The sequence below is a fragment of the Cyprinodon tularosa genome, unplaced genomic scaffold (genome assembly GCF_016077235.1).
Source record: "Cyprinodon tularosa strain WSP-4 unplaced genomic scaffold, ASM1607723v1 ctg118, whole genome shotgun sequence".
Lineage (NCBI taxonomy): Eukaryota > Metazoa > Chordata > Actinopteri > Cyprinodontiformes > Cyprinodontidae > Cyprinodon > Cyprinodon tularosa.
The window spans coordinates 326423-470601 of NW_024037981.1; the positions used below are offsets into that span (position 1 = coordinate 326423).

Sequence of the window (144179 nt, forward strand, 5' to 3'; positions counted from 1 at the left end):
CTGAGTTCCTTTAAATCAAGACTAAAAACACATTTGTTTAGGATTGCCTTCGACGGTTCTAGTTTAACAGTTCAACTGAAACATCATTAGTTCAACTTTTATTTTCTTTAGTAATACTGTTCTTAATATTCTTTTTTGTTTCTGAATTTTTTATTTTATTTTTTTTCCTACTTGCTTTGATTCTGTTTTATTTTCCTATATTTTAATCATGTAAACTACTTTGCATTGTCTTTGTACTGAATTGTGCTATTCAAATAAATTTGCCTCGACTTGACTTAAACAGAAAAAGGAACAATGTTTCTTATTTCTATTGTTTCTATTTCTTTTGGTTTGGGGTTTCATTTGTGCATAATGTTGGAGTTGTAGAGTTTTTTTTTTTTAGCCTGTAGTCCTAGTCCACACTCCTTACTGGTTGGTGGCGGTAAGCGCCAAACTGTTGCCTGTCAACCGCCATGAAATCCAAGAAGAAGAAGGAGGAGGAGGAGACGAAGAAGAAGATTATAAGAGCGACGTGCTGCGGTTGTGTTTTAGGTCTAACTTGTTGTTTGTTTGGCTGTTTGTGGCTCTCTCTGTCCTCAGCAGGACGCCATGCGCAGTGTTTGACCCTCGGTGTCCTCCAGCATGTTGTCTCCTGCCCTCGGCTTCATGCGGGCTGCTGTCAGGCTGCTGCCGCGGCGGACCCGGACTGGAGGTGGGTCCTATCGCTCCTTTTTAGTTTATCTAACTGACCGTTAGGAGCTACGAAAGTCAAAGTCAGGGACTTAATTTCTGCGTTTTAAGGAAGAATAAAATAAAGCTTTACTATTTTTTTTAAACTTTGAGAATCTAGTTTTGTATCAGTATTTTTCAAAAAGTTTGAGAGAAGATTAGCATTTAAGACTTAATTTTTTACCTGTATACTCCCTTGTGTTCTCCTTTCTCTCTTACTTTCCTTTGTATCCTTTATTTTTACCTACTGCAGTGCATCAATGGCATGGCTTTCCTTTCTACAGCTTCCCATTATTCACCCTGACCTGTTTTTCTTCTGGAAAACTGTTAAAGGCAGCCATTTTTGAAGTATTTTGTGCCAAATGCCTTTAGTAGATTTAAAAAAACTTTATTGGCATAATTGCAATGTGTTTCCTTTTTGCTATAAACAGGTTGATGCAACATCTACAAAGCTCTTTGTTGAAAGAAACCTAAACTAATGGTTATAACAGTTTCACCCATCATGACATCCCTTCATTTTTTAATCACTTCATACAGTCTTTATGACATAAGAACCTCTAGAACTGTCTGATGGTATGGTAATCAAAATTAGATTTAAAAAATTAAACTAAAATGTTAAAATATTCATGAAAATAATGATATTTATGACAGTAAAGGGAGCCATTTACATCCTAATTGAATGGATAGAAAAATAGGAACAATGCCTGAGAAATATCGAAGAAGGTCTGTATGACTTTTCATCTGGGTCTTCATCCAAAAATAATCAGCAAGGTAATTAGATATATATCCTCGATATGGGGTTTCTTTTTGTGGAAATTAATGAAAGTTTTCCATCATCTCTCATGAGTTGGTGCACCACCAGGGCAGAGTGCAACCGCATACACAGAGAAGTGCGCACCAGACACGTATTGAACAAGCGTTTGTGGCACAAAATCCCTGGCATTACGTCTTCCCGGAAATGCGTATACAGCCCCTAAATATTTTACTGGTACCGGACCGATCAGGCTTACCTTCACCCCTGCCTTTATCTCTCTTTTTCTGTCCCTCTCTGTCTTCTTTGCTTTCTGTTTTTGTTTTCCTTGTTGTGTTCTTCCATCCTTATATCCGTATTTCTATCCGTCCTTAAATCTTGCCTTCCGTGTGTCCTCCCTAAATTACTTTCCTTGTCTGCACATCCTTTCCTTTCATATCTTGTCTTACTTCTCCCCTGCTTTCTTGTGTCGTTTTCATTCACCTCCCATCTGTCCTCCCTTCTATCCCGCCTTCTGTATTTCCACATCTTTCATTCTATCCTCATGTGTAATTTCTTTGTTTCTTTCAATACAAAACACTAAGAATTCATGTTAAATTAAGTTTTTTTTAAATGAGGTGCTAATAAATCCTAATACCACTTCTTCCATCTTTAATACTGTGCGTCATGTAAAATTAAATTAACAGTTAAAAAAGAAGGAAAGTTAAAATAAACTTTTAAAACTCAGTTGAATAAATGTGCAAATCCTTAAACTAACACTTGGATGACCCTTATGATTCACTTTTAGCTGACACACTTTTGGTGTGTCAGCTTCCTGCATAGTGATTTGTCAACATTAGATTTAAAAAGATCTTCAAATCTATGATATTTTGAAATGTCAGGATTTGTTTTCTTTGCTTTATTTTTGCAAGGTGTTACTCATTTAAGGATTTTTACGGTTTATAAGTTTGTGTCCAAGATCTAAGATCAAGCACATCCAGCGAAAATTAAAACTATCTAGAGTTCTGCTGCTGTTTCTTCTCTAAAATCTAAACACTGACACACAGTAGAGTCCTGGACACAGTAAGAGGCACTCAGCACCTCTAGAGGAGTTCAACCCATTGTAATACGTAAGGTATGACAATAATATCAACTCCTTTAAGAAACAATCCCATTGTTGCTGTTTCATGTTGGTTCAGAAGTCATTTCCAGGAGAAGAAGCTAGCAGCTGTGTGTCGAGACAATGCCTATTAGCAGCATCCCACAAATCAGAGCTGCATCTGCAGACGTCCACATAGGGGCTTCAAAGAGAGCCAACACTTACAGGGCTGCAGGCAGCACACACTTATTTTGCTAATGGAAGAACTTGTTGACTTTTTGTTTACTGTTGATTAATAATTTGATAGCAGATGTTGGTTTTTAGACGCATTTACTGAATTTAGACCAGTTAAAGATCAAAGATGGTTTAATTAGAGTATCTTCCTTATTTTAATTTCTCTCTTCAAGCATTTCTTTTAATCTAAGTCGGTTATTTAGTTGGTTTATTTTTCATATTAGATGTGGAACTTTATATAAATATATATATATATATATATAAGGGCTAAAGGGAGCTCCTTGTAACAGCTTATCTTCACTTCCTTGTTTTACCACTTTGTAGCTCTGATTGTTTCTTTTAAAATGTCAAGAAGGATTATGTTTCTACACCCTTAAATTGACTAAGCTGCCTTAAAAGAAATGCTCTATTTCAGGACTGAAAATAATGTTCCCCTCCCTTTGAAATAAGCCTTGAATTTCTGGTTGCACCCAACCCTCTCCACTAAACAGTTTTGTAAGATTTTACCAGAGGTTACAAACTGTAAACATTTTGGGTGATTCATGTCCCTCTGCGTTTTCTACAGGTTGCATTTGGTGCAGACATATTTCGGTGAAACCAGGAGGATTGAAACCAAAGACTGTCCCACCTCGGTACCTTGGCCAGCCCAGCCCTTTCACTCATCCTCACCTCATCAAACATGGTGAATGCTTTTTATGATTCAATTCAAGCTGCTTTTAACCTTAGTTAGTCACACACACCAAGAGGCTTGATGCTATCTTCAGGCAGCCAGAACTTCTGTTCTCTCTGCCCCTCAGGTGAGGTGACCCCGGGCATAACACAGACTGAGTATGAGCTCCGCAGGCAAAAGCTGGCCCTGCTCATTGAGGCCCATGCAGACAAGCTAGGAGCCTCAGCCTCCTCTGGGAACCACGTGGTCATTGTTTTATCCCATCCCGTACGCTACATGACCAACGACATCCCATATCCCTTCCACCAGAACCAGGTTCGTTTAGCAGTAACTAGAAATCGATCAATACTGATTTTGACATTAGTCTGAAGATATTGACCAGCATTGATTCTGTCATTACTGAAAGCTATAGTGGAGGATTTTAGTATTTTTTTCCAAAGACCTGCCCTCTTGATTTAAAAAAAAAAAAAAAAAATGTATATGCACAACACTGTACCCACTCCCAATAAATGCCTAATAAACGTGTGAGAGCGTGCACAAGCCTATTTCTCCTTGTGCACGCTCTGTGTAAAAGTTGCTGTTTGCATCGCTACTACAAGCTTACTTTCAAAAAGAAGATTTGCAATTTTTCCACTATGTCAGACTCACCACTGGTTAGTGAAAATGTGGACGAGCAGGTAGGATGGCCTTAGGTAAACATATCACAAGAATTAATGACAATTAGGAGGATCACATAATTTGATGATCCACCTGGAAAAAGAACATCCTCCACTATACCTCCACTAGATCTTTTAGTTAATTCTTGGTTGTTATGTTTCGTAGGATTTCCTCTACCTCACAGGCTTCCTAGAGCCTGACAGTGCCTTGGTTCTGTATGGGAGGGCTCGACCGGACCAGGCCATCTTGTTTGTGCCCCGCAGAGATCCAGGAAGGGAACTGTGGGACGGTCCCCGGGCAGGAAAAGACGGGGCTGCTGCTTTGACGGGCATAGAAAGAGTTCACAGCATAGAAGAACTGGGCCTTGTTTTAAAGAGCCTTAAAGGTGAGTGGAGACGGAGGTAGGGTGGATCCAAAAGAGGCCAGACCTTTCTTAAAGGTGCAGAAAACCTGATTAGAAACATGACATCTTTAAAATAAAAATGTATTACAAGTTTTCTGGTCTCTAATTGTACCAACTAAGCCTTGTTCAGTGAAACTCATTTAAAACGGGCTTAGCTTGAATAAGCTATATTTGCCAAACAGTACTTTGCAAATGTTCTAGATCATTTCCTTTATGTTTTCTGTTTTTGGCAGAATCAAACTATCTCTGCAAATCAACTCCCTCCACCTATTCTACTTAAAGCATGTAGAAAATGCCTTAACTTGGTGGGTTAAGAAAGTTAAGAGGTTTAGAATATAACTTAATATTTTATCATTTCCTCTGCTCTTAAAAAAGGAAGAAATAGGAAATTCCCAGATCGATATAAGGTAGGGCGTTATTATTTAGGGCTTAAATCCACGAGAAGGAGGATTTGAAATTCTTTTTTTTTTGTGTGTTTGTTCTGTTTTGCCAATATAGCTCTGGGAATAGATGCCCCAGAGCTAGATGATAGTCCAACAGCTTCAGGGATAAGAACTAAGGGGAGAGAGAAAGAGATAGAGACAGAAAAGAGTGCATTAAAAGAGAGAAAATAAAATAAAACAAAACAGCAAAAGTAGAGAGCACAGAAGATATTCAGTAACTCCTAGAAGTCTGTTCCAACACCTGTATGAAATGAGAGGTACAGAAAACAGGGAAGATGCCAACAGCAAAAAGAAGACAACAGAAAACCAAAATGAATATAAAAAAAAAAAAAGCTTCAAGAGAAAAAGGTATCCCTTAGATACCCGTGTGTGGAGTGAAAAACCTGTGGTGATTATACAGCATTATTTAGGTTGGTATATATCTGTAGCTGCAGCTTTTTATTTAGTATTAGTATGTATCCATTAACACCTGGAACCAAACTCCCTTGCTATGTATGGACACGCTACTTTATAAAAGATTTACAAAGCTTTTTTCAGAAAAAACAAAAACACTAGCAGTTTAGGATCTTAAACTCTTTTCTGGATTTAACTGGAAGCCAGTGAAGAGAAGCAAGGGTAGGAGAGCTATGATCTCTGTTTGTAATTTTCATCTGAACTCTGGCTTCCGCATTTTGGATCAGCTGAAGGCTTTTAACTACAGTTTGTTAACTCCCTGATAGTGAAGAATTACAATAGTCTATCATTGAAGTAACAAATGCATGGACTAGTTTCTCAGCATCACCTCAATTCCATTTTTTAAAATATATATATATATATATATATATATGTGTGAAATCAGATTATTTGGCGTGGTCATTCACATTTCCAAATATATGTGACTTGTATGTGATCTCCTGTATGAACTGCATTCATACAGCTTAACTCTCCCGCATTGCGCAGTAGATGATGCAATGACATCACAAGTAGCGAGCATGCTCTGTGTATATGGAAGTAAGCATGGACAGCAATGCTGGAAGGCATCTAGAGATCTTTCATTTCTATTCCTACCTGAGGCAGCATATTAATTCAATTCAGATCAACTCAGTTTATTTATATAGCGCCAATTCACAACACCAGTCATATCAAGGCACTTTACAATTCAACCAGATCATACAGTCAAATCGATTCAAAGTTATCTTTCTAAGCAAAACCATTACATTTACTCGAAGGCAATCCCTCACACTAAGCATACTTGTAGCGACAGTGGAGAGGAAAAACTCCCTTTTAACATAAGAAACCTCCAGCAGAACCAGGCTCAGTGTGAGCGGCCATCTGCCGCGTCCGAAGTAACAAAGCAATCTTTTCACCTACATCAGAAAGACTGCTCTTTACGTTATCTTCCACTGTCCACTTTGCAATAAGCAAAATAGGAACCTTTTTTGAGTTCAGATCGCATGAATGCGACCTGGCTGTTCAGAGACAGGTTGCATTTGAAAAGAACAGATATGTATCGGATTCAGGACCACATAGAGAATTGACCTGAGCCGCATCTAAAAAAAAATCTGATCCGTGTTGTTCAGACCGTCATTAAAGATCAGATACTGGTCGCATATGGGCAAAAAAAAATCGGATCACTCTGGCTGCTGTGTGAACTACAAATAACACAAGGTACACAATGGCTGAATTTCTCCAGCATTAAGTTGGACCGGTCTCAATTTTCACTCAAAATACACATATGTGATTCATAGATGTACAGGACAAGATCCACACACGCAGAGAACGATTCACGCACGCATATAACATTCACAGATGCACAGCGCATGATTTGCCAAAGTATTTCTGGTCCATAAACAATTATAAATTAATTTACAAAGTACCAGTGGTCTTTTAACTTCACTGCATATGTGTGTGGATTTTAAGACTCTCCTGACGTGCCTCAATACACAAATGCATTTTTTTTACACAGGGGATGGTTTCCAAACACTCACAGAGTTTCCTTGTATAAGCCAATCACAAGAAACTACTCCACGTGGGATGACTATTTGCCTCGCTCTGGTCCAGTGTTCTGTCAGCTCAGCAAACCGCGTCAGGCCAGCATACCCTTAGTAATACGTATTACATAGAGTTTCTTCTGTCTCTGCACTCCTTACATCCAATCACGCTGTTTTGTTTAGCAATTTAATCAGGTTTCTGTAATAGTTTGTGCATAAAGCAACAAAAAAATCACTCACTAGGTGTGTTACACACCAAGGGTGTAAATTTGTAATGAAAGTTGGTGGGGAAACTCGTTGGTGGGTGATGGACCTACAGTTACTCAACCCAAACGCTTTCATAACGAATAACAGCCAATTCCGATGCCAAAATCGATATATCATACATCTCTAGGAATACAATTTCAGTTCCATCCATCCAGAAAAAATCTGGATGTGCTGCATGTTAAATATAGCATAGTATATTTTTTTTTTGTAAACTTTCTGGTAAACTTTTATTTATTTTATTGCATGTTGCATATCCCAGTAAATCTGTTTCACCTTTAAATCTGCAGCTGTCCCCACTTCTCTCTCTGCTCTTTTTAAAAAGATTTATGAACCTCTTTACTAATATAATGACACCAGAAACAAAATTTCAAGATACGTAGAAGCTCTACTGTCTGATTCTGTCTGGACAATAAGAAAACATTTTAATCTGTAACTGGGAGTCATGGTGCTCTGAGAAGCCAAGCTTTTTAAACTAGTAATTAAGAACAAACTATGTTTTCTCAAGCCTCTTGCAATATAATACTGACTTGTATAAATGTACAATCTGTTGCCATTTTTAGCTGAAAAAACTCTGTATGTCTAACGAACAGATTTTTCCGTGGCATGATCTCTTAAATTTTTTTTTTTTAAACCAACCCGTCTCCTAACTTTTATTTAAACATCAAAGTAGCTGCCGGTTAATATTCACTGAGTGCTGCTGTGTGTCTCTCCTCCAACTAGGTAATTACTCTGTACGCAGGGAAATTACCACAAATCAGGTGTCTCAAAGCGACAGATCCGATGATGTTACACTGAGAGGTGAGACATGGGAGCAGCGCGAGAGAGGAAAAAAAAACACTGACTCAAAACGTTCTGAACAGTTAGCTGCACCCAACTCCTTGGCTAAAGTAAATGAGCCGAAAGGGGAAAAAAAGCAGAAATTATTGGTGGGGACATGTCCACACCAGTCCTTCAGAAAGTTATGCCTGTGTTACACATATTAGTTTTAAAAACAAACATTGCATGTCGGTTAGATGAGAATGATTGGCATTTTTTCACAACTAAATATTTATAGGGAGAGGATTCTACAACCCTTTTGACAGGATATGAGATTAATTTGTTTTTAGTTTAATATGAGCGACATCCGGATCATTTTATTTTATTTTTTTTTACAGCACATGAAGAAATACTGAAAATATTTTCAGATTACACATAAATAGATTAATTAATTCCACGAAAGGAATTACTTTAGGGTTAGAATCAGGATTCACTTGGTGATAACAACCTTCTGAGCCTACTGGCACAATCTGAAGCCATTGAGCCATCTGAGCTGTCAGAACACCGGACCAGAGCGGAGCAGATGGTCATCCCAGGTGCATTTGTGTATCAAGGCATGTCAGGTGAGTCTCAAAAATCCACACACAAATACAGTGAAGTTTAAAGACTACTGGTACTTTGTAATTTAATTTATGAGTTTATATGGACCAGAAATTTGGGGAGTCATGTGATGTGCATTTGTAAATGTATGCTTGTGTGAATCTTTCTCTGTGTGTGTGGATCTTGTAATGTGCATGTATAAATCACATATGGGTATTTGTGAAAATTGAGACCAATTTAGCTCTACATTCCAGATCATACATTTTCATGAGTTGCACAATCCATGTGAAGAACCTTACATGCACAGGATTGTGGGATTCCTTAGTGCACCTTACAGCCAGTAATTAACTTTGCAAGCTCTCTATGCTAAAGGAACTAGGATAAGAAGCATACAGGCTGCATTCCTATCTTCTTCCTTACAGCCAGCACTTCTATAGCGACATTTATCAATCACGGTGCTCTTCAGTTTTGGCTAAAGAGTCCTTACGCATTTGAGGATTTCAGATGCAGCCTCTAAATACATAGTGAGAAGGGAACTCAGCTGTTTGATCCAGGTGTGTTGGACCAGGATTATTTCTAAACATTGCAGTATACCGGTCCTTAAGGACTGGCCCTCCTGCCATCCTCATGGCCTCCTCTCTGCCCAGTTGCAATCAGAGTGTTAAAGTTTCTTTTAAATTATTTATCCAGGCACCGATAATCATTTCCACTGTATCGTTGATTTGGCTGAGTATCTTACTAGGAGTTCAGTAAATTCCAGTGTGGTTCCGTGACAGGATAACACCGGATCAAAAGGTCTATGCTACCCGATATTTTGCAGGCCACTGTTGGTGTTCTATCAACATGGAAAGGACTGGGGATGCCGGCAGCATCGGCAATCACAAGGCATGGAGAGCGGGATGCACTTGGGTCCCCAACTTCTTGCAGAGTAGAACAGCTGCACAGGGACAACCTGAAAAGCTGAATCAATACTATGTTTTTTGATACCACTAAGCATAAAACACTCAGATTGTGGGTCTGCTCTGAGCATTTACCTGCAGGGAATTTCCCCTTGACTAAGGTCTGTCTCCCAGTCCTATTGTTGAGCATCCAAATGCAGCCAGCGCTTTAAAATCAAACTCCTTTTCTTCACGTTGTTTTCTTCCTCAGATTCTTCTCATCATCTGCCTTCTCTGATCAGATGGACACTGTGATAATATGTCTCTGCAAACTGAACAGCTTCTGTTGCTGTCTTGCATTACCTGTACTTCTTAAAGGTTTATTGCTTTCTACTGTCACTGAAATCATATTACTGCAAAAATTAAAGGTAGTTTCCCTTAATCTGAGCAGGTAAGAAAATTTGCCAATGGAATAACTTGTTTAAAATGAAGAAAAACAGCTTTTGTTGTATTTTTAAATCCATAATATCTATCTAATTTTAAGTAATATGAATTCCTTTGTCTGATCATTGTATTAACTTGCTCAAATTAAGGGAATATACACATATTTAAAAAACTGTTTTCTTGTTCTCAGATCAGTTTTTTTGATGAAATAAGAGGATGAATTGTAATCTATTGTTGAGCAAGCTTGATGGTGAAGAACATGACATCATAAATTTTAACTTTTGCCTGATTAAACTTCTTTTGGATCTTTTTTTTTTTTTTTTTTTTAAGTTCTTCTGGTCTGCTTTCCCCCCAGGAAATCAGCTTTGGTATGACACCTCTGAGCCTGCTCACTCTCGGCTGCACCAAGTTCATGTTCTGCCCATGCTGGAAGCAGGACCCATCCCGCGTTCAATTGGGCCCCTCATACACTCCCTCCGGGCCATTAAAAGTAATGCAGAGGTATCGCTAATGCAAGAGGCAGGCCGGATCACAGCTCAGGTGCGTCAGTGGTTTTATACCTTAAAATGTTATTGTGTTTAACAGATCGAGTAGATTTGAAACATGAATCAATATTCTTTCCCTTCAGGCATTTAAGAGGACAATGGCTTTGTCGCAAGGAGATGTCGATGAGTCTGTCTTGTTTGCTAAGGTAGGGTTTAGATTGTGTGAACCCTGATAAGTGTTTTTTTAAGAATGTCACAAAGAAGAAGAAATAACAAACTTTAGAACTCAGTAAGCATTTTTATCTGTTTTTTTTTGTTTATTTTTTAAGACATCGGCTAACCATCACCGATCTACACTCGTATAGATTAATGTTGGTTATTCACAGTACAGTGAAGAAGTATTTGCTACTTTAGAGATTTCTGCAATGTTTTCTCACAACTTCATCTTTAAGGTCATCAAAGGAATTTTAATATCAGAAAAAAAGCTGATAGAATGCTAAAGAAGATTACTGTTTTATCATTTAAGGTAAAAAGAGCAGTTTTAAACCGGTGCAATCCTGTGTGAAAATTGTAATGCCTCGTTATTATATCATGAATAAAAGGTCTGTATAATACAACATTTGAAAGTGAAAAAACGTAACAATAAGCCCTCCAGAGCATGTTTTTGCTGTTTGATAAGGAAAATTCCTCTCAGATTAGATAAACCATAAGCCAATCGTTAATATTTATTGATATCGATACCTTTATCGATACTCCTTATCGATCCGAGTCTTTATCAATACCGCTATCGATACTTTTCTGTTATTTGGTGGAAAGACGATGCGACAATATTTTTTTAACAGAACTGGTATTGCTTTTATTGCTTAACAAGTGAGCATAACAAAAATGTTTCTAGCCTTCAATAAACATGGCTAATGTAATAGGCCACTTTGAAATGACATAAAAGTAACTAGAATATATTTTCACAATTGTTGGTTAATGTATTGTCTATTGTCACTTTTCATCATGTTTTTAGTGATTAGGAAAATATTTAACAAATAAATAATTGTATTTTAAATTAAATGTAATTTTTAATAAATTTTGGCATCAGTAGTTTAATTATATATTCTAAAATAATTAGAGCAATATACAACTGTATTACTCATGTTTCTCGCCAAAAACTCAATTTCCCGTTTTCTTTACGTTACACTTGAACGCATTATGATAACCTAATTGTCGTTTTACCGAGCCAATCTGAACACATCATCACGCAGCACGTCTGAAACTTTATTTACTTTTCAAGCTAACTAGCTTGTATGCTGCCGATTACAAGACGGATTTCACAATTACTTTTTTTAACTGACCGGACAAGCTACAAAGTCTGTGTTTTCGCTTACCAGTGGTACTCTGAGTGGATGATGAAGACGGGCCTGACTGTGGTGCGGCGGCAGCAGCCGGAGGAGGAGTCTTTTCCGTTCAGCCATCCTCGAGTCGCGAGCAAAGTTAACTGCCAGACTTCACTTGTTTTACTTTTAATATGTTTGCTTACAATTTCATTCCAAAACATTGGTGGACATGCTGCAGTGATTGGATTGATTAGATTTAAATGCTGTGACGCGACTCGAGGGACACACAATTATGTTACAGGACCTCCGGGAGAAAAAAAAAAACAAAAAACGACCAGACTCGATAGTGGTATCGATAAGCCCAAACTTTATTGATTTTCGGGTTTTGAAAAAAGTGGAACCGGGTCCTTGATAGAACCGGGTTTCGATCCCCATCCCTAGTACCAATAACCTCCTCATTCGATCAAAGCCTCTTTCCCACTGAAAACTCCGGATTTACAAGTGTTTTTATAACGGGTTGACCCTCTAACAATGGGCATTTGGCTCCCTTCCTATTGACAAAAAAAAGCTGGGTCTAACTCCTAATCACTGCTGCGTGTCTGGTGACACCATCACTCTAGGTTGGCGTTGATGCTGTCACCAGTGCGACAGAAATCAGGAAAGTAAATAATGGAGAGTAAGCAAGTCAGGGCATAGTTAGTGTTCTTCATTGTTTCACTCTTTTATCTGTCTTTATCACTCTTTAAATGCTGTGCCATGTTTATTGAATGTAAACAGATTTGTTTCGGCTTGTTCGATCAGACATTTCTTGCACAGTGTGTTGACATCCATACATTGCGCTCAGTAGTATCACATAATTTAGCAGGTGTTCCCACAGCATTCTGATCAGAGCCAAGCCGATTTTAATGCAGGTCACTTGCCAACTCGTTTGACCCAGGTAGACACACATCAGTCAGCCGTTCCCATTGCCACTAAAAGCCAACTGTTCTGGGTTTAAACTGCTTTTTCGGCCAGTGGGAAAGGGGTATAATACACTTTTTTTAATACATCAGAAATATGGAGAAATCTCATTCTATTCATGTCAACAACAGAGCAAGGAGCATTTCTTCAAAATATGGAATAATCCCGTTTTTTTTTTTTTTTCTTCAAGGGATTGCTTTAAACCCTAGACAGTAAACAACCTTTCAATAAATAAATTAAAAAGTTGGCATATATGCCTCACATTTGCTAGTAACAAAAGTAGATTCCCAGCTCTTACCTGAGCTTTGTAATGGACAGCCGGTATTGATCAAGTCTTCATTTTAAGGTGTCTGGAGAAGCCTGCTTTGTTACCACCAATGTTGTGAAAGCAATCCTCTGTGAAATGCTCAGTACACAGATGCAAAACCATCTGAAGTTTTTCAGGTAGATTTTCATCTAAAATACAATCTAGCCACTGAGTCTTCCTCAGATGAAGTAGCATTAAAAAAAAGAAAGCAGGTGCTCTGCTTAGCTCTTAGCTTAGCCATATCTGACCCAGGGGATGAGGGGCAGCAATGTCGACCTTGTAGAATCTGGTGAATCTGCTTCAAGAGGCCCATGATGTGGCAACACATGTGGCCTCCAGTGGAAACCCCCGTCATAGCATGGTGGTAGATAATATCAACACTCCAGTGGGAGAAATGTTGTTTAGAAAGAGGAATGTCCCGCCTGGATCCTCTATGGCACACAAAAAGCTGGTCTGAGTGTCTTACAGCAATAGTGACGGCGATATATCCCTCCAGCACCCTACAGGGCACAACAATTCAGAGCCCTCCTTAGTCGTACCAGACTGCGGCTGAAATCGGGCCAACCTGGCTAGTTACTTTGCAAATGGGACAGCACCGTGGGTATAAACTCAGTCTTGGACCAGAAGGTAACACCAGAACAATTTGGCTCCCATCTGAGACATGAGTACCTGACAGAAAAGGAATGTAGCTCACCAACCCTCTTATCTGAAATAATAGCTAACGAACAAAAAGGCGGTCATATATGAGAGCCACTTGAGGTCTGCTTTTACCAAGGGCTCAAAAGGTGAAGCTCGTAAAGCGTTGAGAACCTATCCTAATTAGGCACTTGAGGAGCAAGTGCAACCTACAAACACCACATAGACAATGAGAGACCAGACCATGGCCCATCACCGAAAAGTTAACAGCCGATGTGTGATGACATGAGATTGCTGCCACATAGACACTAGAATCTGAAGGAGAATGACCCTTCTAGAGTATGGAGAAACTTCTGAACAGTGGGCACTGAGCAGGAAAACTGGGACCTTGTTGTCGGCAGAACACCACTGAGAAATAATATGTCATTACATTGCTTTTGATTTAAGGGTGCCCTAGCACTCATTGTGGTGAGCCTGGCAGAGTCAGAACACACATTGAGCCCCCCAGGGGCCATACCCACAGCTAAAGACATTGATGATTGGTGTGCCATATTCTCCACCAACTGAGACAGCAGTGAAAAACTCAATGGGACCCCATTTCACAGCCACTAATGCAGAGGGAACCATGGTTTGGCAGGCCATGATGGCGCCACCAGCAGCAGTTTATAGTTTACTTCGAGAACCCTATGTAGAGTAGGCCAAATCAGTGAGAGAGCATAAAAAACGTACAGGAGGGATGAGCTAGTGCATTCTGGCCCAATGAAACCCAATGCCCTCTTCAGGGAATAGCACAGAGGGTAATGAGTTGACTCCTCTTTGGCAAACGGATCCACCTCTGCTTGACCAAAGCAGTCCCAAATTATGTCGCACCACATCGTGGTAAAGGAACCATTGTTCTGGAAGCAGGGCCTTGGTGAGAGAGAGAGAGTCTGCGACCTGATAGTTGACCCCCAAAGATTGTAAACTACTGTACATTGCCAAATAACACCCAAGCCCCTGAGACTGACATCTATGGTGACCGCCTCCCTGCGACACACAACTATTCCCATAGTCACACCCTTGAACAAGTCCTGTTTCGCCATGGGGCCAGGGACACTGTGAGTCTGTGATGACTGTGCATGATGGCATCGAGACGAAAGGTGTTGAGTCACCTTTGAAAAGGGAAAAGAAAGATCAAACTCAAGAGCACATGACGCAAGTGACAGAAGTCAGTTTGCCTTGCATCTGCAGGAAGGTGACTTAGGGAAACCCAAGAGTGGGTGAGAAGAAGCCAGTCAACCATGTAGGGAAGAATCCTGATGCCTGAAGTCTGCAGAGGAGAGAGAAGCCCTTTCATACACAGAGTAAACACCCTTGCCATAAGAGAGAGGCAGAATGGAAGCATTGGAAGTCGCCATTGGTGACTCCAATGTTTTGCCAACCAGGTCGTTGCAAGTAGGAGTCTTTCAGATCTATTAATGTAAACTCTTCGCAGTGCCCTATAGAGCCTCTGATGTCATGAGCATGTGGAATGGAAGGACCTTTCGGTATAGATTAAATGCCCTCAAATCAAAAATGCGGCGAAAACCAACAGTTTTCTTTGGCACAACAGAGTACCTTGAACAGCTTCTTCATTGCCGCAGAGGGTCTACAGCCTCTATTGTGCCCTTGGTCAGGAGAACAGAAAGATCCTGGTACATCGCTTGGGATTTGATCGGGTTGGTAATAAGTAATTTTGACCCAGCAAGAAAAGGGGGCACGCTGTCAGAAGTGTAGCCTGTAGCCATCAAGGGGGCAACCATCCGTGGGTCCACAGTGACGGTGTCCGACGGCTGACCCAGTAGCATAATTTTCGATCCAGTTGGCCCTTGCAAGCCTTGGAGGAGGGGCGAGTAGGATCTGAGGCCTTGGGGTATTTGGGCAGCGGACAGGCTCACAAAAGACTCTGCTAGGTCTCTACTGCACCTTATGGGGAAAGAAACAATCAGGCTTTCACTAGGCCATGACCAAACACTGGGAAGGAATTGGGCATACTCCCCCAGAGAAAGCTGCTGGCTGGTCTGACGAGCCTAAACAGTCCGTTCTAGCTCATCGAGACCAGCTGATCTTACCAACTCCCCTGGCACAACTTGGACACGCCAGAGGGTCCTATGGCATGCCTCTATCAGGTGAGACTGTAGGAGACAAACCGGTTGATGAGCTAGACCGAGAAAAGATATGACACAACCAAGCTCTCTGATCAGCATAAAGGCAACCAGCAACTGGCCATCTGTGGATGGAGGCAACAACGCCCTTGGGTCGTGACAATGCCCAACTGTGCTCCAGCAGCGGACAGGCTCACAAAAGACTCTGCTAGGTCTTTACTGAACCTTATGGGGAAAGAAACAATCAGGCTTTCACTAGGCCATGACCAAACACTGGGAAGGAATTGGGCATACTCCCCCAGAGAAAGCTGCTGGCTGGTCTGACGAGCCTAAACAGTCCGTTCTAGCTCATCGAGACCAGCTGATCTTACCAACTCCCCTGGCACAACTTGGACACGCCAGAGGGTCCTATGGCATGCCTCTATCAGGTGAGACTGTAGGAGACAAACCGGTTGATGAGCTAGACCGAGAAAAGATATGACACAACCAAGCTCTCTGATCAGCATAAAGGCAACCAGCAACTGGCCATCTGTGGATGGAGGCAACAACGCCCTTGGGTCGTGACAATGCCCAACTGTGCTCCAGGATGAAAAAGAGCAAGTGTCAGATGCATGAGAGTACCACGCCTCCTCATCCTCATAATTATCTCTAAAGTGAGAGGCATATTCAGGGAGAGACAAAACATCATCCTAACATTATACAAATCAGGCACAGGAGGGGAGGAGAGCTCGGTCACTGGGAGTGAGGAATCAGACTGACATGTCTGCAAGGAAGACTCCATTGCCTTGAGTCCAGGCCATGGTCAGGCTTTGTCCGCTTCCTCCTAGAGGGTAGCGGAGAGACTGTGGTATCGCCATGGTTCATTGAAGGCTTGTATTGGGCGACCTGCCTAGAGAGGGGGAGGTCCGAGTCATCATGAGGCCAAAGCTGGGCCAACCAACGTGGGGCATGAAGCCACAGTTAATGCAGAGGTTTTCAGACAATGCCTCCCTAAGGTGATCATGCCCAAGGCAGGTAGGGGACAGGCTGTAGCCATCATCTGCCTGAAGCACAACACTGCACTCCACATAGCTATGGAAGCCATCTTTATCTAAATTCACAGGACTCAACCAATTCAGATGGGTAATAAAAAAAGAGACTGAAATCACAAGAGGGGGCGTCGTCACCGATAAAGCCGCTCAGGCAAATGAAAAATGTCCAACAGACATTAGGTATAACAAGGCAACTCAAAAGGCCGTCAGCTGCACTGTTGGTCATGCTTGGTTCCCACAAAATAATTTATACTGGGAGTGGGGGCGAAAAAGCTGCTGTCACCAGGTAGATCAACAAACTAAGAAAAGCCAACATTACGCGGTTGCACCAGTCGTAATAAAAATAACACCAACTAAGCTGCAACGTCGGAGCCATTAGGTGGGAAAGGGGGAAAACTTTACTTTATATTGAAATATATCTGTCTGACAGGAAGCCTGAAACTTCCCCCTCCGTATTGAAGCCCAGCTCCCTCATAAATTGTCTGCCCCTGGTAAAAACTGCTGCCCCGACTCTCAGGCTTTCTACTGGTTATTACTTCTTTTACGGTTTTTGGTTTCTTTCTCTTACTGCTCATGGGACAAAGAGTAAGGATGGTCCTCACTGCTGTATTATGATTCTGTTGAGGTCTTTCATGCTCAAAAACTACCTGTGGGAGTAAGTTGAAATAATTTGGAGGAAAAAATGATGAAAAGTCTTCCGTAGTAGGTTTCCAATTATTGTTAAAAATATCTTTGTAGATTCTGCCGCTGAGAATGGCTCAGCCTGTTACTGTCACCTTTCTGCAGGGGGAAATATTTCAAAAAGGGCCAGGTTCTTTATGAAGCAAATCATCTCATTAAAATAGCTTGTTTTTTTTTTTTTGTTTTTTTTTCATAAGATATCTTTAATTGAATAGAGGGAAAAATAAGAATGCAAATAACCCTAAAGACTCTCTTAATAAACTACTGTTTATTTTTCCAGTTTGATTTCGAGAATCGGATCCACGGTGCCAATTTCCTGGCCTATCCCCCTGTGGTTGCCGGAGGGAATCGAGCAAACACTCTGCATTACATTAACAACAACCAGATCATCAAGGTAATCATTACATCAAAGGTGTGGTTTGAAAAATTTAGCTTCATCTAAACAGTTGCTGTTTATTTGTGGCGAAAGATTCATGGACTATTGATGCAGTTTTCTGTTTCAAGAAATTGAACTTATGGTAATCAAAGTTTCCAGCCAAAGCCATGATGAAATGCAGCTGGGAGCAATGTTTAAGTTTGATCCACATTAAAGACATGTGATAAGAAGGGCATCAAAAAAGCCTCTTATCACCTATAAAAATCAAATAAATAAATCAGACATAAATTGTGCTTGAGGTATAAAGCTGGGCCTCAGAATAATGATACAAGAGTTTTTGAGTCTGATGAATCCCTCTGATTGTTTAGGAGGTCTTTCAAATTATCCCATCACTGCATTGAATAAAGGAACTTTTAATAAAACATTCTTAATGGCTTAAAAAATTATAATCCTAACACTTTGACTAAATAACAGTAAAAAAGGCAATTCTACCACATTTGAAAAAACTGGAGGTGATCAACTAAAATAAAAAAAATTGATATGACTTCCGTTATTCTTTTAATAAACAAGACTAACTAATTGAAGTAATCCTTAAAGACTATCTGGTTACAAACACTATCTGTATTGTTATAACATATAAAAAACCCTGTTGGGCAGCGTCTCCTAGCTCATGCATGAACTCCCTACAGCTGTTTGGCTTTATAATCTTCACTGCTTCCAACCATCTTGATAAGTTTGTTTATATCCAAGCTTTCATTTAAAAAATTTTTTTTCTATTAATACTCTTCTGAAGCACCTGAAAGATGTGATTTGATTTATTCTAAACATATCCAAATCATTAAACCAATAAAAATCTTTGAAACTATGCATATAATTACACTCATACACGCACTTATCTCAAGGCGACAGTGGCATCGGGTGTAGGAGTTTGCCCTGAAATCGAAGGGTTGACTGTTCAAACGGTTCCGGCTTTCAGTGTCGTTGTGTCCTTGGGCAAGACACTTCACCTACATTGTCTACTGATGGTGGTCAGAGGGCCCAGTGGCGCCAGTGTATTCTGTCAGTGAGCCCCAGGGCAGCTCTGGCTGCAATGTAGCTAACCACCCTCAGTGTGTGCATGAATGGGTGAATGACTGAAAGTAGTGTAAAGCACTTTGGTCAAGTTTCCTGACTTGAAAAAAGCACTATATAAGTACAGGCCATTTACCATTTAAGGCACTTTACAGAGAGAATTAGCTGATTGCATGAAGTCCTCGAACTTGCAGGACTTGGTTCCTGGAGAGGCATGTGGCAACAGATATTTGCTCACATTTTGTCGTTGACTTTTCAGTAATCACTCACACTGAGTGAGCATGCAGCGACAGTGGAGAGGAAAAACTCCCCTTTAACAGGAAGAGACCACCAGCAGAACCGTTCGCTACACGTAACAAATTTGCCTTATAAACTTGATTGTAAAGGGGTGAGAAGAACACTTCACATCACATTTAGTTGCACAGTATTGTTGTCTATCATTTACTTCGGAACTAAGAAGTCAGAATAATACAATCCCAAGGTGGGCGTACTTTGTTGGCACAGTGGTTTGCGCGCACAACCCATGTACGGAGGCCTTGAATCCGACCTGTGGTCCTTTGCTGTATTTCTCTCCCCTTCTCTCATACCCCCTTTCTTGTCAGCCTACTGTCAAATAAAGAATATAATCCCAAGGGTTTGCACCTTCCAAGAGCAAAATAAACATGCTTGCAAATATATTCAACTACATTCGCGCCTGAGTTCACATGCACGTGAAACTTCGGGGGCAGAAAATAGCTTAGCGGGTGTGCAGCGTTGTTCTACATGTGCACGAGTTTCTGCCCTTGCGCGTTTATGGCTGCACTCAGGCCAAATCCTCCTATCGAGAAGCAAAAAGCTTTTTAAAGGTAGGCAGAGACATACCTCTTCTCTGAGCCTCCTCCTGATTGCTCCATGAGAGCAGAGGCATCTTTGAGAGAACAGCTTTCCACAAACATTGGTGCTTCAAAGAAACTATTTCACGAGTAGAGCCGCATCACACGTGCGCTCTGAGATCCTGAGCATGCGTGGCAGGAATGGGCGTGCCAGCGGAGGTAGTTTCTTCACCTGAAGCTGCCGTTTCCCCTGCTTGTGGGATTTTTTTTGCCAATTGTTGATGAACTCATGCAAGTAAGTAGCTTTATATACTTGTGATTCTGTTTATTTTGCTCTCTGAGGTTTTTACATAAATATGAAGCGATGGATAACATTCCAGTTTCCTGCTTATAGATGCTGTGGTGTTCTCCAAAAACTATCAAAGTTGGACAGTTTAACTCATAGTTGTAAAGTCTCCCATTTTGGCTAGAAAATACCTTATTTTACCCATCTCTCCAGTCGTCCTCCCATATTAGCAGTTTCCTGTAAATTTCACATATTATTTTATTATCAAATTATATAAAAAACAAAAAACAAAACAGTGATCTGCCAAATTAAACTGTCACTAGCATCATGAGTCAAAATCTGTCCAACCCACCAATGATTTGCAAATGTTTAGTTTAGATTTCTTGTGCAGGTCTGAATATATAATGAATACTGGAGCTTGCCTGGAGTAGTTGGATGGCTCACAGCAGATTTCCCTTATTTTCAAATCCAAAACTTGACAGGTTGACCACTGTTGGAGCTGTTAGCAGCCATCTTGAATGTGGAAGTTTGGTGTAGTCGCATTACCCAAAACTTTTAAACTTGTGACTCTAACCCTGCAACTGAACTTTCCTACTCTTAGGTCAGAAATTCTGACTTTCAAGTACATCTGAATCTTTTTTGGGTTTTTTTTTTCTTCAGGGTCTGTACAGTTTCTCTAATGTGTGAATCTGTTTGCCTACATTTGCCTTTTTGCACACCCTGTGGGAGAATTAAAATACATTTTTATTCTATTGTAAATAAGGACAGAAATTAGTGTCAAAGTGTTTCTTTTTTGTTTTTCTTCTATTTCAAACCAAGCAGCCTTAAATTTTGATTCTGTAAGTTCTTCCTCGATGTTTCCTTCATTAGGATGGTGAAATGGTTCTTCTTGATGGGGGTTGTGAGTACTTTGGTTACGTCAGTGACATCACTCGAACATGGCCAGTCAATGGAAGGTAAAATATTATTGTTAAATCATTTTAAAGCAATACTGCTTAACTTTTGACCAAAGTTTATCTTAATTTTAAAGATTTTTCCGGGTAGCATACAGCACTTGGTGCATATCGATGGTCTGTCTCTCTGTCCTCCTACAGATTCAGTGCGGCCCAGGCTGAGTTGTACGAGGCTGTTCTGGAGGTGCAGCGCTCCTGTTTGTCCCTCTGTTCCCCTGGTGTCAGCCTCGACCACATCTACAGCACCATGCTGGCGTTGTTGGGACGCCAGCTGAAGCGCCTCGGCATCCTAGAAGCTGGCACCAGCGATGCTGATGTACTAAAGGTAAGATACCAATCACATTCACATATTTCACTCTGGTAAAATCGGGCACCACTCAGGAGATTTCGAAACTGCAACCGTTGGAACAGCCGCTCCTCTATGACTTTAATGTTAAAATATCATTGAATACTAGAAATTATTTTATAAAGTTCCTCCTGTGTTTTAAATATATTTGGAATATTTTTTCATTTCTAGCTGCCAATGTTGACTTGCCTATAAAATGCAAATTGTGTGATGATGCCATTTACCTCATAAAAATCCTGGTGAGATGCCTGATAGTGATTGATCTACAACACCTTTAGAGAGCATAATTAAGATCCAAGAAAAGTATTTTTGAACATTAGGATTTTGATTTTGACCATCTTACTGCTTAAATAGCTCATTATGCTTTATGCAATGATATTCCACCAGAAAATAAGCCGCCCATCACTGGGTCTGCTGTATTTATACTCTGTGTGGCTTTCCTTCTGTTGTGGCTGGTGTAGGTCCCAGATCTGCTTGGGACTTGAGCCTGCCAGTGACGCCACGCTATATGATTGGTTGAATGTGCCACATGATGTAAAACCTTGGGGTTGTCCAGACAATAATAAAAATGCAGGGTCTGTGTGCCGAGTTGGGAGCATCTGTAATGTTAGCATGTCCAATGACCGATAAAGTTTTCCCTGATTGATTAAAAAAAGCTAAAAAAAATCTGTTCATGGTGAACGAGTTATTGAAACACCATTGTATAACAGGGGGAGAGCTGGGTAGCGTTGTGGCTAGCTGTGCTCAGTAGTTAACAGGTTAGCCTATTTTAGCCCGGTCAGTTAGTCATATTAAGCTGGACTACTTTTTACTTTGTGTCAACAACAGCCTGCAATTTTCTACAAGTAGAATAACTGTTGTTTTCTTTGTCTAAAATCTCTACAGAATTCATTTTTAAGATCTTCCATTTTTCCTCCTCTGCCCTCAGATCTTAATAAAAAAAGAAGGAAAATAAGCTGAGACCTTTTTTGTCACCTTGTTAAATGTCAGAGCTTAGTCTGTCTTAGAAGGCAGCGCTTTCCTTCAAGACTGACGATGATTGTTTTCTACTTTCGGCTAAATGTAAAATAATGTGTTCAGCACATACCGCAAGCTGGCCACGCTACACGAGAACACACTGCCGTTTACAGCTTTATCAAAGCCTCTTCATGAGGCGACAGTCATTTCTTTCCCGGAGATTTTTTTTCAGAATTTGTTGATAGTGGTGATATGTATTGGCCAAATCACAAGGTTCTCTAGATGTTTATATTTGTAAACCCTTGCCAGCAGGAACTGCTGCTCGCTAGCTGTGTTTTCCGTGTGGATCCGTTCGTTTAGTTACAATTTGTCCAAGATTCTCCGTGGTGAAAGTCTGTCTCCGTGGTGGGGCGTGGAAGCAAAAATGACGTATTTTTCCCACACAGACCTTGCGGACGCATCAAGCATAAACCAACCTTTAAGCTTCACAGATCAATTCAATTCACTTACCAGATGAAACCTGTCTGCATTAAGCTGTGAATCATTTAAACTGTCTGGTTCTACAAACATCTGTTGCTGTAAATTAATAACATGCCTCATCATGCATAAATGATAAAAATGTTTTTTTTTTATCTCAGGCTGCAAGGAGGTACTGCCCCCACCACGTTGGCCATTACCTAGGCATGGACGTCCACGACACCCCCGAGTTATCCCGCTCACAGCCTCTCCAGCCTGGCATGGTCATCACGATAGAACCAGGTAGTAAACTAGATGTAGAAACTACAAACTACAAACAGCTTGGTTCATCCTGAGGTTGACATTCTCACAGACTTTTCCTCTCAAATGCAAATGTACATGAAATTTAGGATAAATTTAAAATTATTTTTGTCTTTTCCATCAAAATAAATAAATTGAAGCCTAAAATATGTTTAAGGGGTTTCAAAGGTGTTTGCTGTTTGTGTTACATGTCCAATTACCTGAAATCTTTCCTGATGATTTTTTTCCTCGTGGCAGGGTTATACATCTGCGAAGACAACGACCAGGCCCCAGAGCATTTCCGTGGCCTCGGTGTCCGGATCGAGGATGACGTAGCGATCCGGGAAATGGGAGGACCTCTGATTTTGTCCTGCGGTGCTCCAAAGACTATAGCTGATGTAGAGAAGGCTTGCAGCTCGGGGTAGTGCAGGGAGAGAAGGAGGAGCTACAGCAAATGGTGAAAAACTCAGGTTCAAGGAACATGCCAGCTCAAGCCTCTCTGATGGCATTAACTTCAGTGTTATCAAGGTTGCAAATGTTCAGAAATGAAATGTTAAAAGAGGATTAACTATGCTGCCCATTTTTAACCTTTAATATATTGGTAAAATGTGCCTTCAATGAAAATGGAGGCCTGAAGTCCTCGGAGAAGATCAGCTGATTAGATGTGAACAGATTTTGTTTTAGCTTTAAAATCTACGTTATGGCAGCAAGGAGGACAATCCTAAACCAGCGCTGAACTTTTACATTTTATTTATTGTCTTTGCTTCCATAAATTATCCCATACATAACAGCATTTCAGAAGGAAAAGCATAAATTATTTTTTTCTCCTTTTTACTGCTGTTAAAAAAATTAAAGTTACAGTTAATATCAGCATTACACCACTGCATCGAACAAATCAACTCCTTTCTCTGATATTGTAACTTTCTTGATGTGGGATCTGTTATACTGACAGTTTGACTGAGTTGGTGTGAATGTGTGCTTTTCATTGCCGTAAAAATAAAAACATTTTGTATTCTCGATTTAGATTTTAATGAAAGACAAACAAATTAAAAAGGGTTTATAGATTTCATATCAGGGCTTTATCTTTACAAGGACTCTGGGGAAAATTAGTCCTTCAGAGCAGCCTACTGCCATGCATGAGCAGATTTCTTTCACTGTGGTGCACAGAAATGCTTCTGTCATCTCAAAATTCAATAAATTGCTTTTTTTTCAATTAAATACAAACAGCAATAACTAAGGGGACTCTGATTTTATGTGCCCAACCAAAGAGCACAGATTTATGGATCAAAGTTTTCAAGTTCAACACGGCCCGTTGCTTATCTCATGGAGTGTCAGTCAGAAAAAGAACAGACCTACAGTCAAACATGGTGGTGGTAGAATGATGATTTGGACCCGTGTCACTCACATCACTGGTGGAAACATTACATATCCTGGATCTGTTATACAGTTGGGTAATTATTAAAAACAGACCAGCAGGGTCACCTTATGAGGGGCATAAAAATTGAAGGTCTGGGATTGGCCTAGTCAAAGTCTGTAATTAACTTTGAATGAGATATTTTGGTGTGAGCCTAAACAGACTATTTATAACCTTGATGAGGTTTAATTTAAAACAAAATGCAATAAAAGAGAGGTTCAAAATTCCTCCTAAGGGGGCTTTTTTAATTTTAGCAACAGTTAGTAACAGTTGTTAACCCCTGCTATGGGGCGCAGTGTGCACATCATGTGATTGGGCCTCTCCAGCAGATGAACATGCTTTTATCCTAACCATTCCTTTGTAGCTCTAGCTGTATGTTTATGGTTGTTTTCCTGCTGGAAGATGAACCTTTCCCCTAGATTTAGTCTTTTGCAACCTTTTTCACAGGTTTTCTGCCCTCTATGTAGCGCCATCATTTATCCTGACTAAAAAATAATGCTGCCACCACCATGTTTCACAGTGAGGCTGGTGTTGGTTTTTTGACATCCGTCCAACCAAATGTTTGTAATCATAAGAAGAGGACCTTCTTTCACGTTTTTTTTTTTCCTCTATTCTCTGCATCACTTTGACCAAATGCAAACTTTATGATTTTATATTTTTTTGACATCCTAATCTTCTATAAAGGCAGAATTTTAGAGTGCATGACTAATACGCTGTGGGCAGATTTTCCCACATGAGCTGGAGATCTCTGCAGTTCATCCAAAGGTACTATGAGTCTTTTGGTTGCTTCTCAGATGAACACTTTCCCTTATCACAGTGTAATTGAACTATGTTTTGGTTTGCAATTATGCCATACTTTTCCATTTTCAGGTGATCTAATCAAACGTTGCATTTGCAAAACTGTTTGTCCCTGTGATGCTGTTTGCTCACTAAAATCATAAAACATATCAGGCCATCACAGAACAGCTGAATAATCATCTTATTTCAAGTTGATTTCATTTACCTTAAAGAGAGCTAAATAAAAAAACTTTTTTTTTTCTTTAAATTCTTAAAACATTCATCCACTTAATGATTGTGTTATGTTGGTACGTCTTAAGAATTCATGTAAATAAACTGAAGTTTATTGTAATGGGGCAAAGTTTGTAGAAAGAAAGAAGACTGCTATTAGATTACATGTTTTAATAGGAAAAAGGTAACAAATGCAACAAATGTGCTTAAAATGTGACAAATGAAGGAAAAGTTCAAGGGATATGCTCAATTTAATTCAGTTTATTTATGTAGCACCATTTTATAACATGTCATCACAAGACACTTTACAGAAAATTAAACCGGATAATATAGACTGATTAAAAGTTTATATTAGAGAAAACTAGCTGATTGCATCAAGTCATTGACTCCCAGGACATGCTTCTCCTGGATGAGCTTGCAGCGATGATGTTCACTTGCATTTTGACGACTTTTGACGCAGCAATCCCTCACACGATTCATACATGCAACAACCGGTGAAAGGAAACACTCCCTTTAAACAGGCAGAGGCTGATTGCTTTGAGCGACTTCTGGCAAGTGAATGACTCATTGCAATCTGCTGCTTTCCTTACAAATAAACTTTTGTTTTTTTATCAATCTGGCGGCATCTGACTAAATTGTCTTTAAAGTAGCTTGTGATGAGATGTTGCAAATTGGCGCTATATAAATAAACTATTAAACTTAAAGGGATAGTGGAGGATATTAGCGAATTTTGCACATGCCGAACCCTGTACCCGCTCCTGAGAGGGAACTCCTATTAAACGCGTGCGAGAGCATGCATGAGCCCATTTCTCCTCGTGCACGCTTTGTTTAAAAGCTGCTGTTTGCGTCGCTCATACAAGCTTACTTTCTAAAAGATTTTCTAAAAGACAGTTAGGGGGACCACTTATTTTGATGATCAACATGGAAAAAGAAAATCCTCCACTATACCTTTAACTTTCAGGCATTTTATTGGCAGCTTTTTGAATGTTTCAACCATTTATTGATTATACAATTTAATAAGATGGTTTAAAATGCACATGCACAAACTGGTACCCGCTCCTGAGAGGGAACGCCTATGAAACGCATGTGAGAGCGTGCACAACCACATTTCTCCTCGTGCACGCTGTTTAAAAGTTGCTGTTTGCGTCGCTCATACAGGCTTACTTTCTAAAACAAGATTTGCAATCTTTTGCAATTTTTCCAATTTAATTTCTACTTACATTTATTTGTTTATTGTATTTTTGGTGGCAATTACTTGTAAGCTTATTTATTTATTGAGGATTTATTTATTTCTGTATTTATTTTTAAATATGGCAGAGTGGGTCCTCCATACTCAGCAGAATGATTGACAAATAGGGGGACCACTGATTTTGATGATCCAACCGGAAAAAGAAAATCCTCCACTATACCTTTAACTTTCAGGCATTTTATTGGCAGCTTTTTGAATGTTTCAACCATTTACTGATCATGCAATTAAATAAGTTGAATTAAAATGCAAATGCACAACCCTGTACCCACTCCTGAGAGGGAACGCCTTTTAAATGCCTGCAAGAGCATGCACAACCCCATTCTCCTGGTGCACACTCTGTTTAAAAGTTGCTATTTGGATCGCTCATACAAGCTTACTTTCGAAAAGATTTGCAATTTTTCTATTATTTCAGACTCACCAGAATGATTGACAATTTGGGGGATCACTTAATTTGATGATCCACCCGGAAAAAGAAAATCCTCCACTACAGCTTTAACTTTCAGGATTTCATTGGCAGTTTTTTGGATGTTTCAACCATTTATTGATTATACAATTTAATAAGATGGTTTTGTTTTCATCTTGTCACCTAAATATAGCACTTCACCAATTATGCAACTGTTTATGTTTGCTTTATTGGGCTAATTAACTCTTTGTTAAATAGTTATAAGCTATATGCTGAATTTTTAACTTTTTTTTTTAATAAAAATGGGTAAATAATAGAAAGGTGGTGGGGCAGCACTGTCCCCTGCAGACTGAACTCGGCCCGCCGACACGGTGGGACAGGTTTCCGGACACTCCCGAGCCTTCACGAAGACAACCTCTCCTCTTGTTCCTTTCCTCCGTCCCTCCTCCTCCTCTTCACGCCTAATGTTGCTGTACCTCTAACCCTCCTCCCCCCACCGTATCAGAGGAGTAGAAACAACAAGCCGCCATTTTGTTTGGCGGACAGACCGTCAGAAACGGGAGATCACCGATAGAAAAAGGAGCGACCCGGGCCGCCGACGGCAGCCGCTCCGAGAGCCGCAAAAAAGAAAAAGAGAGACCCAGTGAGCAAACCGTGTCAGAGCTTTCCACTGGAAGGAAGGAAGGAGGCTAGACGTCAGTGGAGGGAAAGCCGTCTAGGTGTCCTTTAAATATATGTATTTATATATATATTGATGCATGCATGAGAAGGAAATCCTCCGAAAAATCCAAGGAAGGGGGAGTTTTACGGAGCGGCGACGGGGAGGAGAGGAGAGGCGGAGGAGGGCTGCCCGTTACGAGGGAAAAAAACCTGCGATAAGAGGAAAATACCACCATGAAAAATCAGTATGTGTCCGCGGCGGAGGAAGGACCGAGTCCGCATAGACAATTATAGAAATAAACTGCTGCCGGGCAGAAGAGAGAGGTGGAAAAAAAAGAGACTGGTGTAAAGAGAAGAGAAGGGGGTGAAATAACCAGGACCAACGCGGAGGGGGGGCTTTCAACATCACAAAGAGTCAATCACATGATTTCTTTTTCTGTTAAAAAATATAGTGCCGATTTGAAGAACCCAGCTTCCGAAATAGCCATATTTTCTCTAAATCACGTTTCGCCTCAGCGCTGCTATTTTTATTTTATTTTTTTTGCAGTTTCTCTCCGTGCATCTAACATCTTTTTTATGAAGCACTGAAAGAAAAGTGTCAATGTCGATAACAGTTTCCATCATCTGAGATCCCAGTTGTTTGAAACAAGCAGGAACTAGAGGAGGAACCTCTGCAGGGAGCATTGAGATAAGTAACCCGTTTGATCGTCGTCTGCAAAAAAAAAACTTAATGAGATCAATCCAACTGCCCGGCTGATTGGCAATTAGAGCCTCGATTGCATTCGCCAAGATCTAAAATACTAAAATAAAATTGCATTTTAAAGGGTCTGTTTTGCATCAATTGGGTTGCATCAACCAAATTTGCAATCTCAGTCTGTTCAGTGCCTTTTTGCGTGCACGTTTAATGCACATGCAAGAAAAAATAAATAAAAAAGGTTTTATTCAGACCAGTTGAACTACTTATTAAATCACTGTTAAGCCAGTTGAGTTGCGTTTGCAGCGTTGCCAACACTTGTATTCAAACTACTGCTTGTTGCCTTTTTTAATATTTAAAGGACTGATACACACAGTAACAAGAGGGAGAAAAAGCAAATCAGTGACGGGATATTTCGGCTGTTGCACGAAACAGCCGCAAACCGACGTTTTTTCTCTCTCTCTTTGGAAACTTGTGATTTTTTTTTTTTTTTTTGTGCCATCACGAATCATTTCCTCTTGCAGTTTTTTTTTTTTACGATCAGACTATTTTTTTTTCTCTTTTTTGGATCTTTACACTATGGAAGACCGAGTCGACTGGAGATCGGAGGACGGATCTTGGGACGTTTTTTATGTCATGAGGTTGTCAGTCGCCCGTCGACTCCACCTTCCCACCACCTCTTGTTGAAAATCTCCCGAAGAAACAAAATCCCCGTCAGGGGAGGGGGACTGCTATCTATCTACCAGAGAGGTACTACAAACTCAGGAGGAGTATTGAGAAAGAGTCGAACATCGCCGTCCTCTTCCCCTCCCGCCCCCCCCGAGCGGTGGGGGAACGATCAGAAACCTTTATTAACGGGAGAAGGAAGGCGGAAATAAAGGGAAAACATCAGCCCTGAGTGGATACTTCTATATATATTTTAAAATTCGTCAAAAATATGGCCGATAATGTCCTGGAGTCTGGCCCGCCTTCAGCCAAGAGGCCCAAGCTGGCTTCCCCGGCTCTTTCTGTGTCCACCAGCGATGGAAACGGTAAATATATTAAATGCATTACTCCATCATGGACTAGCTTAACAACATTGTGCTTTTAAACTTAGTTGCTCCGAGTCTGGAGTTGTGGAGGAATTACTGCTTGTTCAATTACACATCTGAGCACGAAAACACTCCCAAGTTAGTTTTTAAAAAAGTGCTAATCTGTAAGCTCCGTTTGCTTTAGTTTTTAACTTTTGTAGTCGTGCCACAGGAGCAACTTTCTACACTTCTGTTTTGATGCGTTAGCCTCAACAGGCTAACTAGCCGCGACTAAAAAGACCCTCCTCCAAACAATGGACGAGTCGAGACACCCCACTTCGCTTACACTTGCTTTTTTACTTAAAAAGTTGATTAAAGTGAACACACACGGGCAAATATACAGCATATGGCAAGTTTTTGGAGATTATTACTCGTCATAACGCCAAATTAACGTTTGAAAACTAGCTTTTAGTGCTAGTAACTGAAGCAGAGTTAGCTAGCTAACTAGCTTAAAAGACACCCCCACCGAAAGAACTCAGCTGAGCTCTGTGAGGGAGATAGCTCATTAGTTTAACATTCACATACTTATTTTACCAACTTGAACATGAACTAAGTAGCAAATAAATAAAAAATGTTCCTTAATTTTGAAAATTTTGAACACTAACGCGATGGCTAATGCGTTAACGACAACTATTGTCAAGCTAGCTATTGTTCAACATCATTAAGTTAGGCGAAGCGGTGTGGACCAGCTGAAGTTGTAGCGCTGACCATGTAAAAACTGATCTAGTTTAATTGAAAATCCAAAATAGATTCATTTAAAGTGTCTTGTGTGTCATTTTTGTATCGGTCTCTTAAATATGTTTAAATGAAACTAGAAAAGCTGTAGGAAAGCTAACAAATTACCCTCCATTGTCTTCAGGGTAGCACTGGTGCACTTTTTGTAGTTCAGATAAAAAAGGAAAAGTCAGGCAACAATACTAAAAGAACGTGTTTCACATTGATAGAAAGCTACTACAGCGAGTAAACCTGCAGCAAACGATAAGCAAGAAGCTGATTGGTACAATTCTTCCTTGTTGCTGCCATAACTTCCTGGCTCCTAACTTTGACTCAGTTTAGCAAATCCCATCTTTTCTCCATTTTCTGCAACATCTGTGATTTGTGATTCAAGTAAGATTAGGCAGAATTTACACTTACCTGATGCAAAAAAAGCCTCCCTGATACAGTCATTAATATCTCTCCAGAATTAACAATTTACTCTGTTCAAATTTAGGTTTATTCTTATTTCCATTTAATTTTTTTATGTATTCCTGTCCCGATCATAGTGCTTTGTCTTCATCTCCTTGCTCTCCAGCCTTTACCTGCCCCACAATTTCACAGAACTACCTTGCTGCTGCAGTGTTTACCTTTTTGCGGCTTCTCGCCTTGTTCCCACTGTGTTTGCTCTCCATGTATGGCAACCCACCAAACCACAAACTGATGCCTAGGAGAAAAATCAGGGTTGTGAGAAGGTCATCCTGATGCACCCCTTAAACTCCACATTCTGTCATGCAATAAATGCAAACCTGAGTGTATTTATTTGGGTTTCATATCATAAAATTAAGGGCTGAGCTCTTTGTCAGAGGATGTAAAGGGAATAGTTGCATGTTTTGTAAAAAAAAAAAATATATATAAAGTCGGATTGATTTATAAAACAAGCTCTCATAATCTCACAGATCGCGTATTCTTTGATTTAAAAATCAAAACATTTAAGGTTCAATAAATGCTCACTAAAACTTGACTATCTACCTGACATCCTTGGGCAGGGCAATATGATTAAAGGAATAGTACACCCAAAACATGATTAGCCTTCATTTTCTACTCACCCCCATGCTGAACAACACTCTGGAGTACTTTTTTGATATCTCAAATGCATCTGGAGATCTGGGAGGCTTCTTGCTGTCTGCTGACATTCAAATAATGGAGGTCTACGGTGCCCGAGACAGAAAGGTCCATAAAAGTCCACAAAAACGTGTCAATATTCCTCCATACTGCTCGTCCAATGTATTCCAAGTGTCCTGAGTGGGTAGCATCCAGAATTTACTCGAAACGAAGTCATTTAGAATGTTTTTAGGCATAAAAACAGTAGTGTATAGTATTTCCTGAAAGCGCGCGCCAGCGCGTTCAGGACGCTACGGAAGCCGGCAGACCAAACCAGATGAAAGTGCGCATTCAGCGTCTGCTCTGCCGATAATGCAAGCGTGGAAGAAGAAATGTGCTGTTTACCTGTGCAAAGAAAGAAACAACGAAAGAAAAATGTCTGAGGACTTCAGTGTTGAGGAAGAGCATGAGTTCTTTGCCGAGCTGAATGCGCACTTTCATCTGGTTTGGTCTGCCGCGGTTTCCAGCACAGTCGGCACAGTCGGTGTATTTTGTGCAAGAAGTCATTCAATTAAATTCATTAAATTCTGGATGCTACCCACTCAGGACACTTGGAATACATTGGACGAGCAGTATGGAGGAATATTGACATGTTTTTTGTGGACTTTTATGGACCTTTCTGTCTCGGGCACAATAGACCTCCATTATTTGAATGTCAGCAGACAGCAAGAAGCCTCCCAGATCTCCAGATGCATTTGAGATATCAAAAAAGTACTCCAGAGTGTTGTTCAGCATGGGGGTGAGTAGAAAATGAAGCCTAATCATGTTTTGGGTGTACTATTCCTTTAAGAGACATAAAGTAACTGTAGGGGCTGCAAAAACCCTCAACACAAAGAAGAAAATCTGACTCCAGGATGGCTATCATTAGCCATGCATTCAACAAATTTGGCTTTGTTGGACAGGCTGCTAGAATATATTAATTGAACCAAAATCTGAAACTGTCCTATTTAAGCTATGCCTTAAGTTGTATACGGAAAACTGCAACCAGGAGGGAAGAAACGGTTCATGTAAGACAAAACTATTTAGTAAAGAAGGAAAGCTTTATGCATTGTGGAAAGTTAACACTGCTAATCACTACAATACAACATGGTTGCAGCATCTTGCTGTGGGTCTGCTGATTGGAGATGGTGGTAAGATGCTGCATGGAACTAAATAGGACGGACCCTTAGGCTTGGCAGTGATCCTATTAGGGCTGCAACTAACAATTTTGCAAATCGATTCATTTGTGTTTTTGATTTTTTTTTTTTAATATTTTATGATGAATTGATCAATTATCAGATGGCCAAAGGTTCCTTTAAAGAAGTTTTTTTTAACTAAATTAAACCAGGTGAAACCAAAACCTTACCACTTGATAGAGCATATTGAGAGACTGAAACATCTTTTTTAAAAATGAAAAATGCTTGCATATTTTTTTTACAAATTAAATATAATTGCTGCTCTAAGTGGGTCACTCTGTCACCTAAAGGTATGTTTTACAGTTTCTGAACTCCAGTTAACGATTAATTGATTACTAAATTAATTGACAAGTATTTCAGTAATCGATTAATCACAGTTAAGCCAATTAATTGTTTCAGCCCTAGCTCCTATACATACGACCAGATGAGATAAGACAAAGTTATGTTCATGTGTCAGAGCGGTTTAATCTAATATAATACCTAAATAAAATCAGGAATCTGTGGCAGGATTTTAATGTTCTTCTTCGTCTAAGCTGGTGGTATTTAAGGAATTTTTTTAAAAAGGTGATTGGCTTTTTCTTTCAGTCACCAGTTGTGTATAGCTGGTAGGTTTTCAGATGTATTTCCAGGCAATTAATTGTTGTAAAAAGTTTTTCTCAGAAAGGCTGAATTCTAATGCATGAAACACCTTTCAGCTTTTTTCAGAAACGCCAAAAATAAAAGCCTCTTTCTTTCACTGTTAAATTGGTAACTATTTTAGTCTGTATCATAAAGTCCTAATAAAAGACAACAATATTTATGGCTGAAAAAGTATAGGACTGTAAGGAATTTTCCAGGCCAATGTTGGTCATGCAATGTTTTTTAAATTTTAAATGTTTTTTAAATAATTTGAGCTAATTGGATGTATCACTTTGTTTATGTCTTCCCCCTTTTTTTTTTTTAAACCTAGATTTTGGTTCATTCTTTGACCTGGAGCATGACCTCCCGGATGAGCTCATCAGTTCCTCAGACCCGGGCCTGACCAACGGAGATCCCAGCCAGTTCCATTCTAGTTTCGGCGGCGGCGTTCAGGATGCGGCTGCAAAACACAAACAGCTGTCTGATCTCTTGCGTGCAGGAGCATCCACGCAACCGGGTGGCCCCACTCCTAACAGTGCACCCTCCGGGGCCTCCATGTCAATGATGGGAGGGGTCGGTGGACCTCAAGGCATGCACCATCAGGGGCAGCAGCAACCTGGACTAATGCAGCAGGTTGGAATGGTGCCGAATAGAGCGGCGGCGATGATGGGTGGCCAGAAGGGCACCACTGGACAGCAGGGGCATCAGCACCAAAGTCTTATAGGGGGGCAGGTAGTTAATGGGTCGCCCAGAATGGGTTACCCTGGTAACACAGGCATGGGTAGCAATAGTAATATTTTGGCAGAGGCCTTGCAGCAGCAGCAGGGTGGTCCGACGCTGGGAGCTGGGGGTCAAGCAGGAATGAGACCACATCAGCCTGGTGCGATGAAGCAGGTGGGTAGACTCACAGTGAAAATGCCAGCACTAGTTAGGTAGAAGTTTTTTTTTTTTTTATGTACATCATATGACACCTTAAATATGAAAAGTAGATATGCTCTGATGAATATTTGAAAAAATTCCTAAAAATTTTGGTTAATTAAAATGCACGTAAGTTTGCAGGTAGTCAGGTTTTTCTATAGATTTAAATCCATAAGTAAAAGCTTTTAGTTTGTGCTACAGTGCTGCTGAGGATGAGTTTCTTTTTTCACAGCAGGTGTAGGGAAGACTATGGTTATGTGTTGGGACTCGCAGCTGTTCCACAGTTAGCTCTGTGGTATCGATGGTTAACCTCCATGCCACATTACAGTTGTGATTTTCTTCCAGTTGGTATGGAGTTATCTCTGTTAAACTTCAAGCAGCTAGGTGGAGCCGTTCTCCTGCATCCATCCTCTAGTTGTGAATAGTCAGTCTAGGGGTATTGTCTGCATTTAGTTTATTCAAAGGCAGAAGCACAGATAAGTCATCTTCTGTCCTCTTTTCCCCATTTTATTTATCTATTTTTTATCCTTCTCCAGATGAATTTGATGGCTAACGCGGGGCCCTACGGTGGTACATACAGCCATTCTGCTGGCCAAGGGCTGCCTGGAGAGGGGCTGGCCCCACAGCTCCAGAATAAAACAGGCCTACCTAACAGCATGGCTGCCCAGTTCAACATGGACAAGAAGACGCCTCCTGTTCAACGCATTCCAGGGATGGTAGGGATTGTTTTCTTATGCTCTGCTCAGAAGTTACTGCCACAGATATGTTTTAGGGGTAGATAGATTTGTTTTTTTTGTTTTTTTTAGCTTTTATGCAGCAGTTAGATTTTTTTTAGATCTCAGATACATCAACTTTGTGTGATTTCACTTTGAATAGCTCTGACTCCTGATGGAGGATCATAATATATATCATCGTTATTGATTGAATAATTTTTTTTTTACTAATTTGATCGAAACTGATAAATTCACAATTGTTCCTTTTCTAGCACTTTGGTTTGAATGAACTTAAAACTAGTTCATATATAATTTTATCATGTTAACCCCATTCCATACTCAAACCCTTTTACACTCATTCTTTATCAGCGTATTTGTCTCTTAGTTATTACTGGATTAAGAATCAGTCCTGCTTGCAGGTTTGGGATGATTCATATTCAAGATGTAGGGAGGTTTTAGCAATACTTTTGGAGAAGCTACTAATCCTCCCTTTTGTTTTCACAATAAGAACATATTTGATAAATGAGGAACCTCTCTCAATAAAAAAAAAAAAAGAGAGAGAATTTAGTCCTAGTTAGACAAAAGCATTTATTGTGGATTTGATTCTGGGTTAACTCTTGTTGATGGTGAAAACATTTTTTCTTAACTTTAAGGCTACCCTCTGGGTGTAGCATTATCCAGGTTCAATGTATTTTAGACTCTAAACTACAGCTAAGCATTTCAGATTCTGAGGAATAAAAATTGTCCTTTATTTGAGCCCTTAAAATGAATTTTGAAGCAAATTCTAATGTGAGCATCAAAAGTCGCCTATATATGCTGGTGTAGTTTCTTTTATATATCCGGTTCCCAAGGTACTGTCATATGAAGAGGTAGCATATATGTGTTTACACAGTTTCCGCAGGTCATTAAAAAATCATTAAGTAATTAAATTATAATTGTTTTAATTAAGGCCTTAAAATTCATTAAATCTGATTATTGTGGCATTTAAAATTCTTTATAAAAAAAAAAAAAAAAAAAAAAAGTTTAGAAAAACTAGTGTTGCACTGGTACCAGTATCGGGCGGGCCCCCGATCCAGCACCAAAATGGTGGTATCGATATCTGCGAGTACCAACAAATGGGGCAACGATACCATTTTGAGAGCCAAAAGTTTATTTAGCGTTTGGCACCCATTCCAGGTAGGCAATAAAAAGTTCTACTGGATTCACTTTGTATTAGTCTTTTTCCTAATTCACAATGGTAGGCAGCAGCTTGACAAAGCCATGATGGCAATTATTTTCCATCCAAGTTCTTCGTACATACACACACACATCAATTTCAAACTGATGGTATCGGTATGGTATCAGAATCGGACAATACTGAACAGCCGAGTACCTGGGCCAAAAAATGGCATTGGCGCAACACTAATAAAAAACATTTTTGTCTGATATATTATATCGCAATATATTTGCGCAGAATCAAGAGAATGCCAAGAGTGTTTGAAGCAGTAATCAAAGCAAAAGGTGGCTACTTTGAAGAACCTAGAATATAAGACATATTTGCAGTTGTTTCACACTTTTCTGTTAAGTATATAATTCCATAAGTGTTCCAATATCTTCAATATTCATGAAAATAAGGAAAACTCTTTTGGTCTGGATGAGCACCATTAATTAGCTGAAAATTATTTTTTTTTATAAGGAGAGGGTTCTCAGACCACACATAGATTTCCTTTATATTCAAAAAGTTATCCTTATGAGCACTATTGTTTCACCCCACAATCAATCATGTACATCTAGACCTCATTCGTCTTCCCATTAGCAGCATTACACAGACGTCTTTAACAAAAAAAAAAAAAAAATACATTATTCACTTGTAAAATAAACATTCTGGATCTCTAGAAATTGATTTCAGATTTCCATATTTTTACTGGTCGGCATTTGTATTATTTTGACTATGAAGAGGGGTATTTAAGATACCATAAATTAAATGTATTTTAGTGATCTATACATGGAACAACACCGAAGAGAGTGCTTTTAATAAATGTAAAAACAGCCTGCCACAGTACACTTCATATAGTATTTTACATTAGCTCTAGCACCAATCTTCTCCTTTGCCATCTATAGGATGGTTTATACTCAGATATCAGGTTGTCTGGTTTTGTGTCTTAACGCAGATATGCCACCGCCCCTTCCACAGACACTCTGCTGCACCTCTCCAAAATTGTAGGTGACCGTAGACAGTGCCGCAGACAGAAGGCCTCTGATTTGTCAAATCGACATCCGCTCTACACTATGCGTATTGCCTGTTTGGTACCTTATTGGCTTGTTTTGTTGGTATTACTGCCATTGTGGAAAATGACTCTTGAAGAAGGAGAACGCTCAGACCATTTTTCCACCTGGATCCTTGCGGCTTTTCGCCCTCATGTCCCTCCGTTGTCGCGCAAACTTGCCCCCTGTGTTTTTCCGCTTCCTCACCTCCTCGGCCGTATGTAGACCCCTAAACTAGTTCGGGATTGTGCCTCTTGCCTCGTGGCATGGAATAACATAGCACAGACCATGTTTCAAAATTTGGCATAAATAAAAAATATCTGATACAAGCTCACTGCGACACACTGCTGTGGGGAGGATAACCAGCTCTTTCCTCTCCTTTGCGGCTGTAGCACTGTTTCTCCGTCTTTTAAAAATTTTTCTTTTCATTTTTTCATTAAAATCTTTACTCCCATTGGTGGGAAAAGGGCACTTCCTATTGTCATGGTGACTTGTCAAATCTGAGCTCCACTGATAATGGCTTTTCATACTATTTACGCATGTGCTAAACTCTGAGTGGACCTACTCCGAGTTTCTGACCTTAGGCTAGATCAATTCCATGTTGAAGATTTAAAGTCTGAGTTTTTGAAACAGGCCTCTGGGTGTTTCTGCTACTGTTCTTACCAACATAAGGTCTTTCATATGATTGTCCAGATCCGACGTTGCTATCAGAAATCAGTCCGAAATCAGACTGAAAACAAATCGGAATATATCGTCCTGCATCTAAAATCTCCGACATCAGCAAGCTGATGGAAACACTCCTCTTCTATCCAGTATTGTTTAAAGTTTAGTAACCTATTGGTTGGGTCAGTTTTTCCTCATACTTATTGTTGACTGTTGCTTAGTTAACAAAAAGTATTTTCTAATATTCTGCACAGAATTCTACAGAATTGGCAATAAAACTATGTTTGATTTGTGCTTATATCGTATCAATTTATTATGGGTATCGGTCAATACCCAAAACTACTTTTATTGGAAATGAAATAGTTATATCCAGGCATCCCCAGTAGTGTATCATCGCATTGCTCCACCAGAATAGATCAGTTAGATTAGCCTAACATTTATTGATTTATTTATCTTTTTTTTTGTCTCACTCCATATAATCAATCTGTGCTTTACACATAAATATTCTACAGCGTTACAGCAATGAAGCTGTTGATACATTATTCTAGAAAATTCTCAAATCCTACGACTTTGTTTGCAGTCAGTGTAACCATAGTAACGTGTAATATGGGCCATACTACTCGTTTCTAGCTAATGCTGTATGTTGTGGTTGAAGGGAAATTGAATTGTTAAGACACACGGCTGCAGTCATCCTCTTTTCCATTTGGCTCAGACCCTGAGGAAAAATTTTCTAATTGTAGGAGTTGATCATGGCTTTACATGTAAGAGGAGTACATGGGGAAAGATTTTATTCATTTAATGCTATCTGCAAACATCAGAAAGTATGTAGATAGCCGATTCCCCTAGTGTTCTGTTTACTCTAAGTTCAAATTTCAGTAGTAGCTGTAGCATAAATGATGAATTCTCTGCACCAAAACAAAATTTCCAGTTGTTTTATAAGACTGACGATAGAAGTATTTCCAGCAGAGAACAGTGCAACTTGATCTTCACTTTGATTTGGTGAACTAAACCATTTAGAGATGTTTTGTAACAGGAATGAGTTTCCAGTTTAAAGCCCATAAACCTGCTTTTCTATCACAGACCACTCAGCAGCAGCAGTCTGGCGGTGTGTCTGCATCAGTCAGCGGGCCCCAGGTTGGGCTGAACGCAGTGGGAGTAGGACCAGGGGCCACGCCTCCCACAGCCGACCCCGAGAAGCGGAAGCTCATCCAGCAGCAACTCGTCCTCTTGCTCCACGCGCACAAGTGTCAGCGGAGGGAGCAGGCCAATGGGGAGGTGCGGCCGTGCAACCTGCCCCACTGTCGCACCATGAAGAACGTGCTGAACCACATGACTCATTGCCAGGCTGGCAAGTCCTGCCAGGGTGAGTCTGATAAAATGCACCATCTGCTTTGGTCGTAGCATAAGCGACGGGTTTGTTTGTAAAGATGCTCAGGGACTTTTTATGTGTTTGTATCTTTACTAGATTGTTACTATTTTTTTCCTTCATATCTGGATGAGTTCTTCTCTCCTCAGTTTGTAGTTTTTCTTTAATTGACTTTGCTTCCACTCTCACTGAGCCTCCATCTGGACGTAGTTCTAAAGCCTCAATGACTCATACCAGAACTTTCTCAGTTTTGGCCTCTTTCTCTCCTTCTTTTGACTAATATTTTCCCCTTTCTGCCTCTTATCATTGTCATGTCATTCATTTAAAGACTCTCACGCTTTCTACTTTTCTGCCTCCCCCCTCCAGTTGCACACTGTGCCTCATCTAGACAGATCATCTCGCATTGGAAGAATTGCACGAGGCACGACTGTCCCGTATGCCTACCGCTGAAAAACGCTGGAGACAAGAGGAACCAGCAGTGTGAGTGTTTCTGTTCTCACCCTGACTGCTGTCATTGAGCAATGATTAACTAAAAACACGATTTTAAAATCACGTCTATTCATTTCCTTTATCTTCTTCGCATCGCTGCAGCTCTGGTCAACAGTGCAGCTGTGAGTTTAGTGAACTCTTTAGGAGGAGCGGGACCAGGCAGCCAGTCGAGCACTCCAAGTCTCAACCCTCCCAACCAGATCGATCCGAGCTCCATAGAGAGGGCCTACGCTGCGTTGGGTCTGACATACCAGGGCAACCAGATGTCTCAGCAGCAGCAGCAGCCGGCTCAGGCCGCCATGCCAAACCAAGGCCTTCAGGGACAGCCGGGGATGAGGACTTTAAATCCAATGAGTTAGTTCATTTTCTATTTCTAGCAGCAATTTTTCTAAAAGTAATTTCCTCATTCGGTTATATTACTACAGTCATTTTATTGGATTTCATATAATGGAGCAGAAAAGCATATTTGTCAAGCAGCTACAGAGTAAAGTTTACTTAGTGAGACAACTGCATATATTGATTTCTTTGCAATTATAGTTTAACTACTTTGTTAGTCACATGAATCCTCATTAACATCCAAGCATTTCTGTGGTTTAAACAGGAAGTTTGAAGCTGGAGTTTAAACATTTTTGTAAGGTTGTTTCTGCTCCAGGCTTATCGTCTGATTTCGTATTCTTCTTAGGAATTATCAATCAATCAAACCGACTTTGCATCACTGCCCTTGTAGTTATTAGTTTCCTAACGCTTTGGTTAATGTTTGTAGTTTTTAAAAGCTGATCATATAAAGTGCTTTGCCTCTTCACACCAGGTGGTAACTCTATAGGAGTGAATGGTGCTGTTGGGGTGCAGCCTCCAAACCAGCAGTCGCCGCTGCTGCCGGATTCCATGTTGCACAGCATGAATGCACAAAGGCAAGAGCTTCGTTGCAGCCACTCATCTACCATTCTGACAGATTCTAAATTAGCTTGGCATAGTCCGAAATGTTAACAAGTTGTCTGGTTCTTTCTCAACCCCAGTTTGATGAACGATAGTGTGGGGAACCTGGGCTCCTTGCCTACGGCCACGCCCCCTTCAGCTGCAGGGATGAGGAAGTCCTGGCATGAAGACATCACGCAGGACCTTCGCAACCACCTTGTCCACAAGCTGTGAGTCGGTTGGATGTCGTAATTTCATAGAAATAGAAGCTCATAAAATAGATCTGGATTGTTTCCTGAGCTGACTTCAACGCTGTTAGAAAGATTTGTTTGGAAATCTGTTTTCTGTTTCTGTGTAAACAGAGTCCAAGCCATCTTCCCGACTCCTGACCCCGCGGCGCTAAAGGACAGGCGGATGGAGAATTTGGTGGCCTACGCTCGGAAAGTAGAGGGAGACATGTACGAGTCGGCAAACAGCAGGGTAAGCATCCCTCAAATGGAGGATGGAGAAATGTGCAGTAGATGGGATGTTTGTTATTTGTGTTGTGTAATTTCCTCCCACCCTCCTGCTGTGCTGCCTCCAGGCGGAGTACTACCACCTTCTGGCAGAGAAGATCTACAAAATCCAGAAAGAGCTGGAAGAAAAGAGGAGGACACGGCTCCAAAAGCAGGGCATGATGCCCGGCCAGCCCTGCATTCCTCCCTCTGGCCTCCCTCAGGGTCCTCCTGGCATGGGCCAGCCCCCAGTGCCCCCTGTGCAACCCACCAGTAAGTAAAGAATATCCACCTGATTTCTGGATATACTGATTTGGAATTGCTTGTATGAAGATAACCGCTACATCTTTAAAGCTACAATTGTATTTAAGTGATCGATATATGTGAAAATCTGTAGGGACCCCTGGTAGAACTAGCTGAAAAAGCCTCTAAATACCTTTTTTGTTTATTATTAACTTAACATAGAAAAATGAGCCAATGTATTTAGTTTGGAAGAAATAAATGTATGTTGAGGAATAAATCTTTTAAACCTAGCGGCATGAGTATTGCATTTCCTTTAAATTCCTTATTGGAATTCCTTTAAAATAAATGACAGGTTTTGATTAAAATCAGGATTTTTCAGAACCTATTATGTGGTAATACATGATTTTATGTTTCTCTAGCTAGAAATGGGTAACCCATAGGTCCATTTTTTTAAATAAGTCTCCTGTAGGCTGAGCAAGCACCCATGTTTATCATCACATTACAGCACAGGTACTGAGAAGGATAGGAAGTCACTTCTGGGCCTGAACTGAAACAGCTTTTAACAAAAGAGGCTAAGATTGAAATTTTCTTAAAGAAAAACTTTTCTGTTTTTTTCTGCAAAACCTCTGGGGTGAGCTAAAGAGGAGAGCACATCAGAGAGGACCAACCTTTTAAAAGCTCGTCGTCATATTGGCTCAAATGGATTTGACAAATTATTAAAATCAGGATGCTGATTAGTTTTAGATTTTTATATTGTATTAACTTATCACTGAAATTTTAAATGAACGATGTCTGGCCTCAGAGCTGAAGTGATATCTGAATTTTTGTCATCCTACCAGATGGTCCACATGCCGATCCGTCCATGATTAGACCTGCTGGTCCAAATCAGATGATCAATAGGATGCAGAACCCAGCAGGTATGTCAATTTGCAATTAGTACTTAATGGATACAAAGCTTTTTGTTGTAGCATTTTAAATTCCTTATTTCTCTTTTAAGGAATGACCCAGTTTCCTCAGATGGGGATGCAGAGTATGAGTCAGAGGTCAACGCCTCCTCTTCCTCTCAATCCTCAAATGAACCAGGTTAGCATATCTGTCTCTGAATTAGTAGTAATGTTTTTAGAAACAATCATTTTGGTGTGTTAAAACCTAATGAACTTTTAAATGGAGGGTTTGTGTTTCTTGAAGAGATTTAAAGGAGGCTGTCCCTGAATTGAAGGCTTTTAATGTTCCTTGTTGTTTTGTTTCCAGATGGGTATGGGGGCAACACGGATGGGTCAGCCCAGTGCTGCTCAACTACAAAACCAGTACCTTCCTCCAGGCCAGTTTCCTGTCTCCAGTCCTGGTCTGGGTTCCGGTCCTGTTGGCATGAACCAACCAGGAGCCCAGTCTGCTGTGCCTTCAGTAGGCGTCCACTCACTTTGATTTTTATCTTCTGAAATTAAAGATCGATCCTTTATGTATGATTAGCTTCCGTGTGATTTAATGCAGAAATATTTATCTTGTGTTTGATCCTCTTTAGCAGAACCAGATGTCAACACCTCCATCCATTCCCGCCAGCAGCCCTGCAGCACCGTCCGCCTCCTCTGTCCCATGCTCTGGAGGAACTTTTGGTCCTTCTAACGGCAACGGTCCTGGACCCATGTCCAACCTTCATCCGACCTCCACCCAATCCCCCTCCTTTCCTCACTGTCCACCGGTCCGCACAAACTCCCCTTCGCCGGCTCGCAGCTTAACGCCTCAGCCTCATCAGACGCCGCCGGCACAACCCTGCTCTCAGACCCCTCAGCCACAGACCCCATGCACACCACAAGCTGCCACCCCACAACAACAGCAGCAGCAAACTCCCCAAATGCACCAGCCTGTCCAATCAGGCCCGACAGGGAACTCAGAAAAATCCAATCAGTTTTCAGAGCAGACACTTGGGGGCGTTGCCTCTCCAGAGCCTTCGGGAGCTCCGACTCCTTCCGTCCCATCACAGAACAATCATGCACCACAGCTGCCACACACTCCAGTAAACATAACTACTACTCCTAAATAATCCACAATAGAAAAGCTGCTTTTGTCATTCTTAAACTCTTCTCTTCTCATTTGCTTGTTTCTTAGTCCTCTCCTAAGCCTTCCCTGACAGCTGAAGGACAGGTTCCTTCTCCAGCTTCAGTTACAAGCAGTTCTGACCGCAATTCCCAGCTAGCTCCCACAGAGAGCCTTGCTTCTAGTCAGGATGACATCAAAATGAAGATCGAGAAAGAAGAAGAAGAGGAGGAAGAGGATGTAGGTGGTGACGCTGAGGGAAACCGTAAGGGGAAGATGTGCAAGACTCAGTCTGAGGTGAAGCATGAAGACAAACTAAAGGTAAGATTGTCCTCATTTTCACTAAAAATGTTGCACATTATCAATGAAGAATTCCCACCTTAATGCGATCATCCTTTTGCAGACTGAGGATGAGAAGCCACCAAGAGATGCGTGTAAACCTGAGCCCATGGACACAACGGCGTCATCTTCTGGGTCATTGTCAGCAGCGGCAAGTGAAGACAAGAAGCCAGAGGTGAAGAAGGAGCCCAAAGAGGAAGAGGAGGGATCAGGGTCATCAGCCACCAACAGCTCCTCAGCCAGCAGCCAGAGCAAGAAGAAAAGTAAGTGCTGGTTCCTTTTGGGGGGGAGATAGAAAAGATTGAAGAATTTAAACCGGAGCATTTCTAGAGCTGTAATCTGCATAAAGATGACATATAGTTTACAATGGGTACTGAGCTTTGTGGTGCACAGTCTGTTATAAGGTTTCAAAAACATCCTTAAAGGTATAGTGGAGGATTTTCGCAGATTTGTCAAAAGACCCTCCCTCTCCGCTTCTAAAAAAAAATATGCACATGCACAACCCTGTACCCTAGAGGGAAAGCCTGTTAAATGCATGCGAGAGCATTCACAAGCCCATTTCTCCTCGTGCACGCTCTGTTTAAAAGTTGCTGTTTGCATTGCTCGTACAAGCTTACTTTCCAAAAGATGATTTGCAATTTTTTCTTTCACCACTGGTAAGTGAAAATGGCGACGAGCACGTAGGACAGTCTTATGTAAAAATATAACAGAATGGTGACGATTAGGAAGACCACTTATCTTGATGATCCACCTGTAAAAAGAACATCCACCACTATACCTTTAATTTAAGGACTGGGAAATAAGATTATAGAAATCCCACTTTTAAATAGAAAATAGTTATTTAGTGGTTAAAAATAAAGTGAAATACTTTTTTAAATTTTAACATCTCTGATGGGACAGCGATTGGTACCTCTGCAGGTGATACTTTCAGCAACCTTTTTTACAAACCGTAAATGCATAGACCTCTATAACTTTTCATAATGTTGTAGCATTGAAGAGGATGGATGTTTTATTTTTATTGTATGATCTCTTTAGAGTTCTGACGCCTTCGGACACTTCAGTTCACCCTGTTGGTTTTCTGTGGGATTGATGATCATGGAAAAATGTCAATTTTGTGTCTGAACCGTTATGGTGGTTAGCTAGCCATAAGTTTGGACGACTGTCCTCTTATCTGCTTGTGACGCCCTGCATTCAAAGCTTTGAAAGGTTAAGCACTCGCTCTGTATCACAGATCCTCCACTGTACTTAAGTGATAGCAAGCTGCTTATTTATCCTTTGTCACATCCTGATCCAACCTGTTTGTTGCTTAAAGGCTAAACCTTGCTTATCTGGTTTGGAGTTAGCAACAATTATTTCCTAAACTGGGATATCCCAATTTACGTGTTCAGCTATAGGATGGAAAATAAAAGAAAATTTTTCAGATTAGATGCGCCTAAACATGGCAGGATAGCTGGTTCAGTACTTCCTATATCATATGTGTATTATGGGTGCTGTCCTGGAGCATTGCAGAAACCCTCATCTTAACTTAAGTCCTGACTTGTGTAATTTTTTACACTTCTCTCTTCAGTTTTTAAGCCAGAGGAGCTGCGTCAGGCTTTGATGCCGACCTTGGAGGCTTTATACCGCCAGGACCCTGAGTCCCTTCCCTTCCGCCAGCCGGTGGACCCCCCGTTACTGGGAATACCCGTACGTATTCGAACTAGTAACAAAACTAACCTGGTAAGGGACTGCACTGGCTGCCATTTTGCTTCAACTCCATCCAAGCATACCTTTAATTTCTGTTTATTTTATCCATTTTTTTCCCTTGCTATTGTTACTTTAGATTAGAGTTTGTTTTATTTTTGTCTTCTTGCCGCTATTCTTTTCCCCTGCATGCTGAAAGTGAAGATATATTTAGGATTGTGTGTGTATGATTTGCTTTGTTGATCTTGTAAATCAAAGCTCCGGCTCTCGTGAACATTAATTGAACCTTTTTCTGTTAAAGCTTCTGCCATATACATTAATCTAAACAGCCTTTATATAAGGGGGTTGCTGCACACTTTCTTCTAATTATTCAGAATAAAGTGTGACTAATTTGAACCAAAATTTGTAGTTCACGAGCCAGATGCTTTTATTTATCATTTATTTTATTTTTATCCATCTTTTTTTGCCTTTATCATCTTTTTTATTATTTCTTCCATCCTCATAAACCATTGCTAGCTTTCTGAATTAGTTCCTCATCAGTACGGGTTTAACAGTGTTCAGGTAGGAGATGCTGCGATGCCATAAAAACTCAGCCTTCACTTGGTCTACCTCAGAAGTAGTATTCTCTCACACTGGCTGGAAAATGGAGCAAATTAGTAGATCTTTAAGAGTCATCTGAGTTATTATTTTCCATCTTTTCTGTATGGGAAAAAAGAACTTGATTGGTGTTTTTAAGAAGCCGCACCTTTATAACCTCCAACCTGGTTGTCATTTAAAGGTCCTATCATGCTTCTTTAGGCATTGCAAGTTCAACAATGTGCATATATATGTGATGAAAAAAAAAAAAAAAATTACTGATCAGTTCAACCCTTTATAGGGCACACAGTGAAATACTTAAAAAAAATAAAAATTTCAAGCCATTAGTGACCTTACACTGCAAAAATGATCTATAAATCAATAAAAATGTCCTAAATTAAGTGTATTTACCCTTAATTTGAGAAGGTTAATAAGATGATTTGCCAAATTAATGAGATTTTTACTCTTAAAATAAGATAATTACTTAAAATGAGACTAATCAATTGTTTTTTTTTTCTTATTTTAAATGTAAATTATCTTGTGTATTTAAGTGTCTCACTTTCCTCCTCAATTGAAGAAAAAATGCACTTATTTTAAGAAAAAATAACTTGACCGAATATATAAAGAAAAATACCAAAAGTGCCTCTTTAAGAAATTCACGAAAAACACTCAGAGAGAGAAAGAAACACATTTTATTTGGTCCAACATGACCGTAGAGGCATTAATGCTGATAATGGCGCTTCCATTTTTTAGTTTATACACCTATATATAATTGTGAACTAGGATTATTAATTATGTTTTTTTTTTTTTACTTTACTGTATAACTTTTCAATTAGCTTTTCACCTTTTTTTTCTTGGCTTAACTTTTTTTCGACTTAAGTTGAAAAAGTAGGTAATATATCATTCAAGGGCTCATCTAATTGGTCAAATGCCAAAATAAGATGCACAGCCATGTAGCAGGATCTTTGCTGAACGGCTGGATATAGATCTTGTGCTTCTAGACCTCACTGAGGGACAGGGGGACTCCATTTGTAATTTGATGAAAAACTGTAACTTGCCCTATAAAGAGTTAATTGCATCTGCAGTATAATCAGAATTTTGCAAAACTCGGCTCTTAAATCACAGAGGAACTCAATTTTGGTCACATTACATTTATTAGGATTAAAACACTGTCTCGCTCCAGGTCTTTAGTTGGCAGCAAGTATACAGATCCTAGCCTGGGTGCCAGTCCGAACTTAGTCCCGCCCACAAGGTTTGAGTTCGGGGAAGTTCGGTCTGGCTCTGCTCCATAGTAGCGCGAGTATTATCGCCCACTGTCAGGCGATCCAATCAAATTGTCAGGGCGGGCTTTATACGATGATGGACAGATGATCAAGAGTAACGTAATCAACCACGTGACCAAAGCGCGCTTCGGTGACAACAATAATGGCTGCCGCTGGAGAGTTTGGGTGAGTAGATTCTGCTATTAGGTCTGTTCTAGAAGATATCGACAGCAAATTAATTTTAAAAGAGGAACAGAGAAACGCGATCAAGTCTCATCTTCTTATTCTAGGCGTGAAACTGCACGCTTTGATTTTTGTGGACAACAACTATGCCTCGCTTAACATACGTCACGCACTCCGTTGCTCTTATTGGTTGTAGGTCTATCCAATTGAGTGCAGAGGCATTTTTTTTCCTGGTTCGTTCGAAACGCGCCCCATAATCACAGCTCTATGGAGCAGTATCAGACTCATATTCTGACTAGAATTGAGTCGGACTACGTCAGGCTATACAGATCCATGCATTCAGGCAGAAGTAATTGCTACTCTAGAGGCTGCAAAATACATGAGGCAGAAGTTCACTTTCTAACAGCAATGACCTTTAACATGCTGCCAGAGCTACAACGGATCAGTTTGGTAGAGTAAACCAGTTTACATTCTAATAATAATCTATTCCAAGACTTTAAAGTAGCATTTTGAACACTTCATTCTTATTTGTTATATTTATTATACTGTAATACTGTCACCGTATCTTGCGAGTGACACACTAATATTTTGAAAATCTCTAGATCTATTCATTTTATTCTTCTGCATAACAACTGGAGTCTGTCTCTACAGCCCGTTTTGGTAATATGCATCATTTGTTTGTATGTATGAGTGGTTCCATTCAGATATGAGTGTCTTTTAATATCTCTTGTTGCCATGGTGACACTTAGATGGACTCTGCTCTATGAAACTCACACCTAATAGTTTCTTGCTGTTGTTGGAACTTAAAAAGAAGTAGTTATTTTTTCAACGTCCTCCTCTTCGCTTCCCCATCAAACGGTGCAGGGTTTCGAGGAAAAGCGAGGGGGGGGTGGCACTGACAGGAAAAACTGCTTCCAGCCATCGATGCATTTCCTTCACCTCAACACTGTTGGCCTGAATGCTGCCATCTCATTAGCACTCATGCTGCTGGAATTGTAGCTTAAAGCCTAGCTTTCCTGCCTGCTGCTCTGTTTTTCATGGCTTTGCACCCTGGTCAGTTGCTTATCATTGGAAGTTTTGTTTGCTTTTAGGTTTTAGCAGAGAATCCATCCAGCTGTCTAGAAAACTGTTTAAATCTACTGTTAAGGACCAATTGATTGAGATTTATGATGACATGCTCAGCCCCAGCTGCAGCATGATCATGTTAAAATCTTCTTGCATCTTTTGGGAAGATTTTTACCAGCTGTAAACTGGGCAGGCTGGTCCTCTGGCTGATGTAGATGGGTAGATTTGAGGTGTTGGGTGCAAAGCAGAGAGCTGGAGGGCAGAAGTTGTCATGTCTCTCTGTTTGCACATGAACCTTCTTCTTTGCAGCGCTCAACAACATTGTCCCCCTGCACCCTCTTCTCTCCCTACTCTGGTCCTGTCGGTTGCCTGCAATGCCGCCTTCTGTGTCAACAATGCCGATGATGCTGGTCGCCTTCCTGCTGCCAACTTTCGTCGATGTTTGACGATCCTTTTGCTTAACCACTCAACCTGACCTAACATGGACAACCATCCCAATCCAGGACTACTTCGACATCGTCAAGAACCCCATGGATCTGTCGACCATTAAGCGGAAGTTGGACACAGGGCAGTACGAGGAGCCATGGCAGTACATCGAAGACGTCTGGCTGATGTTCAACAACGCCTGGCTGTACAATCGAAAGACGTCTCGAGTCTACAAGTACTGCTCCAAACTGGCCGAGGTGTTTGAGTCGGAGATCGATCCTGTTATGCAGGGCTTGGGCTACTGCTGTGGGAGGAAGGTAAATCACAACTGTTGTTTTTTTATCGTTTGTGTGGGTCTTAAAAACTCAACGTTTGACTGCTAGTTTACAAAGGATTGTGTTGAAAATCAGTCATTCATCTAAGATCAAGTTATTGTTGCCAAGTTAGTCTTATGCTGCAAAAAATAATTAACTCATCAAGGATATTAGCTATGCTAATGCTACCTAAATTTAGCTTGCAAGCAGAGTACCTATATACAGGCTTTTAGCTAAGAATATATCACAAGGTGTACACCTTGGTTATCACATCTTTAGGCTTTGTGTGTTGTTGAATGTTGAAATTTATACTCTGAAATGCTATTTCTTGCATTTTTAAGGTGGAATGTAGCTAACTTTTTGTCTTAGTTACAACACTTTTGTCCTGAGGGAAGCATGTGTGCTTGAGTAGAGGGGGAAATTTCATAAGGAAGGTATCAGATCATCTTTAGGTACAATATTATGTTTCAAAGGTTAATTAAAAAAAATCAGAAAGTGTAACTTAAACTTACCACTAAAGGTGAATCTTGATAACATTTAAAACAAGCTGACCAAACTGAAAAACTGTCTACAAATAGGCCAGGACTTATTTTTTTCTGTTTATCTATTCTGTTAAGAATAGGGATGCACGATATAATCGGCCCCCTATCGGTATCTGCCTTAAAACTGAATATCGGACATCAGCCACCCTACCAATATTTAACCCGATATTTGATCAGCTTCTGAGTTTCTAAAGTTTAAAAAAAAAAATACTACTTCTTCTTCTTCCTCAAAAACTTCTTTTTTACAGACTTAAAAACTTCTAAAGACGAGGGAAAATATATTGATACATTAAAATATCCCAATATCTTCATATGCTGATATATTGCCATTTAAAAACACCATATCAATATCTTTTATTAATGAAATATTGCTATATGTCATCGTTATGCTACCAAATCCCCCGAAAATCCACGAAATTTTGCCATATTTTTATATGTTGATATATTGACGCGGTATCAATATGTTTTACTAACAAAATCTCACAAGAATTTGCTAAATATCACGAGAGTTTGTAACAGAACGATGAAATTTCACGAGATTTTGAAAGTAAAATAGATCGATACAGCGTTTTTAAAAATCAATTTGATATCAGCATATGAAAATATATTTGAGTATATTATTTTTCAAAGTGTCAGAAATGGATAACAAAACTGATATTTTCAATGACTACTTATTTTTGTCCAGCTTTAACATCGGTAACGATATCGGTTATCGGCTACATGAGTTTTAAAATATCGGCATATCGGATATCGGCCAAAATCCCAATATCGTGCATCCCTAGTTAAAGCTGCAGTCTGTAACATTGAGGAGAGAGCAGAATTCGACTGAAAATTTGAAGAAAAACAGGTTTCACGCCACTCCCCCACCCTCTCTGCTTCACTCATGCCCCACCTCCAAGCTCCACCCCTCTCACAGCATCTGCACGGCTACCGCATGCGACCAGAAGGGGGGGGCGGGATTCAGCGTGTGTGAGCTGTGATTGACACTCCATCAGACGCTCCTCTGGCTGTGATTGGTTGTTTTGACTCGTCCCGAATTATTCTTTCCAGATTGAAATACAGGCAGTAGGCGGGACCAATTGAAGCAGTTTTTTTCACAGGTTACATGTCACATGTACTGCTGTCTGGGCATAGGGACAGTTTTAGCCAATATGACAAAAAACTGATTTTTAAAAACTTACAGACTTCAGCTTTAAGAATACAGCTGACACTGAAACTAATCTGAAACTTGATTCAGTCATGTTTTCATGCATCTTAGTACATTTTGTAAATGTAATCCGATGTTTTACACAATCAGGTGTGTTGCGCCGAAGGGCAGTTATACCAGTTGCAAATGTCCAAAGGGGAAAATAAGCACACTGTCATCCACAATAACATCCATTTAATAGTCTTTTGGAAATAAAGTCTTGAAGAACCATTAAAAAATAGCAACATCTGTTTGATATTTGTTACGGATTTAGCACAGATCGCTCCCACCTCCCCATTTGTCATTTACGTTAGCTGTTCCAAATAAAAGAAAAAAAAAATAATTATATAGTTATCAGGTTTCAATGAGTTTTCATAAACTTTTCAAAGTTTTGCTTACCTGCTTGCATACAGCGCCGCAAGCTTATTCCCGTGAATGAAATTGTCCGCAGGGACAGATATTCCACCATATTACTGGGGAAAATTAGGGCATGCCAAAGCCGTACATCCCCAATACAGGGCGTACAATTTCTAATATTTTTAGTAAACGTCCGTACCCATTGCTAGCTGAAAGCCTGCTTATATAAATGAAATAAACCCAAAATGGAATGATTTGCTGGTTGAAGACATTAGTTATTGAGAGATAATGCCTCTCTTAGAACGATTTGACTTATTTGTAACGTGTGTAAATTTATCACTATGTTTTGGCTCTTAATGTTTTGAGTTCAGCCTCAATCCTCTTCAGGCTTGAAGCTACCAAATTTTTAAGTGTTAAAAATAGCTTTGATTTAGTAGATTTAAGCATCAAACTAGGACTCTTTTATTCAAAGTCCTGAATTTAATTGAATCTGACTGAGACATCCATGTTTACCTAATATAGTGTAGCTCCAATAGTTATTAGTTAAAAAACAAAATACATGTTTAAATAAAATATAGAGGTTTTTAAGGGGGGATGTTTTTCTTAATGAAGAGTTAATGAAAGATGGTTTGTCTCTTCCCTGTTGCAGTACGAGTTTTCTCCCCAAACCCTTTGCTGCTATGGAAAACAATTATGCACCATCCAACGCGATGCTTCATATTTTAGTTACCAGAACAGGTAAGAGCCTTCAGCATAAAACTACCTTTAGTGTGTTTTGCTTTTGTAAAGATAAACACGAAGCTGCTGGGATCATCTAGTCTGTCATGTTTTTGTTGTTTTTTTTTGTTGTTCTTTTTTATATTAGATATGCCTCTGCAGCATAGCATCAGTCAATGAAATCACAGAAGAGATTAATTTTTGGCTTCAAATGTTAACCGTGGCGCCATCACCATCTTCATAGTTCACTGTTTTTAATTTTCATGAAGTCATTCATAAAGTGGGCTCCTTTCTTCTCCAGCAGTGCTTTGTTCACAGCACCGTTGTTGCTGCATAAAATTGTAAAAACTTCATGCTTTCTGTCGGGAGCAGGGTTGGTTTGTTTTCTCCACCGGAGGAAAAGCTCCCACTTTATGAATGGGCAGAAAGGATGATGGATCCCTGTTGCTCTATCTCTTCCTCATTCACCTTCTCATATATGGAGCCTTGTATCCTCACTGCCCTGCTGCCCCACGACTCCTAGTGCTCTCTCATGTTGCTGTAATGTTTTTGTTGTTGTTGTTGTTTACCACTGGATGTCTGATGCTAATCTTTGCTTTGCCTTGGCTCTCTGTCCTCTGTTGGTTGTTTTCTACCTCTTATTCGCCCCTGCCCCTCTGTCTCTCCATCTTTGTCCCTGTCCAATCTGTAACAACTTATTACACATCTCTTTTTTATTATTTATTTTTATCTTCTCCCCCCCCATCTATCTCCTTGCCCTTCTCCTTCCTATTTTCTTAACGCTTGTGATGTCTGCATTGGCCTGCTTTGGTGTGACCAATCATCCACTCCAAAAATAATGCACAATCTCAAAACACAACCGCCCACACAAAAACCGCGCATCACGATTGGCCGCTACCTCCTGGCGACGGCCCACCCTGGCCTCCCTGCCTCCACCTGTGTGTGCGCGCTTCCCTGGCCTGCCCTGCCCCGCCCTGCCCTGATTGGTGGCTGCTTCTTCGCTCCCTCTCTATGATTGGCTGTGCTGATGACGAACGGTGTAGTTCACCAAAATATGGGCTTCTTGCTGACAGGTACCACTTCTGTGAGAAGTGTTTCAACGAAATCCAAGGCGACAGTGTATCTCTGGGGGACGACCCCTCCCAGCCTCAGACGTGAGTACCGACACACTCCTAACACAACATCATTCAGCAGCTGATCCAACTAAAGCTGAGTTTGTGCTTATATAAGCTAAAATAGACAAAAACGTCTTACCAGGTAGAGGCGAATGCACAACTGAATCCCTACTTAAAGCATCCCAGTCCATCTTCTTATTTTAATAGATCAGTTTTTATAGTAAATAAACACACCAGTCTTTCACTAGATGTGAGGAAAAGGCTTGTCCAGTTGGGATAGTTAACCATTCAGTAGCCTTTCTGCTTATTATCAGCAGCTGTTAATGTATTAAGGTCAGAGACAAGAACGTCACAATTTGGCATCATATGAAGGGGTGTGGCCTGGATTACAGCCTTAAAAACACAAATATTACTGTAAAAATAAAACTTTAAATTTGGATATGTGACTTCACTATTCACAGTGACTAGTGCCACAAAAATGTCTTGTCAAAATCCTCATATTCTCTTTTATCAAATAAGATGTTGTTTGCTAGTATGAAAGAGGGGATGCATGTTTGTCAATGTAAAGTCAGTGGTAGACCAACTGTCTAATATCAAGGTATGCAAAATGTTTAGGAAGATGGATGCCAAGACTGTTTAGAGAGATGTTAGCATAGCCTAATGTCTCCTCTCTCCAAAAAAGCTGCTGCACTCTTCTGATAAGCTGGTTTAAAGGAGGTTCCTATTTTATTTTTTTCCATTTATGTTAAAGACTGATTTGGCTGTTTGGGAAAAACTTTGGTTTGCGAAAAAACAGTTGGTCATTGTGTGGAGGATAAGTAGCATCAGCTCTATTAAAAAAGACACAAGTGTTTTTAAAATGGTTAGTTAGCTACAGATGGTCCGCTGTTCAGCTGTAGAATGCAGGCTAGCACCGGTACAGATATCCTTACTGAGTAACCAGCCGATAGCTGCCTGCAAACAGGAGCTCTTTACAATAAACTTTGGCTAAATTTGGTTAATGCTGAGTCTAGTTCTGTATCAGTGAATGAACAGTAAAAATATTAAAACATTTAAACATAAAGGTATTATCGATGCTTTAGGGGTTCTATTTCATCCCTACTGACCGCCAGAGGGCGGTGCTGAAAGCACTGAATGTTCCCTTCGGGCATGCGCAGTTCGAGTAATTATACCAACAGAGTCACACCTGTGACACCGGATGACCACTCAGAAGCTATATAGCCTGGTGTCATCCTTTGCTCTGCTCCTTTTTTCTTCTCGCAAGCGGTTCGCTAACTTCCCCGTTGTCTGAAGCCCCTGTCTCTTGACCGGAGTTGCGGTTATTCTCCGCCCTCCCAGGGCTGCAACGGGTCGATTCTGAAGATTACGGAAGGTAAGTGAGTTGTTTGCTGGTGATGGTAGCGTCCGCGCCACCTCTCCCGGCTCACGACTTTAGCTTTTTACCTACAGCTTCGTGCTGTTTTGTTCCGAACTGGTGACGGCAGCGTTTTCGCCCCTACTCCCAGTGTGAATAACTTCACTGCCGAAGTTATATACGGCTAACGTAGTTAGCTTCTTTAGTTTGTTGGTGTTATACCTGGTGACGGCAGCGGTTTTCGCCCCCTCTCCCAGTATGTTCCCTACTTTTGCATCCTTTTTTTCACCGGTCTGCGCTGCTATAATTACTGACGGCCGCGGTTTTCGCCCCCTCTCCCAACCAAGTGTGGTCTACTTCGTTGCCGAAGTTGGAGACGGCTAACGTTGTTAGCCTTTTTTGGTTTGTTTGCAGCCTTCTTCATCGGTCTGCTTAATTATAAATGGTGACGGCAGCGTTTTCGCCCCCTCTCCCAATATCAACCTTTTTTTGCAGCCTTTTCGTTGGTCTGCTCTCTTAATTGGTGACGGCAGCGTTTATCGCTCCTACTCCCTACTTAAGTTGCCATACAGCTAACGTTGTTAGCTTTTTTTGTTTATTGCTTTTATACCTGGTGACGGTAGCGGTTCTCGCCCCCTCTCCCGGTATCGGCCGCCTTGTGTCCGCAGCCTCTCTTGTTTTATCCGCTATAATTGGTGACGGCAGCGTTGTTCGCTCCTACTTCCAACTTAAGTTTCCATACAGCTAACGTTGTTAGCTTTTTTGGTTTATTGGTTTTATACCTGGTGACGGTAGCGGTTCTCGCCCCCTCTCCCAGTATCGGCTGCCTTGTGCTCGCAGCCTCTTTCGTTTCTCTGCTGTAATTGGTGACGGCTGCGTTTGCGCCCCCTCTCCCGATTTTCGATAACTTTCTGTTCTTTAAGCCTTGTCGGCCTTCGACATGGATGGCTCTCACAGCTGCATAGATTGTGGGGCTGCCCTGCAGGCAGAGGATGGCCACGACCTGTGCCCTACCTGCCTTGGACATGAGCACCTTTTGGAGGCGCTGTCTGAGAACCCCTGTATGAACTGCAGCTTTATGCCCCATGCAGTGAGGGTGGCCCGGTTGGCCCAGTTGTGCCCCCAGGAGGGCTCGGACCTTCCGCCCTCTGGGCAGGTGGTTCCCCCCAAGCGTTCTAAGCGCCGTGGTGGGACCACAGCATCTGTGCCCCTCCCCCGGAGGAAGCGGGCCAAACCTGACCAGGGCCTGTCCACAAGGGTGGAGCAGTTGTCAGCAGAGCTGGCAGAGATGAAGTCCTTGTTGCAGACACGGCAATCTGATCCCTCGCTCCCAGTGGTTGGGCTCTCTTCCCCACCAATGCCCGAGCTGGTTGTAGAGGATGACGTTATCTCTCTGGCTGCCTCCGCTTCTCATTTTAGAGATGAGGAGGAGGCAGGGTCCTCTCAAGCCTCTGAGGCTGGTTCATTTTCATCTCGGAGTGCGATTGGAGAGGCCGGTGACGGTTCCATGCGGGAGGTCATGTCTATGGCCCTGAAGCAGCTGCAGCTGGAACTCCCACAAGGAGAGGCATCCAGCTCTGGCAGTGCTTTTTTCAGACGTGGAAGGGCTCCTACTCCTTTTTCTGTACCTCCATCAGAGGAGTACCTGAAGGAGTTACACGCCTGTTGGCGGGAACCGAGAGCGCTGTCGCGTCTCTCCTCGGATGGTCGTGTATTAGCTGCCATGCATGAGTCAGTGAAGGCCGGCCTGGACCGTATGCCAGCAATTGAACCAGCTGTTGCTTCACTGATTGTGTCACCAGATGAAGCCCTGCGTCCTGATGTCCGGTGCCCGCGGACTCAATGTCTGGTTACAGATGACCTCCTCTGTAAGGCGTACAATGCAGGAGCGCGTGCTGGCCGCCTTGGCAATTCCCTGGCGCACCTCATGTTTGCCCTGTCTGCATCTGTTCAGGACACTGCTGGTGCAAGTGCGGCGATTGGTTATAGTGACGCAGCGCTGCAGGCCTTCACGCTGATGACCAGAGAGCTTGGACGGGTCATGTCTTTCCTTGTCCAAGCTCGTAGACAGGTCTGGTTGGCACAGTCTCCTCTGACTGAAGCATGCCGTAGGACCCTCAGGGGTGTCCCGGTTGTACCAGGGGAGCTGTTTGGATCAGCTGCCTTGGAGGCGCTGGAATGGACTGCTCAGGCACGTCAGACTAGCCAGCAGCTTTCCGGCCTTCGCAGGAGCATACCTGCCTTTCCCCAGCGTTCGGGCCGCCCTGCCACTACCCCCAGCGTTCAGCCACGACCTCAGACCGGTGGCAGACCTGTTGGTTCCTATCCCCATGATGTGCGGCAGAGACAGAGAAGGGACTTTCGTGAGCCAGTCTGCCGCCCTGTTAGACAGACCCGGGCCTCAAATCCTGGACGCCCTCCCCCCAGAGCCCCCAGGGGCCGTGGGGATAGAAGATGATGCCACCGGGCCAGCCGTCGGACATTTTTCCCATCAGCAGCTGAATTTCTGGGCTGCTCATGCCGTAGATCCATGGGTGGTTGCCACCTTAACCAATGGCTACAGGCTCCAGTTCCGACGGCGGCCCCCCCTCTCACACCGGGTCAAGATGACTGTCATCACAGACCCGGTGAAATCTCAGGCACTAGACCAGGAGCTTTCCGCCCTCCTGGGCAAGGGGGCAATCGAGTCTGTAGATCCTCTGCAGCAACCCAGAGGCTACTACTCCACATACTTCCTTGTGGCCAAGAAGACCGGCGGTTTTCGCCCCATTTTAGATCTAAGGGGACTGAATCGGTACCTGAAGGTCCTTCCCTTCCACATGCTCACCATAACAGAGGTCCTTCAGACCATTGTGGCGGGAGATTGGTTTACATCAGTAGATCTGACAGACGCCTACTTTCACGTGCCTATTGCGGCAGAACATCGCCGTTTTCTCAGGTTCGCCTATCGGGGGCGCCATTGGCAATTCCGGGTGCTCCCATTCGGGCTCTCCCTTTCCCCGAGGGTGTTTACTCGATGCGTGAAAGCAGCCCTCTCTCCTCTACAGGCCTCCGGAGTCAGGATTCTGCCATACCTGGACGATTGGCTTCTTTGTGCTCCCTCTCAGGTAGCTTCCTCTCGGGATACGTCCCAGCTTCTACTTCATGTGTCAATGTTAGGCCTCAAAGTCAACTTGGCAAAGAGTTGTCTGGTTCCATCTCAGACAACCACCTTTCTTGGGATGCATCTGGACTCTGCTACCATGATGGCCCGTCCATCTGTTCACAGGGTGGACGACATACTCCAGCTTGCCTGTCGATTCAGACTGGGCAGGGAGTTTCCCTACATCACCTTCCTGCGAATGCTGGGCAAACTGACATCAGTCACTCGTGTCGTGCCCTTAGGGCTGCTCCTTCTGCGTCCTTTGCAGCGATGGCTCAACAGCTTTCGCCTAGACGCCAGGCTGCACAGGCATCGCAGGCTAATGGTGACCAGGAGCTGCCTCCATGCCCTAGCTCCTTGGCGAGACGGGACCCTTTTGTCCAGTGGTGTTCCAATGGGGCTAGTAGTGTGTCGAAGGGAGGTGGTCACCACGGATGCCAGCCTCATGGGCTGGGGTGCCGTGTGGCAACACAGAGCTGTTCGGGGTCTCTGGGACCCAAGGGAGCGCACCGAACACATAAATGTGCTGGAGCTGCGGGCTGTGCACATGGCCCTCAGGTGCCTTCTGCCCCACCTAGAGAGAATAGGAACGTGCTGATTCGGACAAACAACACCTCTGTTGTTTATCATATAAACCACCAAGGTGGCACCAGGTCAGCACGTCTCTTGAAGGTGTCGAGGGATCTCCTGGAATGGGCGTATCCCCGTCTGTGTACCCTGCGCGCAGCGTATCTGCCAGGACGGCGGAACCAGGTTGCGGACTCTCTATCCCGCCAGGCACCTGCTCCGGGAGAGTGGTCTCTTCACCCCGACGTAGTGCGCATAATCTGGAACCTCTTTGGGCAGGCAGAGGTAGATCTGTTCGCCACAGAGGAGTCGACCCATTGCCCCCTATGGTATTCCCTAACCGGGATGGCGGGCGCACTGGGCCAGGATGCACTGGCTCATCCATGGCCGCAGGTTCTCCTGTATGCCTTTCCACCCCTCTCACTGGTTTGGCCGACTCTACGGAGGGTTCTCGAGCAGGGCCACAGAGTGTTGCTGGTAGCTCCGTTCTGGCCAGCGCAGCCGTGGTTCCCGCTGCTTTGGAGTCTGTGTCACGGTACTCCATGGCGTCTTCCAGCAAGGAGGGATCTGCTGTCTCAGTTGGGGGGACAGATATGGCACCCCAACCCTCAACGTCTCCAGCTGTGGGCATGGCCCCTGGGAGGCTGACTGGGTGTTCAGACACCGTGAGACACACCGTATTGAGTGCTAGGGCTTCCTCCACTCGGCTGCAGTATGCTAACAGATGGCGCCTCTTTTCTCAGTGGTGCTCTGCCCACAATGAGAACCCGCTTTCCTGCTCGGTGCCCACTATTTTGGAGTTCCTCCAGTCTCTCCTTGATAAGGGCCGCTCTCCTTCGACCCTTAAAGTGTATGTTGCAGCAATTTCATGTCTTCACCGAACTGTTGACAACCGTACAGTGGGGCGCCATGAACTGGTTTCACTTTTTCTGCGTGGTGCTCGTAGGTTGTGCCAGCGGCCAGCCCCACGAGCCCCAGATTTGGATCTGCCATTGGTTCTCACAGCTCTGTGCCACCCTCCATTCGAGCCTTTGGCACAAGCAGAACTCAAGTGGCTTTCCTGCAAGGCTGCTTTCCTGATGGCTATCGTCTCAGCTAAGAGGGTCAGCGAGCTACATGCTCTTTCTGTCAGCCCTAGGTGTATCAGGTGGAATCCAGATGGCTCTGGTGTTACCCTGTGGCCTAATACTGCGTTTGTGCCTAAGGTGTTGTCTCCTTTTCACCGTAACCAGCCATTGCGGCTCGCTCGGTTTCAGCCTCAATCTGGTACAACTGAGAATGAGTCGGAGTTGTTGTGCCCGGTAAGAGCGTTGGAGGCATACATTGCAGCCACCGCCAATCTGAGACGCTCGGACCAGCTTTTCCTATGCTATGGGGGTCCAAGGTTAGGCTGTCCTCTTTCTAAACAGCGTCTGTCCCATTGGATTGTGAGTGTCATCTGCCACGCCTACGCTGCAGGTCACTGCTCCCTGCCAGTCGGTGTGAGAGCACATTCCACCAGGAGCGTCACCGCTTCCTGGGCTGCTTTGAGAGGGGTTCCGCTGGAAGCTATATGTGCTGCTGCTTCATGGGCTTCCCCAACCACCTTCACCAGGTTCTACAGTGTCAATGTGGCTGCCCCTCATCCCCTGGGTCAGGTCCTTTTACAAGGTTCTGCTGGGCCTCCTCTGTGAGGTATGTGCTCAGGATTCCTTGTGACATCGTTGGCATTAGTCATTCAGTGCTTTCAGCACCGCCCTCTGGCGGTCAGTAGGGATGAAATAGAACGAAAGTTACGTATGTAACTACGGTTCTATGAATCCCGGATGACCGCCAGAGCTTCTCTGTCACTCAGAATCCTTGCTTTTGCGAGAAGATTCTGTAGGAGCAGAGCAAAGGATGACACCAGGCTATATAGCTTCTGAGTGGTCATCCGGTGTCACAGGTGTGACTCTGTTGGTATAATTACTCGAACTGCGCATGCCCGAAGGGAACATTCAGTGCTTTCAGCACCGCCCTCTGGCGGTCATCCGGGATTCATAGAACCGTAGTTACATACGTAACTTTCGTTATGTGTTTTTCTGTTTAAAATTAAATAAGATGTTTTACTATTTTTCTAAGCTTATGGAAATGTTGAGATTCTGTAATATTTATACTCACAGTTATATTTTGAGGATCATATTTTGTGGACAACCACAAAAGGCACGGTTTGCCTTTTTTGGATATTTTTTCTTATCTGGTATCTTGGAGTCAATAGAGTCTAAAAGTTAACATACCCACATTTCCTACTCTGTTTAGTCTTTCCTTTTTAGTAGCTTTAGACCTTTTGTCGCGATTTATCCTTTATTTATGATATCAAACTAAGATCAAACCTCAAATTTTCTAACATCCAATCCCAGTACGGCGCGCAATCTGAATATTGTTGATTTCACCGAGCATCTCCAGCTTTAGCTGCAGTGTTGACCAGTTGACAGAGAAAGTGGTAGAACATAATGATTGAAATCTGGAATACATTGAGAGAATCATTATAATAAAATGCTTATTATTCATTAATCTAATAAATAAAACCAGGCGAGCCAAGTATTTATGACAGTGTTTGTCGACACTATTCAATCGTACAGTCAAAGCCATTTTAAATTAATCTAAAAGTTGTTCCCAGTGATGTCAGAGCATTTAAAGTCTTGGTTCACGTACTTTAAATCGGCAGAGGAGAACATTCTACTGCGTTTAATTTGATGGAAACTTTTTAGGTGACTGCACTGTTAAAAAAAAAAAAAAAAGTTAGTAGTTGGTCATAAAACGATACCTTTAAGCAACACTGTCTAAATTTGGACCCTAATATTTGAATTTAAGACATGTTAAATGATTGTTTCGGTCAATATGCAGCCCTTGATGCGTATCAGTGCTCCGTGCAGGCTGCTCTTCCCAAAAACGTATCTAATGTGAAAGGGGTTGAGGTCATGTGACCCAGAGCGCCACTTTACAGCAGTCTGAGCTCCCTTTAAACACAAGAGGTCACTAAAATAAAAGTTGTTGTTGCCAAATAGACAGATCAGACATAATTTTGGTACCCTGATGTAGGATTTAATCTAAAAAGAAGAATGTAGCCTTTTTTTTTTTTTTTTTTTTTTAACCAGTAACTCCTTTACTTCTTAATCTCCTTTACTAAAGTTTTTTATTAGCATTTTTCAAAACTCAGAGGGAGATTGTTTCATTTTGTGCTGTAAATTGCCTTTGTAGACACCCTCTAGTTCTAGTAGCCATGGTGGCTAAAATTTAAAAGTGGTGCTTTAAAAATATCAATGGGGAAAATCAATACCATAATAATTAATGATTTAACTGCAGTTCACTAATTTCAACATGTACCCGTCATTCTAAAAGCTCAGATGTGTTTAGATTATTGATGCACCAAACTGAAATTTTCTGTAATATTCAGGATATTGAGCAGTCTGCTCTATTTATGACTGATATTATGCAGCCGAGCTTCACATATAATTCCTTCATTCCCACAGGTCTATCAATAAAGACCAGTTCCAGAAAAAGAAGAACGACACCCTTGACCCTGAGCTGTATGTAGTCCTCTTGGCTCACCACTCTGTTGTTCTTGTTTAACTTTATTGGACTTGTCCCAGTACGAGCCGTCCAGTCAGGATCGTCTCTGTCTAGTTCCTGACTTTTGTTTCCTCTCTGCTCAGACTCGTGGAATGTATCGACTGCGGTCGTAAAATGCACCAGATCTGCGTCCTGCATAATGACACCATATGGCCAGCAGGGTAAGGAGGCGGTTCCACTAAGGTTTTAAAATAAGGACATCTTTATTTGTCCTTAGAAATTATTGAAAAGTTTTTTATTTATTTTTTTTATTTTAAGAGCCAATTTAAACTTTTTCTTTTTAATTTCGTGTTCATTTCCAGCTTTGTTTGTGACAACTGTCTGAAAACAGCCAACAAGACACGAAAAGAGAACAAATATGCAGCCAAAAGTAAGTGGACTCTCCAGACACGCCCTGGGTGGTATGAAAGAATTAAATGGCAACATGCAGTGCTATATGCATATGATCCTGTCCCCTTGTTAAATGTATGTTAAAAGCGTTAGAATTGTTTTATTAGTGTAGCAAAACATCACTCCCATAGCAAAAAAGCTAAAGTGCTTAGCATCCAGATGATTGTTTCCACAGCAAGAGCCTCTCAGGAACCAGACTTAGTTTCTGGGGCAGATTTTCCTTCACTCTGTAAATTAGGATGTTCTACATTTTTACCCTGGTTAAATATCCTAAGCATTTATTTAATGTTTTCTTTTTAACTTTAAATATGATCGTAGGGCTTTTTGATACCAGACAAAATATTTATCCACATCTATCTGTACTAAATATCAGCATTTTTTGAGGGTTGGGATTCAAATCTTTGATTTAAAAAAAGGCATGTTTACCACTGTCTGTGTCCTCACAAATATAGGAAGAGAGAGAAAGTAGTACTTCTTAAAGAAAAAAAAAAAAAATAGAATATTTTCCATGTTTGTGCTTTGAGGTGCAAAATAAGCACCATAAATCCCAGGATCTGGGATTATTTGCTGATTTTGAAGTTGGTACAGATGTTCTCTGCAGCAGTCATTGGGCTGATTGGTGTTTTGGCACAAAGACACAGGACACACAATCATGTAAACACATCCTACTTATGTGCAGTTTAGAGACCAGTAGACCTAAGAGTCATGAACAGTACCAGAAGAGGATCCAGACTCAATGCAGAAAGACTGTTAGAAGTGTATTTCATCCACCTTAATCTAGACCAGGCATCCCCAAAGTCGGTCCTCGAGGGCAGCTGTCCTGCAGGTTTTAGAGGTTTAGAGGTTTTCTTGCACAGCTGATTTTAATTGAAAGCTGATTAACAGGGTTTTGCTCAACTGCAATCATCATAATCAGCTCTGCTAAAGCAGGGAAACCTCTAAAACCTGCAGGACAGCGGCCCTCGAGGACTGACTTTGGGGATGCCTGATCTAGACCTTCATGCTGGTTTCCGCTTATCTTTACCAGGAAATGTTGTTTGAATAAATATGGGTCGGTTGGAACAGAAGCGTATGTGACATCACCACATTCAAAGCTAGTCTGGAGCTGCATTTCACCTACTGTTATTAATAGTACCGTATTTTCACGACCATAAGGCGCACCGTACTAAAAGGCGCACTCTGTTATGTGTCCCATTTCTGTATTTAACACACACATAAGGCGCACCGGACTATAGGGCGCATTTTTTATATACAGGTACATGTCCTCTACTACCTTTAAATACCTCTACTGCGTATTTTAAAAATACAGCGGGCCCAAAACTGAGTATGATTGTGCTTTATTCATGTATTTATTACAAAGTATTAATCAAACCTGCGAGCTGGCCATGAGACAGACACATCGCAGATGACACAGCGCTGTGATTACTCCTAAATTAACTTAAAATCCTGAAACCTGCCGACGGAATATGTTCGCTTTTATTGCCGGTATCCTGGTGCCTGCACAGTAAATTATTTAGATGAAAAACACCTGCCAGCCACCGCGGTGAGGCTGCTGATGAAGGATTTCTCCTGTCGGCGCATCGCTGGTATGTGGGGGTCTGAGCGCCTCTGACAGAAATAATTTGGATGAACTGACTGCAATTATTAAGTTTTCAGGTGGACTTTCTCACTTAAAAACATATTAAAACTACTTTATTCCCACTGATCACAGCAAATATAGCTGCAAGATTTAGATTATTTAGATGAAAAAACACCTGCCAGCCACCGCGGTGAAGAGGAGGACCGGCCCAGAGGCTGCTGTTGAATTAAGTTTTCAGGTAGAAAAATAGAGCGGGAGCGAAACTGAGTATGATTGTGCTTTATTCATGTATTTATTACAAAGTATTAATCAAACCCATCAAAGTCATCATCCTCTGTTTCTGAATAAAACAGCTGCGCTAAATCAGACATGCCAGTTTCCCCTTCTTCGCTGTCAGTCACTTTCCGTGCAGCGGGGCTCCTCAGAAATAATGCCGGCTTTTGCAAAAGCTTGAACAACAGAGCCAGCAGACACGTTAGTCCCAGCATCAACAATCCATCCGCAAACTGTGGCGTTAATTGCCCGGCGCTGCCTTCCACTTATCCTGAAACTGTGGTCTCCGTCGGTCATCCATCGCTCCCACGCCGCTCGCAGCCTTACTTTGAACGGCCGCTTCACACCGATGTCGAGCGTTTGAAGTTCCTTTGTCAGACCCCCCGGGATAACGGCGAGCACAGCGTTCATTTGATTCACCTTTTTTTAACATCGGCTGTGAGATGGGCACGCAGCGATGGTGATGCGTGGAAAAAAACACCTGGTCTCCTCACATACACCTGCCTTTCATCATCTTCTCATCCATCCAGCCCGTTTCATTTGCGTTAATATCATATGTCATCAGAGCGCTGTGTCTGTCTCGCTGTCAGCTCCCAGATCAGCTTCTCTGATTGGTTGATGCGGCGCGTCCAGCAGCAAAACTTCAATTTTTCCATCTCGAGCAGCAGCAGCGCGTTGGCGGTGCGTCAGATGCTTAAACGCTCCCGACGTGCTGCACCTGCAGCTCAAAACGCGCTGCAGGACCTTTTGCTGCACCTATACGCGCGTCAACCATTGACTTTGCATGTAAACTCCCTGCTTCTGCTGCACCTGCTGGGTCCGGTTCACACCGATGTTGAGCGGTTGAACAGCGAGCACAGCCTTAATTTGTTTCCCCATGTTTTTCACATCAGCTGTGAGATGGGCACGCATGGAGTTACAGATTAACAGCGATGGTGATGAGTGGAAAAAAAAAACACCTGGTCTCCTTACATTCAGCCACTCTTTCATCATCTCCTCAATGAGGTGGTCTCAAAAGTCGCAGTTACAACACACATAAGGCGCACCGCACCATAGGGCGCACCGCACATTTTGAGGGGAAAAAAAGACGTTTAAGTGCGCCTTATAGTCGTGAAAATACGGTAATATAAATAATAAAATAATAAATTATTACTTTTTAATTTAGTGAGGGAATGATGATTAACAGTCAGACACAAATCAAATGAACATTTTGCCAAATAAAACAAGGTAGACACCATCAGAGCCAGCTGTACTTCACACACGGCTCTGCTGAGAGAGGGCTGCTTCACAAAAGTTAGCCCTCGCTGCAGTTAGCCTCATGCTACGTTCAGATCGCAAGCAGCAAGAGCAGCAAAAACACGTGTGCTGAGAAACGGCCTTTGATTTGTTGGTGTGATTGATTTTTTTTCAGGACTTCCTCAGACAAAGCTGGGGAACTATCTGGAGACGCGAGTGAACGACTACCTCAAACGGCAGAGCCACCCCGAGTCAGGAGAGGTCACAGTCCGTGTGGTCCACGTCTCGGACAAAGTGGTTGAGGTCAAGCCTGGCATGAAGTCCAGGTCAGTTGATTTATTTTTCTTCATTCATGCATAAAGACAGCTAACTACTAATGGCTGGATTATAAGGTGTTTCATGATTGGTTAGGTTTGCTTCAGTTTAGTGTTGTCTTTTCCTGAAATTCCCCGGCTGTTTTCTTCCAGGTTTGTAGACAGTGGAGAGATGGCCGAGTCTTTCCCGTACCGGATGAAAGCCCTGTTCGCATTTGAGGACATTGACGGAGCTGACGTGTGTTTCTTCGGCATGCATGTTCAAGAGTACGGCTCTGACTGTCCACCGCCGAATCAAAGACGGGTGTACATTTCCTACTTGGACAGCGTACACTTCTTTAGACCTCGACACCTGAGGACGGCCGTCTACCACGAGATCCTGTTGGGCTACTTGGAATACGTCAGAAGAATGGGGTAAGAAAAACAAATGTTTCTGAAAATACAAGAAGTGTATTTTTATATCAGTAAATAAAAACAAAGTCTTTTCTAATCGCAGGTATACGACGGGACACATCTGGGCGTGTCCCCCCAGTGAGGGGGATGATTACATCTTCCACTGTCACCCACTGGACCAGAAGATCCCAAAGCCCAAACGTCTGCAGGAGTGGTACAAGAAGATGCTGGACAAGGCCGTTTCTGAAAGAATTGTCCACGATTACAAGGTGATGCCTTCTACTCATCATGTAGCATCATTTTTTAAATCAAACTTTTCACTATAAGCAGCTATGCAGAAGTTGGTCTATTGTACAGTGGAATGAATTAAAACAGGAAAGTGTTCATCATCCAACTGTTCACTTGGTTACTTAACAGTGAAGCAAAGGAAGAAATCCCTCTATTGCAACCGCATTCAGTTGTGAAGGCATTGGGCGCTAATTCTAACACAAATATTATTGGACCCATACAGAAGCTACAAATTTCAGCGTTAAAAAGTAAGGCAGCATAGCTTATATTATAAGGTCATTTTGCCAGACAAGGCAAGTTTATTTCTATAGTACAATGAGTAAAAATGTTAAATTAAAAGAAGTTAATTATGAAAAATTGATTGAATTGCAAGAAATTTGGGCTAAAAATGTAACAAGTAACGTTTTTAATCTCGTTTTAAAACATCTTAGGGTTTCAGTGCTTGTACAGATTTCTGGGCTCTTATTCCAGATTATTGGAGCAAAAGAACTAAAAGCTGCTTTTTCATAGCAACCTACATTGCTGCAAAAGTTGTTCGCTAAAGAAAATGTTTCATAGAATCCCTGGATATTGTACATGGGTGCAGCAAGGTATATTTTCAGTTTTTAATGTTTGTAATGTAAAAACATTTTGGTCTAATTTATTTTTTTATGATTATTCTAAAGATCTATTGAGTTGAATCATACTTGTAATCCTTTTATTTGTCCCTTAGTAATTTAATTTATTTGTTTTGTCCAAATATAAGACATTGAAATATTCAAATGATTTAACTTTTTTGCTTTTAACAAGAAAGAACCCTGTGCCTTCAGAAAAATGTTGCCAACATTTAAAAAAATGATTGCCAAGTATGAAGTGTGTTTCTTACTATCAGAACATGGTGTGATATTTTGGATATCCCTCAACCCGATTGATAACCTTGATGATCAGGTAGTGGCTGCATCATGCTGTGGGGATGCCTTTCTTCCACCAAGACGGATTGTCTGGTTAAACCAATTGGGAAGATGAACATAAAGGTTAAGGAAGAAAGAATGGAGAAGCTGTTTAAGACTTGAGGCTGGAGCGTAGGTTCCTCTTTGCACAGGACAATGAGACCTAATGTAAAACCACAGATGTAATGTTTTAGATCAAAGCATATTTAATTTTAAATCTTCCCAACACCACCTGCACTACATTGATCCATCACATAAAATACACTGAAGTTTGTCACACAATCTAAAAATTGAGCTGCAAGAGGTTGTCAGTGTTGAAGCTCTGCTGAAGCAGCTTTTTCTTTCGGTCTTCTAGGACATCTTCAAGCAGGCGACAGAAGACCGCCTGACAAGTGCGAAGGAGCTGCCGTACTTTGAGGGCGACTTTTGGCCCAATGTACTGGAGGAGAGCATCAAGGAGCTGGAGCAGGAGGAAGAGGAGAGGAAGAGGGAGGAGAACAGCACCTCGAATGAAAGCACAGATGTAGGTAGAGCCAGAATCTGCTTCTTGCCTCTTCTCCTCAGGACGTGCATTGACTTCTGTCTTCATTTCAACATCCACAGGCCACTAAAGGAGACAGCAAGAATGCCAAAAAGAAGAACAATAAAAAGGCGAACAAGAACAAGAGCAGCTTGAGCCGAGCCAATAAGAAGAAACCAGGGATGCCTAGTGTTTCCAATGACCTCTCCCAGAAACTCTACGCCACCATGGAGAAACACAAAGAGGTACAGTCTGACTTTGGGATCTTATCTAATGTCATAGTTTTTTTTTTTTTTTTTTTTTTTCTTAGTTTAAAACAAATTACACAATTTTACATTTAGACCTGATAACCATGGATCCTTTTTGATTTAATTCAGTTGTGTATTTCTAGAAGTCAGCTTATGTGTAGAGGGACCTGTGTTTAATTGAACCTCTGCAGGGGATTCGGTGGAGGCCCAGAGGATTATTAGAAAGAAAACATGGTAGAAGGTGCCACTGATCTCTATTTATTCACTAGATTGCTGATACCCTGTTGGTAGTACAGGGTGGAGTGAAGTCACCAGCCGCCATATTGGGACTACCTAGTTAGACCGGTCACAATGTAAACATTACGTGTGCTACAGCATCGAACAACAATGATTTTCTCATTTTCAGGGGGCTTATGTTTTTAAAATAAAGATTAATTCATCACTTTGATACACACTTGCGGTTTCATAGCATCAGTAGATTACTTTAACTTATATAAAAAAAATTGACACATTGCATAGTCAGTATGTAGTCTATAAATCATGTAGTAAAACTTTTTTTTACAAATCCATCAAAACAAAATTAATGTGTTAATAGATCATAATAATACAGATGTGCCAAAATTGCTAAATTGTTGATGTACATGTATTGACATTATAATGGTAATTGCATATTTCATAATTTTAAGATTTTACATCAAGTCTGAATTACAAGTACATGTCTTAATTCTGTAGTATTTTTCTGTTTGCAAATTGTGCATAAATGATGCCATATACTTTTATGCTGTGTCTGTGCATTAGCTTTTAAATCTGAAATAGATTTACAATAGAGCTAAATTAATTAACTGATTTAGTAATTGGAAAGAGCCTCTGTTTCTACACTTGAAAAATCACATAATAACAGGCAATATAAAATTCATATTTTGTTTTTTGCTCATAGTTACAAGAATCTGATCATTTGCATATACTTTACATACAAGTATGTATGCACATATGAATACAAACATACACTATCCAGTGATTGAATAACTTAAATAATGCAACTTTCACATGTTGAGTGAATTCGCATTCAAATATACATGTATATATAACCTTTTCAGTCAGTATAACATGTAATGTATATCAGCACATGACTTTTTCAAATGAGAAATATACCAAACACTACAAAAACGTCAGCATCATCCATTTAATCAAAAAAATACTACATTGACATTTCACAGGGAATTACTTTATATTTATTCTTCCCTCTATTTTCTAACATTAGACACAATGTCAGTGGCTGATTTAGTCAATGTCTTCAAGTTGGTCTGAGATAGTCAGACTAATGTTACGCTTTATATTATACTATAGGATACATCAGTGAATATATGGATTTTCTTGGTTAGTTCATCAGCTGACTGTAAAATTTCCTCTGAAACGTCTTTCAAGAGCCAGCAAGCTGCTTGTTGTAGCTGACTGCAGACAGTGCCGCAGACAGGAGGCCGGCTTGTTTAGTTTTTATGACCGAAATTGCTGAAAACAACTCGTGAAGTTTAACACGCTAGAAGAGCGAGGTGCGCGAGAACGCTGGGACCATTTTTCCACCTGGATCTCCGCTCTTTTTGGCCCTCGTTTCCCTTCCGTTGTCGGACTAAACTTGCCCCCCACTTCCTCTCCGCGCCTCGGCCGTATCTAGACCCACAGCATGTAGCACAGACCACGCTTCAATATTGAGCATAAATCAAAAATGTTTGCGTCAAGCTCACTGCAACACACTGCTGTAAGAGTATAACCAGGAAGCGAGGTAGGAGGGCAAAACAGGTTTAGCGCCACCACAGCAAGGGAGGGAGAATTACATCCAGGAGCAAATGGAAAAAAAATAGACCGGAGGAAAAAAAAACATGAATCGATACTCTCTCGCAGACGTGTCGATGCATCGGATCGTCGGCTGTTGGATCGATGCATCGATACAAAACTATTATTTACACCCCTCGTACACATGTAGGAATTTTAAGGCTTATGTCTGTGAGAGTGGGGGAATACCAAGATGGCGGCAGGTGGATTTACTTTTTTCAGGCTATCAGCAATCCAGTGAATAGAGATTAGTGGAAGGTGCTGCAGGTGCTCTGAAAACTCTGAGGAAGATGGGCCAATAGCTTACTAACTTTCTATAAATGTTTAAACAAATTTCCCATTTTTCTTTGTTAGGTTTTCTTTGTCATCCGCCTAATTGCTGGCCCCACCGCCAACTCGCTACCCCCCATCACGGACCCCGATCCTCTGATGGCCTGTGACCTGATGGACGGCCGCGACGCCTTCCTGACCCTGGCCCGTGACAAGCACTTGGAGTTCAGTTCTCTGAGGAGGTCTAAGTGGAGCTCCATGTGCATGTTGGTGGAGCTCCACAATCAGAGCCAGGACCGCTTCGTTTACACCTGCAACGAATGTAAACATCATGTGGAGACCAGGTTCCACTGCACTGTGTGTGAGGTAAGAATAATGAACCTTTGGGGAGGAATGCAGAAAATATCCAATAAAGAGATGTCTACATTAGTTTCCTTTTTCTCCTCTTTCTTTAGGATTATGACTTGTGCATCACCTGCTACAACACTAAAGGCCATGAGCACAAGATGGATAAACTGGGGCTTGGCCTGGACGATGATAGCAACAACCAGTCTGCGGCGGCCACTCAGAGTCCTGGTGACTCTCGCCGCCTTAGCATCCAGCGTTGCATCCAGTCGTTGGTCCACGCCTGCCAGTGTCGCAACGCCAACTGCTCCCTCCCGTCATGTCAGAAGATGAAGCGGGTCGTTCAGCACACAAAGGGCTGCAAGCGGAAGACCAATGGTGGCTGTCCCATCTGCAAGCAGCTCATCGCCCTGTGCTGCTACCACGCCAAGCACTGCCAGGAGAACAAATGTCCCGTCCCGTTCTGTCTGAACATCAAGCAGAAGCTCCGGCAGCAGCAGCTGCAGCACAGGCTCCAGCAGGCTCAGATGTTGAGGAGGAGGATGGCCACCATGCAGAGGGTCGGTCAGCCTGCGGGGGGGCCTCCTGGAGGAGCGATGGTAGGGCTTCCATCACCAGGAAACAACAGTGCCACGGCGCCCAGTACACCGACGTCAGTAGGTACCCAACCTCCAACCCCCCACACCCCAACTCAGAATATGCCTTCAGCGCCAGCGCAGGGAGGGGGTCCTGGAAATGGAGCGCAACAGCAGCAAGGAGGGATCCCCCCTCAGCATCCACTAAGCCAGTTCCAGCAGATGAGCAGCGCAGCCGCTGGGGCGGGGGGACTTATGAACTCTCCCCAGCACCAGCAGCAGATGCTTCCTCAGATCCAGCAGCAGCAAGGTGGCCCAGGGACCAACCCTCACCCGAATTATGCTGGCAGACCCCCTGGCTCCTCCCCGATCCACCAATCCCAGGGTAAACCACTTATCGGATCATCAACACCACCCCAGCAGAGCGGTGGGGCAGGAATGCCTGGAAACGTAAGCGGCCAGCAACCTCCTGGTCAGCCCACAGGCCAGCATCCACTGCAGCAGCAGCCCCCCCAATCGGGGCCCCCACAAGCTGCTGTGGAAATAGCTCTGAAGATCCAGCAGGTAGCTGACGCCCAAAGGAAGATGGCTCTGCAGAGACAAGCAGCTACTGGCTTGATGCCGTCCAACCCTCACCACCAACCGGGTCAACCTCAGCAGATGGCCATGGGACACAGTGGGCCCGTAGGGATGGTAGGACCGCAAGGAATCCCGCCTCAAAACCAGACCGCTCCAAGGGCCCACATGGATCAGCAGCAAGGTGCTCTGCAGGGGATGATGCCAGGCGGTGGGCACATGCAGCAGCAGCCCCCTCAGCAGGCTAACCTACCCTTACAGGTGCAGCTGCAGCAGAGGATGGGTGCTCCCATCCAGAACCCTCAGCAGCAACAGTGGACTGGACCAGGGATACCGCCACAACAAAGGCAGGCTCTGATGAACCATATGAGCCATCAGGCCATGATGGCTCAGCAGCAACAACAGCAGCAACAACAGCAGCAGGCTTCACACCAACCGGGTCAGGGGCATCCCAACATGATGAACATAGTTCAGCAGCAGCAAGGCGGAAACATGCCCCAAACGGCTCTACAGGAGCTGCTTCGCACCCTGCGTTCACCAAGCTCAGATCTCCAGAAACAGCAGGTTCTAAACATCCTGCGGTCCAATCCACAGCTAATGGCTGCTTTCATCAAGCAGAGAGCCTCCAAATACAAGGGGGGCCCGGGTGGACCAGATGCCGGTCCAGGAGGAGCAGGACCGGGACCTGCAGGGGGTCCGGTTGGAAATGTCATTGCAGGAGTTAATCCACAAGTGAACATGAATGCTTCAGGGGTCGGGCAGCCGGGGATGCACATGGGAGGGCAGGGAGGATCCAACATCAACATGGCTTCCATGGCTCAGCTACAGCAGGTCCAGCAGCTGCAGCAGCAGCAGCAGAGGCCAATGCTCAGTGGTTTACCGCAGCAGCAGCAGCAAGGAGTAGGACGAGGTATGCAAGGCCAGGGGCCGGCGGCGGGAAATCTGAACAGCCTCCAAGTTCGAGAGCTGATTATGAGGCGACAATTGCAGCAGCAACAGCAGCAGCAACAACAGCTGCAGCAACAGCAGCAGCAACAACAGTTGCAGCAACAGCAGCAACAACAACAGCTGCAGCAACAGCAGCAGCAACAACAGCTGCAGCAACAGCAGCAGCAACAACAGCTGCAGCAACAGCAGCAGCAACAACAGCTGCAGCAACAGCAGCAACAACAACAGCTGCAGCAACAGCAGCAACAACAGCTGCAGCAACAGTTGCAGCAACAGCAGCAACAACAGCTGCAGCAGCAACAGCTGCAGCAACAGCTGCAACAACAGCAGCAGATGGGAATGAATCATGGTCAGTTCCAGCAGCCGCAGCCTCCTCAGGGGCAGGGATTCATGGGGCAGCCTGTGGTGGGGCAGGGTCCTCCTGGAGGCCCCCCAGCTCAGCAGGCGCAGGGCTACCCAGGCTCCGTCCAACAGCAGAGGCTGCAGCACCAGCTTCAGATGCAGCAGCAGCAAAACAACATGGCTGCCCTTCAGAGCGCTGATGGAGTGCCAGGCGGAGGCGGTGGAGGGGTTCCTCAGCAGCAAGTTCAAGGCCCACAGCCCACCCAAGGAGGTCCCACTCCTCCATCTAACCAGCCCCTGTTCCATCAAGCTCTGCAGCAAAGGTTGCTCCATCAGCAGCAACACCGCGGTCCAGGTGGGTCACCGGCCCAACACAGCAACCCAATGAGCCCTCAGCAGGCTCAGCAGATGGCCCAGTCCCCACACCCCCATTTGCAGGGCCAAGCCCTGCCAACGTCGCTTGCCAACCAGGTGCGTTCACCGCAGCCCTCGCCCAGACCTCAGTCCCAGCCTCCTCACTCCAGCCCGTCTCCACGCATGCAGCCACAGCCGTCGCCACATCACATCTCCCCGCAGGTGCAGACGGGCTCCCCGCACCCAGGCCACCTAAACCAGCACCATCCAGGAATGGTGGTCCAGCAACAGCAGCAGACAAACCAGCAGCAGCAGCAAAGCGTTATGGAGCAGTACGGTTCTGAGCAGAACGCCATGCTCTCTCAGCTGAGCAGCATGGCTGGGCTGCACGGGCCAGGAAGCAGCGGCCCGGACTCAATGGGCCAGAACATGAACCATAACTCCTTAGACCACATGTAGGAGCTGAGGGAAGGCTCAGTGGATTTCTGCACAAACTGCACTCACCGCGGACAGTGTTATTGTTTATTCTTCAGCCTTTTTTTACTATTAAAAACTTATTTAAAATGTTTTCAATAAAGATGCATTGAACTGAACTTCCTATGGGAGATGAACAATAAATGGAGCAGTTGTTAAATGAATTAGAATGAATTGTAACTTATTGCTGTTAATATATATTTTTGCCAACTGAGGACGGGGGGGGGGGGGGGGGGGCTTCCCAGGTAAACAATAGTACTTGCCTTTTTTAAAGATATGTTTTTACAATTTTAAAAGGGGGTTGGGGGTTAAAGAAGTGGTTTACTGCAGTTGTTTTTGTTTGTATTGCATCATTCAGTCTATTTTTCAGAGTGATGTGAGTTATTGGTGTAAATTCAAACAATGCGCATTTTTTTTTTTTTGTATCATTTGGGCTTGGTTTATTTATTCAGCTTCATCAGGGGGGTTGATTATGGACTCACTGCGACCACTTTGGTTTCCTGTAGAAGTCTATATTTGTTAGTTTATATATTGCTTTAGTCGTCCTCAGTCGGGGGGTGTCCAGATGGGAACGAAGTCAGTGTTTTGTCGCAGCGGGCGAGGGTCTGCTCAGTCCGTCAGTCAGGCTGGAAGGGACTGTTCCCCCTCGCAAAAGTGCAAGCCCTCTCCCTCGAATGTGTGCCCACTCCTTCCTTTTTAAGACTTCATATGGAGCTGCGGAGGCTTGGGGAGGGGGGTATGCATACCTTTGTGCCTGTAACGTTTCACATGTGGGCTGGGGGTGTATAAAAAAAGGGGAAGGGTGGCTTTTTTTGTTTTTAGGATTCTGCTGTTGAGTAAACAGAGGATGATCCAAATGAACTGTGTTGCACAGAAATGAGGCGAAAGACGGCCACACGAGCGGTTAGTCTCTTTCTTCCTCGTCCCTTTTGCTGCTTCCTTTGGACTTTTTATCCTCCTCTGTGGGAGGTCAAGCTCCCTCCTTAGAAACTGTATCCTCTTTATCTTTCTGCTCAGAACGTTGGGAGTTAATTTAATATTTTTTACTGTACAAATGAAACAAACTGTGGACTCAAATACTGTTTTTTTTTTTTTTTATAATAAAATGAAAATTAGCAATACAGTTCTGTCCTGCATGTTGTGTTTACTATGAACCATACAAATAATGCATATACTGCATGAAATTTACTTTCAGTAAAAGTTCATTTATTTTAAAGAAATCCTACTTATTAAATCCTTCAATATATAACTTAAAATGTTTTAAACATCTAAATCTGAGTGCATCCTTTAATGTACATATACGCTAGTACTCTGTTAGGTAACACGCAGTATGACTTAATCACAGCTTATTTTAAATTCAAAGGCTTTAGAATGGATTCTACCCACCGTTTGCTGCCAGTTTCTAATGGCTTCCATAAGGTTTAAAAGGCTGTTAATGGGACTGTTTACCCTTCAAGGAATTTGTTGTTGCAGTCAGACACGGATGTTGTCAGGAGGGTCTGGACTCTGATCTAATTCCTCCCAGAAGTGTTGCTCTCTGGTTAACCCTGTCAGAAAAGAAATGCAACCTTTCCCCAAAACTGGACTAAATGTCTAAGTGCAGGGGCGGTCCTTGCCCATTTGGTGCCTTGAGCAAACTACCCCCCTACTTTTAGGCTATGTTCACACAACAGCCTGAAGTGACCCAATTTCTTTCTGCCCATATGTGACTTGTATCAGATCTTTTCATGGCTGTCTGAACAACACAGATCAGATTTTTTCCTATGCAACCCAGGCCGCTTGGCTATGTGGTCCTGAATCCGATACGAATCAGATATTTTCAAAAGCGACCTGTTTATGAACGACCAGATGGTTTTTATCCGACGTGTACACCATTAATACCCGACAAAGGTCACTATTCTGCGTCTTGCTATGCAGAAGCGGCAAGAAAAACAGCAACCATGGCGGACGATGATCCGCAGAGCAGTATTTATGTTTAACCATAATGAAAAGATTGTGTTTATATGGTTAGGTAAGATCGTTAGATGTGCTCCAGCACTACCATCCATGTATACTTCTGTAAACACAGAGCATGCTTGCTTGTGACGTCACTGCGTCCTCTACTGCGCATGCTTAAGCTGTATGAAAGCAGTTCACACAGGAGATCACAAAGAAGTTGAAAATATTTGGAAATGTTAACGGTAAAAAGCGGAATCGAGCATTACGTGTGAACGTAGCCTTAGACAACCCCGTTACCTTAGCCTGTTTATCGTTCTTCTCTTTGTTCTTCCCCTCTCAGTTTTTGCTCCTGAATGACATAAACTAAGTTGAATATAGCATTCTGAATACATTCTGGTCACTATCAGAATGATGACATTATGAAATGCAATGTGGTCCCATAAGGAATTCATTTACAAATTTCTCGGCTACATGTATGTTTTTAAAACTAAAGCAGCAAAACCAAATATGAAAACATGAAAATTGAATGCAAATTTTTATTTTAATGGATTGGACACTGCATCTAATTAGACTTAAATGATGCATCACAACAGCACTCTGATATGTAGCACTAGTATTTCAAAATAAGAGTTTTTTCCCCCTGTAATTAATTGATCAGTCCTAAATTTGAATGTGTTATTCTTTGATAATTGCCTATTAAATAAACTTTATTTTTTATTTTTACAGTTTCTTTCTATTGTAAATATTTCTACACCGTTAAAAGACCAAAGTAAGTTACTTATAATAGTTTAAGCTAATTTTGATGTATAGAAGCCCCCACCAGAAGCTCCAGCTTCCATAATTCTTTTAGCCACTGGGAGAAGATGCCTTTTATCGTGGAAACATCCTGCTTCTCCCTCTTTTGTTTCCGTTTGGGGCTCCTGAGAGCTTCTCTTATGTGAATCCATCTTTAGAGTAACTGCTCCTTCATGTAAACCACTCCAGCTCAGTTAGGTGTGTGTGAGAAGACAAAGGAAGGAGGAGTGTGTGGTGGTGGTACCAATCTACATCAGGCCTCTGCTGATCATATCATGTATATGCATGAGGGTTCCAAAGTGCACATGGTTCTCATCTCATGCAGCTCTCATCTCATGCAGATGCCGCCCTAAATGGTAAGCTGCCTGCAGCAGATGCCCATGTTGCCAATATGAGCAGCAACTGTCACAGTCTGCTACATTCAAACCGCATGCTGCTGAGGCAGCAGAAGATGCAGGTTTACATGCAAAGATAATAGTTGAAGCGCATCAAAAGATCCTGCAGCGGGTCCAGAGCAGCACATCTTAACGCAGCTGAAGCAGCACCTCATGGGCTTCTGAGCATCTGAGGCGCGGGATGCACTGCACAAGCAGCAGCTGCTGGAGTTGGAAAAATTTAACTTTTACTGCTTGATGTGCCGCATCAACCAATCAGAGAAGCTGATCTGGGAGCTGGCAGGGAGACTGACTCCCTGCTTCTTACAAATAACATGGTTCTCCTATCTGCCAAGAACTGGTACCCCCTTGGTTCTCGACTGGAAAAAGGTGGCTTGCTCCCTTCAGGTTGTAGAAGAGTTCCTGCCTTAAGTGAAGTATAAGTATGTTAGTGTCCTGTTCAGAAGTAAGGGGAGATTGATAGACTGATTGGTTCTAGTGCTGCTATAATGCGGACACTGCACCCATCTGTTGTGAGGAGAGAGCTGAGTGAAAGCAAAGCTCTCAACGTGTCCGTCTATGGTCCTACCCTCATCTATGGTCATGAAATCTGCATAATGATTGAAAGAACAAGATCCAGGATACAAGCGGACATAATTTAATTTTCCACAGGGTGGCTTAGAGACAAGAGGAGGATCTGAGTCATCTGGGAGAGGCTCGGAGTAGAGCCACCTCTTCTCCACATCAAGGGGAGTCAGCTGAGGTGGCTCCCTTGACAGGTATTCCATTTACCTCCTACTTCACAGCTGAATTTAGTAATTTAGTTTGTCTTTAATTATCATTTCAAAAGTAAATATGTAATACTCCTTATATTTACAAAAATAAGTTTAGTAGAACCAGTGTATATAACTTGTTTAAGTAAATTAAATGTAGTATCCTTTCCTGCTATGAAACTGGAATTGAGCAAGTGGGTGATTGTCCATTTATGCATTTCAATGTCTTTATAAGCTCTGAATACAATTTTACTCCTGCATAGAGTGAATCTATGTGAAACTATATTTTAGTGTAAGGTCTTATTAAACTCAGTCTTTCTCTGTAGTGATCCACGCTTCATAAATAGAGGAGATTAAATAAGGTCACTGCCTTTACAGCTCAGAGGAAACACAGGCAGTAAATTCTCTTAAAGGTCAGCAGAATCACTGCTGCTTCTAGGTTTCCTTCTTGGCTGCAAACAAATCCCCAAACGAGTAGATGATTGAAATAACTATATTTCAGCCATTTCACTGTGAAAATGTTTGTGTCCCTCAGTGCCTACGTGGAAGAGAAGGGAATCTGGGACAGGAGAAGTTTCCTTCAAATCCAAGAAATATTTCCAACAGTTTGACATATTTAACCTTCATTTATCCAGGGAGTTATGGTTTGGATTTCAAACAGGCCAACCCAAAGCATAAGCATTATATGAAGCTTTGCTGGCCTTAGAATCCTGAACATGCTTGAAAGTTTCGAGAAAATGTAGAGGAGAAAGCTATGACTATCTACACAAAGATAACTCATAAATGAGTCCTAAAATATTACCCTCACAACCCTGATCAGCTTCATTTTACAGGTTAATCTAATCATTTCCTCCTGAGGTGCAGTCCGTACAAATCATGCTGATTTTAAATATTGCAGCAAACAAGAAATCTAGTGTTTATTTGGAAACTAAAGCAACATTACCAGCAGCAGTTTTATACGGTGGGGCAAAAAAGTATTTAGTCAGCCACCAATAGTGGAAGTTCTCCCACTCAAAAAGATGAGAGAGGCCGGTAATTTTCATCATAGATATACCTCAACTATGAGAGACAAAATGAGAAAAAAAATCCAGAAAATCACATTGTCTGATTTTTAAAGAATTTATTTGCAAAATATGGTGGAAAATAAGTATTTGGTCAATAACAAAAGTTAATCTCAATACTTTGTTATATACCCTTTTTTGGCAATGACAGAGATCAAACGTTTTCTGTAAGTCTTCACAAGGTTTTCACACACTGTTGCTGGTATATTGGCCCATTCCTCCATGCAGATCTCCTCTAGAGCATTGATGTTCTGGGGCTGTCGCTGGGCAACATGGACTTTCAACTCCCTCCAAAGATTTTCTATGGGGTTGAGATCTGGAGACTGGCTAGGCCACTCCAGGACCTTGAAATGCTTCTTACGAAGCCACTCCTTCGTTACCCGGGCGGTGTGTTTGGGATCATTGTTATGCTGAAAGACCCAGCCACGTTTCATCTTCAATGCCCTTGCTGATGAAAGGAGGTTTTCACTCAAAATTTGACGATACATGGCCCCATTCATTCTTTCCTTCACACGGATCAGTCGTCCTGGTCCCTTAGCAGAAAAACAGCCCCAAAGCATGATGTTTCCACCCCCATGCTTCACTGTAGGTATGGTGTTCTTTGGATGCAACTCAGCATTCTCTCTCCTCCAAACACGACGAGTAGAGTTTTTACCAAAAAGTTCTATTTTGGTTTCATCTGACCATATGATATTCTCCCAGTCATCGTCTGGATCATCCAAATGCTCTCTAGCAAACTTGAGACGGGCCTTGACATGTACTGGCTTAAGCAGGGGGACACGTCTGGCACTGCAGGATTTGACTCCCTGGCGGCGTAGTGTGTTACTGATGGTAGCCTTTGTTACTTTGGTCCCAGCTCTCTGCAGGTCATTCACTAGGTCCCCCCGTGTGGTTCTGGGATTTTTACTCACCGTTCTTGTGATCATTTTGACCCCACGGGGTGAGATCTTGCGTGGAGCCCCAGATCGAGGAAGATTATCAGTGGTCTTGTATGTTTTCCATTTTCTAATAATTGATCCCACAGTTGATTTCTTCACACCAAGCTGTTTACCTATTGCAGATTCAGACTTCCCAGCCTGGTGCAGGTCTATAATTTTGTTTCGGGTGTCCTTTGACAGCTCTCTAGTTTTGGCCATGGTGGAGTTTAGAGTGTGACTGTTTGAGGTTGTGGACAGGTGTCTTTTATACTGATAATGGGTTCAAACAGGTGCCATTAATGAAGGTAACGAGTGGAGGACAGAGGAACCTCTTACAGAAGAAGTTGCAGGTCTGTGAGAGCCAGAAATCTTGCTTGTTTGTAACTGACCAAATACTTATTTTCCACCATATTTTGCAAATAAATTCTTTAAAAATCAGACAATGTGATTTTCTAGATTTTTTTTCTCATTTTGTCTCTCATAGTTGAGGTATATCTATGATGAAAAATAACGGCCTCTCTCATCTTTTTGAGTGGGAGAACTTGCACTATTGGTGGCTGACTAAATACTTTTTTACCCCACTGTACATACAGTCGGCAGTCTATGAGTCGCGTGTCTGTTCATTTTTTCTATTTAATCAGGAAAAAAATCCAACTGAGATTTAAAACCTCTTTTTCAAGGAAGTCCTGGCCAAGAGGCAGCAAAGTTACATAATAAACAGAGATACATTTGATTAAAAGACAGGTATATAAAAAACATATCAAGTAAAACAGTTACAGATAATTCAGGCTGCTTCAAATTCTTTCACTTTCAACTTAAGAGCATTTAACCCTTTATAGGGCAATCAACAAATACTTTGCAAATCAAAATTTCAAGCCAATAGTGTTATTGGAATCCAGCGAAGCTCTCGATTTACCGGTCGATCTACGTTCCTACCCTCATCTATGGTCATGAACTCTGGAAACTCTGGAAAAACTCCGAAATGGGTTTCCTCCGTAGGGTGGCTGGGCTCTCCCTTAGAGATAGGGTGAGAAGCTCGGTCATCCGGGAGGGACTCGGAGTAGAGCCGCTGCTCCTCCACGTCAAGAGGAGCCAGTTGAGGTGGCTTGGGCATCTGTTTAGGATGCCTCCTGGACGCCTCCCTGGTGAGGTGTTCCGGGCACGTCCCACCGGGGGGAGGCCACGCTGGAGAGACTATGTTTCTCGGCTGGCCTGGGAACGCCTTGGGGTTCCTCCTGAAGAGCTGGAAGAAGTGGCTTTTGGAGAGGGAAGTCTGGGCCTCCCTTCTTAAGCTGCTGCCCCCGCAACCCGACCCCGGATAAGCGGAGGAAGATGGATGGATGGATGGATGGAATCCAGGACAAGACCTTATTACCTTTGTAAAAATATGTTGATGGCAAAAATTAATGTCAATGTTATTACAAAAAACACCAACTTGAAACGTCAACTTGAAGACAACTTTCCCAAATATATATTGAGGAAATATAAAAGCACTTCTATAAGAAATTAACATAGCTAATATTCTTCTTCTGAGGTTCTCCGTGTGCTCAGCATCTGTCAAAATTGCACTTTATAAAGCATACTGTACTCCATTGTATACAGCCCACCTGTGGCGGTGTTACAGGAAAAGCAGTAATAATAAACTTCAGGTCGCTTATAATGATGGCATGAGGATGCTGCTTAGGGTGCCCCAATGATGTAGTGCCAGTCAGATGTTTGTGAATGTCAATGTACCAACCTGCGCTGCTGTGCTTCGAAACATTATGCACAGATGTATGTGTAGATTAACAGACTCTGCAAACAGCATCATTCAGACTCTGACCAATCTTGTTCAAAGCTCAGTGGGATTCTTCTCCAGTTTGTGGAATCATTGGCACTTTAGTTTATATGTCAGTGATTGATTATTTTCTATTTTCTATTTTTATTTTTCTCTTTTTTATTATTGTTCTTGTTTTTGTCTGTTTGTGGACCATAATTGTGTCTAAATAAAGAGATTGATTTATTGATTGATTGATAATGAAAAACACTCTGAGAGTAAAAGAAACACATGTTTTTGGTCCAACATAACCTTGGAAGCATTAATGCTGATACTGGCACTCACATTTTTTAGTTTATGAACCTAAATATAATTTTCTAACTAGGCTTATTCACTTTAATACTTTTCAATTAGCTTGTTGCCTTTCTTTCTTGACTTAACTTTTTATATCAACTTAATTTAGAGTAGCTAATACATCATTCAAGGGCTCATCTATTAGGTCAAATGCCAAAATAAGATGTACAGCCATGTAGCAGGATCTTTGCTGAATGGATGGATATAGATCTGGTGATTCTAGACCTCACTGACAGACAGGGCTCCATTTTGAAGGCCAATGCAAGTGATCAAAAACTCAGTCCAGTTTCTTTGTGAAAAAAAAAAATTCCACGCAGAAGGAGCTGCGTAGCTAAAGGCTTTCTTTACTAGTTCTGTGCGGGCAAAAGGTGAGCAACAGCTGATCGTTGGATCTCAGGGCATTAGAAGCCATGCTTTTATGTGTAAGTAAGGTACAAATGTAAGAGGGCTGTAATCCAAGAAGGGCCTTGTAAATAAAAGTAATTTAAAAACAGTTAAAGAGTTGACTGCAAAAACAGATTGTCTGGTTAAATCAGCTAGAATAGAATTCTGCATTATTGTCATTACGTTGTCATAAGTACAAAACAACGAACTCTCTCCATTTAACCCATCGCTTTGAGGCTTCCATTGTGTGGCGCCTGGGGAGCAGTGTGGGAATAAGGGTCTTGATCAGAGACCCAGAGTGCAGGTACTGGGTACTTGCAACCTTCTCAGAGCACAAGCGCACTGCTCTAACCACTAGGCCATCACTCCTTTGTAATATTAACTCCCACCATTACTTTGAGGAGAGCAAATAAGCACTTGGAATAACCCCAATTACATTTGCCATGTGCTTTTTATATTATGTTTTGATATATTTAAATATGACTTAGAGACTTAGACAGATTTGTTTTGTCATTTTGTATACACGAGTGTATCCAAAAAGAAATTTCGTTTAAAGCAGCTCTAGACAATTTCATTTTTTTAAAGTGAGCCTGAAAAAAAACTAATAAATACATGAAAATAGTAATATAAACAATACATGTATTTACATAAAGAAAACTTTTTGGTTAAGGGCTAATTTCTTTACACATTAAAATAAAAATGCATTCTGAGATATTTGTATACATTTTAATGATCTGTTTATTACCTGTAGTAATGCCGAGTTACCTCAGCTGTAGCTGCTCCAGTCATTTGGCTGAGCAAAGGGGTGAGCCAATGTGGTGAACCGGGGTCAGCTTCTGACAGTTTAGTTAAGTTTTTGTATGTTTGACCCCTTTTTGGTCTCTTTAGGCTGATTAGCAATTATTTAAGCTTCCATTTTGTCTTGTTTAATCGGTCTGTTCCAGTTGCATTAGCACTGTTTGCTACCAGTTTTTCTCAGTAGAGTTTTTATCTCTTTTATATAGGCCCAAAGAGCTTGATTTTTGTATAATTTATCCAAGTTTGTCTTTAAATTAGACAAATAGCCACTTGTTTTATTGAAGGTTGCAGACCCCTATGCAGCAGGTGAAAATGGTGATCCTATCTCTATACAGTTGAAATAAATCAACTCAATTCTTAAATCATGTCAAAGTAAGGTTATCGAAATAAAGAGCACCTTCAGTCCATACTTAAAACTTTTTTTCAAAACACAATTTTCATTACTAGCTTTGATTTTTCTACCTTTTACACATGCAGCACTTTGTCACAACCATGGTTGTTTTAAGGAGTTTTATAGATAATGTAGGAGTAAAAATGAAAATTCTTACAGTTTCTGTGCCACTGCATATTAATTTCATTCTTTTTATAAGAAATGGATTTAATTTTATGTCTTTAATACAGGGGGGTCTAAAGGGGGGTTTTAAGTTGAGGTTGGTGGGAAACTATTAAAGACCTTTACTGATTCAGGAAGAACTCAAACTGGCCAAAGAGATGTAGTTCCTGTAAACAGGTATTAATATGGCTATAAGTCCTTTTTGTTTTATTGATGGAGATTAAAGATTGTATCCAACAGCAGACCTGTATATTAAGATAGAAGGAGTTTTTGCCGAAAATCTTCCAGCAATGCTGGATTGATTTCGGCTCCTGCTTTTTGACCTGCTGGAATGTGGCCTAGGGGTGCAAACTACCTTGCCAACAGATAAATGCACAGCAAAGTCAAAAAGTAATGAAAACACAAAAATCAGACTAAATCACAAAACATGCGAAGAAGAAATGCTGCAAATGAGAAAATAGTGATCAGCAAGTTGCAAACATAAAACTGGTTTAAAAAAATGAATTATGCTACCACCCAAACACAAAAAACACGGGCAAAGTGAAAATGCTGCAGGTAGCAAAAACAACTACAAGTTAGGAAAAGCTGCAAAAAAGCTCTGCATAATTGAAGTGAAAGAAATACACAGGACGCTTAGAAAGTTTCAAATACAAACAAAACCCAAGAACTGCTCTTTTTTATTCACTATATAATGACGAAATTCAAGTATCACAAGTATTTCTTTACCAATACAAACCCATATGGAGTAAAACTACATTTTTTTTTACCCTTTCTGTGTTTTTCATGGGTATCTTGGCATCCAATGGCCAAAATAAAGAGCTCTTGTTCAAATCATTTGAGAAAATTCTTTGTGACAACTACCCAACTGCAAAAAAATGCATCTACTCCCTCTTTCTATTCTACTCACTCAATTTATGCGTGCCTTCAGAGAGTTATCCATATTAAGTCCCATCTGAAACCAATTGCGGCCCTCCACAGTCAGTTAGAACCTGTGGCCCATTAAAGCAGCACCGTGTGCATGTGGTCATAATGGCGGACGGAACGTATAAATGTAATTTCTGTATATGCGTTGCATTCATTGACTAAATAAAGAAAAACTTCACCCAACATATAAAGTGTAAGCGTAAGTTCGATCTGAAAGATGCTTCACCTGGACCACCTCCAAGATCCCTGGCTCAAGCTCCAGCCTATCAACGCCTCAGTCAACAAAAGCCAAACATCTTTCAAGATCCCCTTCAGCTAACTCCTCACCTAGTCTCCCTCTAGCAACTTTCACCCACCTGTGCCCCACCACCTCCCTCACTCTCAGACTATTCTCAGCCCCACTCAACCCCTGGCTTATTCCTCCACCTGTCAGGGTTTGGTTGTGGTTTGAGGAACAAAATGCAGAGGCAGGGAGGTAAAGGTGAGTTTCTTGTAGATTTTAATGAAAGGTTCATAAACAACAGAGGCAGGAATCCAAAGAAATCCAAAAATCGAACAAGAAAAAAGAAAAGCAAACCAGAACCATGGAGACTTCAGTGGAATACAGTCACGACGAGGTAAGACACAGTAAGACGGAGTTAGATGAGGAACCAGCACTGAGGAACTGCACAATGAGAGTATTTATGGCTAACTGAACAAAGAAGGAACTAACGAGCTGAATGGGAGCAGGTGTGAAGAGAGCAGTCTAAGGAGCTAGGGAAAAATGAGACCAACACCAGAGGGCAACAGAGGGCAACAAATAAAAACCTGAGAACTGAAATTTAACCAGAAAACACAACAAAATAAGAATTAAACCAATAAAGCTAGAAAACATGGAGCAAAGTTAAACTGAATACTCAAAAGAAAAAATAACAGAACCAAGACTGTGATACCACCGGGGGAAGATTACTCTAACCCTTTTTCTAGGTTACACATCCATGCGAATGCCAATTCACAGGATTAAATTCTTCTGTCGGGGCCCAAGCGCCAAATAACTTATTTCATTCATGTCAATGAAACTTTTTTAATTGCAGCTTTTATTTGTCTCAGTCTCTCCAGGTTGAAATATAATTTCACATAGGCTGTATAAGTGATTTTGTTAAAGGTGCAATTGTTTCGATAAGATATCGCACTGTTAGTTACAAAGTCATAACTGAAAACTTTCAAAAATGTGGGCCAAAGAATAATTTTCTCTGGTCTATTAAAGTAGCCTTGATATTATCATTTATCATTACAGGGTACAAAGGTTAAACTCAACAGCACGTATTGATTTACCTGTTGATGCAGCAGTATTAATGCACATAAGGCGCATATTAACCATTTGCATCTTCTAGACAGCATAAGCGTTTGTCCTCAAGCAGCCGGTGTATCATGGCAACAGTAGCTTGGACTGCTACCATGGTGACGACAGCTTCCTGTTCCGGTAATGGGAGGGGAGGACATCTCAAAAGCAGAGGGTGTAGTTATATCCTCAAGTGCCATCAAGGGGCATCAGTCCAACTGAGAGGATGCTTAATAGAGAGTGTAGTGAGTAGCTACTATATTTGAAATGCTCTATAGACTGATAAGTGGACCTGGTGGCTAATCACAGAATCAGATTATGTTAAACAGACCGTGCTACACTTCTCTGAACATCGATGTAAAACTGGCTGGGCTAAACTTTTCTGAACTTTGGAGATATCCCACCTTTCCAAAAATTGAAATCAATAGACGTTACAGGTCTGACAAAGTTGTTTTAAGGATTCCCATCTAAATAGTTTGGGATTTTTTAGGATTTATGATTTTTTAAAAGTGTTTACTGTCGTGTAAAGTGGGCGAACAAGTGAATAGTGACCATATGATAACCAGTGCTGAAATGTATGAGCTGTTGTTTATGAACCGCAACACAGACTTTGATCTGAGGGAATCAGACTTTTACTCAGTTTATCTAAAGATATTTCGATCCTATTAAAGAGTCTTTGTCGATTCTGTCAGCTTGTACCAAAACAATCTGAAGTTGGAACGTTGATGTTTTTAAGCAGCTTGGAGGTACATCTTCATCAGTATGTTTCAAGTCGGATGCAAATCAGTGACCAACAAGTCATGCTGTGTGAGCTATGTGCTTGGCCATTTGAATCATAATGAATTTGTCAGGGTTCCTGTGTGTTAGTGAGGGCGAGTAATGCATCTCTTTCAGAGAGGATCTTTGTAGAGAACCTGGGTAGCCTACACAGGTGAAGATAATCTTTCTAATCAGAGTGCAGGGCCTAAAAGAGCACCAGAGCCTTCACTCAGTGCTGGTTTCTTGTTTTGTAGCTTTCTAGTCTCTTGCTTCCCTCGACTCTTTTCCCTGACGTTAATCGGTTTTTGTTTCGTTTTTAGTATTTTTTGTATTTTGTATTTTTGCCTCTGTTCCCCTTGGACTTTCATTAAATGATCCAAAGTCATCGGTGCCTACTCCTCTGCAACCTAACCTAACAGAATTTGCTTATGTAATTTCTTGAGTTCTGTAACCAAATTGGAGATCCTTGGAAGCTGAAACCAGTCCCCCTCCCCAAAGCTTTTCCCTTTTAACAAAGATGCTTCCTTCACCCCTCTTTCAAGCCTACTGTTGTCTCTTTCCAAAATCTGAACATTCAAGTAGCCAAAGGGTGTGTCCTTTGAAGACACTGTAAACTGACAGTGTGGTGGTTTTACCTTCTAAGCACCTGCAATTGAGGTTGACTTATGTTTGACTTGGAGTTGAATTATATTTATTAGTAAATTATTATATTTTGAATGGATGTTGGAAATGTATTTCATGTGTGTTAGAGATCCAGAAGAAACCTGGACAAACAAACCTACAAGGTTTTTCTTCCAGGTCAGTATCATTCTAGCATAATAAGTAATAGTAATAATTAATAGTTAAGTAAGTAATAGTTTTTAACCAGTGTAAGGCCAAAAAGGCTTTTTTTTTATTATTATTATTATTTTTTTTACCCAAGACCTCTCAGAGGAAGAGCAAATGCATGACCAATATCTGCCAGAACCAACACCTCAAGATCTGGATCTCAACTACTTTTCCACATAATGTTTCAGAAAACCTTAGTAAAGCAAAGATGGTAAAAACATAAAACCGATGCTGTCCCTAGTAACTTTTGAACCATAAAAGAGTGAGTGGTGCCACCTATCTTGTATCGCCATCTCCTTGTTTTATTGGGGTGGTTGAGCTCGAACAACCACCGATCTAGGTTATTAGCAGGTACCACTGACTGTGCACTCCAAAGAACTGACTGTGGGCCAGATTTAAAGCTACAGTGTGTAATAATTACAGGGATATACAGTCAGAAATGTAATATATTATACATAACTATGTTATTTATCATCATCTACGAGCTCAGCCTCTTAACCTTAATATTTGTGTTGCCTTAAGATTCGTTATTTATAATTGTATAGGAGCGGGTCTCACAGCCATGGAGGCAGACATCTTTGCGCTACGGCAGCGCAGAGCCAACAAACTAGCGATTGCGAGATCGCCCATTATGCTCGAAAGTAACTACGACAAGTTGAGAGAGATGAACAGTGAACTCTGCTCTTCAGAGCAAGTAGATTGGTAACCCTGCCTCCTGCTCTCCTCTATCTTGTCCACTGTCATGATTCATGCAGCTATTATTTCATACAAATGAAAAATGGAGAACAGATTAGCAGATCATAGCTTGTCTACAGTGGAAAGAAGGACTGGGTTATTTACTTTTGCTGTCGCCTTTTTGGAAACACAGTAAGGAGCAATCGGTTAAGCAAGCTTAGTTTCATTCCTTTTGAAACGACATGAAAAGTCAGCGGAGTACAAAACAGAGGAAAACAAGAAAAGGGACAAAACGTAGAACAAATAATGTATGTCTATTGTATAAAAATTTCTGTATCTGTATAATGGGTCTGTTTTATGTTTTGTCTTCTTAATTCAGAGGGCCCCCTGCCTGTCTTTGCCTAGGGCCCCAAATTTCCTAAACCCCCCCCTGCCTACATGTACCCTATTGCTCTGTGACTCTTCAGTCCCTAGGAAACACCTGCAGCATTTGGAGAAGGGGCTGAAGTGTCTTCAGAGTTGACCATTTCTCCATTGAAGTGTGGCATTGGAAAGACTGAAACTGAGTAAATTGGGTTCGTCATTGGGAATGGTGATAAAACCTCAAGTAAATCTAATTGCAGGGATTGAGTCCTGTTCTAGAAAACTGATAATTTTTTTTGGTTATGGCGGGATTCTATCATTGACTGATTCACAATGGTCTAATTGGAACATTTGGAAGGAGAAGCTAACATGGCTTTTCAGGACCTGCGACAGTCGCCTAACAGGCAAGTCCTGCAGAGTCCTACTTTTCATAAGACTATGCAGTTTGGGAACATTTTTTTTTTTTTTTTTTTGTAGACATTGCCCACTGAGCTTCATCCAGAGGCTTTTATCAGCCTCAAAGAAAGTATGAGACAAGAAAGAAGTACTGGCTAATAAAATAAGCCCTGAATTCCTCTCAACATTGCCTTCTTAGAGAGGAGTTTACCACCAGCCTCTTTCCTGAATAGAGAAAATGAAGGAGACAAAGGGTAGGATCAGACCTGGCAATCTAGGCATTCCGATTCACCATCAACCACATTCCCGACAAGGATAACTGCATTGCACTCTCGTGTAGAGGGGAGTATGTGATGGCTGCAGTTAGTCACACAAATTGGAATGAAGAGATAGGGAGGGGGGGAAAAAAAAATCACACAAAGAAGGAATGACACAGCCCCGGAAGCAACATAGTAAACAATAAAGAAATTATCAAATAACAAAAGAAGGGATCCTTCATTTTAAACTCTGTTTGCATTGTGGATCATCTGCTCCTCCAGCCGGAGCAGAGCACCCCAGCATGAATGACATGTGGAGCTCTAGAAAAGTCTCTCACCATAATGACAGTATGCCCTCTAGTGGTAATACTCAGTAATACACTATTCCTCTTTCAGCAATCCCTCCTTGCTGACAAGTCACTGGGATTTTTAGAGCTGCTGTTTCCTCTATCAGAATTTTTTGTTTTTGAAAAAAAAAGTGGAATTTAGAGAATATTTATTCTAAAGATTACTTCCTATAGCAGTACAGATGCTAGTTTTCAATCCAATCTCTATGTGAACAGGAGGCGCTGTACTTATATTCCAAACACCCAAGAAAAATATGCAACAAGACATTCTTTTTTTTATAGACATTTATTGAAAATGCAGACAAATAGAAATTTTTTTGGGAGAGGGAGAAGACATGTTTGACAATCCATCTTTGTTAAAGAGAGAAAGATCAAGACACATCAAGAGACATAAATTAGTTTAGTTTATACAAGTGACATGCAATAAATAATAGCCAACTACAGTTTGACTGAAAGTACATTTGCTTCCATTTGTACATCACCCTACGCAGCTCAGAAGCAACGTCCTAAATTGATACCTCCTCTTTTGTTATGCACAAAAGCCAGTGAAAAGAGCGGACTATCAATTGGTAATACAAAAATAGAACCAGGTAGCATTTCAAACTTAGAAAGTTAAAGGACGAAAAGACAGCAAACACGACCGTGCGTTTCCTTTTGTGTCTCCGACCTCCTTTAGATGCACGGCTCCAGTATGAGCGCGAGGCAATATAATCCGGCATCTTTTGTTGGATCTCTTCTTTTGTTACAGAAATAAACCCCTTCCGACAAAGCACGGCGGAGAGCTGCGTGCGTATGTGGCGCAGACTGATGGGGCATGCGGGTAGCTCTGTGCCAGATAGAGAGCGACGTTTACAAAAAAAATAGTTTTTTTCTTTTACCTCGTTAAAAAAAGTGGACTGCAAACAGGCCTGAATTAGGTCTTGCTGGAAAGCACTAGAACAGTAGCTGCATCAAAGTTGGTTTGTAAACGTGGGTTTTTCTTTTAGGCTGCCTTCTCCTGCTGTGGGGTAAACCCAGCTAATATAGGGATGACCTCTGCCACCAAGATCGGTCTAATCTGCTGGACTGCAGTGCATCATTTCCTGTCACACATAATAAATGAGCCACTATAATAATAAAATCACCACTAACTTTTATTCCAAGGCAATGATGTCTTACAGAACTCATTTAAAATCATGTGGAATGACCTCACAGACACTATTATCTTGCGTTATGTACTTCACCATGAGCGGCAAGTCTAACTATGGGTTATGTTGATCCCTCTCCTCATTTCATTCTCGTTGTTTAGAAGCCGTTGAAGAAACCCTCTGCCCCGGTTGCTTCCTTAAAAGTCACAGTCAAAGAGTTCACCGTCACGTTCGTCACAATCACCTTCCCCGGACGTGGCGCTTCGGTTGGACCTTTGGGACGCTCGGAGGCTGTAACGATGACGCTCTGATTGTCGCTTCTCGCTTCATTCTTCTTCAGCTCAGATTCGTGGGGGACAGAGACGGCTTCGCCCGCCGTCTTGCCGAACCCCTGGAACCTCACTATCACTGAGGTTGCATTCTTCTTCTCCTCCTTTGGAGGCTCTGAACAGGCCTCCACACCTTTGGCCTCTGCCGAGTGTGACCTGCCACTCGGGGAAACCAAACCTTCTGGTTTGGCCTCAGATGCCAAGGTGTTGTCTTTTGATTGCTCCAGCGCATTTGTGTGATTTGGAATGGTAGCAAAGATTACTCCATTGGGCCACAGATCTGGGCTAACATTCTTCTCCTCCTCCTCCATGTCCATGTCCTCCTCCTCCAGGAACGGAGTAGAGCTGCACTCTGACTGACCTATAGGGAAAAGGGAAAAAAAAAAAAAAGGTTGCTATACATACAGATCACATCTAATATGTTCTGCAGCCTAATCCAAAGCTTGGTGAACTGACCATATAAGCTGTCTCCACATCTTTCTTCAGTGTTGCTGTCACATCCATTCTTCTCCTCCTCACTGGTCCCGCCCCAATCCTTCTCCATCAGCCCCAACTTCATCTTTTGCCCATGGAAGGACTTTGAGTGTTTTGAGTAGACTTTGGTCATTCTTTGTCTGCTCCTCCTCCTGGCTTGGCGCCGACACGCCTGCTCCACGTCCGTGCTCATGGATCTGGTGAGGGACAGGCGCAGGCGGGGCGGTGGCTTCTCATCATCCTTGTGGGCGCTCCGGAGGTCCATACCAAAGATGTTCTGCAGAAGACCAGCCACAGGATCAGCAGGGGAACAATGATTGCTGGTTTACAAAACTGCTTTTCTACATTCCAGATGCAAAACACTCTTTCAACTTCCATTAATATATTACTAAACTTAGTTTAAGCAGCAGAGCAGTGGTGAATGTAAGGGTGCACATGTTTCAGCCCTTTCTTCCTGACTTCCTACCTGCTTGAAGATCAGTAGTTTAAGCTGGATCCAACTTCACTAAAAAAAGATAAACTACTCAAAGAAACCAAAACCGCTTCCATAACAACCGAATGGTTGCCATGGTGATGTAAACAGGGCTGTATCGGCTTAAAAATAATGCCTTGGTTTGGAATCTTTATAATGATAATAAAATTAGTTTATGATTTAATCTGCGTTTGCAATTAGAGTATTTCGATTCAAAAGCAAACTCTGAACCAAAAATAAAAAAGTAAAATAGGAAAGTAGGTAAAGACACTCTACAGAACTTGATCCACTGAAACAAATGATCAAATAAAACAGTCTCTTTAAACTAGTATAATAATGATAATAATAATAAAAAATAATACTATAAAATCTTTAGCATTAGCAAACTTTCTCAGTTTTTTTATGATTATTTCTAATGTGTCCAAATCTATAGTTTGAAAGGTAAAGCTAACCTTATACACGAGCCAATATAATCCTATTTAAAGCCTTTGTTTGAAAAAGTCTGATTATGATTAAATACAAATAAATAAACATAGAAATTAGTAAATTAGGAACAGTTTGCTCATTCATCTTCCTGCAAACTATGCATAGTACAACACCACATTGCTCCGACTACTAAAGAAATGTTTTTACTTGTATGAAATAATTTGCTTTAAACACAGCAGCCTTTGGTTAACGGAAGAATATTTAAGCTCTATGACAGAAGCTAGGAGTCCTTACCCGCAGCACCAGCTTTCTGGGTCTGAGACCTTTCTTTCGAAAGCTCAGAGACCTGAGCTTCTCCTGACTGCAGAAAGACAAGATGCAGAGTAGAGGTGGAGGTCAGGGAAAGAGAAATTACAGACACCAAACTGTGAGGAAAAAAAAAAAAAACAGAAACCAAAAATGCCTCCATCATTACTCACTTCTCTTCGTAAGCCATGACCAAGAGAGGGTCCAAAATGTTGTCCTCTGGTTCCCAAGTGCTGTTCCTGCAAATACAAATAAACTTAATGACTATCAATCTATCCATCTTTCTATGAATGATAAACATGGTGCATGAGTATCACTAAACACAATCTCATAAAGTTTCTAAGTATATCTGGATTTGATGAGGTCTGGGGATGACTCAAGGATTACTCACTCTGGGGGCCATCCCTGCCATTTCAGTAGATACTCCACATGACCCTGAAGAGAGAGAAGGAGAGGGGAGGGGTGCATTAGAGGAGGGACCGCATTCAGTAAACCTACCATTTAAATGCATTCCTGTGTGCAGCTGACACCACTGCATGACAAATGCGGTGGCTGTCGCTTTAAATGTGGACCGAGGGAAGGAGGAGCATTAAGACTGTTGGAATTAGACTCCAAATATGTTCAGGAATACTGAAATCTATAAAAAAATATTTGAAACTCATGCAATAAATGCAAATGTAAACCTTTTCAGGATTTTAGTGGCACCATGGTGCACAAGTATCAGCATAGCTCATCAAATACATCCTAACATTTGATTGGTTAAACCCACTTTGGACTATTTGGTAGAGAAGTGGGAGGACTGCCCCTTTAACTCTACGTAATAAAACTGACACCTAAGATGATGCAGCATTTGAAACAGTTCAATAGTGAAACAATTACTATTGTCTTCTGATATTTTTTAAAATTATTTCATTAATGAAATTCACATATGATCTTTTAAAATAACTTTGATCCATTTAAGTAGTTATGAGAACATTTAATCTGCTTTTACAAATAAGAGATTTGTTTCCAATTTCGTTTTAACTATCACATATTAACCTCGTTATGAATAAATCTATTACATTTTATCCTTCCTGCAACATGGCAACCAATAGAAGATCTGCTAAAAAGAGGCTTTTTATTTATTTCCCCTTAAATTATTTCATTTTTTCTTTTATTAAATAAGAACACACCATTATGAGCTAAAAGGGTATTTTTTATTGAACTGCGGCAGATTGGGAGCTGCTCATAGGAGCTTAGTAAACTTCTCTCTCCACGTTTGTTTCTTTCTGCAGGCTGACGTCAGTGGCGGGGGGGCTGCGTCGCATCCAATCAGCGGCCGTGGGCTCGCATTGCGATGACGTGCACGTTCTACGAGCGCTGTTTCCACCATGCAGGCCACTTTCTAGAACATTACACAGGTGGCTTGGATAGGTGGGGCCACGCGGGAACATGTAAACAAGTAATGTTGCGCAACGTTCACATCGGAAACTTGTTATCGGAGTGATGGTAGCAAAATAAATATCATTAATAAAAAAAAATTATAATAAAATAAAAATAAATATATAATATAAAAACACGGCTCACGTGAGATATAAGTCATTCTTAAGCGATCAGAGAACAATATTGGCATTAAAATATTAAAAACAGTGGAATTATATTGCATATTTAACTTTGATGCGTTTTTTTTTTATTTATTTTATTTTTTTTTTAGAGGTCATGAGCTTAAAGACAAAGAGAGATGATTTGTAATAAAAATCAGTCTGCATTCACAACACTGAATAGGAGCATCCAGTCCGCGCGCTGGCGTAAATAATATAAAGTGAGCTGCAGCCTCGCTTTAAAAAGATACGCACACCCCCTTTCTTCCCATTTTACTACAACTGCGTAGGCTCCCCAAAACATGGCCATGCCGCAGGAGCCCAGCCGCTGCACAGCGCAGCTCTCAGGGGCTCAAACTGTGTCAAACTTTGTCGCAGATGCATTAAATGCATCAGCCTTCACGTTTTTCTCCGCACATTGTTATAGCGCAGTTTGTTCCGGAGGGAAATCCGTTAAAATATTAAGCCATATTTTTATATAAATACATAAAATATTTTATTTCTATCGGATTTTGTTTTAAATCTGCAGGTGCGTTCCTTACCTTTCTGATTCTCTTCTTCGTAATTGACTCCACAGCGAACACATGCTCTCCAATAGATGACAGCTCCATCGCAGCGCTCCAAACAGGACTCAACTGGATCTCTGCTTGTTTACTTCCCGAGCTGCGGGAGCCAAGTAGTACAATTCGGGTGGAAAAGAAGGACGGACTGATTTAAAAGAGGAAAAAAAAGCATACGGCTCGTCAAGTGTGTTTTTCCACGCTTGCCCCACCGACTGTGCCAGTTTTTTTCCGCTAAGCTTGATGCGCCTCCTCTCGTGCAGAAACTCCAGCTGCTCTCCTGCCTCAGTTTTTAAAATCTGCGACACATCGACGCTGGACAGCGCGCTGCTTTAAAGCGGGCGCGCCCCCTTTTCTGTTGCGTGGAGGGCCAAGCCCCCAACGAGCGTGCCCGCGGAGACGGGAGCGCGCAGAGAATAAGAGCAGTGTGCAGAGGAGGGACAGAGGATGGGGATTGAGGAGGGACACACGGACAAGGTTACTGAGATCATATATCCATGGTGAAATTCCGTTTTTAAAGTTTTTCACTTAATCATGATTTATTTTCTTCAACTATATTTAAGCATTTTTTCTCGTAAGCTCTAAGAATATCTGGAATACCTCCACACTAAAAAGATATTTCTTACAAAAAATTAAGCTATATCTTTCTTTATTATAAGTTGCAAAAATATCAGTAGCCCCCCAAAATTATCTTTGAAATAAATATAACTCAAGTGATTTTGATTAATATGCTCCCCTGCCCTCTTTGTTCTCCTGGTCAGATAGTCCTAACATAAACATATTATTTTAATGAATTAAATTCAGTTTAAAATATGTTATTGATTCCAGAAGATAAATCAAATAAAGAAGAAAAATATTTCTTTTTTTTCTTTCATTCTTTATGTACCTTGTCTAAATTGTAAGGCTTAGCTTCTCCTACATGTAATGAGAGCAAAATAAAATTCACATTTCTGATAAATATGCATATAATGCACCACCCTGATATTATCAGTACCCACCATCTGGAACTAGGCTGGACAAAAAAACATAGTTTTATCTTGTTACTACAGCAGGATGGCAAGGGAGGTCAGAGGCGTAGCCAGAAAACTTTAAAAATGGTGGCCAGGCACTAACCAATGTACACTGAGGGGTGGCGAAATGTGGATAGACACCAGAACCTCAGGGTCAAGCCAAAGATAAGACTAACTATACTTTCTTACAGCCTTTACTAACAAATAAATGCATATATTTAAACATCCATGCTTTCTAGATAAAAGTTATAGTGGATAAAATTATTTCAGGTTTGAGTGCCGGGTCGAACATCTTTTCCATTGTCATTACTTACTTACCTGTATCAATAATCATTTTGCATAAAATTGATATTTACATGTACTAATATCTACATAAATTGATTATTTAATACGTTTTTATAAAAATAGTTATTTATCTATGATTTCACTGAAGACTCCTAGATGACATGACACAAAATCTAGTTCTGAAAAGAGCATGTACTTATCATCTTTAATGTTAGTGTATTGATGTGTATAATTAACCACAGTGTTTTTGTTGTCAAGTAATTATGAAAAAATGGTAAGTAATGTATGAAAAATGAAAATTAATATTCCACTTGAGAGTATTACTGCCGCCACCATCTGAATTAGCGGAAAAAAATGTCAGGGTTGGACACAGGGATAGCCAATGATTTGCTAAGGGTGGCCATGGCCACCCCTGGGCCCCCATCTAGCTCTGCCCCTGAGGGAGGTAAAAGAAAAATTAAAAGAGGTACGGAGAACTGTGACAAAAAAAGAAAAGAAAAAGCCTTGTGGTCACCATGTATCCATACCAACTGTTGGAACTGTTGGAATCTGTCATACCATCAGATATTTGGACATTGCAAAAATCTAGAGATCTTTAAATGGATCCCAGTGTTTGTTTAGAGGAGATTCAAATTGAGAGCTTAAAGGTATATTGGAGGATTTTCTGGAATTTTTGAAAAGACCCGCCCTTTCCACTTTCCAAAAAATTTACATGCACAACCCTGTACCAACTCCCACATGCAAGAGCCCATTTTCTCCTCATGTACGCTCTGTTTAAAAGTTGCTGTTCTCATAGCTCATTCAAGCTTACTTTCCAAAAGAAGATTTGCATTTTTTCCACTACGTCAGACTCACCACCTCTAAGTGCAAATGGGGGCCAGCACGTAGGATGGCCTTATGTAAACATATCACCAGAATGATTGATAATTAGGACCACTTATTTAGATGCTCCACCCAGAAAAATAAAATCCTCCACTATACCTTTAAAACTACATCTAATCATGATGGGTAAGGAAAGGAAAATATGTGGGAAAGCACCTCACATCCACTGGTAAATGGATCAGTGATGCTGTGGGCTTCCAGGAACCTTGCTAGACTCCATTGGGAAATAGAAACTGAAAAGACAAAACAAAACAGTTACATATTGGTGTTTGAACAGGACAGGACATAAGTTAACGACTGGAGCAGTACCAATCAATGTTCAAATAATCTTAATCAGAGGTACAAATAAGTATGGCCACCATTGTTTATTTATAGTAATATATCATGTCTTCCAGATATAAAGATAAAGACATATTTTCAGCCTGATCTGCTTTATCAAAAAGCTGATTTTTCAAAAAAAAAAAGAAGGTAAAACATCTTCAGTGACTCTAAACTGATGCTTATTTTAGCTCCATGTTTAGTATACAGACAAGAAAAGAGTCAGTTTTTACTTTGAACACTGAATCAGAAACCCACAAAGATTATTTATACATACTAATCCTTTAAAATACAGAAGTAGATCTTATCCCATCTTAGCTTCAAAGGCTGATCAGTAAGCAATGTGAGACGGCGTCCTCGCTGAACTTGTCAGTGAAACAGTGAGCTCATGTATTTTTATGTAATAGAAGTAAAGCCAGAAAAGATCAGAATCTGCAATTGAAATGACAGCCCCGCCTCACTTCTTCTTCAGTTTGATCCAAATATGGAACAAAAAACGGGGGGAAAAAGATGAGCGAAATGCTCAAATATAACCAAGCTGCTGATAGCAAATCCTCAATTTAGGGTTGGGCTATGATGAGGACTGTTTTCACAGATACTTCTTCAACTTTATAGCTGCTCTCTTCCTCATCCAGTCCCTGAGTGGAAGTATACAATAAAGGAAGTGCTGTAAAAACAACACCCAGAGTCCTGTTATCTTTTATTGGGGCGTCTGCGGATCACTTTACCGTAAACCATTCAGTAACTCCCCACATGCATGCAGTTTTTTACCCGCTTCCTATGGTTCACAGCCTCTCTGCACCTGGAAACCTCCTCACTTACAGGCACTGGATGCCATAGTAACTGTTGTTATGGAGACTGCACAAAAGCAGAGTGATGAGGATGACGCGGCAGGAAGAGCCGTTGTAACAGCTGAAGGTTGAGAATTGATTTATTGACCTCTGACCTCCCTAGATTTGCTCCTGTGTGATTGAGAATACGATGATGACATATCTAGATCCGCCATCGTTTAGTCACTTGGTGTGTGCAGGTGTCTCCACCTTCAACCTCTCTTATTGGTGTCTTCAGCGAAAAGCTTTTCTGAAACTGCAGCTCCATTCTGTTCAGTTCACTCTTGCACTACAGTTTGAAACCTGAGGGGTGCGTAGACAAAGTGAAGCCTGGTGACCTCATCATGCCATCACCAGGGTTGTTTAGGAAACAAACCACGAGGATCAAGATGAATTTTGTACATGTTTTGGCAGATTGACTGGTAATCGGAAACAAAGAGTCAAAGATATGGATAAAAAAACATAGAACCCCAGTTAGAGATGTTTTAAAATCATTTAGGAACTTTTAAAACAAACAAAACATTTCTTTGTTGACCTAAATGGGCATTTTTCATATTTGTGGTTGGATATTTATAATAATAATAATAATAATAATAACTGAACTTAATTGATCTCACATTGGAGAAATTTACCTCTGCATTTAACCCATCCCCTGGGGGAGCAGAGGGCTGCCATCGTGTGGCGCCCGGGGAACAATCAGGGATTAAGGGTCTTGCTCAGAGACCCAGAGTGGCAGTATGTGGGAGTGGGGCTCAAACCCAGAACCTCATGATTCCAAGCCCTATGCCCTAACCCAGCGGGGATTGACCATTAGGCAATACTAGGCAGTTGCCTAGTGCCCCAAGTTCCTGGGGGCCCCATAAAACACTATCCCCTATTTGTGCACATTATGTTTTTAATAAAAATCCTTTTGCTAAAATGCCATCAGAACGCTTATAATATAAGGTAATATTAAAAAACTTTAATTCCTTTTGAGACAGCATGAACAGTTCAAAAGAGTAAAAAACATATAGAGGAAAACAAGAAAAGGGACAATAAGTAAGGGACAAAACGTAAAACAAATAATGTATGTCTATTCTATTTAAATATCTGTATCTGTATAATGGGTCTGTTTAATGTGTTGTCTTCTCAATTCAGAGGGCCCCCTGCCTGTCTTGCATAGACAGAAATGATGGGACTCATGTAAACTGGTTGGTTTCTAGAGTCTGAGAATTTTAGAAGCTTCATATTAGCTTCTTTTATTTCTTTTATACCAACTTCTGATGATATTTAAGATCACTGTCTGGATGGAATGCCAAACTATCTGGGTTTCTACCATCTTACCCAACTCGCTGCCTGCGGAGAAAACGATGCATTATTTGCCAACATCAAAAATCAGTGATGATGCAAATTATGTGCTGTAGTATTATATACAATTTTTAATACAATTATTCACATTCCTATCAACTAACAGAAACCTGGCGAGGGAACAATTAAATAGACCACCTGATCACATTCTGACACGGTACTGCTGGAGCTCACGTATCCTTATAAAGTTGATGATGTGGATCGATATTTCATTATTTTAATTTTGGTAATTTAAATGTTAATGGAATTTGATTGCTATTTTGATAAATGCATATATATAATTAATTAATTAATAATGTAAACTTTAAGATGCCTAAGTAGGCTCCAATGAAGCTTCATAAATACTAAACCATCTGGCAAGCATGGTGGTGGAAGGATCATGGTGAGGGTTTTTTGAGTTGTTGGTATCAGTGTATTGAATGAGACGGTTTAAAACATTAACCCAAAGGACTGTCTCCAAATTCTGCTTAAACAAAAAGATGGTTTGGTATTCCAGCAGGACAAAGATGCCAGATATGGAATGTGGTTTTAGGATGAATAAACCAGACTGGGATTGGGCATCCGGATTGACTCAGACCCCAAACGTGTGGAATAGGCGTAAAAACTTGTTCTGTGAGAGGAAATGAACAAATGATCACCTTGAGAAGGGGAGAGAAATTCACTGTAATAACTGAGAGACACTCAGTGGGATCATTCTACTTTGTAGCAGAGAAAACAAACCTATCTTTAAAAAACTGATAAAAAAAAAATTCAAGCTAATTGATAATAGTATGTAGAAACTTCTATCAGTCAGTTTGAATGATCCAGTTTCCTCCTCAATACTGTAGATCAGGTATGATGGTGTTCAGTTGTGAATGTGCAGTGTAATTCAAGGTGTTTGGTCAGAAATATCTTATACACAGAGCTCGTCTGCCTGGCTGTTTTTTTTTCCTGGACAGGGCCGCCTTTTACAGTTGCTTTTTGTATCTCTGCTTCTGTCTCCTTGAACTCCAGTAGGCTTCGGCAGACGGCCGCTCACACCGAGCCTGGTTCTGCTGGAGGTTTCTTCCTGTTAAAAGGGAGTTTTTCCTCTCCACTGTTGCCATAAAGCATGCTTAGTGTAAGGGATTGCATCCGAGTCAATGAGTCGATGCAATCAACTGGTTTTCCTTAGATAAAAAACTTTGAATCAATTTGACTTTATGATCTGGTTGAACTGTAAAGTGCCCTGACATGACATGTGTTGTGAATTGGCGCTATAGAAATAAACTGAATTTAATTTAATTGAGATACATAACTCATTACAAGACATTTTCAGAGAGGATTTTCCACTGGGCTTTAAGACTTTGCATCTGGGAGGTGTTCCTGAAAGTGAACAAATACATAATGAACATCGTTTTGGTGGCCAGTAAAACACTTATCACGAGGAAATGTCTACAACCAGAAAGCCCAACACTTGGTACACAGGGGTGGAGCTAGATGGGGAGCCAGGGGTGGCCATGGCCACCCTTAGCCAATCATTGGCCACCCCTACCATTTTTTCCCTCTAATGCAGATGGTGGCAGCAGTAATACTCTCAAGGGGAATGTTCAAACTTATTAAACATTTAAATTTTTCATATTTTAACAATTACTATCAATATATCAATATCAACATCAATATACTAACATTAAATATGATAAATACAGAATTCATGCTCTTTTCAGAACTAAATTTCGTGTTATTTGGGTTAAAGAGAAAATTATGTGTCTCTGTAACTCATCTAGGAGTCTTCAGTGAAATCATGGATAAATAACTACTTTAATAACTTAAAAATTAATTTAATATGGATATTAGTACATTTAAATATATATTTTTTGCAGAATAATTATTCATAAAAGTAGGTAAGGACAATGTAAAATATGTTTGCCCCAGAACTCAAACCTGAAAGAACTTCCCTTTTATTTAGACACCATGGATGATTAAATATATGCGTTTATTTGTTAGCAAAGGCTGCAGGAAAGTATAGTTAGTTTTTATTTAGAAAATATGGCTGTTGTGCGTGTTCCTGTTGGAACAGTGTAGATTGACCCTGAGGTTCTGGTGCCTTTAGGCCACCCCTCAATGTACATTGGTTAATGACTGGCCGCCCCTATTAGGATTTTCTGGCTACGCCTCTGTTGGTACATGCAGAGACATTGTGGTGGAAATATATAAGATAACAGCTTATGTTAACCCAAAAAAATGGAACTCTGGTTGAAATGGTATTTCTTTCCTCCAGCCAAAATGGTCTAACATCCAGACTTAATTACTATGACTTTATAATGTATGAATATGTATGTGACAAACTCCCTGTATGTGCATAGTTCTGTTCTTAATGTGTGTTGTTCCCCTCTTCTCCCTTCCCTGGAAAAAAACCCAATAAAATATAAATAAATAAAAAGAAATTGCAGTGTAAAGTAAACATAAAAGAATAAATCCTTCCAGTATTTCCTATCTGGACATGCTGGAAATGAACTGCTGTGTCCTGGGCTGTTTTTCTGCCCTTCCTATAGCCCACCCTACAGGGATGCAGTGCTGTTTTCCCGTAAGTAAAAGCTCACTGCCCACAATTCAGAGGAAAGACACGACCCATCACATGACTTGTTATCTGCCTGGATACTGGTTGTGGAGCTGGGAGCGAGGGGGAAAAGAAAGGAAGGAAAAAAAAGAAAACAAGGAGGAGGGATCGCATAGCTCTTTCCTACCCACATGTTATGACTCACACGAGTCACCAAACGTGCCAGTAAAGCGATGGTTGCGTCTTCTCTGGAATACCAACACACACAAACACAGACTGAGACTACAAAACAAGATGGGGCCTTCTACCGGGAAGCTTTAATGTTTCTTTATCCCTGCACCGATCCCTGCAGGGCTTTCAATGAAATAGGTTCTCGGGTAAACTGGGGCGGGAATCATTTCTGGGAATATAATCTATTTCCAATCATTGCCAGATGATGCAGAACTCTAAGAACTTTCTAACATTTGGTCACAACTTAAACTTAAATATGTTTTATTTCTTAATTTATTTAGTCAACTGCAGCTTTATCTGCAAATCTCCTGCTTTGCATTTTTTCAGGAGGCTATTGTTTTTCCAAAACAGCCTAAGATCAGTGAGGATGGAGTCTTTTAACATCAACCTGCAAGTCTGGGTAACAGTGGTGGTTCTAGAAACAACGAATCAGGGGGCCAGGAGGGGGGCAACGTGTTTTCACAGGGGAACAGAAAAGCATGATATAAAAAACAGGGCGGGCTACTCATTGGTGCAGTGGTTAGCACTGCTGCCTTGCAGCAAGAAGGTTCCGGGTTTGATTCCTGGGTCTTTCTGCATGAAGTTTGCATGTTCTCCCTGAGCATGCGTGGCTTCCTCCCACAGTCCAAAAACATGACTGTTAGGTTAATTGGCTTCTCTAGATTCTCCTTAGGTGTGAGTGTGTGAATATTTGTTTGTCTCTATGTTGCCCTGCGATGGACTGGCGACCTGTCCAGGGTATACCCTGCCTCTCACCCATAGACAGATGGAGATAGGCACCAGCACCCCTCGCCACCCCACTCGGGACAAGAGTGTCAGATAATGGATGGAAAAAGAGGGCAGTGGATTCAAATAAATGAAGTGACATTTCTATTCAATAAGGTAAATATACATTCATAATTTAGGAATTTTACATATTTTGACTTAATTTAAGTTAAAATGACCATTTTCTATAAAGTCTTAATTAGAAGTCAAGAAAAAAATGATAAATTCAGCTGTAAAAATTTGTTTTTTTTATTTGTTTTGAAAAAAAAAATTTAACAGATGGTATGTCAATAACACTGAAGTTATCACCTTATTATTCTGAAATAATTAGTAAAACAGAATTTATAAGGAAAAAATAAAATGAAACAGATCTAAATGACCTATCAGTAACCATCTCTCTTCCAGCGCATATCATCATTAGAATTTATTTGAGTGTTATGTCTTCAGTACAGGGGCCACAACAGGGAAATGAGCTACAGGGGCACTGGCCCCAGTGGGCTCAGTCTAGAACCGCCCATACTGGGTATAGATCCTCGATTTTACTGAAGTCCTGAGCTTTGACTAGAGCGAGGGTCTGCAACCATGCGGCTCTGGAACCACAAGCGGCTCCTTCTGCCATGGTTTTAATAGTGGCTAAAAATTATAGATAAGTAAATTAACGGTATAACAAAACGGTAAATCAAAAATGTGCATATTTAATATTACATATATCCCTATCTCAAGAATCAGTTGGAATTTTTTCATTGTCATTACCGTAATCAAACTATATAATATAACTCCCTGACAGTTTTTTAAAAAACTTTTTTTGCACATTTTTTGTTGATTGAGCTCCGACTCTTAGAGGCAGGAAATCCTCCATGGAATCACCCTAATCTACACCTACCTGCACATCCTCTATCAGATAAGATTCTATTTTGAGAGACCACCATCTTCCACATGCATGCTGTGTCCCCTATGCGGCTTCTGTCAAAGATAAAAAAAAATATTTTTCAAAGTTTTTCCTGAGTGAAAAAGCCTCACTCGAACAAGCAGACATGACACAGCGGGGACACAGCAGACATGTATGAGCTGCATTATCTCCACTGTACAAACCATATTTGCAGCGTCGTCTGTAATTACTACAGGGTGTTTTCTGGTCAGCCCCCATTTGTTAATGTCTTTAGTCAACCTATTGGCTATATTTGCAGCTGTCTGGCTTGACGTAATCTTGAGTGCATCTTTCCTGCTCATTTGAATGTGAACGTCACGCGCATTACTATAAAAATAATCAATCTCATTCCCTAGACATCGATTTTGCAAAAATGTAAAGGAATCGATTCAAAATCAATTAAATCGAGTTTTTTAACCAGCCCTACTCAACAGTGATCTGTAAATTTTATGATAACCCAAATCTGCTTCTTTTCCAAATCTACACTGATGTCTTAAAAAACCTCTGAGGTCTTTAAAGAGCACAGAAGATATTGAATACAGATAGAGTCTATTTACTAATTAAGGACTAAAGAAGGGAGGAAAATGCATTAGATGTTATCAAACCGTTTCATCAAAACTTCTCATTCTTCTGCTTAAAATCTGGTGTTATGTCAAAATTACCCCCAATAAAACCGATGGGAGGTCATTATTTTAAGGGTGCCAAAAGGTGAGAATACTTTCAAGAGAGATAAGAACATCGATAAAACAAAATGCATTTTCACTTCTTAATGGCTACTTTTGCAAATATGCAACAAACCATTTTGTATCCCTCAATCGGCCAAGAAAGCACGCGTAGAGCTGAAACTAGCGATTGTTTTGCCAATAATCTTCCGATTGTTTTTTAATTAGTCAATTAATAATCGGATTATAAAAGGTTTCTTAAAGAAGATTCGTTACAGAATTAAACGGGTGAAGCTAAAACTTTTCCACCTGAGAAGTTCTGGATTCTGGATAAAGCATGCTGACGGACAGTTTTTTCATCTTAAAAGTAAAATGTTTTTTGGTATAATTGCTGCTCTAAGTGGGTAACTCTGTAAAACTAAAGGCGTCTTCTAGTCTCTATATGCCAGTTAACGATAATATATACTGCTAAATTAGCTGCAGATTATTTTAATAATCACAATTGTTTCAGCCCTAATTTTGTGTTCACATTCAGCGCTTGTTTCAGGTGCGACTGGACATCTGGTTTCTACAGGACTAATGATCAGATGTTTTTGCCGGGAAATTCCAGAACAATCAGCTAGTGTCAGAAAATTGCCCAACGCCGACATAACTGGTGTCACATTGAGAGCTGATAGATGATGATGTTGGCCTTTTGTCCCAGTTAGCATGAATAAACAACAGAACCAAAACCAAAACCAAAGCAAACAGAAAGTAAAAGCAGCACAGACTCAAAACAAAACTTAGATGTTCCAACACAAAGAGTGAAACATTTATTAGCAGCAATCAGGATAAATATATTAAAAAAAAGAAAAACATATGCAGATCCTCAGTTTTTATGTATCATGTTAAAATAAAACTCTCCTGACATCAACGTAATAAAACATCTCCTTCCTTTACAGTAAAAAGTCATTAAAGATTAGTCATCAGCAGATATAAACTATTATGAACAATCCCACTTTCAGCTGTTAGTCCTGCCTGTTAAACATATCTGTATTTGGATGTTATAACAGGAGGACTCGGCCGATCCAAGGCCGGCAGAGCAGATAATCAATTAACTTGTTGAGCATCTTCTGCGTTACCGTGGTTACCAACACCTACAAGTTTTTTAAAGTAGTCCAACACCTCGATGTGCGCTGATGCTGCGTCTTTCCCTGGGTTTTTTTTCCTCCCTCCAGCAGTAAAGGAGCACAAGCTGAAACAAACAGTTTGATATTAGAAAAGAGGCAAAGCAGTGCAGCTTAATTCCTCCTCTTAGAAACAGTTCAATGTGCATCTATTTTAGGTTTTAGAGTTTTTCTGCTCCTTAAAAGGTTAACTTCCACCTCTGAGTTTCCCTCCAGGGGAGAGCAGCTCTGAGGAAACCTCAGATCAAATCACAGAACTTTACTTTCTCTTTCTCTGTGAATGTAAATGCCAAAACCAGTTTTACATTCCTTTCTCCGACGCACGTTCACGAGAAAGCGAAATCCGTTGGTCCTGCAGTCAGACCTGTTTTTTACGTTACAGAAAGAGCCGCAGCTGAGAGGCTCCTCGTACTCGGTGTCACCGCTGAGGACAGGTGACCCGGGTGTGGCCTGGCATGTGGCAGATGCCACAGCTGCGAGGCTTCTTTGCGGCGGGGGGTCTGTTGGCAGCGCCCTCTCCCATCGCCTTCCTCCCCTTCTTTCCTCCGTCTCCACCGGCGTTGAAGCCTCCACCAGAAGTTCCTTAGATAAGGAAACCAAAACCATGAATTCATTTATCACAACACAACTTTTCACTGCCGTTAGATCAAATCAGGGTTAATTGCAGTTTTTAGCTGAAAAGTGACTTAACATGAAAACATTTAAGGTGGTTTTATTAGGACTGGTTTAAGTTTCAGTTTTACTCACAGGGGGATTTTAGGTTCAACCGTTTGATCGTTTAAAACGATAGATGTGATTTAGATAAAGATCTATGTCAGATTAAAAACTGCTGCAGGTTAACTGCTGATAGAAACGTGTGTGAGCCTTGCCTGGTGGAGGTGCGTTCTCATCGGCCCACTGAAAGAAGCCACATTGCTGGTCTCTGGGCTTCCCACAGGTGTGGAACATGCGGCCCTTGTTTGGGCCGTCCTTCTGCACCGTGCGGGTCACCGCCATGTCGTTACAGTTGCACATGGTCTGCCCCACATGTCCTGCTACGCCCGAATCGCTCCCTCTGTTGCCTCCTGACAGGTTCCCGAACCCTAATGAGGGCCTTGAAGGCTGAGCGGCCCTCTGAGCGGACAGCGGGGGCCCTCTGCTCTGCTGACTTGGCTGATCCGCCCACAGGAAAAAGTTGCAGGTGCCTGAGTTGCATTTGTAGAACTGACGCCCCTGGTTGGGACCGTCTTTACGCACAGTCAGGAGGAGAGCGTCCTGACCGCAGTTGCAGACGATGGCATCGCTGCTGTCGGCCGGTGGAGCTCTGGGCTCTGGGTTCCACGCAGGAACAGGAGGAAGGGAAGGGCGGGGGTTTGAGTTTGGGGCTCTGGGTGGCTGTGGTCTTGGGGGCCTTGGAGGATTATTATCTCCTCCTCCACCATTCCTTCCAGAAGCATCCCCTGGTCCCCGGCCTCCTCCTCCTCCTCCTCCTCTGAGATATTTGAGGTCCAGCACCTCTCTGAGCGTCTCGTCGCAGCCACCAATGCAGCCCACAAATTCCAGAGGCATCATGGGAGGCAGGGTGCCTCTGCGGAACTTAAACTTCAGCCTGAAAGAGATGCAAATTTAGAGAATTTAGAGCAGCCAGGCTAGCCTTTTGCCTTCTCCCTCCTATCAAGCAGAATAGCTGTCCGTAGCAGTGAAGCATACTTAGGCTGTGTCTGAATATCCACCCTAATCACTACATATAGGGCACAATATAGCGGCTACTCCTATTTACATGAGTGTCCGAACGTCCAGTGGATGAAAAAGTTGTGGACTCAAAATTTCCCACAATGCACCTTAAAGTAGTGATCATCCATGGTCACTGGATGATCCAAGAATCCCAGAATTGATTGTGAGAGCTTTCCTCGCAAAGCATTATGGCAGCGGCCTGACCAAAAACTAACAAAGATGGCGCAGGCACCGCCCAGTTGAGGGGTTATGCGACCAACGGGGCAAGAAGCAGTGATCATCTGTCTGAATGGTCAGTTACCCGAGTTCGATATTAAGGCCACTATATAGTCCCCAGTCTATATAGTGATTGAGGGACTCTGGGGTTAGGGTGGAAGTTTGGACACAGCCTTAGTCATTTATATCAAGAGATAACACCGTTTAGCTTATAGATGCTAATCTCTACTGACCTTTTATGTATCCCTCATCGTTGAAAAGCTTAAACACAAACCAATTAATCAAAGAGTATCTGAAGAGTATATCCTTCTGCAAAATTTCCTGATTAAATTTAGCGCTGGACTTTGACTGGGCCGTTCTAGTAAATGGATAATTAGCTTGGATCAAAAGGAATCCATGTTAGCTGTGGCTTAGGTTGAACCTCCGCCTCAGTTTAAAGTCACCCTCAGCCTCAGGCAGGGTTTTCTACCAGGGTTACTTTCTACAAGCCATCTTCCCAAAAACTTGGACTCTGTTTGTTTGCTGGAGAAAAAAATTCAGACAGCAGGATGCTGCTGGCGCCATGTTTAGCTTTAGGTTTAGTGTGTACTGTGTTTCTTTCAGTCATGGCACTAATTTAAGATCAATATGTTAATTGTTGTTGTCATCAGACCACAGATATTTGACCTCCTATGTTTTTAGTCAACAGACAGATTCTTCTTTTAGAAACTGCTGAGATCTTCACAGAACTTCTGGATTTACAGAAGAAGGTTCCTGTAGCTGTAGGTTTTTGGTTGAACTGGACTTTTCTGAGGCAAATGAGAGCAGACTGGTGTCAAACACAAATGCAGTCCACACTTTTCAGATTCATTTCTGGAAAAAAGAAAATATTTAAATGTATTTCTCTAAGGTACAGACACGGTTTAGTCCGGACACGCGCTGCTGAAGAGGAGGAATCATATTGCTTTCACAACTAAATACTGGAGCTCAACTTTGAGATCTGTACAGCCCGGTTGCTACGGTAACGTGAGCTGGTGTGGAGCTCTTTGGCGCCCTATATTTGGACCGAGCTGAGGCCAGTGCTCAGGGGGTTAACGCCTACTGGTGTAAACAAGAGTTTAAACGGATTTCTTGCACCAGCGAAGCAGCCAACGTTTATTGTCGTCGTTGCTGCTGAGAGGGAAATGAAGGTGCTCCATGCAAAAGTCCCTCCTAAGAGACTTCTCTGCAGCACATTAGCATAGTTCCTGTAGCCCAGGATCGCGCCAAGAGGAAAACGATGATTCAAGCTGCATTTAGTCCGAAACATTAAGTCAGAAACGATCTAGCCTAGTTGGAGGAGGAATCATTAAAAAAGTCCTTGATAGGAAACTTTTCAAAGTATTTGGATTAATATCCAGTAAAACTGATAAAGTGCAGTAAGATGGATTTGCCTGAGGAATTTCAGGCCTGTAGATTCCAGAAATTCCCTAAACAGGTCTGTTGGACAACACGAAGTAGGCTTTCTGATATTACACTAAGAATCTGTCAGAAAATAACTTACAAGAATATCTAAAGCCTCAGTTGAGCATCCATAGGCGACTTCAAAGATGATAAAAAAACTGCAGAAGTAAACAACAAAAAGACTAATCTAACTTTTGATTAAATAAAACAACAAAACAAAACATCTTGATCAGAGGTTTATTGATGGACTGACCCAGATTTTCCCATTTCTAAAAAATCAGCCACTGGCAATGCCCTAAACTTTTTCTAAACAAAGCTTGTATTGTTTTGCAGGTATTGTTCAATGTTCTCCAGTAAAATAAAACTGAAAGATGAAAATGTGTTGTGACCTTTAACACTTGACAGCTTGAAAAAAAAAAAGGAGCCTCTGCCAAAATCAAAGCTGGCAGATCCGGCTTTCTAACCTGTTAAATGAACGTATGTGGTGCTTCAAATTTGCAGCCTCTCGTTACTACAATAAGGCTACTATTTACTATAACGGCCCCTCCCCCATTGATTGACACCACATTTGACCAATCACGTTATGAAATGGGTTTGTGAGTGCCACCAACAGCCAGAGTGTCCCGTGGCTGCCCTTAATGTGCCTCAATCATGACTCTACAAACTTTCTTTGTAATCAGTATGTCTGTTTAGTTAAGTTTTTCTCACTGATGGACTGTCAGCAGGTTTTAAAACAGGATATGTTTCTTCAACAGAGTGACAAAAATGACTCATAAGAGTGGGTTTTAATAAGGGGACTATGTGGCATTAAATCCTCACAAAAGCTGATTATATTACGCATACATTTTTATTTTCAGTTCATCTTTGTATTATATGTCATTAAGATGTAAATATGAATGAGATGATACATTTAATTTGCACCGTTACACAGAAAATATCACTGTATGTCTACTTATTCTAAGTGTGTGTGAATGCATTTCGATATCTGTGTTTCTATATATGTTAATCTGCAAAAGTGAAGGGTAGTGCGGGGTGAGGCATCTATAGTGCTTTCATTAGTTGGTGGTTCTACTAAGTCTGCTTCACCTGATGAAAGAACAGGATGAGGAGGACAAAGGCTTAGAACTTCGTTTACTGATCAGGCTCAACCGAGACGTCTTGAAGGGATCAAATGATGCGACAGGCCGTCGGGCCAAGAGATACAGCGCAGGAGGCGGTGCAGTTTTTCACATTGTTTTTAACTTTTATTTTTTTCTCACTATGTAGTATCGTTCTAAAGTTACGAAACTTTGAAATCGATTTTTATACCCAGGAAAATATTTGATACATGAGGATAAAAAAAGCGTTATAATCTGAGGCATAAAAAAATTATAAATATTAACATAAAAAAAAGTGTTTTCTCAAATAGAATCACAGATGCTCGTTAAACAAGTGTAAAAAATAATTAAAGCCCATTCAAAACACAGTTTGACAATATTTTGAGGTTGTTTGAGGTATTAATTTTAAAATAATCTAGATATATAAAATTAACAATAGCAAAAATACGCAAACATTTGCCTTTAACATTAATACCTTAACAAATTATTATTTTTTCCAGTGTTGATGAATCTAAAAACCCTACAAAGCAAAGTAGTGATTTTACTTCTTAATTAATGTTTATAGAAAAATAATAATCCAACTGTCCCACTGTCATTAATTTGTATATAGCAGGGGATTTCTCTGGGGTTCATCTGTCAGAATCAGAATCAGAAATACTTTAATAATCCCAAATTACTTTTGTCATTAGGGCCAGCACTGATGACTGCATGTTGAATCTCTGAGGTGATGCAGCAATTCGACGTTTACTTCAGGGGTTGGTTTAGAGACTCCAATTGAAGCAGACACACAAAAAAATGTCAACAAAAGTCATTTTTGGTGCTATTTTGATCAAACTTGGAATATAATCACACAAGACTTCACTCAACCTTTTTATTTTATTTTTCCTGTCCATACATGAAAGCGTTAATGAGTAGTTACATAAAAGAAAACATGAAAGCTCTAAGCTTTGGAACTTATGGTGTTAAAACACTTAAAAGCAGCATTGTCCTTACAGTTGAAGCAAATTTGACCGCGGAAATGAACGACTTAGCTTGTCATCTTCATTAAGAGACCAAGTTTGGTCACATGATACAAAGAAATAAAAAAGAACAGGAGCTGATTTTATTTGGGTGTGCTCTTTTAAAGGTTTTTGGTGAGAAGGAGCAGAAAACTACAACTGGTGAAACCAAAGAAGGTGGTCCTGAAGGTCCTGAAGACTGGAAAAAATACTCCCATAAGAAATCTAAAGGTTTGAGTCTAATTACATCCAGCTTAAAACTAAGCCAACAAAGTAGGGCGTTAGGCGGGACTCTAAATATCCTGACTGAAAATATCCAACCATCTGTTTATGACCTTCAGCTCAAACTTGGGTTACAGAACAGAACAGTGATCCAAGGCTCTGCAAGTCAATTTAATAATTATAAAAAAAAAAAAAAAAAAAAGAAATTAAATTTTAGAGCTGTAAATATACAGTTATGTATTTTTTTACTGTTTTTAAGGCTGCACTTTAAAAAAATGAAATTGACAAAATAAATCTGTCTAAGTCCACTTCTGAACTGCTTTAGAAAAAGGTTTCAGAATGGTCTAGTCAAAGCCTAGACTTTAATCCAACTAGATTCCTTTGACTTGCTGTTTAACAGGCTCCTTCCAACAGGATGTGAAATCATTGGTGGTAAAGCTCATGATGGCAGATGTTGCCCACATGCATGGTTAGTTTATTCAACACAAAATTAAACAGAAAAACTGATTTTAAGTCAGTTTAGATTTAAGATTTTCCGATGACATTTAAATGTAGTAAAATTAGTAAAGGGGGTATTTATAAGGAACCTATCTAGTGGACATGTGATTACTTTTGAATAATTCGCCCACTTATATCATCATGACCTCTACTGACCAGACGTCCAGTCAGATCACTACTCCCACTAGTATCTACTGACAGTCATCAAGTTATTATCCAAAAGCTTGTTCAGAGTGAAGGATAGGACCTTTACTGCAGGCAAACTGTGGAGCAGAATTACAAAGGCTCATCCAGGCTGATATCGATGTCTGGATTTCTTTAAGACTTAAATCTTTGTCCTTTCATGGAGGACAGGGGTTTTAGTTTTGAATCATTAATGTTTCACTTAATCAGGGAAAATGCTGATTCTGATCTCTAATAGATGACTTTGACTATCTCTACCGTAATCTGCTCGCATATTTTGTTTATTTTATGTATTCGAAAATGAAAAAGAACCTGGACTTCCCTGGCTGTAGGGGATTTAGTCCAACAGGGAGCCAGGTTGCTCAGGGACATCCCCATGTTACACAAATAAACCATCTTGCTTTACCCTCTGCTGTAGAACGACGGAAAAACAGCACCCAGAAAACCCCCTTCATGTTTTGGACATTGAAAACAATCGAGAGACAGATCTAATCATTAAAAACAACTTTCTAAAAATAAAGACATAAAGTTCAGCAGTGTGTCAATACTCACATGTGGATGGGGCTTGGCTGACATGTGGGACAAACGCTGTCATCCCTGCTGACCTCTAGCACCATGTCTGGGAACCACACCGCTGTCTTGCAGCTTGGGTAGCCAACACAGCTCAGGAACTTACTGCAGGTAGAGAAACAGAGCAGCTAGGACTGATAAGAAGCCCATCTATCAATTGATCATGATCCATCTATTCAGATATTTACTCCAGGTCATTTAAAATCCAAACACACTTTTCTAATTTCCTTACATTTATACTGAAAAGCAACAAAAAACCTGTTTATTTTTCATCACGGTTTGATAAGAACGAAGGTTTTGTTGGTGTTTATATTCATGAGCTGCAATGTTTTCGATGCTTTGCTGCAGATAGTAAAACATCCAGTTAGCTAAACCTGATAACCATTTTTATTTTTGTTAATTGCAGTGATAAAACAGATAAATAAACAAACAGTTAAAAGCTGCATCTACAGTTCAGGCTTGTTCAATTTTCCCTAAAAATTTCTTTTTTTATTTGAAGTGTTTAGGAGTCAGGTGGTGAAAGGTTCAGGTATCTTTTATTTGCTTAGGAAAAAACAAAACAGATCAATTTATTGAACGATTGTTAATCAAGTTCATTAAACAAAAATGTGCTGGATTATCCATTTCGTGGATTTCAGCAACAAACTCTGATAGGTTTTATATCGTAGAGATCACAGAAAACAGGTTTGTGGCCATAGTGACAGGATAGTTACTGAAAAGTGTGACATGTATTTATAATCACCCCTGCACTCTGAATATAAGTATAACCAGTTGCTATATGCCTGTTAAAAAGAACTAACTGAGTGAAACTGAGCTTTTTTGACCTAAATGTAAAATTCTTCTTTTAAAAATCACTTTTCCACAGCACTCTGAGCACAAACCACCGTAAAACATGGTGGTGGCAGCATCAGGCTTTGGAGATGCTCTTTTTCAGCATCCAAGAACCCAAAACTGGAGGCGGGATTGAAAGGTTGACAACCTCAGAGGTTAAATGTTAAGCTTTCTGGATGGGAAGCGAAACGTCTTCAAACTTAGAAAACAAAGTCCAGTGATTTGTTTTTTACTTTTTTTTGTAAAAGGTTGAAGTAATGCATAATATTTATGTGCTGTAAAGGCTAACTTCTTTCCTTTAGATTAGAATCAGGCAAGTTTAAGAAAAATTGGTTAAAACTAGGTGCAATTTATATCACCAGAGATCAGATTTTGTCATATGACAAAATCAGAGTTGAGAACATCCCAGTGCTACATATCTAACGCGTTCTTTCATCCTTAATGTGTTATTTATTTAATTAGGTGTATTTTCTTTTTCTCTTTTGAGGCCATGTGAGTTAGAGAGTAATTGTATTTAAGGGATGTAGTGAACTTAGTTTGTCTGATTTTGTTGAGACTACTTGATGGATGCACAAAAATTAAGGAAAACATTAAATAAAGAGTGAAAAAATAAACACTTAAAATTAGAGAAGAGGTTCAACTTCTAGGAGGTAAAAGGCACTAAAAATACAGCCAGAGGTACAGCGGAATGGTTTGGACCAAAGAAAATTCCTGTTTTAAAGTGGCCTAGTCAAAGTCCAGACCCCCAACTTATCAAGAATCCCTGGCAAGACTAAAATATTATGTTTATAGATTGTACTTCTACAATTTGACTGAGCTCCAGCTATTTGGCAGATTTTGGTTTGTAGCTCTGGAAAGCTGATAGAGACCAACTCCCAGACCTCCAGCTGCAGTTAAAGGTGCTTCTACGTTTGGTAGTAGGAATGATTCAGACAGGCTGAATGAAGATTTTCTATTATTAGTTGGTAAATATTCTCATAAGTCATAATAATCATTTTGCATCATCTTTGTTTTATTAATGTGATCTAATCTTGTGTTGATCCATCACGTCACATCCCATTAAAATACAGTTAAGTAGTAAAGCAGGAAAATGTGGAAAGATATATCTATGTATGCTTTTAAAAAAAAGGTAGAACCTAAGCAGACATAAAACGCTGTAAGTAAATAAATCTGCTGCCTATGGAGGAAGATTGATAAATAGGAAGATAAGTTAAGGTTGAGTGTCAAACGGGTTAGCTGGTCCTGTTATTTCTCCGCTCTCACCTGTTGCCCTCCCTCTTCTTCTTCAGCACCATGTCCCGACCACAGTTAGGACACTTCCTCACCGGCAGCGGGATCTCCATGTCCTGCTGCTCCACTTCAGGGATCTCATGAGCTGCACCCAGGTACGGCGACAGGGCTTCATCTAACCTGAGGCGACAACAGGAATGACTCATCGGTAGAAGGATGCTGATCTACTCCACTGCTTCATATTTTCAGATCAATAATGAGATCATAATAAACTTTGTGGGACTAACTTCTTTGCTTTCCTCACAGACTCTATGAAGACCGTTTTGTATTTCTGGATGTGATGCTGCAGCACACTCTGCTTGTCCTTCCTGCCCTCAGACACCAGCTTGAGGTCGGCCTCTAGTTCGGCGCGGAGGTTGGGTTTTGACATCTCGTAGCCCATGGAGTTATAGCCTGAACTCAGAAAGCCCACATGATGTAACAGTTTTCACAGCAGACTGACATCTTAGACTGGAAATGCGTGAGCAGCTACCTTCCACTAGCCCCATGCCGAGCTCTCCAGGGAGAAACCTCTGGTCTGCAGTTAAACCCACATACATGCGACTCTTAATGGTCTCGATATGATCCGCGTGGGTGGCGTCGGTACCTGTAATGCACCATATTGTATATAAAATATATATAAACTATCAAAGAAGATGACTGCTATGTTGATTCAGTAAATGTAGCTGCTTTTAAGTCCAGGATTCCAATTCCTTGTATGTTTTTTCCAACCTTAGTAAGGTCCCATGTTAGAATCCTTAAAGGGGAATTTCATTTTTTTACATTGTTACATCATGTTCTACTCACCCATATGAGTTTTGGGTCATTTGGAGCCGTTCTGAAGATATTTCTTTAGGTTATATCCAAGTAACGTCTTCCTATGAGCAACGACTTGAAGGCACAAACTAAACTGTTCATAATGTGTTCTTCATAGTACGCCAGCATTCATAACATGTAGGCGAATCACTGTCTCCCAGACATCCGCGGTTATCATTATTTTTTTTTAAACTTTATTTAACCAATGTACATTACAACAGATGGCTACACTACTCTTCTAATCATTCGGCTAGCTAATCTGAATCGTTCAATTCTATTTCGAGGGCGAGATCATCTGTGGTAGTAGCACTAGACATCTTCCAGGCATGTGAGTAAAACTAGCAGCAGTTCAGCGGACAGGAAGAATGAATGGTAGCCGGCGCATGCAGATGACATCATACACACTCCGCTTCGTTTTTAAAAGATATAAATATAAAAAATATAACCACGGATGTCTGGGGGACAGTGATTCGCCTACATGTTATCAAAGCTGGCGTTCCATAAATGATAAAATATGAATTGTTTAGTTTGTGCCTTCAAGTCGTTGCCCATAGGAAGACATGACCTTGATATAACCTAACTGAATATGTTAAGAACGGCTCCAAATGACACAAAACTCATAAGGGTGAGTAGAACATGATGTAATAACGTAAAATCAAGGGCCCAATGTAAAAAAACCGTCGTTCCCCTTTCATGTTTAGCGGTGTCTCTTTACTAGACAGAGCCACAGACTGAGCTGTAGCTGCAAATAACGCTGGGTACTTTTCTTTTTCCCATTTAGTAGGAAATACCCTGGGATTTTACCATAATATATACTTTTTAGAAAACATAGCTTGCCACCATCAGTGTGTGCATTAATGGATGAATGACTGACTGTAGTGTAAAGCGCTTTGGTAAAGTTTTCTGACTTGAAAAAGCACTATATAAGTACAGGCCATTTAAGATGGAATAATGAGCTATTTCTGTTCTATTTCACATTGTTTCTATGAAGGAAGCCTGAAAATGTCCTTGGTCCTAATAAAGTGATCAAATTCAATGTCTGCTGTATTAGATGGCTTGTTTTCTCCGGGTATTTGCCGGTCACACTTATCGATGCTTAGTTGGCAAAGTTTGCACACATCTACTTGTTCTGATTCTCAGTATGTCATGGAAACTTGTTTGTACACTCTTGAACCCAACAATACACAACCAGCAGTTCATTTATGAGGAAAACTTTATCTGAAAGCAGCGACCGGGCTCTTTATATTATCACAATGCTGCCGTTGTGCTGCAGTGGACCAGACATGACATCACATGTGGCAGCTTTCAACTCTATCTTCAGTTTCTACACTATTTTATTTCCAGTTTTTAATAATTTAGAAACATCCAATCTCGAGGTATTGATACAACACTTGACCAGGTTTTTTATGGCAGATATTTCTACAGTGGTGAGGCTTTAAGTAAAACCCAAAGACTCTAAGGATTTGGGGAAAAATAAAAAAATGTATTTTTGTCTGTACTTTGTGAGACCAAGAAACTACTTTTAATCAAATAAAGCTCGGTTTAGTAGTGTTTCTTTCTTTAATAAACCCACTGAATGCGTTATTTGCTCCATAACTTTATAAGCATGCTTGCTGTTCTTTTCTATAGAAAGTATGCCTGCCATGTGTTCATGTTTAACTGTGTCTCCTATAAAAAGGTAGTCTGAATGTTTTTCCTTCTAACAGAAAGTGGTCCAAGTACTTTCAGGATCTGTTTAGCAGTTTTTCTATCCACAACAAAGTCACTGATGGAATTATTTCATCTACGAACTATGTGTAATTGATCTTGTATGTTTAACCGTGTCTCTTTTCTTGTTAATGTAATTATTGCAGCTGTAAAGCAAAAGTTATCCCTTTGTTTTGTAAATAAAATACTACCGAACCCTGCTTTTGTGTTCAGGCTTTCCCTGACAAACATTACTAGAGCTACTGTGTCCTCTTTGTTTCTATGGAAAGTACAACTGTCTCAGTACTTCTGCGTATTTCCTGGACCGAGCCATTGTTGGAGCTATTCCTGTTATTCTTTGTTCTTCTGTCCCTCAGAGATTAACCATTTGTGGAATTTATAGGGTTCTGTGCTCTCACTTGTCTATATTTTCTAAACTCGTAATATTTAGAAAACCCTTTGTCTCACAGTTTATTCTGGTTGTTTCATACTGGCTTTTTAGGTGCTTTAATGTATGTTTTTAATTTTATAATCTTTTTAAACAACAATGAAATTGTGACAGAGGAAACAATAAGTCCCAAATTAAAAAACACATCAAGATTTAAGCAAAGTATTTATAACTGCAAACCACACAAATTTTTGCCTTTGAGCTTTGAAGTTTACCGATGCCGTGCTTTTCCATCAGAGATATGAGGTCGGCTTCGGTGAGCAGCTGAGGCGGACTCGTCTGTCCGTCCACCATCTCAATAGCAGAGGGCTGGAACTGGGAGCCCTGCTCATACACTGGTATCAACTAAAAACACACATTTTCCAGATTCAGCCAAATGCAAGAGGAAGTTACTAATAATGAATCATCAGGATTTTCAACACTAAAAACCTGAATAGTTATAACATCATCAAAGGTAATACGTACCTTTGTACTCCACCGTTCGTACGGATAAACATCCAGGTAATTCCTTGCAATAATCATCAGTCCAGATGCGGAGAACTTTTCTTGAGCAATTTCTATGTCCACCACTGTCTCCTGTCCCAAAGCATCCTGGGATACGCAAGCCAGGAAGTGCCTGACTATGAACTCATAGACACGTCCTTCGTTACCCTGAAAAAAGGACACAATCAAGATTTCTACACATATTAGAATAGAAAGAAATCTCCCTTTTTTTTCCCTTTCTGGACATCGGAGTGCTAAACATTTACCTAGATGAGAACATTTGATTTAACTCAGATCTATGCTATCTGAACCTTCATTAATTCCATATTACATTTATATAAAAAGTTATTCATTTAGTACTTTTAATTAATTTAGTCTGCTTTGAACATCTGATTATTATTTGTTTTTTATTTATCCTCTGGTTTAGATGAAAAATAAAAGGTATAGCTTAGATTAGCAGTGTCGATAAATTCGTAACGAGAACCATCAATGGCTTAGATTGTGTGAATAACTTTTCAGCAATCCCTTATATTGAACATAACAGCTTGTTATACTTTTTATTTGTAAATGAAGAGCATATAAGCATGAAAGAATACTAGTGTTTTTAATTACTTAAAAACAACCTACACTATTACTTAAAGGCACACCGCAGACTTTGTAACCTAAAGAGTTAATGCATATGAGTTATTTTAAATGATTCCTCAGGCCAATATACAGTGTTTGACACCATCAATGCTACAAGCTGGGTTCCCCTATTGAAATACCGCCTATGTATGCTGGGAGAAGACGCACTGTCATTGGCCAGGTCATGTGACCTGGAAGAACATATCGCTTTACGGTCACAGGCTCCTATATAGTCATGAAGCAAAGGCTTTTGCTCTACTGTTTTTCTGCCTGCTGGACTACTGGTCATGGCTGAGGCAAGCAAAAAACTTTAAACCTCCTGAGGAGGCTTTGCTCCTATTATACAGTCATATATCTGTTATTATTTTCGATGGATAGTAGAAGCAAAATCAGGCAGAGAAAGCTAGCAGGCTACTAACAACAGCTAACTGAGACGCCCAAGCTCAGTCGCTGGTCCTCCGCGTAGCATGGACTGGCCTGTCCTGGCAGTGCTCTCTAAAGAGCAGCAGCGTTTCTCATGCCCTCTGAGCTGAACCTAGATGCCTAAACTGGTCCCCAAATAAAAGACATGGGATGCTGAGTGTTTTTGGCCTTTTGCGACAGTGCTGCGGCGCATGTGGCTGCAAGGATCGCTAGACGTGAAAGTTACACTTCTTGTGCCCCTAGTGGCCAAAAGTTACACAATGTGCCTTTAAAAAGCACTGACTGGATTACTCCTATCACTTTTTTAGTTCAAACAACAAAAGAAAGAAGGAAAACAAAGCATTTGTGATGAAACCCACCTGCAGCGTGTTGGTGTACTTGGTGGGATGTATTGGGGGGTGGGCCTGGTCAGAGTTCTTCCCCTGCCGTGGGTTAGGGCCCCCAGGCTGCTCCAGCACCCGTTGGGCGAAGGTCCCCCACTCTGGACTCTGTGCCTGCTGCTCCACCAGGGGGGTGAGGGGAAGATTGGCAGGAAATATGTTTGTTTCTGTGCGAGGGTAGCTGATGAACCTAAGCAGGAAAACAAATGCAGTGTCAAGTCTTATTTACACAGAGACGTGATGCTCTGCAAAACACCAGATGGTCTCTGCACGTCCATCAAGCAGGTGAGGAAAACACAGATATCTGACTCTGTGTGGACTGAGTCAGAGAGACGTAAATTCAAATCAAAGAGTTAGAGGCTAAGACAACAGTCTCCTCTCTAAGAGGCAGCACAGAAACGTCTCACCCACCCTTGGGTATAAAGCTTTTCAGCAATCTTCATAGTTTCTTTGGCATTTATTCTCAGCTTCCTAGAGGCCAGTTTCTCCAGTTCCTGACGGTCAAATAAAAAGAGAACATTTTGCAATAAAAGGTAAACTTTTTTTTTTTCACCAACTGCATTAAATGCATTTTGCACCATGAGCAGATGAGTGTTTATACAGCAGCTTCTATCACACATTTCTCACCACAGTGTCCAAAGGCAGCGGTCTCCATTTGCTCTTGGGTTTGCTTGTTACTGAGGTGACTGTTGCTATGGGATTCTGGAAATAAATGATAATACATTCTGCTTTCACATCTTACTTTTAAAACCATTTCTATTCACACAAATCAACCAACATTGACTGAACCGACCACGGCGTGTTGTCAGCAGCAAGAGCCGGACCCCTTGGATCAGAAGGAAAGGAAGACTATAGTGGTTCATAAAAGCAGTGTTATATTTGATGCATTAAACCAAAAAAAAAGAAAAACAAAAACTACACAGAATTTACAAGTTAATGATAAACAAAACAGATCTAAAAACATATTTTTGGTTCTTTTAATCTCATTTTGTCATGTAGGGCTGAAAAAATTAATCAGATTAATCGATTATTGAAATAATCGTCAACTATTTTAGTAACTGATTAATCATTAAACGGAGTATAGAGATTGTAAAACATGCCTTTAGCTGACAGAGCGACCCACCTAGAGCAGTAATTATTCCAAGATTTTTAAAAAATATGTAAGAATTTTGCATTTAAGATTAAAAAAGAAAAACAAAAAAACCCAAAACTTTTTCATCTGTCAATATGTTCAATCCAAAACTCCTCAAGTAGAAACATTTTAGTTTCACCTGGTTTAATTTAGTAAAAAAAATCTCCTTTAAGGAACCTTTGGCTATCTGATTATAAATCGATTCATCGAAAAAATAATCAACAGATCCATTTGCAAAATAATCCTTAGTTGCAGCCCCACTGTTATGAAAATCCAATCAAACTGTCTTTAAAAAGCAGTAAGACTTCTATCTATTATAGTAAATTAGTTGGTTCTTTATCCAATTATAAGTCACTATTAAGAGCTTTATGTAGAGGTCCAAAGGGCCACTTGCAGCTCCAGAGCCACAGTTTGCATCCATGGTCTAGGGGGTCCAATGCACCTACAGACACCCCAGAGGCCTGATGCAGAAAGTATTCACCCCACACAAGCTTTTTCATAATATGTGATATAAGCAGATTTTAAGTGATATTGAAGCACAAAGGAGGAAATAAATGTACTTTTGATTTGAAAAGTTGGTTGTTCGTCTTTATTTAGTCCCCTTAGATTGGTGCAAGCAGTCTATAAGGGGACTTTAGTAATAATAAATTACAAACAGATCAGACACTAACTTGATGTTAGCTTGCTTTCAGGATCCAGATAATCAGGGTTTGGCAGCTGCTATAATAAAACACTACGGTAACTTTTTTTTATGTAAATGTGATTTATTTTTTTTTTTTTAAATCAGGCAATTTGGTGTAAAAGCCTTTCAAGAGTTTATTTTTCACGTTTTTATCTCCACTACAGTGAAAGGTAGCTGCAGCTCAGCTAGTTAACCTTGAACAATAATAATATTCAGTCTGTGATGCAAAGCCTAACAGCGTTGATGAGCTCTGCCCCAATTCTGCCTCCTGACACTCACGGCTCGGCTTGCTCTGTGGGAAACTGTGAAGAAGTAGAACGAAAAAAAAAAACAATCCGAGGGATAATTACAGGGCTCATCAGCCTCGCTGGGAGACAATAAGCGTTTCTTCTGATGACGCGCCTGCTTTCAAACGACACCACTTCTGTTCTGTCGTCAGTGACTGAAACCGCTCGGGATTTAGAGCTCAAACGAGCTAAAGCTGGATCAACAAACAAGAGATTTAGGGAGATGATCCAGCATCAGTCTCAGCACAAAATAAGAAAAACAGACAATTGTACATATACAAAGTGGATGGGGGTGATAGCATGACTACTGATGGTTTACTGGAAACTATTTCATTATGTCGTAATTATTTCAGCCTCTGTGATTTAGATGTGTTGCTGAGGTTGGGATTGTTGGTCTGATGAAGTTGTTTACCTACTGGACAAACTGACGAACACTGTAAGTTTATTATAAGAATATGTGAAATAATTCATTCCATTCTTTCAAAGAGATAAAAAAAACTTTCAAGAAATTATTTATCAATCAGATCCTAACACCTACCCTAAATGACGCAGATAAAAAAAAAGCCAAAGTAGCAAACATCATCAGTTAGCTCATTGTGTCAATAAACTGATAATTGTCCATCCCTTTGGAGTTCAACAATTTACTTAGAGGTTCTTTAACGGTGCAGGAAGAAAAAAACAAAAAACAAAAATCAGGACGGACTAGATCAAAATAATGCATTAATATATTCCAGTGGTGACATCAATGGCAAAAAACACACGCTCGCTCTTTAATTAATCACCGTTTTCATGACATCACCATCAGGGTCATAGCGGCACACAAAACCCTTCATCAGGTTAAGATGGTGATTTTCCCATTCGGATGGATTTATGTCAATAAAATTAATGACAATAAATTTGGGGCTTCCGAAAATTGTTTGGGCCAAGTTTCCATAAAAACGATCATGGTGTCTTTTCATTAACGGCTTAGAAAAAAAGTACTGATGTACACCCTGTAGTACACATGCCGGGCCATTTGGTGGAGCTGTGGCACTGCCACAAAATCACACCTAATCTATTAGAACACTGGGAATATGCAGACAACTAAGTAAAATAAATAAATAAATAAATAAAAAAAACAGCGACATTTTTAAATGTTTTGTTTTGACTTCTGATTTTGTTTTTTTATTCTACTTCATTTTTACATCAGTTATTTGTATTGTTAGCTACTTTAGCTATGTTTTATTTATTGAAAATGCTTACTTTCAGTTATACTGGACTTGGCAGGACAAAGGAATAAAATCCCAGATTAGGACAGACAGTTGCACAATTGACCTGACTGCTGTACCTGCCATTTGCTGCCGTAATGCTTTACGGCAATAAAAAAATTAAGCGTAAACAGCAACCGGATTTAAGACCTTATATCACTGCATAATGGCACACCAATGAAAACTCAGCACATTCTTTTACAATTCAGTCAATTCTCTTTGTTCTTTTTTTCCCCCTTCTATTTCAGTTAACAAAATGTTTTATTATTTTGTTAGTTTTAGTTAACAATAATAATCTTGGCCACAAAATAACTGTATTTGGCCTGCATGGAGACACAAAAAAATTAACTGACTTTAGCTGATCTTTCTATTCTGGGACATGGTTTTAAAAAAATATCATTTATGCTCTCCCAAAATGTTGCATTCGTTTTGATGCACAACTTAAACAAGAATAAACAATTGTGATTAGATTTATTCTTGTCTCTCTGTGGATGGGGCCTTAAAATCTGCAGAGGCTATTAACGGGTATATGTTTAAACCCAAATATATATATTTTTTTATAACATAAGTGGATAAAAAGTATTATGAAAACCAAGAAAACACAGCAGACAACTCAGAAAAAAAAATGCAACGAGATCCAACCATCAGCTGTTGCTCACTGTTTCTTTTGCCCGAACAGAGCTTGGGAAGAAGGCCTTTATCTATGCAGCTCCTTGTACATGGATTTTATTTTTTTTTTTACAAAGAGACTGGAAGTTGACTGAGTTTTTATCCTTTAATTCTTTAAAGTTTAAAATGAAAAAATTAAAAATGCCTTCAATTATCTGTCATTGTTTTTACTTGATATGTTTTTTATTTACCTGTCATTTCATTCAATGTTTTAATGTTCAATATGCAACTCTGCTGCCTCTTGCCTAGGACTCCCTTGAAAAAGAGTATTTTAATCTCAGAGGTATTTTTTGTTCCTGGTTAAATAAAGTTTTATAATAAATAATAATAAAGTTTAAACCACAGTTTGGTTATAAAGGTTGGAAAAAAAAAACAGTGAATCAATTAAGAAAGACCGGCCCACCATGGCTGAGGAAAGAGAGAATTAATGTGACCAGATGAGCAGAGCTGCTCATAAATACTGTCAGTATTCACCCAAAGTCACTGAAAACAGATGCTTGCCACACTTTTGAGATTTGATTCAGAAAAGTTTTTGTAGAGAACATTATGTGTTCCTTGTTTTGGATTTATATAAAATCTCGCTGATCAAATAAAGTTTAAAGAGTAAATCAAGTAAATCACATAAGGGTTACAAACTGATTTTTAATGTACTTTACAATCAGCAGCCCCCTGATGACACTACATGCTCAAAGACAGGCACATACCTCCATGCAGATCTGATAGAGCACCAGACAAGCAGTGTGATGGAAGAGACGGTTTCTCTTCCAGCTGAACTCCACACTGTCCTCTTCTAACTCATGGAGCACTGGAACAGAAACAGAAACACAGGATAGGTTTGACCTTAATGTCATAGTTTTAAACCTGATGCAATCAACTTTTATTTACCTTTAATCTTGTAGAATGTCTCGGGTATGAAGGCCTGGATGGCTTTGAAGCGCTCCACCACAAATCCAAGGGTGGGAAACTGACAGCTACCGTATGAGATCAGCTGATTAGCCAAGGATTCAGGGAAGATCTTCTGCAGCCGAAGCGTCTGGAACCGAGTGAACGATGCTCCTGAAGAGGATCAAGGAAAGGTTAAGGTTAATACTGGCAGCTCTGCTGATGGGGGGTACGTCTTTAAAGTTACAACATAAGCTTAAAAAATAACTAAGATGAGTTTTCATTTTCAGCTTCGCTTTCTTTAATGGAGAAAAATCCTTTACCTATCCGCAAATCCAGCTCCTGTCGGACATCAACTGCATCGCTGATGTTAGCATCAGGCTCGGCTAGCGTCTCACACGCTCTTCGAATTGAGTTAGGAGTGATCTCCGAAAACTTTGCTCTGAAGATTTGCAAATTGGGTTTCACTAAATAAAAACAAAACAATAATAACTGAAGGGATGTGCAAATATGAAAACCTGTATAAACATTCAGCAGCCTCTGTCAGTATTGATATCAACACATTCCTGATATACCTGCTTTGCAAACATCAATGACTTCAAAGCCGATGTTTTCTCCCTCCCGGTCACAGTCGGTCCAGATGATTAGCGCCTGGCACTGCTTCGCCTCTTTCTCTAGGGTCCGCTGCAGACGATAGAAAATGACATCAAAACTAAAGAAAAGGAAGAAAGAACTTATATCCTTTTTAAATAATAGAAGATTCAATCTGAGGGTAATAAAACATGATTATTGATCACAGGAATAAAGAGATGGATTGAAATGCTGATAGTTGCACATTATTTTTGTAGTAAAGTTCAGTTTTTCATCCACACCCCCCAACTAAACCATTATTTTTATTTATTTATTTATTTTTTAACAAGGGAGAAGTTACCTTGTAAAAAAAATGAATTGCTGTGAGAGTTGTAAATTTACAAACTCACAAAATATATCACACCAGAAGCAAATAGATACATTAGCCTCGAATACAGATATATTTACAACTAAAGATATGCAACAACCAAAAGCTACAGGCTGAAGTACAGCAAAGATGGTGGCACTGGTTTTAGCTGAAATACCCTCCATTTCATTTTGAAAAAAAGAGCAAAAGGGTTACGATTTGTGCCTTTGTGGATGGGAGAGAGGTTTCCACCTTCCTCCCAATCAATCTCTGATCACCCAAAAATGGAGACAAATGATCAGAGTACCGCTAATTTAGTTTAAAGTGTAAAGTCTAACTAGCTGGCATATAAAGTGCACCAGTTTTCCCTCAGCGGATGGAGCATAACGAAATGCAGGATCAGTTGTTGCTTTTGTGCTTTTTTTTTTTTTTTTTTTACGATTTTAAAAGTACTGTTGGCAATTTTTTGACTGAAGACCCAGCTTATATTAGGATATTACAATTTTGTTACGAAGAGTATAACAACAAAAAGGTATATTATTTGCCAAAATAATATTGGAAACCAATGCCGTAACTAGCAGCAGTGTGTTCTATATATTGCCAGTCAATTTATAAAAAAAAACAAAAACAAAAACTTTTAACATCTGGCATATTGCATGAAATAATTTCTTCCTAGAATCTTATTTATAAACAATATATGCAATCATCAGCTAAAAGTAATACAACCATGTTACAACATTACTGATTTAAAAGTTCTTTAACTAGCAAAAAAGACTGAATAGCATACTGCCAGATCCTTGTTGGGACTTTCCTTAACCCTTTATAGGGCAAGTTACAGTTTTTGATAACTTGCATATTCCTTACAAATGGAGTCCCCTCAGTAAGGTCTAGAAGCATAAGATCTATATCCTGCCATTCAGCAAAGATCCTGCTACATGACTGTGCATCTTTTTTTGGCATTTGATCAATTATTTGAGCCCTTGAATGATATATTACCTACTGTGAATTAAGTTGAAAAAAAAAAAAAGCTAATTGAAAAGTTCAAAAGTAAAGTTCAAAAGGTAATAAACCTAGTTAACAATTATATTTAGGGTTATACATTAAAAAATGTAAGTGCCAGTATCAGCATTAATGCCTCTAAGGTTATGTTGGACCAAAGAAAATGTGTTTCTTTAACTCTCAGAGTGTTTTTCATGAATTCCTAATAGAAGCACTTTATTATTTTCTTAATATATTCGGCAAGATGGCGTATCTTATTACATTGACATCGATTTTTGCCATTAAAATACCCATATTTTTTTAATGTTACAAGGATAATAATAAGGTCTTGTCCTGGATTCTAATAACACCATTGGCTTAAACAGGGTTTACACAGGAATGAATAACTCTAACTTGATGCTTTTTAATACTCTTTTAATGCTCTTAGAAATAATTTCAATGCCACCAACAGGTACCCGTCGACAGGCTGCAGCCATGTCCCGAATTCCTCGTTTTCCAGCCACTTTTGTTGCAATTTGCTTTATCCCCCCCATTCTCTAGCTTTTTCTCCAACTCAAGCTTAACATACAGCTTTGCGATCAACCGGAAGCAGTTCCACGCAAACATATCGTGATATAATATGTCTGACAAAATTGTTTTTATAAACATTTTTTTTAATAAGGCATTTAATATGCCTCAATCAACACATTTAATGAATTTTAAGGCCAATTAAGGCCTTAATTTATACAATAATAATTTAATGACTTTTAATGATTTTTAATGACCCTCAGAAACCCTGTTGAAATTTTGATTTTCCAAGTATTTTCCTGAGTGCCCTATAAAGAGTTAACATTCTCTTCATATGAAAAAATGAAGGATCTTAGATGTTTAATGTAAAGCAGAGTGAATATTTTAAGTGTTTTATTTTCATCTAACTTTTAGACATACCTTAATTTGTGTCATATTGTCTGGGCAATACTTCTCTACCTCTGCGTCAAACAGCAACACGGGATTGCAGCTGTGCCTTGAAAGAAAAGTAAACAACCTCAGATATTTAGACTCTTTAATGAGGTGAACATATTGGATAGAAGGTATATTTGTTTAAACTTACCATTTTTGGAAAGGAGCTTTAAACTCTAGACCAAGCAAATGTCCTGACACTGAAGTCATTGTCACTGTCACATTCTGATGAAAGATAAAGAAAAAATTATGAGAAATCAAAGCTGGGAGAATAAGATATTGAGGTGGATGTGTTGGTTGCTTACCTGGCCAAAAAGTTGATACTCATACTCATAGATTTTATTGAACTTCGAGAATCCTTCCCTCTAAAACAGAGAAATAAATAAGTTATCCAAACTAATAAAGCCAATGCTGTTAAAATAATAGATTATTTTTTATATTCCTCTACTGAAAGCAACAACTGATGGAAATGTGCTGCTGTTGTTCACTCTATTTTAAACTATATAAGTTTATAATGACTTAATTGTAGCTAAAAGCTGCAGGAACAGTGAGGATGTAATTAGGTGGGACTTACCCTTCGGGCTCTGCCGCCGGACATAATCTCAGAGATGCCTTTGGCTGCATCGTTCTTCTCGGCCACACAGAGGACCCGCTTGATCTGACCCCGGCTACGAATCATATCTGCCCCCTTTTCTGCGTCCGAGCACCAGCCGCGTCGTCTCTCCCAGAAAAAGCTCGGCTTTACCCACTGTAGTCCCGATCGAAGCGTGAATCTGCCGATGAGGTGCGCGATCAGCATGCCTGGCCGCAGTCAGCTGAAGGAGCAGCGGCTGTCCTCGGACACAGCCTCCCCGCTTCTGCTGTACTTTTGCTGGGCTAGCATTTTACATAGCAGAGCTAGCTAAAGCCATAAAGTCAATTCTTAGAAAGTTTACCGAACTGCTAAAAAGTTTTCTACGGTAAAAAAAATAGTGGTTTTGTTTTTTTAATAAAGTGGTTAACATAGAAAACAAGTATAAAAGTTTAAAACCCTTTTAACTATGATGAGCGGGATCGAGTTCAGCCAGAATGACACCGTTAGCTTTGTTTACAAAATCCGCGCCTGACAGTGCCGTAAAGGAGACCGCACAAGTGTCGCAAAGCTCCTAGTCGTAAATAATCACGATATTATGCGTAAATTATTATTATTCTTCTTCTTCTTATGAGATTTTATGGCGGTTGGCAGACTTGTGAATTGTGCATTACCGCCACCAACTGATATGGAGTAAAACAAGAAAACAGGAAACGATTCACCCCCCCCCCCCCCCCCCCCCCCAAAAAAAAAAAAAAAAAAAAAAAAAAAAAAAAAAAAAAAAACCTGTGTAACTTAAACCAACATAATACTAAATCACATTTGCCCATATAATTTTAATTTACTCTAGGTCATCGTAATTCTGCCAGTTTCTGATGGTCCCATCGGTCCTCCCATCATACTTCCAACCATCTCCCAGTTCAAATCTTTAATGTCCAGATATTTTTCTGCAGCCTTCACTATTATTTTGATTTTTTCAGTTTTTTTTGTTGTCTGTGCAGTACAATTAATCACTTCTACCATGAAAAGAACAAAATTTGTCTTTTTAACAATTAGTGAGTCTTCATCAATTTTTAGAGATTCCTCTAGAGGTTTGGAATTTGCCGTGTGTTGAACTGTAGGTTTGGATTTTTCTGACTGAGATGGGATCCTTTTTGCAGCTTCAGCGTAGGTTATTCCGAGCTCAAATTTCATTTTTTTAATTTCCTCAGACCTTTTGCTTGCTTCACAGCCGCGATAAGCAGCAGTATGTTCTCCACCACAATTACAGCATTTTATTTTAGCTTCTTTTCCACATTTTCCATACTCATGTTCTCCTGCACACCTTCCACACCTCTGTTTCCCTTTACAAACTGCTGCAATGTGACCGAATTTTTGGCATTTGAAACATCTCAATGGTGGAGGATTGTAGATTTTGACATTATAGCTTATGTAACCGATGAATACTTTGCTTGGTAATTGCTCTTCTTCGAATTTAATTAACACCGATAAACTGTCAGATCTTTCTCCGTTTCTTGTTGTTTTTAACCGTTTTACTTCTTTTACTTTTGCACCGCTTATGTTTTCCAGAATCTCTTTTTCAGAAATTTTTAGAGGAACTCCTCCAATGACTCCCCTGCTGATCTTTTTGTTCTCCATTAGGCTGCACTGAACTCTTATCCCGTCAATTTTGTTGATCCGTATTGCTTTGCCTTGCTGGGCGCTGTCTCTGCAGTTAATTAGCAGGTCTCCACTGTACAGAATTCTGGCACCTCTGACTTCTCCGACAAGTTTATTGATGGTTTTTGTTAAGTGAACCGGATTCCAATTTGTAAAAGAGTCTGCCTGATTAACGACTTTGAATATGACTTTGAATTCATTTTGTTGTGCTGTGGAATGTATGGATTGATCATCACTGGATTGTTCTGAACTAGATTCCCCTTTAACTGATCTCTGTTTTTTCCGCTTTTTCTCATTTTTTGATGTTGCTATCTTCCAACCTTCATTGTCACTATTTCCCTCTTCCATCCCACAAGAATCGCTTCCTGTTTCCTCACTACTCACGGCCCAGGACATCTCTCCACAAGCAGCTTCAAAACACGCGCCATGCACCAAACGACCATCCACATGCCTCAAAAATTATTATTATTATTATTATTATTATTATTATTATTATTATTATTATTATTATTATTATTATTATTATTATTATTATTATTATGCTTTTTAATAATCATTTTCATAAATCATTAACCATAATTTGTGTATATATATTAGAAATAAAAGATATTATTTATTCAATAAAAGCTACAGACGATGTAGAAAAGAGCAGTCAGAAAAGTAATTTTCCAAAATTAAGGATAAACGAAAGAAAATATTATTTAAAGCAGTGTCTATTGGGTTACAAATCTAGATTAAACTAATTTAACACAGTTATGACAAATATTTAGAACATGAACAAGTTATTAGGATTTCTTCTTGATAAAAAAAAAAAAGCATGGATAACGTTATAAAGGAATGATTCATATATATGTTTAGCTCTGTGGAAAGGCAGGACTAATTAAAAAAGAAACAGATTTTATCCGATGTTGTTCCAACAAAAAGTAAATGACTGCAGTTTGTTATTGAATTAAATTAGAATTTAATATAGCTTCAGAATAATTGTAGCACCTTTGTCAAAAGACGTGAAATATTTCAGTACATATAATAAAAGGTATTGTGTACCTATGTAACTTATCGGTTCATATTATAGAAGGGCAATATATTTCTAAGGGGTTTTATTTTGGGTTGATTGACCGAATGTGTAATGTGCATTTACGCCGATTGGCCAGTAGGTGGCGATACGAGGTGAGACGTCTAACTGAGTTGAAAATGAAAAAACAACAACAACAAAAAAAAAATTCAAAGTGACTTAAGGATTGACAGAAATTAATTTTTTTTTAAAGAGAGGTGTTTTTTTAAGACTAAGAGACGATCTAAAAAACTGATTTTTGAGGAAACAATAGATTGCTCAGTATTTTCTATGGTACTTGTTGACTGAAAGCAGTTCTAAGGATTAATGTGGAAAATATAATAAATATAAGCTCATGGGTTTTACATTACATCTGTTTATTATCTTCCGTTCACAATGTTTTTCTAAGGTTTTTGTTTTCAGATTTAAGCGATGAAATTTACTGCAAAATTGAACTAATCTTTGACTTTGGACAGAATTAGTCATTTAGAATATGTGCATATTGTTTCTAGTTTAGTTTAGGGTTATGACCTATTATAGGTTGCAATATTTTCACACAAAAAAAAACAAAAAAAACCAGCTTCTTTTATTTTGTTTCTTTTGAGCTTGACATTTTTTGAAAAATTAAGAGACAACTATGATTAGTATGGAACTAATGAAAGTAGAAACTCTACACTTGTTCAATGAAATAAAAACAGAGGCCTCCTCAAATAAAGAGGCTTTGTATTGCAGGCGGCACAAAGAAGGACTCACCGAGAGCAAGATTCCTGTATGAACCAATTCTCTTATTTAGATCTTCCACTTTCAAAGAATCATTAAATAAGCATCTCTGCCTACAGGCTGTCTAACTATTCAAAACAGATGGAGTTTTGACATACTTCATCTCACTATAGTATTCCTGAGAAGACAGACAAGAAAGAAGAGAGGTGAATAGTAAATAGTTAGATTTACTGTGCTGCATTTACTTGAGTCATTTTTCAAAGAAAAATGTACAATCGGGAATAGTTTTATTTTACTGTACCTTTACTTTTTCATGAGCAATATTTTTGTGATACATTGCTACTCCTGCTTAGTAACATTTCTGACTAATCTGCCCACTGTAAGTAGCTTGAGCTATTCAGAGATCAGGTTAATGTACAGTTAACAATAGATATTATCTATAGAAGTGTTACTTTGTCCTATACATTACTCAATGTGAGGCAAAAAATAATTAGAAGTTATTTTGTACAAATTTTTTTCATTTGTATCTTTTTAGTCTTTCAATTGACTGTTGAACTGTTAAACTCTCAACTGGACTCTGCATCAGATTGTAAACATCACTTTACACCTCCAACTTGGCAGAAACTTTTATATTTCTTTTAAATAGAACACAACTCACTTCTATACTGCATTTTGCAGCATATTTATTTGTAATTTTACATATCTGTTTTGCTTATATTTTATGGGGTGATTCTGTGCCTTATTTTTCTTTGTAATTGTATTTTTATATAGTAATATTTGATCTGTTTGTACTGAAACTGATTTAATGCTAAATATATGACATTCAGTTTGACTGAGAGAGAGATGCAGGCTGAAACCTAGAGATTAGAACAGAGTGCTAAAATGTTGCTAATGTACGATGTTTGAAATAAGAAAAAAAAATCTCAGTTCTGTGCTTTACTTTGCTATTATATGTTTTCTATATTCATATTCATATCTATATTTCTATTCATAGTCATGTCTTTTGTATTTTGTTTACGGATAGCTTAGGTAGTAGTAGTTACCTAACCTATTCCTAGTTTAGGAGTTGGAATAATAACATGGAAGTATAAAGGTTGTGTAGCTTTTGTCACGGCTCGTTACGTGTGATTTGAATTCAAAAAGATGAATAATAATAATAAAAAAAATGGCAAACATGTTTTTGAAACGTGTTTTTTCTTTACCATTTTAATCATTGGCATATTAACCATAAAATGTCAACAAACATACAGAAAAAGGTTATTCACATCATTATAAGATGTTAAACAGAATTCATGCTCTTTTTAAAACTATTTTTAGGGAAAGCTATTGTTCTCTGACAGTCCCTTTTATGTAATTAGAAAAAAGAACAACTGGTTGATCTATTTAACATATATTATGCAGAACTATAATTGATTATTTTAGACAGCATGGATACATTTATGTGTTCATATATCTGTAAACAAAGGCAGAAAATCTTGTCCGTCTTCAGTACTTTATCTGGAACGTACGTAAATTGTGCTCCTTTATTTTTCTGTTGGTACAGTGAGATTAGTGAGGTTGACCCTAAACTGGTTCTGGAGCCTATCAGTTTTCAGCTACACTTCATTGTTCCCTACCTGGTCGCACCTTTGAAAAGTTGCTGTTTGAGCTTCTCTGTGACTATTTAGCAGTCTGAATCAGGGTGTGACACTTTCCAAGTAGGCTGCCAGAAGCTACTCAAGTATTCCCGAACACCAGCCTATAGATTACTGATAAAAAAAAGGGTAACACTCAGCAGACGTGATGTTTTTTACATTTAAGCTGTTTGGCCATAGTTTAAAACAATACCAATACAGTCTAATGACATAATAATAAGTCTAGACTAAAATGATTTAATGTTTGAATATAAAAGTGTGATGTTGAGTTTTCAGTGCAACTCAGGATAGTTCCTTCAGCAAACAAGAAACCACAGTGCAAAAGAATGATCTAAAAATTTTTAAAATTCTCTTAAAATGAGTGTATTTCCCTTAATTTGAATAGGTAAAAAAGATGATCTGCCAATGGAATGATTATTTTTACCCTTCGAATAAGATAATTAGATATTATGCACTTGAAATAAGAGGCCGAAGTTGTTTTCTATTCTTTTAAATGTAAATTGTCACGTTCCATTGGCAAAGTGTCTCTCTAACCTACTCAATTCAATAAGAAATGCTCTTATTTTAAGAAAATTTGACTCACTTAGATTTCAGTTTTTTGCAGTGCATGGTTCAACCCATTCATTTCCTCTGAAACCTGCACTATGAGGCAACAATCACTTGCCATCCTAAAGCTGAGCGACCAAAGAAATTCATGCATTCTTCCAAATTTGTGTGAAACATGGAGCTGGGACACGTCTATATGCAGACGCAGTCTTGCAAAGACACACAGGAAAATTTTAAAATGTGAGGCTGCCAAACCTCCCAAAACCTTTTATTGACTGGTCATTAGTTAGAGAGTTTGCAACACAGCTTGGTCTGCAACCACTTAGATGGATGAAAAGATTGTTGCTATGGTTGACTTTCCTACATTAAATGATTTCCTTCAGTTTTAGTAAAACATTGCTGCCTTGTCTCTCTGTATTTAAAAGGTCAAAATTCCTCCTATTTCCTAACTGATCATAAGACTTGGAGACAGGTGACATGGAAGTGAGATTTGCAACAGCTTACAATGCTGTCGCATCCAGTGTGTTGGGTTTCAAGGAGATGGCAATGACAGCCACCTGTTGCTGTTTGTTAACCCCAGTGTGTTGAACTCATTACTAGAAAATCCTCAAAACATGTCGACAGGAAGAGAAATGCCCTAAACTGGTTCTAGTGGAAAAAGGGGATCTTTCTTAAAACAAGCAGCTAAAGTTAAAGCTTTCCATTAACTTTTTTTAATTACCCAGTGTCATGGTCTTGGTTCTGTTGTTCTTTACTTTGCTCCTTGTTTTCTAGTTTTATTGGTTTAATTCCAGTTTTGTTGTAATTTCTAGATTTATGTTAATTCTCATGTGTTTCTGTTGTCCTCTGTTGCCCTCTTGTGTGTGTGTTCCTTTCTCCTTGGCTCCCTCGTTGTCTCCTCTCACACCTGCTCCTTGTCAGCTCGTTAGCCCTCCCTTTGTTCCTGTCAGCTATATATGCTCTCACTCTGCTCTCACTCTTTGTTGGTTCCTTGTCTTTGCTGTCCTCCCATGCTGTTGTCCACCTACCTCGTCTCTCCCTGGCTCCTCGTGTTTTGGTTTCCCCATATGTCTCCGTAGTTCTGGTTTGCTTTTGATTATTAGTTGGATTTTTGCATTCGTGCCTTTGTTTACTGTTTTGCCCCATTAAACTGCTAGAAATCTCCTCAGCCTCTCTGCCTCTGCATTTGGGTCCTCCAAACCACAACCAAACCCTGACACCCAGTTCTTTTCATTGGCAGTTCAAGAAACAAAGCAGGAGTCAGTCTTAAATTTAAGCAAAAGCCTAATTTATTTTAAGTGCATATAAAGTGGTACAGAGCTCTATTCATTCTGTAGCAAGAGCATCATAGTAAATAATACACATTTATCTTTTTTGGCTCACATACCCAGTAAAAAAGGCTGCACTTAAACACCGATGGAGATTTAATTGGTCACAATAACATGCTGTGAACAGGACAGCATCTACACGCACAAACACTGGAGTGTACAAACATGTGAGAGTGTTGGTCCAGGACTTTATTTAAGTGCCAAAGATTGACCTGTTTTCAACTTAAAGAAGATTGTGTGTATACATACAGACATTACATGAACTACACTGATGCTGATGCTCAGAATAAAAAGTGAATTTCTAACATCAGTGCAAACACAGCTAGTAACCAATTAATAACTAATAGGTGTTTAAACAGGAGTAATAATAAAAAATCAATTCTAAAAATATCTATTTTGACTTAATGTCCTCATAGCAATAAAAAAGACGTGAGAAAAATAGATCTTAGTGTACATCAACCTAATCCTGTGATACAAACAGGCTGAATATAGGAAAATGTCTCCCTTCTGGAATATAGTTTACATATAACAGTACAGCAAGTGTGCATAAGACACCCTATTTGTAAGCATCTATGAGTTACCGTAACATTTTTTGTTTCAACTAAAAGTGAATGGTTAATTGTTCTTCACTGCAGAGCTCTATGGATATATGATTCACAGAATAGACATAATGATTATAAAAGGACATGTTTAAGATTAAATCAGTTCATTCTCTCCCATGTATTTCATTATTGTAACCCATGAGAACAAAGATGATTTAAACCCAGAAGATTTTTTTTATCAAAGAGTTCATAATTGTAAGGCACACCTCTGAGAACTTGCATCTAAGTAGGTGGGAGAACCTTTGTAAGAATGAAAATGTGACCCTTGGATGTGTTTGAACACAAAGGATAATAATGGGTGACTGTTTTATTTTAATGTTGCGATCTTTGAAGCTGAGATTTTGATGATCTCAGCTGGAGAAATGATGGATACTAATGCACATCTGTAAGGAAGGGTATTTCTTAGTAATTTACTTCAGATGTTGGTGTGTTGGGATCGTTCTGTTGAAGCATCTCCATGACCTGTTGAGAAATAAGCATCGGGTGTTATTCAGCTATCTCGTGCCCTTTTTTTTTTTTTTTTTTTTAAATAAGAGCATTATTTCTTGAATTGAGGAGGTAAGTGAGAGACTTTGCCAGTGGAACAAGATAATTTATATTTAAAATAAGAAAAATCATTTGCATAGTCTTATTTGAAGTGCATATTATCTAATGTTCTTTTTTTAAGAGTAAAAAAAATAATTTCATTGGCAAACTATTTTATTTACTGCTCAAATTGAGAGTTAATGAGTCTTAATTTAAAAATGTTGACTTACTTCTTGATCGTTTTTGCAGTGTTGTAGCAGTATGGCAGGTGAATCCAGAAATGGGCTTTTTCCCTCCCTGTCAGCATCATGTTCTCTGGCATAAATCCAGATTAATTAGTAGCCAGTCTTTTTTATTAAATAGCGCTGGGTGATAAGCTGCACTAAATGCATGTTTGATCCCAAACATCTTTTCCAGTTCTCAAATTTCTCAATGGAGAAATGAGTACCATTTATTATTTTTCATATGGGTTCTTTTATTAACCATTTAATGACCTCTTTCCTTTTCTATTACTTTGTCTAGGATGGTTTATGTGAAGGAGCTGCTCTATCCTGTAATAATTTTTTTTTATAGCTTATCATTCGCTAATTTCTGTACAAGTAGTTTATATACAATCTAACCTACTGCTGTTTTGCTTTTCTTGGCATGTAATATATGGAGTATGGATCACATATGTGAATTTGTTATTAGTCAGACTTTATGAAAATGTATTTACCTGAAGGTGTCAGATTGGCACTGGAGCTGCAGCATTTGACAACTGTGATTCTGTCTCATCATGGGACTAAGTGCAGCCCCTTGATATTAAAACAACTGTTAAAGTAAAACTGCAAAGGTAAAATCTCAATTGGGCCACTAAACATTTATGCATACATCATCATAGGAAATTGTTTCTATATTATGTCTTCAGTAGGGGCCATACTGTCTAGAACCACCTCTGGCAGATACATTTCTCAGTTTCTGCTGCACACTAATCATCTTGCTGATATCCATGTGCTTGGCCATTAATTGATCCGTTGAATGTGAGACTGATTCTGTAATGCTTCACTTATTGTGGCAACACACTTTACATCTAAGGATACCTCAACATTTTCCAATTTTGACACTTTTCTGTCTGTAAAGTGCTGTATAGAGGGCAGTTTTTAAATCCACAAATGCTTTTTCAGTTTCTGTTTTCCATTTTAGGCAGAGATTGATAATTACTAGTTACACTTTCTCAATTGTGAAATAAAGAGATTTGGAATAAACATTGACTGAATTTATCAATATTTTCCAAGTGTCTATTGTAAATGAGACCTCTTTGCTGGCAGCAAATCAGCTGGTTCACTAGTTAGATAATCTGGAAAGGTGCTGGCCTGCATTCTGTCATTTAACAAACTACCTGGAGCTAAGCAACAGTTGTTTTAGAAACACCAATGCTTGATTTCAATGCAGAAAATAACAGGAACTTTAAAGGCACTAAAGCATTTTCTGGCATTACATTGAAATCATTGCAAACCTTAAAGGAATAGTACACCCAAAACATGATTAGCCTTCATTTTCTACTCACCCCCATGCTGAACAACACCCTGGAGTACTTTTTTGATATCTCAAATGCATCTGGAGATCTGGGAGGCTTCTTGCTGTCTGCTGACATTCAAATAATGGAGGTCTATGGTGCCCGAGGCAGAAAGGTCCATAAAAGTCCACAAAAAACGTGTCAATATTCCTCCATACTGCTCGTCCAATATATTCCAAGTGTCCTGAGTGGGTAGCGTCCATAATTTACTCGAAACGAAGTCATTTAGAATGTTTTTAGAGCATAAACAGTAGTGTATAGGATTTCCTAAAAGCGCGTTCACGAGTCTACGGAAACCGCGGCAGACCAAACCAGACGAAAGTGCGCATTCAGCTCGGCAAAGAACTCATGCTCTTCCTCAACACTGAAGTCCTCAGACATTTTTCTTTCGTTGTTTCTTTCTTTGCACAGGTAAACAGCACATTTCTTCTTCTACGCTTGCATTATTGGCAGAGCAGACGCTGAATGCGCACTTTCGTCTGGTTTGGTCTGCCGCGGTTTCCGTAGACTCGTGAACGCGCTTTTAGGAAATCCTATACACTACTGTTTATGCTCTAAAAACATTCTAAATGACTACCCACTCAGGACACTTGGAATACATTGGACGAGCAGTATGGAGGAATATTGACACGTTTTTTGTGGACTTTTATGGACCTTTCTGCCTCGGACACCATAGACCTCCATTATTTGAATGTCAGCAGACAGCAAGAAGCCTCCCAGATCTCCAGATGCATTTGAGATATCAAAAAAGTACTCCAGATCGTTGTTCAGCATGGGGGTGAGTAGAAAATGAAGGCTAATCATGTTTTGGGTGTACTATTCCTTTAACCGCAGTTACCAGACCATTTCTTGTCTGGTGACTCTACATTAACAAACCATCACACACTTTAGGATAGAAACAATGCATTAATTAATGAGTTAACACTCCAACTGTAAATTCAAGCCTCTTTCTCTAATCCAGTAGGAGACAGGTTCACTTCTGTCTCCTACTGGATCTATTTAATAAAGAAGATGGACTGTGGTGGTTTAGGTAGGATTTTAATTTTTCTCTGCCTGGTAGAACTCTCAGAAGAGATATAGCTCTATGACATTGGTATATTTTAGATTACATGTACACAAAGTCCACCTAAGTTGGATGATCTGCTGGATGTTGTGTTAAGAGTGTGACATTACTCACGTCTTAGGCTTGGAGGGGTCACCACATGCTTTAAGGGCACAAAAAGGAGAGGGGCAAAAGGGAGATGAGAGAGGTCAAAATAAGTGATAAAAAACAGATTTGTAATAAGTTTTTACAGGGGACAGAGGGGCAGAGGCGAACAGGATGTAGAAAACAACAAGTAGAGGACAGAGAGCCAAGGCAAAGCAAAGTTTATCATAGGATATTCAATGATAAACAACAACAAAAACATTACAGCAACATGAGAGAGCACTATGAGCCGTGGGGCAGCAGGGCAGTGAGGATACTAGGCTCTGAATATGAGAAGGAGAATGAGGAAGAGATAGAGCAACAGGGATCCTTCATCCTTTCTGTACATTCATAAAGTGGGAGCTTTTGGTGAACAAAACGACCCTGCTCCAGACAGAAAAATGAGAAACTCGCCATCTTGCACATATCCAGGACCGGGTAAAGGGGGCGACGGTCCCAGCAGAGATGCTTAGTATTCTCTCTTCCCTGGCACCTCCTCCAACTCCTCTGGGGGAAGTCTGCTGCGTTCCAGAGCCAACCAAGAGTGCCCAGCCAAATCTAATTTCTGCTGCTTGCATCGTGGATCTCGTTCTTTCTGTCATGATCCAGATTAGACTGTAGGTGAGGGTAGGAATGTAGACCGAACTTGATCTTGACCTTAGCTCTCTCTTCACTACAACATAACAGTGCAGAGTCTGCATTACAAAAGCAACAACACTGATCCCATGCTATTCTCCCCCCTACTTGTGAACAGAACCCCAAAACATGAAATCCTGCATTTTTGGCAGTAACTCTCCTGTGACCTGAAGAGGGGAAGCCATCTTTTCCTGGTTGAGAACCATAAGCCCCATCTACACTACCCTTTTGAACCTGTGCCAAGATCGGTCCGAACACGGTAACCCAGATAACTGCTGAGTTTAAATGGCACACAAAACTGAATCGGACTGTGCCAGACACAACCAAACTGCGCTAAACTGGTACTAGTTCATCAGCAGGGCTCAGCGTGGTTCCGCTCTGGCATGGTTCTCAAATAACAAAGAAAGCATGAGAAGACTGCATCATCTCCTTACAGTCAGCCTCTGTAATCATGACATTTTCATTCATTCCTAAAAATGCAAGCTTCCCTATCATGCCACATGATTTACAGTGATTATTCTGCTTAGCAGTGTGATGAATTTCAACATCTGTTGTTGTTTCCTGCATCTGTAAGCCCTGATTAGACAAAAGCTTGTGTTTTGGAGCATCCACTTCCCAAAAGCACGAGCCTGGCATGGCTAACTGATGCAAGCTCTGTCCAGACTCAGCAGGGATCGGTTTCAGAGGGTAGTGTAAATGGGGCTGTAGACTCAGACTTGGAAGGAGCTGATTTTCTGAGCTGTGAACTGCCCCATTGCACTGTGTAAATCTTGGCAGCTGGGAGCCAGGAAAACTGTGTCGTCCACAAAAAGCAGAGAGGAATTTAACCTTTTCCAAAATCTGACTTAGGTTGTGCCTTGAAAATCTTTCTGTGAAGATTGTGAACAGGACCATAAACAAAAGGGCAGTCCTGCTGGATTCCAAAATGAACTGGGAACAGGTCTGACTTAATGCCATTGCGGACTAAACTCCTGCTCCACTTGTACCACTTTACCTATGTGTAAATACTTGATATTGGATGGCCTCTAGAAGAGGGACTCGACTCCGTACTCCAGGTCCACAAAACAGTATGGGTCGACTAGTTAAGCAAACCTCACAAACCCTTGAGCACGCTACAGAGGGTCTAGTGCTGATCCAGTGTTCCCAGAATGGGAAGGGCACTGTCCCTGACTGACACACAATGTTAAAGAGGGGTGTAATCCATTATAGCCTACAGATATCCAGAGAGCTGCTCAAGACAGATCTCATCCACCCCTGAAGCATTACCACCATGAAGTTTAATAGATAAACAAGTCTGACTCCAAACACCCGGTCTCTGTTTCCACCAGGGAATATGTGACAGATGGGTCGAGGAGATCCTTGAAGTAATGCTTCCATTTTCTTACAATGTCCTCAGTCACAATGAGCAGCTCCCCCCTCCTTCTTTAAGAAGTTCTAGCAAAGCATTAATTCCAGATCTAGAGGCACCATTTGGTTCACCAAAGTACTATTGTGACTAACTGTGAGTCTTTTGGAGTAGAAATTAGGATTTTTATTTGATCCAGTACTGACAAAGGTGCTGCAAATCGCTGGGGCTGAAACCCTTCCCGTAAAATAGAGAATTACCCTTTAATTGGCAATTGGTTGTTGAATTGTTCAAAACGGAATCGTGATGTGTAATAGCAAGTTTATCCTAAAGGCTCTTTCTTACCTGTTGTGATCGCAGGGAGTAGTACGGGGAGAAAACGTGTACTGCAACAGAAAGTATATCACACAAAGTCAGGTAATAAAGTGAATGAAAAACCACTTGCCATACACTCTTAAAGTGGTCATAGAATGCAAAACCAAGTTTCCATTGTCATAGATGAAAAACGATAGTTCAGTGGGTGAAATGGACGTACAGAGAAGTTCAAACCCCATCGACACCTCCTTTCTCTGCAAATCTGACTTCTAAACTTAAAACCATAAAAAGGGCAAATTCAAACGAAGCACCGAATTGATGTCAATTTGGGGAAGTTGCCTTATTTGGTTGCCCCGACATTGACATGCAGACCAGCCCACTGGTTCACAGTCCAAGAACATGAATAGAGGTAGATGTAAAACACCTGTTTGGCTGACAGTTGGGTTTACTTCTACAAGAATTACAAAGCAGGCTGTTTCTCTATTGAAAATTAGCCAGAACCACAGGCGTAAATGCAGTGTTCCAGGCTGCATGGAGGAAGGGGAAATTTCTTCTTCACATGTCTTCACAAGGATCCGAAGACTCGACAGGCATGGATTATTTTTGTCAATCTGAAGATCCCTGCAAACTTTGATGCTCAGCTGGTTCTTTGCGCTAAGCATATTACGGAAGATAGCTTTCAAAATCTTGGACAGTTCAAAGCAGGATTGCTAAACTTCTTTTACTGAGACGACCGGACCCAACCCGGTGACGGTATGCTTCCCCCTGCCTGCCTTACAGTGCTTCTCCCCCGCCACTTGTTTATAATTTGGTAGTTACTTATTTAAATCCTGTTCTGTAACAGAGTGCAGATACAATTTGTAGTGAAAGTGGTTTCTCTGTTTATCGTCATAGACCTGGGTTTCAGCGGCTTCCTGGGCACCTTTTGCTCTGGTCACAAGACAAAGCTATCTGTCGCTGTCAAGAACGTCATTAGTAAGTAAAATGTAGCGCTTACAAAACTGACAAGAGAAGGCGCTGATTTTATTGAAGCATCAGACTTGCTCGCCATCAACCAAAACCTGATCTTAGCTGACTTATAAAGTCCTAGTTATAGTTTTTATGCCATGCTTTAAAAACCACTCACTAACAATTAGAAACAAAAAGACAAACAGGTAGAATTTACCTTCCTCCCACAGCAGTAGCCCAGGGACCGCATAGCATAATCGATCTCAAACTCAAACACCTCGGCCAGTTTGGTGCAGTACTTGTAGACCCGAGACGTCTTTGGATTGTACAGCCAGGCGTTGTTAAACATCAGCCAGACGTCTTCGACATACTGCCATGGCTCCTTGTACTGCCCTGTGTCCAACTTTTTAAAAATGGTCGACAGATCCATGGGGTTCTTGATGATGTCGAAGTAGTCCTGGATTGGGATGGTTGTCCATGTTAGGTCAGGTTGAGTGGTCAAGCAAAAGGATTAAAAAAACATCGACATAAGTTGGTGGCAGGAATCATCGTCATCATTGACACAGAAGACGGCATTGTAGGCAACCGACAGGACCAGAGTAGGGAGAGAAGAGAGTGCAGGAGGACAGTATTGTTTAGGACTGTAAAGAAGAAGGTTCATATGCAAACAGAGAGATATGACAACTTCTGCCCTCCAGCTCTCGGGCTGATTTGAAGTGCACCCAACACTTCAAATCTACCCATCTACATCAGCCAGAGGACCAGTCTGCCCAGTTTACAGCTGGTAAAAATCTTTCCAAAGATGCAAGAAGATTTTACAAGATCATGCTGCAGCTGGAGCAGAGCATGTCATTATAAATCTCTATTAATTGGTCATAAACAGTAGATTTAAACAATTTGCTACACAGCTGGATGGATTCATTTCTGCTAAAACCTGAAAGCAAACAAAACTTCAATGATAAGCAACTGACCAGGGTGCAAAGCCATGAAAAACAGAGCAACGTTAGTGGCAATGAGAGGCAGCATTCAGCCCAACAGTCTTGAGATGAAGCAAATACATCAATGTCGCGAAGCTTCTTTAGATCTGGGATACAAGTCTACTTGAAACCGATCTGATCCACTGGAGCTCTGGCAGCATGGTAAAGGTCATTGCTATACTAGCAGGTAAACCTCCACCACAGCTTTAAGTATTTTGTAGCATTTAGAAAAGTTATCTACCATCAACTTTGGCACTGAGCCTGGGATCTCTGCTGATCCTCCAGAGGTTACAAAGGTATCTTAATGCTTCTGACCAAGGAATCCTTGGCTGGTCCCACCATGTAGGCGGATGGACATCTCTAAAAAAAGATCAAATCTATGTATATTTTTTTACTTTCATTGTCAAAAGATAATGTAGTATATGACATCCATAAGATCATCTGTAAGGTGATCTTATGGATCATCTAGTTTGCATCATTTGCCACCAAGTCTGAGGAAAATACTACCTTTATGGTAAACAACATAAGGGTTGAGTTTTTGTGGTGTTTCGTAATCTCTGACCTGAACACAGTAAATCCTGTACTGATGAGGATTAGAAAGCTTGAAAATGTAAATGAGGATGAACGAGATGATAAAACAATGAAAAGCAGCAAAATAATAAAGAATGAAAAATAAAAGCATCTTGCCCAGGAACAGTAAGTCTTGATTCCAATTTGTTTGACTTCATTCTAGTCAATTAGAATAATGTGTGCGGCAAACTGTAGATAACTGATTATTAAGATTTTTGTTTTTTCCAGCATCTTTCAAGAAGAAAAATCTGTTTTTGAAGCACATAAGCCTAAATATAATTAATTTTACTTTAAGCATTCAGGACAAAAAAACAACAACAACGTATTAGCAGCAAAAATAAATAAATACCTAATTGAACAATAAGGTAATTGTAGGAGGGAAAAATGTGCAATATAAACAAAGATTAAAGGTATGCTGGGATGGAGTGGAAGCTAAATGGCAGCCAGAGCAGCTCTTACCAGGTTAGTTTTGTTAATAATTCAAATACATACAGGAATTCCCAGAAACTCTGGGTTCACAGGCGTACGGAAAGGAAGGCACTCAGGGTCCTGTTGGTACAAAGCCTCCAAGGTTGGCATCAAAGCCCCAAGCAGCTCCTCTTGGTCAAAAACTGGAGAAAAAAATGTTATTTTCAAAAAGGCCATCTCCAATGCTCCAGGACAGTATAATACACATATAATAGAGGAACAGCTGAACCAGGGTTTAGAGCTACAGGCCTGCAATGTTTGGCTCCCACAAAAAAAGCTGTGGAATAACTCCTAAAATTAATTTGTATATCCCTCCCTAACAGAGGTACAAGTTTTAAATCCAGAAAAATACTGTTGTGCTTCTAAGAAACAAAGACTGGGCTGCGTTAAGAGTTAAACAAATGAAGACAAGCAGAAAAGCAGCTTATTCCCTTTTAAATACAGTTATAATGGTCTGTAATGTCATGGGCCTACCTTACTTCAAAAGAAATTAGAAATTCTGGCATGATGAACTCTTTCAGATAAAAGCACAGTTTTAATAAATTATAAAGAGTTAATCTTTTTAAAAACAAAACCATTGATCAGTGGCCTGCGTTAAAATATTCTG

At 40.5% G+C, this 144179-nt stretch overlaps 5 protein-coding genes across 9 annotated transcripts in view; 2 read left to right on the forward strand and 3 right to left on the reverse strand.

Annotated features, from left to right (window-relative positions):
- Positions 1 to 455: 455 nt before the first annotated feature.
- On the forward strand, positions 456 to 23989 carry xpnpep3 (X-prolyl aminopeptidase 3, mitochondrial). The gene is made up of 11 exons (XM_038309346.1): positions 456 to 691; positions 3337 to 3453; positions 3569 to 3756; positions 4264 to 4483; positions 10215 to 10399; positions 10488 to 10550; positions 17688 to 17801; positions 20823 to 20908; positions 21047 to 21230; positions 22847 to 22967; positions 23223 to 23989. Exons 1-11 carry the CDS (start codon positions 622 to 624, stop codon positions 23387 to 23389), a joined length of 1515 nt encoding a protein of 504 aa, XP_038165274.1. The 5' UTR covers positions 456 to 621; the 3' UTR covers positions 23390 to 23989.
- A 3525-nt stretch (positions 23990 to 27514) lies between these two features.
- ep300b (E1A binding protein p300 b) lies at positions 27515 to 74600 on the forward strand. Of its 5 annotated transcripts, none has more exons than XM_038309357.1 (30): positions 27515 to 29423; positions 33444 to 34006; positions 34567 to 34746; positions 38731 to 39013; positions 39383 to 39496; positions 39608 to 39859; positions 40314 to 40416; positions 40522 to 40650; positions 40783 to 40900; positions 41004 to 41187; positions 41997 to 42074; positions 42155 to 42240; positions 42409 to 42561; positions 42680 to 43171; positions 43264 to 43512; positions 43595 to 43793; positions 45098 to 45249; positions 48803 to 49042; positions 51774 to 51862; positions 52885 to 52995; positions 61511 to 61567; positions 61694 to 61771; positions 61913 to 61980; positions 65264 to 65414; positions 65556 to 65816; positions 65899 to 66064; positions 67368 to 67535; positions 67616 to 67777; positions 69965 to 70246; positions 70336 to 74600. In XM_038309357.1, the coding sequence occupies exons 1-30, from the start codon at positions 29330 to 29332 to the stop codon at positions 73477 to 73479; spliced, it is 8406 nt and encodes a 2801-aa protein (XP_038165285.1). In that variant the 5' UTR covers positions 27515 to 29329; the 3' UTR covers positions 73480 to 74600. The 5 variants fall into 5 exon arrangements, with proteins under 5 accessions (XP_038165285.1, XP_038165302.1, XP_038165310.1 ...); XM_038309374.1 differs by having other exon boundaries at positions 52915 to 52995; XM_038309382.1 differs by having other exon boundaries at positions 45098 to 45216.
- A 15441-nt stretch (positions 74601 to 90041) lies between these two features.
- cbx7a (chromobox homolog 7a) lies at positions 90042 to 94662 on the reverse strand. Its single transcript, XM_038309402.1, has 6 exons — positions 94324 to 94662; positions 92593 to 92636; positions 92375 to 92440; positions 92190 to 92256; positions 90980 to 91274; positions 90042 to 90884 (listed from the first exon to the last, which is right to left on the reverse strand). The coding sequence occupies exons 1-6, from the start codon at positions 94390 to 94392 to the stop codon at positions 90352 to 90354; spliced, it is 1074 nt and encodes a 357-aa protein (XP_038165330.1). The 5' UTR covers positions 94393 to 94662; the 3' UTR covers positions 90042 to 90351.
- A 10244-nt stretch (positions 94663 to 104906) lies between these two features.
- On the reverse strand, positions 104907 to 127735 carry top3a (DNA topoisomerase III alpha). The gene is made up of 19 exons (XM_038309415.1): positions 127511 to 127735; positions 127242 to 127301; positions 127088 to 127161; positions 126925 to 127000; positions 124637 to 124745; positions 124385 to 124528; positions 124065 to 124235; positions 123884 to 123984; positions 119790 to 119864; positions 119574 to 119656; positions 119142 to 119352; positions 117718 to 117903; positions 117468 to 117597; positions 114796 to 114909; positions 114551 to 114716; positions 114297 to 114443; positions 112185 to 112307; positions 106153 to 106871; positions 104907 to 105865 (listed from the first exon to the last, which is right to left on the reverse strand). The coding sequence occupies exons 1-19, from the start codon at positions 127733 to 127735 to the stop codon at positions 105702 to 105704; spliced, it is 3078 nt and encodes a 1025-aa protein (XP_038165343.1). The 3' UTR covers positions 104907 to 105701.
- A 6648-nt stretch (positions 127736 to 134383) lies between these two features.
- The window catches only part of LOC119799499 (CREB-binding protein-like), an 11447-nt gene continuing 1651 nt past the window's right edge, over positions 134384 to 144179 (reverse strand). Inside the window, exons 2-6 of the mRNA XM_038309428.1 lie at positions 143597 to 143715; positions 141775 to 142014; positions 140640 to 140680; positions 138305 to 138332; positions 134384 to 135509 (exon numbers count right to left, since the gene is read on the reverse strand). Of these exons, the coding sequence (XP_038165356.1) occupies positions 138323 to 138332; positions 140640 to 140680; positions 141775 to 142014; positions 143597 to 143715 (410 nt within the window). The 3' untranslated portion in view covers positions 134384 to 135509; positions 138305 to 138322. The remainder of the gene's footprint in view (positions 135510 to 138304; positions 138333 to 140639; positions 140681 to 141774; positions 142015 to 143596; positions 143716 to 144179) is intronic.

Bases quoted from the DNA above. Each gene is read 5' to 3' on its own strand.
- xpnpep3 (XM_038309346.1), top strand. From the start codon at position 622: ATGTTGTCTCCTGCCCTCGGCTTCATGCGGGCTGCTGTCAGGCTGCTG. The intron at 3,757-4,263 runs GTTCGTTTAGCA...TATGTTTCGTAG, and splicing joins ATCCCTTCCACCAGAACCAG to GATTTCCTCTACCTCACAGG. The intron at 22,968-23,222 runs GTAGTAAACTAG...TCCTCGTGGCAG, and splicing joins GGTCATCACGATAGAACCAG to GGTTATACATCTGCGAAGAC.
- ep300b (XM_038309357.1), top strand. From the start codon at position 29,330: ATGGCCGATAATGTCCTGGAGTCTGGCCCGCCTTCAGCCAAGAGGCCC. The intron at 42,075-42,154 runs GTATGTCAATTT...TTCTCTTTTAAG, and splicing joins TAGGATGCAGAACCCAGCAG to GAATGACCCAGTTTCCTCAG. The intron at 66,065-67,367 runs GTGATGCCTTCT...TCGGTCTTCTAG, and splicing joins GAATTGTCCACGATTACAAG to GACATCTTCAAGCAGGCGAC.
- cbx7a (XM_038309402.1), bottom strand. From the start codon at position 94,392: ATGGAGCTGTCATCTATTGGAGAGCATGTGTTCGCTGTGGAGTCAATT. The intron at 92,637-94,323 runs GTAAGGAACGCA...CTCTCTCTTCAG, and splicing joins CGAAGAAGAGAATCAGAAAG to GGTCATGTGGAGTATCTACT. The intron at 90,885-90,979 runs GTCAGTTCACCA...TTTTCCCTATAG, and splicing joins ATGTGGAGACAGCTTATATG to GTCAGTCAGAGTGCAGCTCT.
- top3a (XM_038309415.1), bottom strand. From the start codon at position 127,735: ATGCTGATCGCGCACCTCATCGGCAGATTCACGCTTCGATCGGGACTA. The intron at 127,162-127,241 runs GTAAGCAACCAA...ATCTTTCATCAG, and splicing joins AGTATCAACTTTTTGGCCAG to AATGTGACAGTGACAATGAC. The intron at 119,657-119,789 runs GTGAGAAATGTG...TTTGACCGTCAG, and splicing joins CGCTGCCTTTGGACACTGTG to GAACTGGAGAAACTGGCCTC.